This window comes from Canis lupus, chromosome 32 (genome assembly GCF_048164855.1).
Source record: "Canis lupus baileyi chromosome 32, mCanLup2.hap1, whole genome shotgun sequence".
NCBI classification, from domain to species: domain Eukaryota; kingdom Metazoa; phylum Chordata; class Mammalia; order Carnivora; family Canidae; genus Canis; species Canis lupus.
The window spans coordinates 41,895,715-42,028,548 of NC_132869.1; the positions used below are offsets into that span (position 1 = coordinate 41,895,715).

The window sequence follows — 132,834 nt, forward strand, 5'->3', positions numbered from 1 at the left end:
TAGCGTTTTGGTAACTTCTTAACGGCGTCAATGTCCATCTCTTCATCGTCTTTCTTATCTTCCTCTTCCTCACTCTCCATCCCTGTCCAGTCATCTTCAGCCAGTCGCCTGGCATGATTCACGTAATCCAGCCGGTTGCTGGAGGGAAGAAGGCACAAGGACAGCCCTTTATGTCTCTTATGAAGACCCCCTACAAGGTGACCAGTTTAGTTTAACTGAAAGGCTCCGAGTTCAGGAGCACCCTGGGGATTCTAGGGGAAGAAACGGTAGAAATTTCCTTCCAAAGGCTAAACTAGTGACGGCCCTTCACCTGTCCTAGATAGGGAGCCCCCTCTGAACACACTCAGCCTTCCTCAGTTTCCCGAAAACCAGGCAGAGTAAAATGTTGAAAGGAATTCTCGACGTTCACTGGCTGGAGAGGCTGACCCTGCTGCTATTCACCCCATTCCAGACTCCCACCTCTACTTCCCCACCCTGAGAGCTGAGCTTCCTGCCTGACAGGTATCTGTTAAAAGGACCCCCAGTGACTGAAGAGAGGAATGAGTGAGATGCGGTGAGCAGGTTAAAACAAGGACCACTTCAAAACAACAACAACAAGGACCACTTCTGGGACTTTCCAATTAATACAGTTTTCTTTCTTTTTTAAAGATTATTTATTTGCTTGAGAGAGAGAGAGAGAGAGCACACACACGCAGAGGGAGAGAGCTCAAGCAGGCTTCCCACTGAGTGTGGAACCTGACCTTGATATCATGACCTGAGCTGAAATCAATAGTGGGACGTTTCACTGACTGAGCCACCCAGGTGCCCCTAATTTACACAGCTTTCTGAGGAGCAGCCAGGTCTTCTTCCTGACTTTTTTTTTTTTTTTAAGATTTTATTTATTTATTCATGAGAGACACAGAGAGAGGCAGAGACACAGAGGGAGAAGCAGGCTCCACACAGGGAGCCCGATGTGGGACTCAATCCCAGGACCCGGGGATCACACCCTGAGTAGAAGGCAGACGCTCAACCACTGAGCCACCTAGGCATCCCTAATATCTTTTTTTTTAATTAAAGATTTTATTTATTTAATTAAGAGAGAGAGAGAGAGCATAAGCAGGGGGAAGGGTAAGGGAAAGGGACAAGTAGACTACTCACTGAGCAGGAAGCTCAATGCAGGGCTGGATCCCAGGACTCTGAGATCATGACATGAGGCAGATGCTTAACTGACTGAGCCATCCAGGTGCCCCTAAATTTAATATATCTTTTACTTATTTCCCTGTATCGTTATCCTCCTTTAAAAAAATTACTACATTTTCTAGAAAGGTTGGGTAATTAAGAAGTAATAAGAACTGGGGTGCTTGGGTGGCTCAGTTGGTTGAACGTCTGATTCTTGGTTTCAGCTCAGGTCATGGTCTCCAGGTTGTGGAATTGAGCCCCATGTGGGCTCCGTGCTCAGTGTGGAATCTGCTTGAGATTCTCTCTTTCTCTCTCTCCCCTTCCCTCTTCCCCCTCTACTCCCCCAGCTCATGCTCTTTCTCTCAAATAAATAAAATCTTAAAAAAAAAAAAAAAAAAGGAAAAATAATAAGAACTGTTTGGAACCTGATTGTTTCAAAGTGATTTGTAGATACAATGTAACCTCCCACACTTGGTTTCCTCAATGCTTTTTTTTTTTTTTTTTAAAGATTCTTTTTTATTCATTTATGATAGTCACAGAGAGAGAGAGAGAGAGGGAGAGACACAGGCAGAGGGAGAAGCAGGCTCCATGCACCGGGAGCCCGACGTAGGATTCTATCCCGGGTCTCCAGGATCACGCCCTGGGCCAAAGGCAGGCGCCAAACCGCTGTGCCACCCAGGGATCCCTCCTCAATGCTTTTAAGAAAGATCCACCACTGAGGCAGTGAGACCAACTCAGCTGGTTTCGTCTCAAACACACACACAAATTCGTGCACATTCATGAGAAGGTGCACACCTGAGAAAGCACATGCAAGCACCATGGCCTTTTATCTCAAGAATAAGGAAGAGCTGGTGTACTTGTACCTGCGTGAAAGGATGCACATCTGTGGTCATTTCCCATGTACTGTTTGAAAGCACCAGAGAAGGAAAACTACCCAGATGCTCATCAGTAGGGGATTGGGTAGATTCCATTATGAATTATCCATCCAATGGAATACTTGGCACCACAATAAAGGAATGAGATGGTACTGATATAAAATCTCTCCCCAAAAATGTTGTTAAGTAAATGCACAGAACAGTGTATTGTACAGTACTTCTGTTTATTTTTATTTTTTTAAAATATTTTTTATAGATTTTATTTATTCATGAGGGACACACCCACAGAGAGAGAGAGAGAGAGAGAGCGGCAGAGACACAGGCAGAGGGAGAAGCAGGCTCCATGCAGGGAGCCCGACCTGGGAATTGATCCGGGTCTCCAGGATTGCACCTGGGCTGAAGGTGGTGCTAAACCACTGAGCCACTGGGGCTGCCCTCTGTTTAAAAAATGGTATAGACACATAAAGCCACACTTGCTCTTATCTACACAGAATATCTTTGGAAAGATACTAAAGAAACTAATATGGTAGAGGAAGTGAATGGCCAGAGGACAGAATTGGGAGGGAGATTTTTTGGTTGGTTTGTTTATTTATTGTATAGTTGACACCCAATGTTACATTAGTTTCAGGTGTACAGTGCTGCGATTCAACCTCTCTAGGTTATCCTGCGCTCACCACAAGTAGAGCTACCATCCGTCACCATCCCACACCACTACAGTATCACTGACTGTATCCTCTACACCGTGCCTTTTATTCCCATGACTCAGCCATTCTGTAACTGGATGCCCGGATCTCCCATTCTCCCTCCTCCCCTCTAGCAACCACCAATTTGTTCTCTGTATTTAAGGGTCTGATTCTACTTTCTGTTTATTTGTTTTGTTTCTCAGAGTCCACGAGTGAAATTGTACGGTATTTCTTTCTCAGGCTGACTTATTTCACTTAGCGTCATACTAGGATGGAGACTTCACCATATACTCTTACATTTTTTTTTAATTTTTAATTTATTTATGATAGTCACAGAGAGAGAGAGAGAGGTGCAGAGACACAGGCAGAGGGAGAAGCAGGCTCCATGCACCAGGAACCCGATGTGGGATTCGATCCCGGGTCTCCAGGATCGTGCCCTGGGCCAAAGGCAGGCGCCAAACCGCTGCGCCACCCAGGGATCCCTACTCTTACAAATTTTGAATTTTGAATATGAATACATAAAATTAATGTGTTCCCTATTTCAAAATAATTAATTATAATTCTTAAACAACAGAGGTGGGAGTGTGGAGGGGGGAGGTGATCTGAGAATGCAATCTGCAAATAACCCAGAGGCCACAGGGAACCATTTCTGCTAAGTACATCCAATAATGCAGCACTGGGCAGAATGTAGACAGTAGAAAAACTGTGCAGCTGTTAGTAGTGCCTTCAAATCCTCAATTCCTTATTACCCAGAAGAGGCCCATGTGGTACTCAGGATAAAAGGACAGGCTCTGGCTTCAGAGCAGCCTGGCCTCAAACACTCTTTCCCTGCTCTCTTCCCCTGTTTGCTCATTTTGGCATTGAGAAGTCAGTGTATGGAAGACATTTCCTCAGATTCCCTGTGGAATTATTTGTATTGAACTCTCAAGGGCTCCATAGAAACATTCAGGCTGCAGGCAGACAGGAAGACCACACCGATGCCAGGATTCAGAGTGCAGAAGCCACACAGGGAATGCGGGGAGTGGAAGTCTGGGCGTGGCTTTCACAAGTCCCTAAATTGCAAAGCTCAGTACTGCTGCCAGGAAAAAAAGAACAATTTAACCAAATAACTGAGTTTTTGCTTTCAAACTTCAGTCTCTTTCTACATTTCCATCTTTTCCTAAGCTTGCGGTGTAAAGGAAGTCTACCTCTTCCAGTATTTGCCCCTCCCAACCTCACGGGCAAGATGTACCTACAAAAGGTCTACTTTGAAGAATCAAACCTAGAGCCTCCTGATTGGTTCACAGCTCCCAGCCTGAAGAAAGAAGCCAAAGAGTTAAAGCAAGCCTTACGATTTCTGCAGTTCCAATAACCGGCGCCGCCGCTCACTCTGCTCCAAGGAACTGTGCTTGGACTTGTACTGGGACAGGCGGGGGTGTGGGGCAGCTGTGCTGTTCAGATCTTGGGACACAGAAAAGCTACTAGCCAGGACTTGACTCAGCTCTTCCATTTTCCCTACAAAGGAAAACATAAGAAAACAGGTCATTGATTTCATATTACCTCCTGTGTACAGGCAGTTATGATGTAACATGATGGCTACATTCCTAAAAAAAAACCTCACATAATCCAAAATCACAACTTTTCTATGGGGAAAGAGAAAGTTAAAGAGTAAATGAGTTATATATGCACAATAACATTATTTCCTGTGGATACTTCAATAATTATAGCTCAGTGAACAGATATAAATCCATACGTCGAGGGGCAGCCCAGGTGGCTCAGTGGTTTAGTGCCGCCTTCAGCCCTGGGTGTGATCCTGGAGACCCAGGATCGAGTCCCACATGGAGCTCCCTGCATGGAGCCTGCTTCTCCCTCTGTCTCTCTGTGTCTCTCATAAATATATAATGTCTTTTAAATATTTTTATTGTTTTAAATTTTTTAATTAAAAAAATAAATAAATCTATAGGTCGAACACTAAGCAAATTTATCCTCTGATTGAATCTAACTTTTGGGGATCCCTGGGTGGCGCAGCGGTTTGGCGCCTGCCTTTGGCCCAGGGCGCGATCCTGGAGACCCAGGATCGAATCCCACGTCGGGCTCCCGGTGCATGGAGCCTGCTTCTCCCTCTGCCTGTGTCTCTGCCTCTCTCTCTCTCTCTGTGTGACTATCATAAATAAATTAAAACAAAATTAAAAAAAAAGAAATCACTTTGTAAAAAAAAAAAAAAAAAAAAAGAATCTAGCTTTTGCTTTGTCATTCATTACCAGCAGCCCTGTCACTAATTCCTTCTCACCATCACTGATGTGAGCAAGTATCCAATTTGTCTTGAATAGTCCTAAGTAGCCATGACTCAATAACATATTTTTTTAAATGCACACATTTTATTTTATTTTTTAAAGTAAGCTCGATGCCTCATGTGGGGCTTGAACTCACAACCCCAAGATCAAGAGTCACATGTTCCACTGACTGAGCTGGCCAGGCAACCCTCTAATATAACTTTCTGGTGCAAATTTTATCCAATTGTTTAACTCTCTAATAAATGCCAACTTACATTAAGAAAATTTAATGGGTCCTGGGGCCCCTAGAGCAAGACAAATTAGCCCCAAAACCACAACTGGCAATTACTTTTTCACTTTATAGTTTGTTTGGGGGTGGGCAAAAGGAAGGTTTCAGGGCTATCCATGTAGGACTCACTTGGACCAGAGCTAGAAGGTAGAAGGTAGAAAGCTAGAAAGTAGAGCTAGAAGGCCGAAGGTTAGGCTACCAGTTAACACCAAGGAGTGTGAAATACTGACCTGTGGTACATTTGGGAGATGGAGTAGATTGGAGACAGAGTACCCAGAAGTGCCCTAAAGAATGAGAGTGGAAAGAAAAAGGTGAATTCACACTTAACTCACCTTCCTGTGAACGAAGGTACAAAGTGGCATAGGAGCTTAGCTAAGGGTTAAAGGTGTAGCTCAGAGTGTAAGAGAACAGGAACATTTAGGAGAAATCCAACTGGCAAAGCTGGGCTCACCTAACCCTTCAGGTCTGGTATAAACCAGAGGCCATCCCAGTGCTTAAGCTCCACCCCAAAGCCAGATCCCACTGCTCTGAGCCCCCAAAACCAAGAGCTTCCTTTCAGAGCCTCCATGAGTTAAAAAACAACTCTATCGGCCTCCACTTGGCAATGAGTTACTTTCCATTGCACATTTGCAGTCAGATTTTTTTCCCTAATTTGCATTTTTTTTTAATTTGAAAGGACCTTAAAAAAAAAAATTGTGGTTAAAACCCATGCAATAAAACTTACCATCCTAACCATTTTTTCCTTTTAGCTTTTTCATCCTAACCATTTTTAAGTTGCAGTTCGGCTGTTGTGCAACCAACTTCCAGTATTGTTGTCATCTTGCAACACTGAACCTCTACACCCATTGAGCGTGAAGGGAAATTTTTTTTTTTTTGTAACATAAGGTTAACATATTATCAGGATGGATTTGAGGCGAATCTTAACATATTTGTAATGCAACCAGGCTGGCTGTTTGTGGTTGAGGCTGGTGATGAGTACTTGAGGCCCATAATGGAATGCTATTTTCCGTGTTTTGCTGAGTTTTGTATACATGTAAACACTTCCATAGTACACTCTTTTAGGGCCGCCTGGGTGGCTCAGCAGTTGAGCATCTGCCTTCAGCCCAGGGCATGACCCCGGGGCCCTGGGATCGAGTCCTGAGTCCTGCATGGAGCCTGCTTCTTCCTCTGCCTGTGTCTTTGCCTCTCTCTCTCTCTGTGTCTCATGAATAAATAAATACAATCTTAAAACACAATCTTTTAGTGCATGGTCTTAGGCTTATCAAAGTAATGTCCAAATCTAAAATATTAGAATGTATCTATCATGCTCCGTTCCTGGGGCCTCCTGCTCCTGCAACCCATCCCGGATGCTGCTGTCTCCCCCCAGGCGGCCCCCCCCGCAGCCCCCCTGCAGCCCCCCCCCCCGCAGTCCCCCTGCAGCCTCCCCTCCCAGCCCCCCCACAGTCCCCCTGCAGCCCCCCTCCCAGCCCCCCACGCAGTCCCCCTGCAGCCTCTCCTCCCAGCCCCCCCCGCAGCCTCCCCCCCGCAGCCCCCCTGCAGCCCCCCCCCGCAGTCCCCCTGCAGCCTCCCCTCCCAGCCCCCCCCGCAGTCCCCCTGCAGCCCCCCTCCCAGCCACCCCGCAGTCCCCCTGCAGCCTCCCCTCCCAGCCCCCCCCCGCAGTCCCCCTGCAGCCCCCCTCCCAGCCCCCCCGCAGTCCCCCTGCAGCCTCCCCTTCCAGCCCCCCCCGCAGCCCCCCTGCAGTCCCCCCCCGCAGCCCCACTGCAGCCTCCCCTCCCAGTCCCCCCTCCCGCCCCCCCCGCCGGAAGCCTCCTCTGCGGCCCCACGGGCTGCGGCCCCGCGCACGCACCTGGTAGCCCTCGGCCGGTCCTCCCCGCCGCAGCCCAGCTCAGCCCTTCTCTAGGGACGAGGTCGCGCAGGCCCCGCGTGGCCCCGCACTAAAGCTCCCTGAGGGCTCCTGGCCCGACGGGGAGGGCGAGCCTGGGCCTGCTCTGCCTCTCCGGGGTGTGTGGGGGGGCACCTCGGGAGGCCCGGGACGCCGGGGTACAGACTCGAACCCAGGACTCACCCGGCGGAGATGACAGTTCCAGGAGCCGCCGCGCCGCTGGCGGAGCCGACCAATCAGCTGCGCGGAAAGGGCCGGGGCCCCGCCTCCGGCCGCGCCGCGCAACCCCGCCCACCGCCGCGCGCCCGCAGCTTCCGGCCCCGCCCACCGCCGCGCGCCCGCAGCTTCCGGCCCCGCCCACCGCCGTGAGCGCCTGTCGCGCAGGCGCGGTCGGGGAGCTCTCCCGCGGTGGTTCCCGCGCTCGGAGGTCGGGGTCCGCGCTCCGGAGCCCGCCCTGCGAGGTGCTCGGCCGGGCCGGGCAGCAGCTCCCCGCGGCTGCTTGCGCCAGCGGGAGGACCCAGCGCCGGCAGCCCGCTCCGCCTCCGGTGCCTGCGCTCTCCGTGGGGGCCGTGCCCGGTGCCCGGCTGGCACCCCGAGCCTGAGCTGGGCGGCCGGTGTGGAGGTCGGGCTGACCCGGCTCGGGGGGCTGCCTTCACTCCTGCCGACGTGCAAAGCAGGGCCCTCGAGCCCTCGGGGTCGCAGGGTGGAGCAACGGCAGGGGCGGGGGCAGCCGGGGTTGGACGAGGGGCCGACGGCTGCGGGGTCCAGGTAGGAAGCCGACGCCGCTTCACACGTGCTCCCTCCCTTCGTGCTCCAGGAACACGGACCGGTAGGCTGCAGCTCAGAGGTTGCCTGCTTGGCCGAAGTCGCACAGCTTTCCAGCCGAGTATCTGCGTTTGCTGAATGTCTGACCCAGAGAAGCTGGGTGTTAGTACAGTACAGAAGATACAGAGCTGGCACGGTTTGAGTCCAAGAAATGCCGAGATGTATACTTGCATTTTTTTTTTTAAGATTTTATTTATTTATGAGAGACACCCAGAGAGAGGCAGAGACACAGGCAGAGGGAGAAGCGGGCTCCCCTGGGTCTCCAGGTCACGCCCTGGGCTGAAGGCAGACGCTCAACCACTAAGCCACCCGGGCTGCTTTATACTTCCATTTTTAAAGAATATTTTATTTTTTTATGCAACAGAGCAAGAGAAGCAGAGACACAGGCAGAGGGAGAAGCAGACTCCATGCAGGGAGCCCGACGTGGGACTCGATTCCGGGACCCTGGAGTCATGCCCTGGGGCAAAGGCAGGTGCTAAACCTCTGAGCAACCCAGGCTGCTTTATATTTGTGTATTTTAAATACTTAACACCATCCATTTGGATTAAAAAAAAATCCAGGAGATCTGACTGACGAGAGTAAAGGGTGTTTAGGGTCCTGGAAGACCCCATTTTTTGGACCTCAGAATTTATGTAGGTGAGTTCTGTCTTTCAATAGTTGGGCTGAGCAAAGCTGTGCACTAGGTTATTTGGCACATTCACAAGTAATAACTCCTTGCCTGGGTTATGAGCTGAATAAAGAAAAGCCCAGGGCCTGACTTCACTAAGAAACGTTGACATCAGGATATTAAGAATTTTGTGTCCCAGATCCCTCATTTTCTACTCATGACTGTGGAGGTCATATACCAAGTGATCAGACCTGCACAGAAAAGAACAGAGGCCCTACACATTAAAGCAAAATAGGGATCCCTGGGTGGCGCAGCGGTTTGGCGCCTGCCTTTGGCCCAGGGCGCGATCCTGGAGACCCGGGATCGAATCCCACATCGGGCTCCCGGTGCTTGGAGCCTGCTTCTCCCTCTGCCTGTGTCTCTGCCCCTCTCTCTCTCTCTCTCTCTCTCTCTCTGTGTGACTATCATAAATAAATAAATTAAAAAAAAAAAAAAAGAAAAAAAAAAATAAAGCAAAATAGACTGAGATTGACAAAGAGGTACCCGCCCCAAATTCATGCACTGAGGTCCAGGGAAAAGGCTCATTCATATCCAGCTGAATAACTTCTCATATCACTGAGCAAAGTAGATGGCATTTGGCCCAGGGTCTCATTCGGAGCCAGTCTGTGTTCCATGAGGGCCTGCTCTGCCTGGAACCGGGAGCAGTTCCCCAACTATCACCAGTGGCACCCCACCTTCACAACCTTGGCCACAGACACATACACCTGTGTCTGTCTTGAAGGCAGTTTGCTAAACACATTTAAAAGAGGAACACCATAGCATTACCTTAAATCACTTCCCACTTTAACAAAGTACCTATAAAATATACACACAGTGAAAATACTCTGGTGCTGTAATCTAGCTAAATGCCAGCATGTGCAGAAAAACTGTGAAACTGAGGATTTTGTAGGAATCTGAGATCAGCAAGTGTTGGAGAAGTGATAAGGAGTCACACCAACAGAATTTTTCTTTTGTATAATCAGCAAAATTCAAAGAGAACAGAAGAGGGAAGTTCCCCTTTCTCCCTCCAGGATTCAGTGTTATTGAAGGCGGAATGTACGCATCCTCTAAATTTTTTTTTTTTTATAATTTTTATTTATTTATTTATGATAGTCACACACAGAGAGAGAGAGAGGCAGAGATACAGGCAGAGGGAGAAGCAGGCTCCATGCACCGGGAGCCCGACGTGGGATTTGATCCTGGGTCTCCAGGATCGCGCCCTAGGCCAAAGGCAGGCGCTAAACCGCTGCGCCACCCAGGGATCCCACATCCTCTAAAATTATCTGGGAAGTGGCCACAGGTGGGAGAGTACCTCCTTAAAATGGAGGACCTTGAGAGCAGGAAGGTGGCCAACTATTTCCAAAAGAGGAGGCTCTCAGTAGGAGCCCGGAGTGTCACTCTGTCCCTGGCCAATTAACAGATACGTGTTTAATGCCTAGTTGGTTAGATACTGAGCCAAGCACAGGAAATAGCAAAATGACCGGGCCGGACCTAGGCCCCGCCCTCCAGGGCCTTGAAGCCCATTTGTGTGGTAGGGAAAGTCAAGAGATAGGTGCTGTAGGCAGGTGCAGACTAGTGTTAAGGAGTTCAGGTGGCTGGGTTGAGAGGGAGTAGGGTGGAGCTGCTGGGGCCAGTATTCAGAGAACCCTTCCCAGGAGGTGACAAATTTGAGGCAAGACTTGAATGATGAAAAGGAGCCAGCTGTGAGGACAGGGAGACTGCGTGTGTTTCCTAAGAGGCTTTGTGTGTTGGGGGGGGGGGGAGGCGTGGAGGAAGGGGAGGCAGTAGGGAGATGGGGTCACGGAGGCTGGTGGGACACAGAAGCCTGTAGGCCACAGCCAGGAGTTTGGATTTTACCTGCATTGCAGATGGAGGTGTTTATAAAGTTATGAGATAACAAAATTTGAGCTGAAAGAGCTCCTGCTGGCAGCTCAGTAGAGAACTGAAACATGAGTGGTGATCAGGAGACCAGTGAGTAGGGCTTGCACTACAGTTGTGGCAAGGAGACTCTGACTTGAGAGGGTGGCAAAGTCGTGTATTAACAGGTGTCACATGAGCCAGGATGCAGAAACTGCAGGCACAGGAGACTCTAAAGGGTCAAACCTCTTCTCCCCCACTCCCACAAGGTCCCTAGGGTACGGCTCTGGGTGAGAGGAAGCATGTCAGAGTGGTTCAGGTCTTGTGTTCTGGGGCTGGATGGCTTAGATCCAAATGCAGACTCACCTACTCGCTGGCTGTGTGGCCTATGTGTTATTTCACCTACATATGCCTCAGTTTCCCCCTCCACAGAATGTAGCTAATAATAGCACATACCGTCCAAGATGGCTATAGTTAAGTAACATGATCCAGGTAAGGTGATCAGGATAGTACCGGGCACAGAACACATCCTCAAAAATCTTGTTTTATCACTACTTAACTTCCTGTTATCTTTTTTTTTTCCCCTGTTATCTTTTTTGATTTACTTATGTCAACTTCTAATTAGGTGAGCCCAAGATAGTCTCTTCCCTGTAGATAAAACTGCTTGCCCAGGTCATGTAGTCAGAATGTGATGGGCCATGATTTTAATCCTGGCCCCAGTGAGTCCAAAGTTCCTGATCCTTAGCCCATGAGACATTGCCTGCCATGTATTTTAGGCGGGTGTGTGTGTGTGTCTCATTTTGCTTCTGATTTTTCAGCTGGTGAACCGAATGGGTGACTTGGCTCATCTTGCCAAGTCAAATGTTGCCCTCCCAGCCCTGGATGGTGGTCAGGGGAAGAGCTATCCCCTGGAAACTTCCCTGGGGCCAGACAGTGGGGGCACATTCTCAGATTTGTCCTGAAGCTAGCCGGCTTTCATCTTGAGTCAGCACAGATTGCTGGGCCAGGCAAAGCACCTGTAATTTCTTCTCTGCCTCTTTTAAAATGTTGACTGTACTCTTTCACATCCTCTCCTCCAAATCAAAAACTTTCAGAGCAGAAACTAGAGGCCATCTGGTTCAGCCTCCTCCTATTAGAGTGGAGGGAGAGGGAGTGAGGCCCAGTGCAGAAGGATATGCCCCAAGTCACAAGGCATCGGCAGAGCTAGGCCCCTGCCTCTTCCTGCCCATGCTTGCCTGTAGCCAGTCCAGCCTCTGCCCCCTTAGTTGTTGGGAGATGATCTCACATTGTTGAGGTGCTCGATTTATGCCAAGCACTGCGCTAGGCACAAGGCTCATGCTTCTCAAAATGTGATCAACAGCACCTCAGGCCCACTCCAGACTTGAGCCAGAAACTTGGAGGGCATCTTGTTACAATAATTTTTATTATCTATATTTAAAGATTTGAGAGAGAGAGAGGGATGCCTGCGTGGCTCAGTGGTCGAGCGCCTGCCTTCAGCCCAGGGCGTGATCCTGGAGTCCCGGGATCGAGTCCCATGTCGGGCTCCCTGCATGGAGCCTGCTTCTCCCTCTGCCTGTGTCTCTGCCTCTCTCTGTGTATCTCTCAAGAATGAATAAATAAACTCTTAAGAAAAAAAAGATTGGAGAGAGAAAGTGTGCCTGCATGTGCACCTGCATGCACGAGGCAGGGATGCGGTATAGGGGGAGAGAGAGAAGGAGAGTTATCTTTTTAAGATGTTATTTATTGGGATCCCTGGGTGGCGCAGTGGTTTAGCGCCTGCCTTTGGCCCAGGGCGCGATCCTGGAGACCCGGGATCGAATCCCACATCGGGCTCCCGGTGCATGGAGCCTGCTTCTCCCTCTGCCTGTGTCTCTGCCTCTCTCTCTCTCTCTCTCTGTGACTATCATAAATAAATAAAAATTAAAAAAAAAAGATGTTATTTATTTATTCACGAAACAGAGAGGCAGAGACACAGGCAGAGGAAGAAGCAGGCTCCATGCAGGGAGCCCGATGTGGGTGGGACTCGATTCCAGGACTCCAGGATCAGGTCCCAAGCTGAAGGCAGGTGCCCAACCACTGAAGCCACCCAGGCGTCGCGAGGAGAGAATCTTAGACTCTCCACTGAACCTGGAGCTCCACTCCAGCTAGATCTCATGACCCTGAGATCATGACCTGAGCCTTATCCAAGAATCGGACACTACTGAATACTCCACCCAGGTACCCCTACAATATATATATTTTTAAAGATTTTATTTATTCATGAGAGACATAGAAAGAAGCATAGACATAGGCAGAGGGAGAAGCAGGCTCCACGCAGGGAGCTCGATGCAGGATTCGATCCCAGGACTCCAGGATCATGACCTGAGCTGAAGACAGATGCTCAACCACTGAGCCACCCAGGTGTCCTGAAAGGCTTTTCTAAAGAATCTTGTATTTTACTCCCAAGTTCCTAAACCCAGTTTCCTTTCAAAGAGTTTTGAAGTTGTATCTGTTTGGGCTAAGTGCAGGCTCCCAACTACTCCAAAGAGCCAGTCTAACTGCCTTGCCCCGTGGGATCGGGTAGGAGCCAGAGGTGGCTTTTAGAGCCCTAACCTCTCTGTGAGATCCCCAATCCTGGGCGCCCTGAGGATATTCCTCCCAAGGGCAGCGACTATGCCCAGCCACCAGAGCTGAGGAGTAGGATTCTCTCACCTTCCACTTCTAAAGGAATGGCACTGAAATAAAGCTGGTCTTTGGAGTCACATATGCCTGGACTTGAACCTCAATCTTGGGACAAAGTTCTTGTTCCATTTCCCAAACTGAAGACCGGGATACCACCACCTACCTTGCAAGGTTGTTAGGAAGATAAGAAGGCAACCTAGCACAGGGAGGGTGGGTCTCAGGGAGCACTAAGCCTTGGAAGTTCAGAGCCTGCTTCTTGTTCAAACCTTTAGGGACACCTGGGTGGCTCAGCAGTTAAAGTGCCCGCCTTCAGCCCAGGGTGTGGCCCTGGAGTCCTGGGATCAAGTCCATCCCAGCATGGAGCCTGCTTCTCCCTCTGCCTCTCTCATGAATAAATAAATAGAAAATCTTTAAAAAACAAACAAACACCTTTATACAGGACCTTGTTGGGGACCGATCCTATTGCTTGGTGCTGCTTCTCTGCTGATTTGGAAACTCGAATTCAGGGATTCTCTCTAAACCCCTACATATGCCAGCGTTGACAGCCTCTTAAAGGGAGCCCGATGCCAGCTCCGCCACTTATTGGCTATGCAATCTTGGGGCAGTTTGACCCATCTCTGGCTCAGTTCCCTCATCTGAAAAGTAGAGGATAATTGGATTCCCCACTTCATAGCATGTTGGGAGGATTAAACAGATTAATCCATGTAACGCACTTCCAACTGTGCCTGACACACAGCAGACGCATTTGCTATTAACATCTCCAGTGTCCCCTTCCCGTATTTCTCTAGCAAATGCATAAGTCTTGGCACTCTATACTTAGTCTCCTCGTCTAAGTCTTGGGTAAAAAGAGGTAACCTCCCCCTTCTCCAGTTCCCCACCGCGAAGAACATGCTTCCAGGAACCCCCTGGGCCACTTCTAACCGCTAGCTGGCCAAGCTACAGGGTGATTATTTCCTTGGGCGAGCCAAGAGCAAACACTGCAGCCCTCTAACACGGTTACTTCCTGGGGCTGGAATATCCACAGGAAGTCCTGTGGGGAAGAGCTCGGCCAAGACAGTCATTCCGAGCAAGGGATTAGTGCCCTGACGAATCTGCCGCAACCTCCGCAGGCGCCCTCCCCACCCCGGGGGCCGGCCTCGCTCACGGGCAGGTCGCTAACTCCGCTCTTCCCTACTGGGTTCTCGAGCCCAGGAGCCCAGATGTGAACCCAGATGTGAGCCCGTACGAGAAAGCCAGACAGACACAAAGGTGCACGCTCCGAGCGGCTGGCCCCTTTACTGGCATTGGGACGGCTCCTCTCCGCGCGCGAGGGCGCACAGCGCACTAACCCATGCCCGCCCTCGCCCCGCATCTGTGCAAACTCGAGCTCGAATTCTCCAGGGTCCGTGCGCCGCTTAACCCCGAACAAGAGCGAGTACTCGAATCAAAAGGGGTCGAGCAACGGGAAGGCGTCGGCGGGCGGCGCCCCGGGGAGGGACGGCGCTAGGCCTCCAGGTCGAAGTCGTCGCGCTCCTCGTTGTACTCCAGCACGTGGCGCCGGATCCGGGACGAGTCCACCCAGGTGACGAAGTCCTCCATGCTGCGCGTGACGAGGAAGGCGGGGTCGGTGACCACGTCGGGGCCCACGCGCACGTGGCCCTGCTCCACGAAGGCCACGGCGGCCTGGAGGTGCTGCGCCATGCGCAGCTTCAGCAGCACGGTGGGCAGGCGGCGGCGGCAGAAGGCCGAGGCGGTGACCGAGTCGCAGAGCGCGAGCGAGCCGCGCGTGGGCACCAGGCCGAGGGCGTACAGCTTGTCCAGCAGCGCGGCCGAGGCGCGCACGCGGAACGGGTCTCGCTCGGGGAGGTCGCGCAGACGCCGCGCCAGCTCGCGCACCGCCCGGCTCAGCTGGTTGTAGCGCGTGTAGTCCTCCCGCCGCTGCAGCCGGTACCGCCGCAGCACGCGCAGCTCGTGCAGGTTGTGGTCGGTGGCCTCCCAGTTCAGGAAGTCCACCTGCTTCAGCAGCTTCTGCTCGTGGAACTTCAGCTTCCGCACCATGATGGCGGCTCCCGGGGCCTCCAAAGCCGACGCCTCGACCGCGCCGCCGAGCGCCCGCGCGACTTCCGCCCAGGCCGGCCCAATGAGAGGACGGCCTCGGGCCACGCCCTCCGCCCCCATTGGTCAGGCCGGAGCCACGCCCCCGCCAGCGACGTCACTATCTCGCGTTGCTTCCCGCGTTGCCGGAAGTAGGGCCGAGGTGCTGGCGGTGGGGCGGCTGGCGGGGCCGCGGCCCGGGCAGGTGCTCTTCCTTTAGACCTTTTTCTTGTTGTTGTTTTAAACCTCCTCGTGGTGTTCAGTCACGAGGACTGTATCCCCAGTGCAGCAGTCGTTCAGTCCCACTCAGACTTATGCCTGTTAGAGTCTCCCAGGTGAGTCCGCTCCGGGAAGCTGAGGTCAGGCCGGGCGGAGACAGGTGCCGGCTGTGCTGGTTCGGCGGGCTGCGCGGCGCTCCCGGTGCTCTCGGTGCTCCCGGCGGTCGCGGTGCTCCCGGTGTCACGGTCCTCCGGTGCTCCCGGCGGTCGCAGTCCTCCCGGTGCTCTCGGTGGCCGCGATGCTCCCGGCGGTCGCGGTCCTCCCGGTGGCCTTGATGCTCCCGGCGGCCGCGGTCCTCCCGGTCCTCCCGGTGGCCTCGATGCTCCTGGCGGCCGCCGGTCCTCCCCGTGCTCGCGGTGGCTGCGATGCTCCCGGCGGTCGCGGTCCTCCCGGTGGCCGCGATGCTCCCGGTGGCCGCGATGCTCCCGGCGGCCGCGGTCCTCCCGGTCCTCCCGGTGGCTTCGATGCTCCCGGCGGCCGCGATGCTCCCGGTGCTCGCAGTCCTCCCGGTCGTCGCGATGCTCCCGATGCTCCCGGCGGTCGCGGTCCTCCCGGTGCTCCCGGTGGCCGCGGTGCTCCAGCTGCTGGGAGCTTCCCGGCGCCGCCCGGTCTAGGGGGCCCGACGCTGGCGAGCCTGCAGGAACCCCGACTGCCCGGCCGCTTCCTCGCCCTCACAGAGGCCTCCCCGAAAGCTGTATTAGCAGATGTGCCAGGTGACTCATCGAACCTAGCAGGTCCGAGACACCTGGATTCAAGTACACACCCCGAGCTCACTCGAATTAGCCCGACCGGGTGGACTTCTGGTCACCCGGCACCGAGCTGAATACATTCAACGCTCTTCGGCTCCTTCGGTCTGTAAGTCACATACACGAAACCGGTCTGTTTGCCTGGGCCTTTGACGCCATCTAGCTTCCTCGCTGATCATTTTTAGTTTTGTACGGGAGTTTCATTGTCCTTTTAAGTACGATACTTACTATGTGGGAAATGATACATGTCAGTGTAAGTTATACATGTTAAGTTACAAAGTATAATGAGGATACTTAGGAACCCAACAGCCAGCTTAAGAAAAATGTCACCAGGACCACTTCCATCGACCTACTCCGGCCACTTCTCCAGCCAGAGGTAATGGTATCTATGCACCTGGATTTTTGTGTTCATTTTCCCCTTTTGCTTAAAAAGAAAAAAAAAAAGTTTTATCATTGCACATGCATCTCTAAATGTGTTGAGAACCTTCTTATTTCAAAGTGGAGCCAGTAGACCGGCACAGAGCTTTTTGGAAATGCAGTATTTTAGGCCAGATTCCTGACCCACAGAATGACAGCCACTGCTTAACAAGATTCCCCAGGTAATTTGTATACACGTATACACGCCAATTTTGCAGATATGGTTAAATTAAAGATTTTGAAATGGCGAGAATACGGACACCTGAGTGGGTTCAGCGGTTTAGCGCCGCCTTCAGCGCAGGGCATGATCCTGGAGACCCCGGATCGAGTCCCACATTGGACTCCCTGCATGGAGCCTGCTTCTCCCTCTGCCTGTGTCTCTGCCTCTCTGTGTGTGTCTCTCGAATAAATAAATAAAATATTTTTAAAAAAAGAAATGGTGAGAATATGCTCAGTTATCTGGGTGGGTCTCATGTTGTCATCAGTGTCCTTATAAGTGAAAGAGGGAGGCAGAGGAATCAGAGGAGATAGATGATGAAAGCAGAAATCTGAATATGTGAGAGGGAGCTTTGAAGATGACGGGGAACCCAAAGCAGAGGAGTGTTGGCAGCCTCTAGTAGCTGGAAAAGGCAAGGAAACAAATTTTTCCTTAGAGCCTCCAGAACATAGTCTTGAGATCCAGTTTGGATTTCTGTAAAACAATAAACGCGTGTTGCTTTAAGCCACCCAAGTTTCTGGTAATTTGTTACAGCAGCAATAGAAAACTAATACAATTTCCTCTTTTTTCCTAATTGATTTGAGGATGTTCTTTATGTATTATGGATATTAATCCTTAACCAGTTATATATAGAACAAATATTTTCTCCCAGCTTGCGCTGCATCCCCACCCTTCATAGTCCCCCCAGCCTCACTCCATCCTCAGCCTTTGCTCAGCATGTCTGCAGTAGGACTCTTGGTTAACTTCCTTCTCCCCAGACAATAAACAGTAAAAACTAAACCATATGTGTTAGCAAGTGATAAATGTTATGAAACAAAACTGAGCAGGATATAGGAGAGCTTAGGCTAATGAAGGGCTGTAGTTTTAAATAGGGCATGTCAGGGTAGGTTTTATTGAGAAGGTGATATTTTATAGGGATTTAGCCATGTAGATATCTAGGGAGAGAGTATTTCCGAAAGAGACACAGTCTACAAATGCCTTAAGACAGGAATGTGGGGCAGCCCAGGTGGCTCAGTGGTTTAGCGCTGCCGTCAGCCCAGGGCGTGATCCTGGAATCCCGGGATCCAGTCCCACGTCGGGCTCCCTGCATGGAGCCTGCTTCTTCCTCTGCCTGTGTCTCTGTCTCTCTCTGTGTCTCTCATGAATAAATAAATCTTAAAAAAAAAAAAAAAAAAAAGACAGGAATGTGCCCAGCATATCAGAAGAGTAACAGAGCCGTCTTGGTTGGAGCAGTGGGCTAGGAGGGGAGGAAAGGGGGTTCTGATGACAGAAATTCATAGACCTTTGAGTAATTAAGGACTTTGGTTTTTATGTTTGTGAGATGAAGATACTGAATGGTATGGCAGAGGATTGACATCTAACTTATGTTTTTTGTTGCTTTTTTAAGATTTTTTATTTATTCATGAGAGACACAGAGGCAGAGACACAGGCAGAGGGAGAGGCAGGCTCCCCGAAATGAGCCCGATGTAGGACTTGATCCTGGATCCTGGAATCACACCCTGAGCCGAAGGCAGATGCTCAACCGCTGAGCCATCCAGGCGTCCCATAAGTTATGTTTTAAATAGATCACTCTGACTGCCATGTTGAGAATAGACTGTCAGGAGGCAGGGGTGGAAACAGATCATTAGGAAGCTGTTGCAGTGATCTGGGTGAGAAAGACAGCTGGGACCAGGAGAGAAGAATCTTTTTTTTTTTATTTTATTTTATTTTATTTATTTATTCATGAGAGGCACAGAAAGAGGCAGAGATGTAGACAGAGGGAGAAGCAGGCTTCCTCTGGGGAGCCCAATGCAGGACTCGATCCTAGGACCCGGGTATCATGACCTGAACCAAAGGCAGACACTCAACCACTGAGCCACCCAGGTGCTCCACAGTAGCAAGAATCTGATGTGAGAGGAGTCCCACAAATGATGAGAGTCAAGGACGGCTCCAGTTTTTGGCGTGAGCAAGTGGTAGAAACTTCTCATCACTCAAGGGAAGGCTGCCAAGTAGAATAGGTTTGGGGGGCAGTATCTGGTATTGCTTGGGACATATTGGGTTGGAGGTGTCTATTAGACATCCTAGGGGAGATGTCAAAGAGAAAGCCATTTGAGCCTGGAATTCTAGATAAAGGCCTAGGCTGGAGATTAAAATAAAAAATTGAGTTGTTATTGGTAGAGAGATGGTATGTCAAGCCATGAGTCTGGGCGAGGTCATCAAAATAGTGAATATGATAGACAAGCGGACCACTTTCTGTAGTCTATAGTGTTACAAATTATTGGAGAGAGGAAGATGAACTAATGAGGTAGAAGGGAAACCAGGAGAGTATGGTTTCCCCAGTGGAAGTGAAGGAAGTGTATCCAGGGGGAAGGAGTCCTCAACCTGGTCCCATGGTACTGAGAGGTTGAGTAAGAGGGGAACTGAGAATAACCATTAGGTCATTAATGACTTTGACCTTGATAATAATAGTTTCAGTTGGGCAGCCCCGGTGGCTCAGCGGTTTCGCTCCACCTTCAGCCCAGGGCATGATCTTGGAGTCCCGGGATCGAGTCCCATGTCGGGCTCCCTGCATGGAGCCTGCTTCTCCCTCTGCCTGTGTCTCTGTCTCTGTCTCTCTCTGTGTCTCTCATGAATAAATAAATAAAATCTAAAAACAAAAAAATAGGGATCTCTGGGTGGCGCAGCGGTTTAGCGCCTGCCTTTGGCCCAGGGCGCGATCCTGGAGACCCGGGATCGAATCCCACATCAGGCTCCCGGTGCATGGAGCCTGCTTCTCCCTCTGCCTGTGTCTCTGCCTCTCTCTCTCTCTCTCTCTCTCTCTCTCTCTCTGTGACTATCATAAATAAATAAAAATTTAAAAAAATAAAAAAATAAAAACAAAAAAATAACAGTTTCAGTGGAGTGTGAGGGTGCAAGACTGGCTTGAGGGGTTTAAGAAGAGAAAGGGAGGAAAGAAATTTCAGGCAGCTAGTATAGATGGCTATTTTGAGGAATTTTGCTCATGCATGCAAAGAAATGGGGCAGTAGTTGGTGGGGGGAACTAGAGTGGAGAATCTATTTTTTAAAGATGTGGGTTGACTCTTTCCTCAGTACCCACAGCTTGTTGGATGCCATTCCAGTCTATTCTACTTCCATAAACTCCCAGATTTACTTCTCTCCAGCCAGTACCCTGTACTGTCTCAGGCTCTCATCATCTCACGTGCATGTATTGCACTGTACCCATTTTGCCACCAGTGGGGTCAGACTGGGAGCCACTGGCTGCAGCTCTCCCTTGCTGACTCTTTTCTTAAAGGAGGAAATTTGGGCACTTGGATGGAGAATGGATGCTGTTTGCCGAGCATGAGTCAGGGCCCAGGCAGAAAAGAGAGAACACACTCCAATTAGAATAATGTAAGGAAAAAAAAAAAAAAGAATAATGTAAGGAGAATTGAATAAAGAGACTTTGTCCTAAGGGAATGGGCAGGGTATAGGGAAACCACAAAGATTAGTGCTGTTTCCTGAGACTAGCAACTTGGGGGCTGTGTTACCCCTAGACTTGAAGAGGGTCACTGGAAGGGAGGGAATGGAAGATGCTGGTACTGTGTGGAAATGTCTGAGAGGCTCAAGAGAATTTTCCCCAAGAACCTGGAAGTAAGTATGGCTCCTAAGAGTTAGAAAAACCCACCCAGAACAGATGTGGGAGAAAGCCCAAGATGGTTGGTCTGTGAATGTGTGGCTGAGGTGTTTGGGAGCCAACTAAAGGCCATCAGGGTGGTGGCTGGACTGGGATCCTGGCTGGGTGAGCAGAAGTCCTATCGATTGTATTAAGGGAGCTAATAAAGGTAAAATGTGTACAACAGTGTGTGGCACTAACATCGCAGTTGCTGTTAGGCTCAGCTTGGGCAGAGGCTATGTGAATGAGGAGAGATCACAGAGAAGGGGTGTCCCAAAAGTAGCTGGGGGAGACCTACTCCAGCTCTGGTTGGAGGAGGAGGAGGACGATGACCCAAATGCTTAGAATCAGGGCTGGCCCTGTCGTGGAGGATGAGATCTCAGTGTTTCTTGGCTGAAAGACTTGTTACACCATCTCCTCATCCTCTCATGGGGTTTGGGGGGGGGGGGAAATGAGTGGGGAAAATTTGAGAGGAAGACAAACCATGTAAGACTCCTAACTCTAGGAAACAAAGGGTTGCAGAAGAGGGGGTAGGTGGGGGAATGGGGTAACTGGGTGACAGGTATTAAGGAGGGCACACAACGAGATGACCACTGGGGTCCACTGAGCTAACCTGGTAACTGGGCTTCCTAAGGGGTGGCCCAGCCTGCCGTGATCCGTTGGTGCAAAAATTCAGGTCTGCCTGACAGTCGCATTTCTGTGTGCAATTGAATACCCGGCCTGGTAACTACCCCACCACGGTGAGCCCTCGGTAACGTATGCGATTGTCCGATCCCTGTGTTGAACACCTGACACTAATATAATATTGTATGTCAACTACAATTACAAATAAAGCTTTAAAACCTGGCCTTCTGGGGTTTGTACCTAAGCCTTTATTCAGGTCACATGTCAGCCCTGCAGAGGGAGTTGGATCTACTGGCTGTGCCAGTGAAATTGGGTTTTGGAGCCTTCTACCCCTCCCAACACCCGAAGGCGCCCATGTTTAGCAGCTCCCCCTTGCGCCAGCTAATCCGCAACAAGTAGGAAAAGTCAGAATGAGGAGGAAGGAAGTTCTAGCTAGAACACGGCTCCAGGGCATGGCCTGGAAGAGGAGTAGGGGCTAAAGCCTCCGTCTCACCTCAGGCACCTCCTCTTCCGGGAAGCCTTCCTTGGTCCTTGCTCCACCCAGGCTGGGATAGGTGCCCTCCCAGGCACATTTCGTGGCACTGGTCCCGCTGAGTAGGGAGTTACCTGCCTACCTCTCCTGACTTCTGGAAGGTAGGGACGACATCTTATCTTTGTAGCCCAGGGGGCCTGATAGAGAATGATAACTCTGTGAACGCTCCTTTGAGTGCACGACTGAATGCATGAGCTCGACCCAGGACAGATAAATCACAGGGGGAGGGGGGGGGGGCGGCTGCACACCTGAGAGGGCACACTCCTGCGGGTTGTGTCCTAATCCCCAGGGCCGAGCGTGGCACGTGGCACCTGGCGCCCAGTGCCCAGAGTGCTCCAGGTGGGCTGGCCAAGGCTCCAGTGCCCCTTGCCTGTCTGCAGGCCCGCGCACACCACCCTGCCCCCTTGCTCTGCTCGCTGCTCACGCCACAGAAAATCCAGTCCCGGGGCGGCACAGGGCACCCCGGAACGGGGCGTGCCTAAGCTTGTCCCCTGTGGCTACATACCTAGGGTCTTGTCCTTCCCTCCAAAGGAGGTCTCCCGCGGCAGGGGTGCTCCCAGCCTGGTGGCTACGGGATCGGAGCCTCAAGCTTCTTCCCAGAGGGCGCTGCTAGCTCGGGGGCTAGCTCACCCTGCCCCCCCCCCCACCAGCGATCCCCAGGCTGCGCCCCGGCCCAGTTTCGCCCAGTCTCGCCCGAGTGGGGGTGGAGGAGCAGGGGGACGGGAGAGCGGCGGCGGCGGCGGTCGGGCGCCCTCCCTCGGCCCCTCCCTGGGGCTCGGCCGCCGCGGCCTCCCCGCCAGCCCTCACTTTGCAAACTTTCGGACTTTTCCTCCACTGCGTCGAGGGGAAGGCGGCGGCTGACGGAGCCCCGGGGGCGAGGCGGCGGCGGGGGGGACTCTAGGCGCTCCGGCCAGGGGTCCCCGCGCGGGGGGCTCCTGGAGGCTCGGGCCCCTAACCTCGGCGGGTCGGGGAGCGAGCGCGAGCGCGGGGGGCCGGGGGAGGGGGTCCCCGCGGGGTGGGGGTGCTCCAGGAGCTCCGGCGAGGGGTCCCCGCGGGGTGGGGGTGCTCCAGGAGCTCCGGCGAGGGGTCCCCGCGGGGTGGGGGTGCTCCAGGCGCTCGGGCGAGGGGTCCCCGCGGGGTGGGGGTGCTCCAGGCTCTCGGGCGAGGGGTCCCCGCGGGGTGGGGGTGCTCCAGGCGCTCGGGCGAGGGGTCCCCGCGGGGTGGGGGTGCTCCAGGAGCTCCGGCGAGGGGTCCCCGCGGGGTGGGGGTGCTCCAGGAGCTCCGGCGAGGGGTCCCCGCGGGGTGGGGGTGCTCCAGGCTCTCCGGCGAGGGGTCCCCGCGGGGTGGGGGTGCTCCAGGCGCGCGGGCCCCTAACCTCGGCGGGTCGGGGCGGGCGCGGGGGCCGGCGGGGGGGCGGAGCCGGGCCAAAGCGCCGCGGAGTTCGCCCGAGTCCCGGCCGCCGCTCCTCCCTCCCGCCTCTTCCCACCCCGCGCCGCCCCCTCGGCTCTTCCCTCCTCTCTCCGGACGCCGCCTCCCGGAATCCCTTTTCTCTGTTGTTTTGGAGCTAGGTCCTCGCTGGCGGCGCCGAGGGGCCGCGGGCGCGCGACGCGGAGGCGGGCGGGGGCACGGGCCGGGGCAGTGGCCGCCGCCCCCCGGGGACCCCGGCCGCGCGGACCCGGAGCGCCACCGACCCCGCGCACTGCCGCCCCGGGGCGCGCCCTCCGGCTCCCGCGGCGGGGTGACCCCGGGCCGGGCTCGGACTCCGAGCGGGCCCGCAAGTGCTGCGGAGCCGGCGGACAAAAGAGGCCGCTCAGCTGGTGGCCAGAAGTGCCGGGGCGCCTCGTCGCGCCCCCTCCGTCCTCGGAGTCGGGGGCTCGGGCGGGGAGGGCGCCGGGGTCGCCGAGGTGGCGGCCTGTTGTGTAAGCCTCAGTGCTTGTTTCCCCCCCGCCCGGCTCGTTGTGAAGCCGGACACATCCACCCTTGGACTGGATTCAAGAGGCTGCTGTTTTCTCCATGCTCCTCTTGGATTTTCTGGATTTTTGAAAGCCCAGTGGCCCCGGAGGAGGAAGAGGAAGGAGGAAGGAGCAGATCTGCAGAGGAATGTGAGAGCCTCCCCGGCGGAGAAGCCAGGAGCCGAGCCGGGAGCCAGAGCTGCCTGGGTTTCTGCAGCCGCGGTCTGGGGGTGACTCGCTTCTATTTCAGAACATTGTTCCAGTGGAAAGTGTCAAGTTCTTGCCCTCTCCGAGCTGGTTTCTCCGAGTCACTTGACTTTTCTTCTGCAAGTGGGAGGAAGGAGAGGGTGCCGGGTCTGGGCTGCCGGGGAGGAGGGAAGGAGGACCGTGGACATGATCCCTCTCTGCTCGCAGGAGTGTGTCGGAGACTTAATAGGGCAGGCGAAGGGCCGAGGACATCGCGTTGAATAGGGGGAGGCTACCCAGCGTCTGGGGGTGCCAAGACCCCAGCTCCGGAGCTAAGAGACTGAGCTGCTGCGACAGGCCCGAGCTCCGTCCTGGCCAGGACCCGGCCCTCCTCCCTCTCCCGCTGGGCCAGCCATGGCGCTGAAAGGCCGAGCCCTCTACGACTTCCGCAGCGAGAACAAGGAGGAAATCACCATCCATCAGGACGAGGACCTGGTCATCTTCAGTGAGACCTCGCTGGACGGCTGGCTGCAGGGCCAGAACAGCCGCGGCGAGACCGGGCTCTTCCCTGCCTCCTACGTGGAGATCATCCGCTGCGGCGCCGGCTCCAGCCCTGCCGACTACCCCGGCAGCCCAGGCCCTCTGGGCACGCAGGTGAGCTCGTATGACGGCTCCGGCTCCGGCGTGGCCAGCCCTCCCAGGAGCGCCGGGGGCAGCGGCTTCCTCTCCCACCAGGGCAGCTTCGAGGAGGACGATGATGATGACTGGGATGACTGGGACGATGGATGCACAGTGGTGGAGGAGCCTCGGGCTGGCGGGCTGGGCACCAACGGGCACCCCCCTCTCAACCTCTCGTACCCCGGTGCCTACCCCAGCCAGCACATGGCCTTCCGGCCCAAGCCGGCCCTGGAGCGGCAGGACAGCCTGGCGTCTGCCAAGCGCGGCAGCGTGGTGGGGCGCAACCTCAACCGCTTCTCGTGCTTCGTTCGCTCCGGAGTGGAGGCCTTCATCCTGGGTGACGTGCCCATGATGGCCAAGATTGCGGAGACGTACTCCATTGAAATGGGCCCTCGTGGCCCCCAGTGGAAGGCCAACCCCCACCCGTTCGCCTGCTCAGTGGAGGACCCCACCAAACAGACCAAATTCAAGGGCATCAAAAGCTACATCTCCTACAAGCTCACGCCTACCCACGCCGGCTCGCCGGTCTACCGGCGCTACAAACACTTTGACTGGCTTTACAACCGCCTGCTGCACAAGTTCACGGTCATCTCGGTGCCCCACCTGCCGGAGAAGCAGGCCACTGGCCGCTTTGAGGAAGACTTCATCGAGAAGCGGAAGCGCCGGCTCATCCTCTGGATGGACCACATGACGAGCCACCCAGTGCTGTCCCAGTATGAGGGCTTCCAGCACTTCCTCAGCTGCCTGGACGCCAAGCAGTGGAAGATGGGCAAGCGCAGGGCGGAGAAGGATGAGATGGTGGGTGCCAGCTTCCTGCTCACCTTCCAGATCCCCACGGAGCACCAGGACCTGCAAGATGTGGAGGACCGTGTGGACACCTTCAAGGCCTTCAGCAAGAAGATGGACGACAGCGTGCTGCAGCTCAGCACCGTGGCGTCGGAGCTGGTGCGCAAGCACGTGGGGGGCTTCCGCAAGGAGTTCCAGAAGCTGGGCAATGCCTTCCAGGCCATCAGTCATGCCTTCCAGATGGACCCCCCCTTCAGCTCTGAGGCTCTCAACAGCGCCATTTCTCACACGGGCCGCACCTATGAAGCTGTGGGTGAGATGTTCGCCGAGCAGCCCAAGAATGACCTCTTCCAGATGCTCGACACGCTGTCCCTCTACCAGGGCCTGCTCTCAAATTTCCCTGACATCATCCACCTGCAGAAAGGTAAGAGCCACCGTGGGCGGGACACCCTCGCGGAGTCCGCGCTCTGCTGGGCACCGGGGATGTGAGGATGGCCGAGGGCAGGGGGCAGCCCACCTAGTCTTCCTGCCTCGTCCCTTCGTCCCCCCGTGTGTCGGGCACCTGCTGCCCGGCAGCTGCTAGTCTAGGTGCCCGGGTGCTGTCGTGGGCGGCTCTGGTCCCTGGCCTCACGGTGCTCGCTGCTTTACCTTTTGTCGTCTGTTTCTTTGTGCATCGTTCATGTTTCCCGTCTCTGTCTCATTTGCTCATCTACGCATCACGCGCTGAGCGTGAGTCTGGGAACACGGAGATGACTGGGGCCCAGGCCTTGCTCTTGAGAAGCCCACAGGCCCGTGGGGGACATGGACACAGATAACAGGAGCACAGAGTGCGGCCTGTCTTCCCACTCCTCTGCAGCTCCTGGTGGCCTCCGAGCCTGTTCTTCCCACCCGACACCCTATCTGTGTGCGGGAGGCTCCCGTCCCCATTTTGCAGATGAAGGAGCTGGTGTCCACAGAAGGGTGGCTGCACAGAGAGGCCGTGTCCTGGCTGAGACTGTCCCTTCCTCCTGCGCCTCCCCGAGGACATGAGAACACGTCCATCCGTGTTGGCTAATTCCCAAGCCCAGCTGTGTTTTCAGTTCTCAGGGCCCCCCCACCCCGTCCGTGGGGGCAGAGGCAGGATGGGCCTCTGTCTGTCACTGTTGGGCTGTCAAGGAACTGCCAGGGAAGTGACTCATCCCGGGTCACCTAGGGGTGCCCGGGCTCGTCCAGGGGAGGAATGAGGGTTCGGGGCACTACCCTCCTGGCCCATCCAACTTCCCCCCCTTCCTGAACCTGGCTTCTCTTGCCTGAGCAGTGAGTTAGGGGCGGACCTGGCAGGTGGCTGAGTCCCGGGGACAACAGGCAGGGCAGATGTCAGGAGAGAGGTGTGGTCCTCCCTGGGGCTGCAGGGCCCTGCAGGGCGTGGGGCTGGCTCCCTGGCCCCTAGGCCCTGAAGTCAGGCCTGGCTTCGCAGAGTTTTCCTCTGGGTGGGGCACGGAGGCAGACTCTGGACTGAGCCTGGGGGGACAGCAGACGCCACCGGCTGCCTCGGTGTGCAGGAGAGCCGGGAGTAAGCCAGCCCTCCTCTTCTTTACCAGGAGGGTGCCTTCTAGAATTCTCCATCTCCCAGGCTCCTTTCTCCCCTCGCCTTCTCTTCCTCCTTCCCTTCCCTGCCCTTTTATCTCACCTCCATGTTCCTGTCCTCCTCCTTTCCCTCTTCTTTCAGCCTCAGGAGACACCAGCCCTGCGTTGAGTTTTGGCTGTGTCCCCAGTTTGCTGTGCACTCCCGGGAAGTGCCTTCCCCTCTCCGGGCCTTGGTTTCCTGATCTAGAAAACAAGGGAGGGGAGAGCGGGTGCACTCCCACGAGGGAGACTCCTGGGGGGATCTGGTGAGACCGAGTGATGCATTAGAGCGCCCCGAGCTCTGGGCGGGGTACGCGGGGTGGCCTGCCCGCTGGCCGGTGCGACAGGTGTGTGCCAACAGGTGTGTGCCGGGCGGAAGTGTGCGGGGCCTGGGAAAGCTGGTTCAACCAGCTTGGATGGCGTGTTTCTGTGGGCGGTGGCGGGAAGCGGGGCGCGCGGGGGCAGAAGACGCCGGCCCGGGGCCCCCAGGGTTGCCTTGCCGGGGAAGAAGTGAGGCCGCGGCCCTTCTGACTCCGGCTGACACGGAGCTGCGACGTCCCCCGTTGCAGACTGAGGCTTCCCCGGCCGGCTGTCCCGTGGGCTGCTGCGTCCTCGCTGGCAGAGGTGGGGTCCCCCCCACAAGGCCGCCCCCCCCACCCTGAGGGCCGCCCCCCCCCCGCCCTGAGGGCCCCTCCGGGCCGCTCCCCCCCAGGGCCCCCCCCCAGAGCCCCTCCCCACCGGGGCTTGCGGTCCCTGCGGCTGGGCCTCTGGCGGACCCAGAGCTGGCGGGTCTGGGGGTCCCCGCCAGATGGGGGCCGTGGGGCTGCGGGCTGGCTGTGTGCGGGGGCCCTTCCTCGGAGGAAGGAGCGGGGAAGCTGGGCCTCAGGTCTCCAAAGTTCTGTCTGTCCATCCAGACGCCTGAAAGATGGCAAGTGTGTGGCGGCGGCCCTGGGAGGAAGGAGGCGGGAGGCTTCGGTGGGGCCAGGAGGCCGGTTGGGACAGATGCTGCCCCTGAGATGACCGAGGGGCTCTTACGCCTCAGGGTCCCCCTTGGTAAGGTGGATCATGGAGTTGGCTTGGCACCAAGATGAAGCCACAGTCTGTCTGTCCGCCGGCACCACGCCTGGAGCTCAGTCTGGGGGTCTCCTCGGAGAAGAGGGATTGTAGAAGTCGCCAGTCTTGGGGGTGCCAGGGGCCCCAGGAATAGTCACCCTGGGACAAAGGGAAACGGTGTGCGTCCAGGGCCCACCCTGAGAGCCAGCCAAGGCAGGGGAATGACCGTGGTTCCCTGCATTTTACGGGGTGCAGTGAGGTGGGATGATGGGCAGGAACTGGGGCCCAGGGGTGTCTGACTGCACAGCTGTGCCAGACAGATGGGGTGAGGAGCTCCCCAAGGGATGGGTGCACGGGAGAGACGAGGGAGGCTGGGTGCCCTGGCACCACTAACTCGGCTGGCAGGCCTGGTGGGCTGGCGGCAGCCCAGGGCTGCAGAACGCACCTGCAGTGGCCATGGGACTCCCAGGCTGGCCAAGGCACAATGTCCCCTGCAGGACCAGTGCCTGGGGGACAAGTGGGTCTGAACTCTGTGCTCTGGGCCATCGTCTCATCCTCCCTCCACCTCCCCTCCTAGGCTTCCGTAAGCAAAGAGAACCCTAACCAGCCACTACCAGCTGGTGCTTGCTGTGACTGAGAAGCAGTCTGCACACGTCACCTGTAGCATCTCGGGCCCTTATTCCGTCAGGTGCTGTCCTAAGTACTCCATGCAGATGAGCTCGAGGGAACCTTAACTATGTTATAGGGCGGGCGGCACCATCGTCCTGTGTTCCAGATATGGAGACTCAGAAGCACTGTCGCACTGAGAGCAGTTGCCAGTAACATCAGACCTGGTCTAGCCTGTCCCGTTTGACAGCTGGGTGACCTTTAGCCCAGGCAAGAGCAGTGGCTTGCTGCAGGTGACACAGCTGGGGCCAGGACTCAGACTTCTCACCCCTGACCTCAGAGAGGCAGGGACGAGATGGATTGAGCTTAGGGAATATGCCTGGGACCCTGGGGCTCTGGGACACCAACCTCCTTTCCTGGTTCCTAGGATCCAGTCTATAGGACACCTGCCAGGGCCGAGGCTCCTTTGGGTCCCGAGCTCTCAGGTCCAGTCCTACACAGAGTGTTAGGGGGGGCGCTGGACAGGCCTGAGCCCTGACTCCCGGCCTGTCTCTGGGGTACGTTAATGTTAGCTGGTCCCAGCCCCAGATCTGAGTCACAGGGTGGAGAGGTGATGAGGAGCAGGGTGGGACCTCTGCTTTCCCCCGCCCCCCACAGCTTCTATCCCCTGTCCCTGGCCCCCTGCCTGTCTGTGGATACCTAGCAGTTGCAATAGGTTCACTTCTATTATCTGGGCCTCTGTTTCCTCATCAACAAAAGGAGCCTTTCCTTCTTCCGAGCCAGAAAAGCCCTCTTGGATACAGATCCATCCCCACCGCACCCTGAGTTTTTAGGCAGATGGAATCCAAGCTAGTTAGTGGCTCCCCTTCAGGTAGGTTCTTTGTCCGTTATCTGGGGACCCGACACAAATAGGGTGACCTGGGTGACCTGGCATGGGCTCCATGCAGTAGGCATGGTATCCGCCCCCCAGCTGTGGAGGGTTACCTCTGCCCCAGGCATCCCCTATGTATGGGGCACGGCAGAGGCTGGGGGCCCCTAGGCAGGCCTTCCCGGACAGGGCCTCAGTTTTCTCTGTACAAGGTGGGGGGTGGGCATCTGGCCTTTAGGACCTCTTTAGCCCTGAAGTCTCTTGTTGGGTCCTCGTGCTGGGCCTTGGGCTGATCTCTCTTTTGCTGCCCAGACCTGGGCAGTTGGGATGAAACAGGAGGCAGGAGGTGGTTTGAGGAAGGCGGCAGGACTGTGTGGGTGCAGAGCTGGTGAGTGCAGAGCTCTCTTGAGAGCTGTGTGAGCGGCCCCGGAGAGTCCGCAGACTCATGTCTGTCTGCCCCAGATGCCCCCGTTAGGCCCTTGCTGGCCATTTTGGGTGCTGCTCCTTCTAAAGGCCTCGGGAGTTATTTCCAACATATAGAGCCCTGGGCCTGGCACCGTAAATGACCAAGAAAAGGATCTTGAACGCATCGGACACCTTGAGTGAGAGTAGAAGGGGCACATCTTGAAGGCCCCGCCGCGCTGTTGGGGGGTGTCGTCCGGCTCGCCCCGCCTTCCTACGGCCTCTCTCCGCTTTGCGCAGTGGGGTCCCTACAGCCCGCGAGGAGCACCCGCCCGACGCAGGCAAGCCGCCCCCCTCCCGGCAGCGGCGCCCACCGCCTTCGATGCAGTCAGTCAAGTGCCTGTTAGTTCAGAGCTGAAATCCATTCACAACTGCTTGCTGATTCATTCAGACTCTTCTAAATTGGGTCCCCTGCCCAGGATCGTCCTCCGCCCCCCATCTGTCACCCGCTTGTTACCGGGCCCCCTCGGTCCCTTTCGGCTGGCGTGAGGAGGGGCAGACCTGTTCGTGGGGAGACCCACACAAAGGAGGATAGCAGGTGCTGTTTCAGAATCAGCAGTGTAATGGGGGTGGGGGCACCGTGGCGAGGGGCTGGGAACCCCACCTAGGGGCGCCGCAGGGGGCTCTCGTGTGGAGGAGGGGCCTGAGTCTGGCTGGGGGCCTTAAATCATGCATAGAGACCTAGCAGGCTGAGATGTGGCAGGAGGCACAGGCACAGGGCGAGTCTGACGAACGTGGGGTCGGTGTGGGAGGGGTGCACGGGCAGCCTGCGGAGGGCCCCCGGCTAGGCAGGTGGGCGGGGACCTCCGTCTGCAGGCAGCAGGGGGCCAGGGAGGGTCTGGAGCTTTGGGTGCCTGGGGTGGCTGTCCTTTAGGTACTGTGGGGCGGCTCTCAGAGGCTGGGCCTGAGCGGGAGCCCCTTGGGGGCCTGTTGCAGCAGGGCAGCGGGGAACGGGGTGAATCAGCTGGGCAGACGCGGCCCTCGCTCTCCCGTGGGCTAGGCCTGGTCCGGGCGCTGCAGGCCTTGAGCTCACAGGCCAGAGCAGGCAGGCAGAGCAACCGCAGGCTGGTAAGAGCTGGGGCGGGTGGAGGCCCCGGGAACACGGGAGGCGCCCCGTGCAGAGGGGGCTCGGGAAGGCTTTCTGGAGGAGCTGATGTCTGAGCTGATTAGGAGCCAGTGTGAGAGCCGAGGCCTGGGTTGGGGAAGGACAGCCCCGTCCTGGACCTCGGGTCAGCCCGCAGGGCAGTGACGGGCTGTGGTTGTGGGCTGCTGGCAGTGCCCCGGGTTGGGAGGGAGGATGTGCCAAAGGTGAGGGTTGGGGGATGTCCTGGTGGAGACATCCAGGTGGCTGTTACCGAGGGGGCTCACGGAGGGTAGAGGGCGCAAATGCGGGAGACCAGAGCCCTAACTTCCCTTGTCCTCCACTGTACCTGTGCCAGGCGCCTTCGCCAAGGTGAAGGAGAGCCAACGCATGAGTGACGAGGGCCGCATGGCGCAGGACGAGGCAGATGGCATTCGTAGGCGCTGCCGCGTGGTGGGCTTCGCCCTGCAGGCCGAAATGAACCACTTCCACCAGCGCCGCGAACTCGACTTCAAGCACATGATGCAGAACTACCTGCGCCAGCAGATCCTCTTCTACCAGCGGGTAGGCCAGCAGCTGGAGAAGACGCTGCGCATGTATGACAACCTCTGATCATGTGTACCCGGCCCCCACCCTGCACCCGGGCCTGGTCGCTGCAGTGCACTCTGCTCTCTAGACCTCCCACAACTAGTAGGCTGGGAGGGTCGGGCGGGCTCTGGAGGAGTCATGGGTCCCCCTGGGGAAGTCCCTCAGCCCTTCGAGGTAGGGGCACGGCAGGGGTGAGATCGGGGTTGGGAACCTTCTAGGCCGAGGCCTGGGCTGCTGGTCAGTCGCTTGAGGACAGGCCACGGTCTTAGCCTCCCCTAGAACCCACAGTACTTGCTCGCCTGGCCGCCACCCCCTCGCTCACTCAGTAGGTCCCGGGGCCCGCTCGGCCCTGTGTCACATGCTGGGTAACAGGGCTGCGACATGCCTGCCCTCAGGGAGTCAAGGTGGGCTCCGACACAGAAACAGACAAGGGCAAGACGCAGGGACTGATGATAAACAAAGGCCTCCTGGAAGCGTAAAGAAAGAGCCACTCATTCCGCTGGCCAGGGAAGGCTCCAGAGAGTAGGTGACATGTGCGTAGTGTCTTGGAGAATGACAAGGACCTGCCTGACAGTGAAGGGGGACAGTAGATTGGGTGCAGGAGAGTGGGGGCATTCAGAGGAGAGGAATAGTGTGTGAAGACATGAAAACACCCCCTCTTCTCTCCCTTATCTCCCCAAGTCAGCTTGATGCCCCTTGGTGGGGATTGTGGCCTCGTAGACGGGAGGGATCTTCCTCCCATTTCCCTGTCCCTGCCTTACCTTGTCCCCCCAGGAGGAGCTGCGAGCCAACTCCCTCCCGACTCCCCTGCACCTGCTGAGCCTCCACTCGCCCTTGGTTAGGGGACCATGCAGCATCTTTTCCCTGGGCTCAAGGTGCTGAGACAAGCCACTGACCCCGGGACCCCGGTGGCACCTTTCTGGAGAGGACACCCAGAAGTTACCAGATATTTGAGTTCACCAGCAACAGCTCTCCACATTCCGAGCAGGCTCGGGCTCCAGGCTTCCAAGGTCCTTGGCCCCAGTGAATCCTGGGATCCTTCCTATTGCACAGAGGGAAGGTCAAGGGAAAAAGACAGGGTCTGGCTTGCCCACTGCCCCAGTAGTCCTGGGCCCACACGCCCATGGCCAGCCTCACTGTGATGTCAGCCCCGGCTCCCTCCCCAGCCAGCGTGTGCTGTCTCCCACCCATGTTTACATCCTTAAGGGGGCTGCTCCCCACCCCCCAGGCCAGGGTGTGGGCCACCGGGCTTGGGGGAACTGACAGGTGCCACTGCTGGCCTCCCCAGGAGGTCATGGCCACTCCTGGCTCCTGCTGCTTCAATCTTTTATCTTTCTTGTTTTCTTGATAAACCTTTTGCAATGAAGACAACAACAGCATGGCTTTTTTTGTTTGTTTGGATCCCAAAGGGATTTAGGGTGGGGGGAAGGATGAAATCCTGAGTGTCCCTGGGAGCTATTAGACCATGAGGTCTCGGTGAGCACAAAACCTCTGAACTTGGGTGGGGGGCACTGTGCTTCTGGCAGGTGCTAGCTGGGGAGCTGGAGGTGGGCCCCGGCTGGACACATGCTTCCCAGCCCTCACTCAGTCTCATATGGGTGGAGTCCTGCTGGGAGTTCGAGGGCTGCTGAGCAAGAGCGCGGAGGCCAGGCTCCAGGACAGTCTCCCCGACGGGGCTCTTCTCCCTGGGCGGGGGCCCCCAGAAAACCCTGCTCCAGGAGAGGTGGGAGGGGCTCGGAGCCCGTGTCCTTCCCCAGGCGGTCCAGGGCACCCAGTTCCTGGTGGCTTCTGTGATGGAGACTGAGGAGAACCCTTCCCCGCAGGCTGGGCCCTCAGTGGGGTCCCAGTTAGGATGGGCGGGAGCCCGTTCCCGCGCAGGAGGGAGGGGTAGCTGGGAAAACCTTGGCTGTCTTTCAGGGCCAGGGGGGCCGGTGGAGGGTAGGGCTGGCAGGGTCTGGGCATCAGAGGACGCGGTGACCAGGCCTGGGGCCAGGGCCTGGAGCAGCGAGCGGGCTGAGGAACGGCGGGTGCGGTGGGGAAGGGCCGCCAAGCCTCCCGGTTCAGGGCAGAGCATCCTCAGAGGACCTTCTGGAACAGGCCCTTGGCCCTGGGTCAAAATTAGGTCAGCTTTGGGACTTTCTGTGGAATTCCCCTCCCTCCTCCCGGCCCTCCTTCCTTTATTTTCCACCACCCACCCACCCAAGGACCTTCCTGCCCGAACCTCTCCTCCGCTCTGGCCTCCAGGTGGCCTTCTGCGGCCCTCCTCGCGGTGGGGCAGTCTCCTCACGGAGGGCTGAGGGGTGCTGGGCATGGCTTGCGTATCCCGTAGCGCCTGGACAGTCCCCCGGGAGTGGCGTTGCCCTCTCGTGTCCCTTCCTGGGGGGGCAGGAGTCACTGCCCGGGCTCCGGCCTCAGGTGAGGGAGGTGGTCTGACACTTGACGCAGAAGGGCCTGCGGCCTAGAAGAGTCTCGAAGTGAAGTCTGGGGACTGGCCGGGTCTGTGGCATCGGGGCCGTGCAGCCCGGGGCAGGCTCCTGCACCGGTGCCGTCCCCTGGGGTTGCTGCAGGTCTTGGGGGCAGCTGGCCGGGGCCCCTCTGGAGGGGCGTGCGGGGCATCCCGGCCACGGTGGGCCTGCCGGCTGCCTCCCTGCTTGCCAGGCGGGTGTTCCGGGCTGACCGGGCCCCGCGGCCTCCAGAACGCCCCGCCCTCCCCCCAGCTCCGAGGGGTGGAAAGCATGGCCTCTTCCTGCCCGGGCCAGTATCGGGACCTGGGGTGGAGGTGACCCGAATCTCTGATGCCCAGTCCTGGCCCAGCCGCAGAAGGAGTCTGCTTTGTGGCCACACGAGGGGGTGGGGGCGGAGGGCAGCCCGGGCGCCCGGGGGTGGGGGGAATCACCGTGCCACCTGCTACGGCTGCACCACGACCAGAGGGGTGGCCGGCAGCCGGGTCGCCCCAGAGCCTGCTCAGCACCACTCCTCCATCCAGTGGCACCGCTGTACCGCCCTCCACACGTCCACATGGTCACAGAGAGGGCCACCCAGCCCCAAGCTGCACAGCCACATGCAGCCACACACCCTGCAGGGGGACATAGGCCACACCTGGCCGTCTGCACTCAGAGGCACGGTCCTGTGCTCAGAGAGTGCACTCCCGGCCACGGCACCGTCCACACACGTGTCATCCCTTCACTGGTCACACCGTGTCCTCACTCATGACTTCGTCCCGGTCCTACCTGCACAGAGTGGCACACACACACACACACACACTCAGACGCACAGCCACAAGTCACACATGCTCATAGCAAATGTGTTACACGTGGACCTGCTTCTAGCCTGCACCTGTAGCACCTCCTGGCATCAGCCATCATCTGCCACTGGCACTGTCCAGGCGGGGAACCTGAGGTCCAGGGAGAGGTGGCAGCTGGCTGTGTCACCCAGTGAGGCCAGAGGATGTTGAAGGGCCTGAGCCCAGCTCCCAGGACCTCTGCGGCCGGTCCCAGGGCCAGTCCCCACTGCCTCGGCAGGCCCCTGGCTGAACCACCCGACAAAGCTCATGCAGCTCCGGTCTGTCCAGCCAGAGCTGAGGCCGCGGCGTCTGTGTGAGCAGGAGCCAGGACACAGTGGGCAGGCCCAGGCCTGGGCGGGAGGAACATTCCTGCACCATCTCCTCCCCAAGCATGCGAGGACCGGGCCCGCCCTGCCTGCCTGCCCGCTGACTCAGGCCTCCAGGAGCCAAGCCCGCTTGTCCCCAACCCCCCCAGTCTGCTTCCATTCCAGTTCTGCTCCAGGATGGCTCCGGGGGCTGGGCTGGCGACGAGGAGCCCTGGCGAAAGCCGTGGAGAGAGATGACAATCGCCTCCCCCAGATGGAGCTCAGCAGGGCTCGTCGTGCAGCCTGGTCCCAGGGTTCAGGATGGTTTAACACAAGCCTTTTTTTCCCCTTGGTTCTGTTTTGTTAGTCAAGCCCCAGTGCAGTCTGGGCTGTTGAAAAAGCCTTTTTGGTCCTCCCGGCAGCCCTGGTAGGCATCATTGTTCCATTTTACAGACGAAAGGACTGAGGCTTGGCTGGGGGCGGGGATGGGCCCGACCCATGATCACACAGTGAGACAGGGCGGAGCTGGACTCGAACCCAGCTCCCTGACATCTTTCCTCAAAGTCTCGATTGACTCACTTAGGTCCGAATGGAAAGGGGCCGCAAGAGCTCTGCTCCGGAGGTGACGGAATGGAAGGCTGGCAAACGCGGAGGGCTGGCGGGTGGGGCGAGTCCTGCCGCCCCAGGGACGAAGAGGCTGACGACAGCCCTACGCGGTGGCCGCGGCCTTGACCCGGGATCGCCCCTTACAAAGGAACGTATGTGAGCGGCGTCGCCTCATTTCTCTGCGACTGACCAGAATTTCTGGGTTGCGTTCTCACGGCCTCACGTGGTTCAAGAGGAATCCCAAATCAGTTTGGGGCCCCTCCTTTCTTAGGGGGTGCATTTAAGTTTTGGGGGGATGGCACATTTGGAGAGGGTGGGCGGGGCTCCGGCTCTTTGAATTTTAGAAGCTGAATCCCACAGCCCGTCACACACACACACACACACACACACACATAAAACTGTGCCTCTTTCCGCCTCAAAGGCTATTCAGATACACCTGTTTCAGTTGGCTTCGGTTCATTACTTGGCAATGCCTTGTCTGGCAGATATTTACATTTTATTAATTTTGATTTTGTCTTTTTGTATCTTGCTACTTTTTTTTTTTTTTTTGCCCCCTGCAAATGTTGTTGTGGGTTCTTGCAGATTCCTGGAGCGTGGCATGGGGCCTGTGGGACCCACCATGGTCCTAGGTTAGCACTGGACCCTTTGGCCATCGTACCCTTATTCTCTTTCTTCCTACCGTCTGCTCCTTAGGTCCCCATCCTGACGCGTCTGTGGGTCTGGCCTTAGTTCTGTTTTGAGCACGTAGGCCCCCCTCAATCATCCCTATACCTGTAGACCTCAGGGAACCTCAGGGAACTGCCAAAAGTCCCTTCTGTGGCCTGTGGTCCCCCCAGGACTCATGGCCAGCATTCCATAGCCCCCAGCACATGCTCAAGCACAAGAAGCTCTGGGAGGCTCTAGAGGTCCTATGCAACCCTTTGTCATCTGGGGTCTGGCTGCCGCCTCGGGGCTCTACCTGGGAAGGGGCCCAGGTCCTGGCAGCTCCTGGATCTCCCAGCCTCTGGGGCTTCTGCACTCTCTCGGCACCCGCAGCACCGCGGCAAACACTGGGCAGCGAGTATTTCGCAACCAGTCTGCATGCAAGAGATTATCAACATCATTTTACAGAGCAGGAAGTGGGGCCCTGCAAGGGAGGTGCTAGAGTGGCCGAGCTGGTGTAGGATAGTACCCAGGTCAGGGTCGCCCCAGCTGGGAGGCAAATCGTTGGTGCCTGAGGTAGGACTTGGCCTCCTGGAGGCACGTGGAGCCTCTTCTGGGCTGCCCTGGTCTCCCTTGCTGCTATTTTGGCAGGAATGTGATGGGCGGGGGCAGCGGGAAGCTCCCCTAGACAGCCCTGCTGCCCCCAGAGAGCAACAAGCCCCCTGTTTCCTTTCTCTCCACCACCCAGAGGCAGGGCCCTGGTATTGGCTGCAGTGGCTGAGCCCTGGTGCGAATCCTACCCTACATGTACTTGGGATGTTCTGGGAATATTTTCTTAATTGCTTCATGCTTCCATTTCTCTATTTGTAACAGGAGGTCCAGATGGCTCTTAGGAGGATTACGTGAGCGAAACACATCGGCTGGACAGTGCCTGCACGTGGCAGGTGTTCAGTAAGGAGGAGCTGGGATACCAGCCTCTTAGCAGAGCCTTAGAGCAGCCCCAGAGAAAGGCTGGGCCGAGAGTATTGTTACCCCACTTGATAAGTGAGAAAACTGAGTGAGTGAGTGAGCCCTCGAAGGCCACACAGTGGGTAGGTGGCAGGGCTGGGCCGGGGACTAGGCCCCTGACCTCCTCCAGACCTTGAGCCTTGCCCCGTGGTGCCACCATGACTTCACAGGGAGCGGACCCCTTGGGGCTTCCTGGCCGTCACGGTAGTTGTCAGTCCAGGGGCGGGGAGTCCATCGGGCCATTCACTGGCTGTCACATACACCGTGAGTGTGCAGGAGAGAATGGCCCGAGAGTTCAGAGATGCAGGTTCGTGGTAGGCCTTCCCCGGGTAGATTCGGGGACCTCAGGCAAGGCCACTACTCAGTCTTAGTTTTCCTCAACCGATTTGACGGTTGTCACGGTTATACTGGGGCATGAGTTCACGAGTGTGGGCACAGGGCTGCTCCGGGTGGGCCGCACCCTCAAAGCCACACAGGCTGGCAAGGGGCGGGGGGGTCCCAGCACGACGGCTCAGGCTGAACGGCTGCTACATGGTACTACATGCTGGGTGTCGGGCTCAGTGACTCCCCCGAGTTATCTTGTCCCCAGGTGCCTGCAAGGTGAGAGTGACTGCCAACGTTTCCCAGCACACAGAGGCTCAGAGGCACAGAGTCACCTGTGCAAGGCCGTGCGGCTGCTCCGCGCACGGAGGCTGAGGTCTCCTGGGCACAGAGCCGTGCCCTTCCAAGGCTGACAGGCTGGGCAAGGTGGGGGCAGCTGTCCTGCCTCGGAGTGACGCACGAGTGCTGGGAATGGAGGGGAGCGCGGAGACGGGCGGCCAGTGGCAGGTATTGGCCGGCGGTGGCTGCGTGCCTTCGGGTCAGCAGGTGGAAGGGCAGAGGGCTTGGCCCGCAGAGAGCGCCGAGCAAATATTTGTTGACTGATAATTTTCTGTAGGGCCTCAGGCTGGAGTGTGGGAGCAGGATCGGCCTTGGAGGAGAGGGCCGGGCACAGAAACCAGGAGTGGGGGTGAAGCACAAGACACAGGCGTCTGCAAAGGAACTGAGTCAGGAGCCTCCTTGCTTGAGGGGCCAGCGTGGGGGGCGAGAGTGAGGCTGGGTAGGGAAATGCTAGGACGGGGTCTGGGGAGTGGCGAGGCTGCGTTGAAGAGGATGGGGGGCCCTGGCCCAGGGCTGCCATGTGGGGTCGGGTGCGCGGGGGGAGTGGGGTCTGTGCCCGTGCCTGGCATCCCAGAGTGCACGCACCTGCCCGTGTGGCCGCTGAGCTCCGGGCACTGTGTGGCCTTGTGCTTGTGTGCGGGTCCCCGGGTGGAACTCTGTCCCCACAGGCATTGAGCCACCTGTGCTTTTCCCTGTGCTCCCTGTGGAAGAGGCCGCACCCCTGGCCCTGAGGCTCAGGGCCACACTTGCAGTCGCGCTGAGCTCCTTTCTCTCACAGTCCACGTCCGTCCCTGAGAAAAGCCTTGTTAGCTCCTCCAAAGCCACCCGTGTCACCGTCTCCGTGCCGGGCCCAGGCCACCGCCGTGCCAGTCTGGGCAACTGCCGCGGCCTTCAACCTGTTCTGCTTTCCTGACCAGCCCCTGCTGGTCCAACAGGGGTCAGGGTGATCTTTTAAGACCGTATTCTGGGGGCGCCTGGGGGGCTCAGTCCATAAGTGTCAGCCTTCGACTCAGGCCCTGATCCCGGGGTCCTGGGACCGAGCCCCACGTTGGGCTCCCTGCTCAGCCGAGCGTCTGCTTCTCCCTCTGCGCCTCCCCCCAACTTGTGCGTGTGCTCTTTCGATAACATCTTGAAAAAAAAAAAAAAAAAAAAGACTATTCTAAATCCAATCGTGTCTGACCCTGCTTTCAACCTCTAGGGCTTCCTGCCTCCGAGGGCCTGTTCTGATGGCACCTTGGACCCCTGTCCCTTGGTTGCAGAATTCCAGACCCGCTGTACTCGTGGCCACTCCTCACGTGAGCCCAGCATGCTTATACCTCAGGGCCTTTGCATTTGCCGGCCCTTTGGGTTTGGAATGGTCTTCCTCTCCGATGTTTGTGTGCTTCGAACCTCAGTTAATTCAGGCCATTGCTTAAGATGTCACCTCTTTGGAGAAGCCTCTGACCATCTAGAGTCTTCCCCGTCCTGGTCCCCTCGCCACGCCATATGTTCTTCCTTTTATTACCAACTGATAACTGTATACATGTATATTTCTTTTTTAAAAATTTTTAAAAATTTGTTTATTCATGAGAGACAGACACACACAGAGGCAGAGGTACAGGCAGAGGGAGGAGTAGGCTCCATGCAGGGAGCCCAACCTGGGACTCGATCCTGGGTCTCCAGGATCACGCCCTGGGCCGAAGGCGGCGCTAAACCGCTGAGCCACCCAGGGGTCCCCTACCTGTATATTTCAAACAAACACAAAAATAGAGAAACTAGTAGGTTCCCCTGTGTCCGTATGTCAGCTTCAGCAATGGGTAACCCTGGCCAATGTATTTACTCCCCACGTCCTTTGCTTCCGGCAAACTCCAGGCATCACACGTTCTCATCTGCAAATAAGTGCTTCTGTGCAAAAGTTAGATTTCAAATATATCTGTTAGGAAGCAGCCTCGGGGGAGCTGGTGCCCGTCTCGCTGGTGCCGTGGCTCCGGGGCCCAGCATGGTGCCTGGCTCACACGGCCAGCGGGGGCGTGTGCGGGGCTGTGGCTCAGATCTCTGGGGACGGTGGCGTGTGGGCTGTGGTTTGCACAGGCTGGCCGCCGTCAGGGCATCCGAACACGCCGAGTGCGCTGCCGCGGTCCTGCGAATACGCGGCGCGTGTGCGTGTGTGCGCGTGTGCACGTCGCTGCAGCAGCTGGTGGCTGAAAGCGCGCTTCCTCCCTGACACCATCTCCCACACACCCAGAATCCGGGGACTGGCTCTTGCAGGGCGCGTGAGAGAGGGTGGGAAGGATGCAAGCTCCAGCCCCCGCTCACTCCTCCAGGGGGCCGCTCCGAGGCCAGGGTGGCCTTCCCGGCTCGGAGGCTGTGCCAGCCCAGGCGCCAGCAGGCCGCCTCCTCCCGCCCTGGCCCCGAAGCCCCGCCCAGCTGGGTGGCACTAGCCGGGGGAGGCGGTGGTATTCCCACTGGGCTGACTCCTCACGCTGCCTGGGTGATCCCCGTCTTGAAGCCGCTCAAACTGGGGGGGCACCTGGGCACAGAGTCCTGGCCAGTGCGGAAGAACTTGCTCCTAGCCCCGCAGCAGCTGGACTCCAGGGGGCTACTCCCCGTCAGACCCGGAGTTCCACAGGAGCTTCTCGGCCTGCTCCCCGAGCCCCGGTCCGCTCCAGGGCTCGTCTCCTCGTCCCTCTGGCCCCACGTCTCCTTGGCCCTGCCCTCGTGTCCGCTTTAAGCTTGGCACTCCCTGTCCTTCCCTCGCCGGGAAGCCCCCGTGTCCTGGGCACCCCTAGGCCCACCCTGCCTCCCGCCCTGCCCTCCTCCACCCGCCAGGCAGGTTCCCTGCGGTCAAGGCTCCACCGCGCGGAGGTCCGGATCAGTGGGGGTGGGTGGAGGAAGGGAGGTGCCAGCTTCTAGCCAGAACTCGACCCCTCCTACGCACCTCAGTCTCCCTGCCAGAGCCCAGCAGAGGAGAGTGCCTTGTTGCCCCTCTTGGGGGGTGGGGGAGGGAGGATGCATTCGGCCCTCCAGGACCCAGCGCTTACTATGCGCCAGGCTCTGTGATGGCTGTAATAAATTGTAGTAATAACAATAATGTCAATTTGAACATTTATTAAGCTTCTATAATATGCCGGGCAATTCAATAATAACCACCATTATGGCAGTGCTGATAATAATAGTCAGCATTTATTGAGCATTTACTATGTGCCTGGTGCTGTTCTAAGAGCTTTGCCACAACACTGACCCTTTGGAAAGCAGCCTCGGTCGGTCGCACTGCTTCCACGGGGTCTGATTCAGGTGCGGGGCGGTGGGGGTGGGGGGACGCTGACCAATCTCGTACCATTCAGGGCACCAGTGACGACAGGAGGCGGGGCTGGGGGCAGAAAGCAGCTCTCCCAGGCCTGGCTCTGTGCTTTCCAGGGTCGCACGTCCCATCCACAGGGGGGTGGACTTGTCCAAGCTCCTCGGGCAGACGCAATCACCATTGGTGCCCTCCCTCCTTTAGTTTATGGGTTTTATCCCCAGACTGAGGTTCTCAGGGCAGCTCATGGGGCAGAGGGGCTGAAGTCCGGGGGCCTGGAACCTTCCGGGGTCCACAGGCCCCACCCCAGTTGCCTAGTCCAGGAGCCGCGCCCACAGGGCAACCCTTTAGCAGGGCTGACTCAGGAGGAGGCCTTCGCCCTGACTCACAGCCTTCCAGGAGTGCTCGGCTCCAGCAGCCTCACCCCCTGCCTGCTTGCTCAACAGTCCTGTAGAAAATGCTCCACCTTCTCCAACAAGACCCAACAGGGTTCTCCCTGCTGCTCTCTGGTTCTTGGGAGGTCTGTGCCCCGGCCAGCCTGTCTGGCATCCCTGGATCTCACACACTTGCCCTGATGCCTCTCTAGGGGCTGGAATCTCAGTGCCGAAAGATGCATCTTGGGCATCCAGAAGGGTTTTGAGCTTCCAGGAGGTCTGCTGTGTGACTGTGAAGGTCCCCTTCACTCCTCTAAGGATGGCACCCAGACCTCTGATTGAATGCAGGGTCCTCTGGGTCAGGTAAAGGTGGAGCACCTGGGGCTCAGCTCTGCTGCTGCCCCTGAAGGTTGGCATCAGGTGAGGCCTCCGGTAGTTAGAGCAGCTGGCACAGTGGCCTGGGGCTCCTGGAGGCTCTGAGGAGGAGCTGTCGGCCGGGGAAGCCTGAGTGTAAGGGGGTCTGGGTTGTCTCCTCCTCCTGTCCCATGGAATCAGTGTGATCCCATAGGGGGTGGGCTCCCACATACAGTGTGGTCACAATGTTCTGTCCAGGTGCTTCTGAGCAGCTAGGCCCCAGGTATCTGGCAGGAGAGCATCACAGGTGAGTACAGAGGAAGAGAGGGGTGAGTGCTGAAGAGCCTGGCAGGGACAGACTGCTCCTTAGAAACTTAGGACTTGGGGTCAGGCCTACCAGGGCCCTGGAAGGGGTCTGGGGGCCAGAGCAGCAGTTGGGAGCCGTGCTAGCACCCCTGGGGATGAGGGAAGCCAGGATACGGGGTCTGGGGGGATTGATGGTTAGAGACCCCTTAGACTGCGGGAAGGGAGGGGCTGTATTCTGGCAAGAGATGTTTACTGGACATCTGCTATGTACGTAGCCCTGGGTCTGGCTGGACAATGCCCTGATGGGCACAGAGCATTGAACTATGGGTATTGCTGGGGACTCGGCCACCTGGGAGGGGAGGGCGGTTAGGGGCCGCCAAGGCACTCACGGCACCAGGGCTGGGGGAGGCAGCATTTGTTCTGGGGGCCAGAAGGGACAGTCGGTGGTCCAGCCTCTCTTCCTTCCCACCCCTCTGCAGGACAGGACAGGACAGGACAGGGTGCTCTCGGAAGCCCCTCCCCTCCTTGTTGGCCAGGCCTGGGCAGTGGCCTGACAGGCAGCTCCTTTCCCCCTCCTCTGCTGGCTGCTGCTGCTCTACTGTGGGGGGCACCCGCTGCACTTACTGGGAACCTTGGCTGCACCCCTCCTCTGGCCCCCCCCTGCAGGTACAGCCCGGACAGGTGGGGAGGGAGGGACCAACTGCACTGCAGAAGGCAGGGTGGTAGGGGGCTCCCGCCCTCTCCAAGGAACTGGTCTTTGGGAGGTAAGGAAGGGAGCGGGCTTCTTCTGCAGACCCTCCCCACTGGATCAGACCTGGCTACCAGCCTCGTCCTCTGCTTCCCTCTTGCCCTCAGTGGAGGCCCCTAGAGCAGGAACCCCCACAGCAGAACCCTATCCCCCAAATCTGCAGGGGCTATAGGGACCTCAGAAGAGTGTGGGGAAGAAGGACGGACAGCTCGCACTGGCAGACAGAGCTCTGGCCCTGGATCACCGGGTCTGACCTCCTTGTAGCTCTGTCACTGACTTACTATGATCTTGGCCCGGTCCCTGCCTCTCGCAGCTCCGTTTCTTCAATTAGAGGTCAAGGGGGAGGACTTAAGTCCATGTGTCTTAAACTCTACTGTTTGTTAAAATGCAGAGTCTGATTCAGCAGATCTGGCGTGAGGCCTGAGAGACCTCATTTCATTTCCTTTCTTTCTTTCTTTTTTTTTTTTTAAGGATTTTATTTTTAAGTAATCTCTCCACTTAAGGTGGGGCTCGAACTCACAACCCTGCGATCGAGTCGCATGCCCATCCGACTAGCCAGCCGGGTGTCCCAGGAGTTCTTATTTCTAAAAGTTCCCGTGATGCTCCTGGTCCATGGACTGCACTTTGAGCAACAAAGCCTTTGACAACCCATCTAGTTTGGGCCTTCAGGACCCAGAGACTGGGTCGCTTGAGCCCTCTGTGACCTCACGAGGCCTTGGTATTAGCTCTAGGCTTTGGGCTAACAGAGCTGGGAGTGCCCAGGTTGGAGGGCATGGGAGCCCCTCAAGCCCCCCGCTGAGGCTGTGTTTGGGTAGGAAAGTCCCTTGTTGGCCACTGGTTGATTTAACCAAGAGTTACTTTTGTCTTTAGGGGGTCCTGCGACCTCTGCATTGTGACGGAGCGCAGCACAACCCACACTTATCCTGCTGGCCCTCTGAGGCTGTGGCTTGCTTTTTTTTTAGAGAGAGAGGGAGCATGTGTGGAGGCGGAAGAGCAGAGGGAGAGGGAGAGAATCTTAACCCCGGGCTCCGTGCTCGGTGTGGAGCCTGACTTGGGGCTTGATCTCACACCCTGACATCATGACCTGAGCCGAAATCCAGAGTTGGATGCTTACCTGACTGAGCCACCCGGGTGCCCCTGCGGAGCTGGCGTCCTTAATGAGTTAGACACTGTACCTCGGGACGCACAGGCGCTGGCCAGGAGGGAGGGGGCATGCTCAGCATCAGCAGCCGCGTGGCTGCCCCACAGCGAGAAGACCCAGCACTCTCAGAGCCAGCTGCCTTCCCACTCCGGGCCTCTCTCAGCGGCCAGCTGGCATGCCTGGGTTAGGGCACACACCACGGGGTGCTCGTTACCCACGGGCGCGTCTGGGTGGACTCGGTGGGTTGGGGGTGCATCTCCCCCAGCATCTTTGGGCATAGGATCCCCTCGCCAATGCCCGCCTAATCCTAGCAGTAACTGTACAGGGATGGCGCTGACCAGGAGAGACTCGGCTAGGAGGGGGCTGTGGGGACAGGGGTCCAGCAGGTCAGGTTCCCATCCTGGCTCCATCCAAGGCTTCCTCCCGTGTTCTGGCAAGGAGCAGGACCTGCCCAGAGAAGTCTGGGGGCTGCCCCGGTGCCTCCACTCCTTTAGGGACCTGAATCTGCAGGGCCCAGAGGAAGATGCCAGTGCCCTGGCACTTCCCCCCCAGTCGGGAGAGGTGGAGCAGGGGCGGGGGAGAGATCCAGTTCTCTGGCTTCCTATTGGAGGCGGATGGTTCTGGCTCCGTGGGTTTCACAGCTGCCATAGCAACTCCACTTAAAGGGCCAGCTCCTAGTACGAGGAGGGGGGCTCACAGGGAGCCCCTTCGTTAGCATCTAAGAGGCTCAAGTGTTTAGGGTGGTGGGCAGGACTTCCAAGACCTGGGCCCTCCCTACCCTGTTCCCCGCACCCCTCCTGCTGTAGTTCCACTTCTTGGCTCTGCTGAGGTCGGGCTGGGTCTCCGGATGGTCAAGGACTCCCACCTAGCCTTCGGCTCCACGCGGCCAGCTCTGCGGACTGCGGGCCACGAGTGAGGAGTACTTGTGTCCGAAGTTTGTGTGTACCTGCATACGTGTGCGTGTACGAATGGCATAGGCGGGCGTTTATGTCTGAAGGTCTAAAGGTACCCAGCCGTGCAGAAGTGCAGTGTGTGTGTGTGTGTGTGTGTGTGTGTGTGTAAGAGGGTCAGCGGCTCCCAGACATCCCTAAACACTGTGCACAGGTTGGGCTCCTCTCTCCGTGCCTGGGAGGAGACGGCTTCTTAGAGTGAGGGGCAGCGGTTATTTGGCAGAGCGGATAGCAATCCCGTTAGGCCCTGGAAGCGCATCTGAAGCCTGCGAGGGATTTACGGAAATTGAGCCCCACGTTTGGAGTGGGATCCAAGGCCGCTGTTCCGGTGAAAGACCCCGTCCCCGGTCCTCGCGGAGCCGCGTGCACGGCGCCCTACGTGCCAGCCCCGTCCAGCACGGCCGCAGGGAGCCGGAGCAGTGTCAGCCTGTGCCAGCTCCCTTGGGAGGGGGTGGCTGCGCTGGGCCAACAGAGAGGGTGTCGTCAGTCCCGGGGGGGGGGGGGGCGGGGGGGGTGGAAACCGGAGATGAGGCCAGATCCTGCCTGGCGGGTCTGTCACCCGGGTCTCTGCTTACACTCCCGGGGAAACTAGTCGCCCTGGTGGAGACTGGTGCCAGATACTGGGGCCCTAGGATCCGGCCCCAACGGCCCCAAGCTCCAGGAGCACATGGGGTGTGGTACGGAGACGTCCTTGGCAGGGCCCCCTGCATGAGGCTGGCCCCAGGGGTGCCGGGGAGCCTAGGCTGTAGCAGGCAGCCAGGCCAGGATTTCAAGCCGCCCCATCTACGGGGACCCCTGGCCGCGGTCTCTGGGGGCCGGCTCTTCGGTGTGGCAAGAAGAGTCGGCTGGGCCCTGAGGTCTGGTCTGTTCTAAGGGCTGCCCCGTGGCGTGGCTGGACAACACCCGACCCGCTCTGATTCTCGGCCTGCCCTTGGTCCTCCGGGGCCCTCTGAGCAGTGATATATACCGCGATGCGTGACCTGCCCAAATCCTGTGAGCAGAGGAGGGCCTCGGGGGATGCCGAGATGTGAAGGGGGTGCTGGGAAGCTTCCTGGCAGGGCACGCTAGGGGCAGCACAGGGGGTAGAGGGAATTTCCTCTCTTGCCCTAGTTCCTGGTTCAGATGTTACAGATAGAGGCACCGGTCAGCTGTCAGGGGCTGGCTGGGGCTCTCCACCCCCAATCTGACGTGCTCAGGCCCTGGGCTCCCGACCCCAGAGCTCAGACACCTCCCATGCTGCTTTTCCCCTGAGGACTTCAGCTTCCTGCTGGTGCGGGATCATCTGGGATCCAGAATCTGTCCTTCTTGCCCACAACCCTCAAAGGAAGAGGGGCAGGAGGTGGTGGCTCTTTAGCAGCTCGTAGAGGGTCGTCTGGGGACCCTGTATCTCAAACCCATCTCCAGCCAGATGATGGCCTCTCGGGACAGTGGGGTTTTCAGAGTCCTTGCTGCTTACCCTACCTTGGAGAAGGAGCACCCTCGGTCTTGTTGTGGGGGTGGAGAGCAATAGAAATCTTCCTTGTGAACACGTCCGGGGAGCCAAGGGAAGGCACCTGTGGCGGTCCCCGCAGCCTCCCCCACACACCAGGTCCCAGCCGTGGGATCCCTTCGTCCCCCTCAGTCTCCTGACCTTTGCTGCTCCAATCTCTTGAGAGGTAGGTGGAAAGGGTCGAGGCTGTGGAGGCCAAAACTCGGGCCAAGAAATCTGTGCCCGGGACACGGAATACATCTCCTGATTTCATGGTTTCTTTGAGCTTCTCAGAGGGGGCCTAGCTTCTCTCCACTAAACCGAAGGGCTTTAGTCCCGTCCCATAAAGACCGGCCCACCTTCCTACACAGGTGGGGGCAGAGGGGATTTGAAAGGCCCCCGGAGGTGGAAATTGGGGGCTCCCGTGGCCCTGTGCAGCCTGCCGGCAGAGGCCCGGGGGGATGGCCTGCCCCAGGGGAGTGCAGGCCGGTGTGGGCAAGGAAGGGCCCAGTGCATGGTCAGACAAACAACACACAGCTGTCCAGAACCTCCACAGCACCATTTATCCAAGCCTCATGGAGTTGAGTGCGCCCAACTGCTCGCACCCCGTCCTCGGGGGAGCGCAGGCATTGCAGTGGCCCCTGGCCTGGCCCCAGTATGGCCGCAGACCCACGGGGCCTCCCGAGCCCTCAGCCTGTCAAGGTGGGGCTCTGGGTATGAAGCGGCCTCAGACCTTCCTCCATCCCACACTGTCAGGGGCTCCATGGGTCTGGGCTAGCTCGACATTGTGTTAAATAGCTTCCCGGCAGTCCCCCTTAAATAAACCCAGCCCCAGAGCAACCCACCCCGTTTTGCACCCTGAATATATTATTCTACTGGCTTATGTCTCCTAGAGAGGGGAGGGGCTCCCTCCTCCTGCCCTCTGCTCCAGGGAATACCGTCTCCCTAAAAAACCAGGGGAAAAAGTTTTCCCGTCAACTCTGGGGCAGAAACAAAGGGAGGCCTGGTCTGGCGTGGGAAAGCCGGGAGTCCCCGTCTGTCCCCCCCCCCCCCCCCCCCGCCCCGTCCTCTCCTTGCCCTCTCGGCAGCCCAGGTCAGCTGTGACTTACCGAAGATCACAGGCCCAGGATCCAGAGTCCTGACATATCTAGGAGGTCACCCTGGTTTTGACAGCTCAACCCGGCTCCCGGGCAGGGGGACGGACTCCAGGCCCTGACCTCGGCCCCCTCGCAATTCTCCAGGCGTGGAGAAGGCTGGGGAGACCCCGGCTCTTGCCGCTGCCTGGTGCCGGGCCCCTGGGACTGCCTCGCGGCGCTGCCCGCCCCGGACGTCCCCGCGTGTCTCCGGCTCTGGGGGATGCTCAGCGGCCCCGGGGGGCCCGGGAGCGATGGGGCCGGGGCCCGAGCGAGCCTGTCCCTGGCCTGATCCGCATCTGGGCCCGGGGCCAGGCCTCACACCCAGTACTGGCCGTTTTTGAGGGCGGGGTTGGGTGTCCGACAGTACTGCAGCAGCTCTGGGTCGGGCTGGCCGCCGGGCGGGGGCCCCTGGCCGGGCACGGCCGTGAGCGGGATGGCGTGGCCCGGCTCCACCTTGCGGAAGGTCTCCGTGTCGCCGGCCAGGCCGTTGCGGGGCTTGGCGGTCAGCACCTGGACGTCGTGCTTGCCCGTCTTGTTCCGCTTGCGCAGGTAGAAGAGCAGCGGCAGGAGCAGGGCCAGGAGCAGGAGGACCAGGCACACGGGGATGATGATGCTGAACATGTTGGCCTCCAGGAGGCCCAGGAAGCCGCCGCTGGCCGCGGTGGGCCCGGGGCTGGGGCCTGGCGCGCCCGGCTGGCCCGTGGCCGGGGCGCCGCTGTCGGGTGCCCCGGCTTCCTCGGGGAGGCTGAGCAGGGCCACGCCGTAGGGGCGCGCCGCGTCGTAGGGCTCGGTGTGGAAGTCCAGGGAGGCCACGGCCGGGGGGACGCCGGGCGCCCACAGCTCCAGCGTGAGGCTGTCGCCCGTGGGGCCGGGGGCGCGGCCCAGCTGCAGCCCCAGCCTCCCGCCCTCCAGGTCCCGCTGCGTGAACTGCTCCACGGGCTCCGGCCCCGCGCGGGCCACGCGCACCAGGCGGCCCAGCCGGGGCCCGGCCAGCAGGCGGAAGCGCGGCTCCCCGCCCGTGCGGTTGGCCAGCTCGGCGGCGTCCAGGACGGCCGGGTCCAGGCGCAGGGTGGCGCCCTGCGGCCACGGCCCCCGGGGCCCGACCCGCAGCAGCGCCGCGACCGTGACGTCCACCGTGGCCGTGGCGTTGGCGCCCCGCGCGTGGGCCAGGACGGCGAAGCGGTCGCGCGGGGAGGACAGGTCGGTGAAGGCGAACTCCACGTCGCCGCGGTCCACCTGCCGCTGGCTGAAGGCGCCGGCCGGCCTGCCCGCCACCAGGAGCTGCCCGAAGCGCGGCGCCCGGGTCACGCGGTAGGCGGCCTCGGGCTCGGCGCGGTCCGACACGACGCGCAGCTGCCGCGGCCCGAGCGCGCAGCGCCCCAGCGCCTGGGGCACCTCCAGGGGCGCGCGCAGCTGCACCTCGATGGCGGCGGGCAGCACGTCCACGGCCAGCGCCACGGGCACGCGCGGGCTGGCGCCGGCCCACGCGCTCAGCTGCAGCACGCCCGCCACGCTGCTGCCGTTGGCCACGAAGGCCAGGCGGCCCGCGTCCACGTCGGCCTGCGAGAAGCGGCGCACCGGGCCCGCGCCCGCGCCCGCGAGGCTCAGGAAGCCGCCGGGGGCCGCGCGCCGCACCTCGTACTGCACGTCGGCGGGCGCGGCGCCCGGGAGCTGCACGCGGAGCTGCGCGCGGGACACGGGCGCGCGGGAGCCGCGGGGCAGGCGCAGCGGCTCGGACGCCGCGGCCCCCACGCGCACGGCGAAGGCCTCGTCGGGGAGCGCGGGGAGCGCGGGGAGCGCGCCCGGCCCGGCGCCCGCGGGGCCCTGCAGCTGCGCGCGGAAGCCGAAGCCGTCGGGCTGCGCGCCCCCGCCGCCGTGCGCGTAGGCCAGGAGCCCCGCCGCCAGCTCCGACTGCAGGAAGTGCGCCCGGCCCGCGTGCAGCGCCCGCCCCGCCAGCAGCAGCCGGCCCCGCGCCGGGAACCGCGTCACCTGGAACAGCACGTCGTGCCGGGCGCGCAGCGCGGCGGGGACGCGCGCCAGCAGGTTGGAGGCGTCCAGGGCGGCGCTGGTGATGTCCGCCTGCTGGCCCTCGGCCACCCAGAGACCTGCGGGGGGACGCAGGCCGTCGGACCAGGCGCCCCGGCGGAGGACAGGGGTCCCGTCCCCTCCCCAGCGCGCCCTGCCCTCGCTCGCCGCGCCCCGCGCCCGCGTCCCCACCCTCACCCGCCGCTGTGCGGCCCATCCCGCTGCTCACCCTCGTTCCTCCAGAGGCGGCTGGGGCGCTGCGGGCAGGCGGCCTCGAAGGACACGGCCACCTCCAGGGTGGCGGCCACGTCGGGGGCGGGGGGCGAGGACAGCCGGAGCTCCAGGGCGTCGTGGACCTCCCAGAAGGGCTCAGCAGGCATCTTGTGCTCATACACAACATCCCCCGCGTATACCTGCGGGGACACGGGGGCGCATTTTTTTAAATTAGTATATTTATTTATCATAGACACAGAAAGAGAGAGAGAGAGAGAGAGGCAGGCTCCATGCAGGGAGCCCGACATGGGATTCGATCCCGGGACTCCAGGATCGCACCCTGGGCCAAAGGCAGGTGCTAAGCCGCTGAGCCACCCAGGGATGGAGGCACATTTTGAAACGAAAGGCAGGTTCCGCGCGTGGCGCCCACAGGTCCCCGGTGTCCAGCCTCACTCTCCGCTCTCCGGCCTATACCTGGCTGTGGGTCCCTAACCCCAGCCCGCCCTCACCAGCTTGCTGGGTCGCCGCTGGCAGTGAGGAGGCTGGCTCTGCAGCCAGGTGCCTTGTCACCTCTGCGCCCTGCAACCTCAGGCAAACCACCTTGCCTCTCTGAGCCCCTAGGGAAAGCCATGCCCTATGGGCGAGGGTCTCCACAGCGGGTCCTTCCCGTTTTGCCCGTCTCCCGCCCTGAAGACACCAGTTTTACCATCGCCCTTCTTTCTTCTACGGTGACGATTTCCCCGCAAAAGGGAACATTGCCATCACGACTCAGCCATGCTGTTCTCTCTTCCATCTTTTTTTCTTTTAAAGATTAATTTTTTTTAAAAATTTTTTGAGAAAGAGAGAACACGTGCGCAAGAATACAGGCACATGCAGGGGAGAGCGGCAGAGGAAAGAGCAACTCCGGCAGGCTCTGTGCTGACCACGGCGCCCAAGGTGGGCTCCATCCTAGGACCCTGGGATCAGGACCTGCACTGAAACCAAGACCCGGATGCTTGACCAACTGCACCACCCAGGCGCCCCCTCTCTAACATCTTAAAGACTTGTGACTTCGCTTTTTCCACCAATGTCATCAGGCCTCCCCCCATTTTGCTCTCCTTTACAGCAAAACTCCAAAAAGAATAGTCTGTGATCTCCCCCATGCTGTCCCGAGTGCGCTCTGTCCAGGATTTTGGTGGGTCCAAGGGCCTTGTGTTACTCTCCTGCTTGGCAGCGTCTGGCATCATTGTGCCTTCCTTCCTCTAACAGCCACTGGCTCCCAGCGCGTCCCATCCTCACGGTTCCTCCTGCCTCTGTTGGCGCCCCCCTTTCTCCCCAACGTCTACACCTTGGCCTTTAGAGTCCTCTCTACCTACAGGCACATCCCCCGTGTTCCTCCTTCAGCCGCATGCCCCCCCAGGTCAGCTCTGCGGATAACCCCCGTCGACCTCCACCGCGGAATGCTCTCTCCCAGGTTCCAGACTCACGTGTCTGCTTCCCGGCAGCTGCGTGGGGATATCCAAGGGACGCCTCCAAGCCAGCCTGCACCAGGCAGGCTCCTGACCCGTGCGCCTCTCCTAGTCTTCCCAGTTCACGGGATGGCTGCCCTGTTCTTCCAGTGGCTCAGTCCCAAACCCCTGGAGTCATGCCTGACTCCTCCCTCTCTTACACACCATCACTTCTGGCCTAGATTATCGCCACAGCCTCCTGTGTCCCAGCTTGGGCCCCGCTCCCTCCCCCTGTGGTTTTTGTTTTTGTTTTGTTTTGTTTTGTTTTTAATTTATTTGACAGAGAGAGAGAGTACACGCAAGCACACAAGCAGGGGGAGGGGCAGAGGGAGAAGCAGGCAGCCTGATGCGGGGCTCCACCCCGGACCCCGGGATCATGACCTGAGCTGAAGGCAGACACTTAACTGACTGGGCCACCCAGGCGCCCCCCGCCCCCCCATGGTTGTTCTTAACACAGAAGCCAGCGCGAGCCTTTTAAGATGTGAGATTACTGTTCTTCCTCAGAGAGTACAGTGGCTCCTCATTTGACCGCAAAGATCCCACTCTGACCCCTTGCCCCTGCCACCTCACCTCCTAACCATCCTGCCACACTTGCTGTTCTCCGGGGCTCTTTGCACGCTACACACCTAGGGCTCTTCCTCACTTCCAGAAAGAAGTACGCTCCTGGGCAGCCCGGGGGGCTCAGCGGTTGAGCACCCGCCTTCAGCCCAGGTCGTGACCCCGGGGGTCCTGGGATCCAGTCCCACGTCGGGCTCCCTGCATGGAGCCTGCTTCTTCCTCTGCCTGTGTCTCTGCCTCTCTCTGTGTGTCTCATGAATAAATAAAATCTTAAAAAAAAAAAAAAGTATGCTCCCTTCCCCCTGCTAATCCAAATGTGTCCTCTTGGCTTATCTTTTGTTTTCCCCTTTTAGGAGAGGGGGATGTATTGCTTCGCAGAAAAACAGGGCTTGCACAATACTAAGATGGAAACTGGGGTCGCAGCGTGTGGGAGGCTCTAGGACCGCAGGGTAGTGAGGAACTGGAGGGCAGTGCCCCATCTAAGGGGGAGCCACCCACACGCTAATGGGGGATCACCAGCTAATAGGGGATCACCATCCTTCTAACGAGGGAGCAGAGCCTGGGTGAAAGGGGAGGTTGCTACTCAGCTGATTGCTGTAGGAGGGCACAGAGCCTTTTAAGAAACTGGAGATCAGGTTTTTGTGTACGTGCGTGTGTGTGTGTGCGTGTGTGCGTGTGTGTGAAATCCTCCAAAGGTTATATGTTGACCATTAATTTTAAAAGACTAAATGTCTTGTGCAGGCCAAATACAACACATCTGTGGGCCAGATGTGACCCACAAGGACTGTCAGCTGTAACCTCTGGCCCAGGCTGAAGGGTGGCAGGAAGGAAGTGGAGACAGACCCCCAGGAGTGGGGTGGGAGGATGGATGCCCGGGGGCGGGAGGTGTCTTGGGGTGAGCCAAGTCACAGGCAGGACGAGGAGGGGTCTCTGAGCTCCGGGAGCAAGCATGCCCTGGTGAGAGAAAGCCTGGACTAGGGATCCCTGGGTGGCGCAGCGGTTTGGCGCCTGCCTTTGGCCCAGGGCGCGATCCTGAAGACCCAGGATCGAATCCCACGTCGGGCTCCTGGTGTATGGAGCCTGCTTCTCCCTCTGCCTGTGTCTCTGCCTCTCTCTCTCTCTCTCTGTGTGACTATCATAATAAAAAAAAAAAAAAAAAAAAAAAAAAGGCCTGGACTAGTAGTTAGCAGCCGGAATCCTGGTTTTGCCTCTTACCGACCACATGCTCTGGACGGTCGCCTGACCTCCGTAAGCCTCAGTTTCCTTATCTGCAAAACGGGACACCCGATCCCTGCCCCACCCAACTCAATACGGCAGGACAGTGGTGCTGTCGAGACACTACCCAGTCCTGCCCCCAAGCCAGGACAAAGTCTCTGCCACGAAGCCATTTCCCAGCTTCCCTGGGTGGCACTGCCAGCCTGGCCCCCTGCTGGCCACTCCCTTTCATCCCATCTTGTTGGGGTGCGCGGAAAGCTCCGTGGGTGGGGGGAGGAACCCCAAAGGCCTGGTCCTGTCCCCTCCCCCTCCCGGGCATCCGATGACAGTGGCTCCCAGGACGCAGGGAGTCTAGTGGCGGCTGTAGAGGTGGGGCCCTACCTCGGCTTGCGTGAAGTTCACCAGGACCTCCCCGGTGCCGCCCTGCTGGGCGCGGAGCAGGCGGCCCAGCCGGGGGCCCTGCACCACCCGGTAGAGCAGGTGCTGCGGATCGGTGCCGGCACTGGAGCTGGCTCTCAGGCTCTGGCTGCTGAGCGGCTGGACCGACCCTGCGAGACACATCAGGGCCCCGCTGGCCTCGGACCAGGAGGCAGGGCGAGGCCGTGCGCCTGCGGGGGCAGCGTGACGGGCCGGGCCCCGGGCCCACGAGGCAAGCGCGCCGGGCGGACCCACCTGGGCACACGGTCAGCGTCCGGCTGCCCTCCAGGGAGAGGAGCAGCTGCTTCTGGGCCGTCACGCGGAAGAAGTGTCCGGGGGAAGCGTGCTCGCCGTCGGACAGGCTGAAGCGGAAGCCTCCGTCCAGGGCTCCTGAGGACGGGCGTAGAGTGGGTCTCGCTGGCCCCCGCGGGTCCCCGTCCGCAGGCGCCCCAGCCGGCGGTACCCACCTCTGTGTGAGAACAGCACGAGCCCGTCGTCCAGCTGGGCCTGCGTGAAGCTGTGCACCTCGGTGCCTGGCGCCGCCCGCAGCACCACCTGCCCGTTGCTGGGCCGCTCGATGGTGTAGACCAGGTCCTCCGGGCCCGAGTCGCTGTCCGCACCCCTCAGGGCCTCCGGAGGGAAGGGCACGGTGGCCCCCTCCCACATCTGGGGACACAGGCCCGTGAGGGTTCCGTCCCCGCCGAGCGGAGCACTCCCACTGGCTCAGCTCAGGCCTTGGGTGGTCACCGAGGCCCGCGTCCTCCTGGGGTCCCCCTCCCAAGGGCCCCTCCAGCCCAGTGACCTTCCCCTGCCACCCCGGGCCCAGGCTCCCTTCTCTCCGCCCTGATCCTGCTTGTCCTGCGAGGCCAGCCCCCCGCTCTTCCCTCACCAGGCTCTCCCCGCCGCAGAGCCCCCAGCCCCGACCCGCGGCAGCACCGCGACCGTCTGGCCCTGCCTCCTGGGCACGTGGGTCTGGGGACGGGCTGGGCACACTACGGGAATGGTGAGGGTCGCGTCCCCAAGACGCTGATAAACACACTCCCTTTCCAGGTGAGGGAAGGACGGGAGGCTCGGGGTGGGAAAGGCTGATGCTTGGCCCCTGTCCGTGGCCTGGAAGCAGCACGTGACGAAGGCTCGTGTGTTTCCAGCGTGGTCACGAGGCCCACCCAGGTCAGGGAGGGGTGCGGGCAGCCCCACCCCAGGCTCAGAGGGAAGAGGAGTCCCTGTCGGGCCTCCCACCTGCCAGCAGGGCAGGATCCCGTTTCTGGGATCCTGTTACATGGCCCCAGCTGGGTCAGGACCTTGGGCTGCCTTAGGGAGGGGCTCCCAGCCCTGGAAAACCGAGCCCTCTGGGATCCCAGGGACCTTCTCAGTCCCAGGCTAACCCCCGGCGAGCCCTGGAAGGGGGAGCACGGTGCGGTGCGCAGAGATGGGGCTTCAGCGCGGGGCCTGCGCAAACGCTGAGGACAGCATCACCTGGTGGCCAAGGGGCCACACAGCAGCACCGGCCTGTGGTTCCGGGCAGCCCCGAGCCGCACCCCCGCTGCTCTGCGGCCGCCCCACCCCTGGACCACTCCCCACAGCCACAGCCTCTGCCATCAAAGGCGTCCGGTGTCCATCAGGCCCTGCCCGTCCACCATCTCGTGTGATCTTGGCCACGCCGTGCCCTTTCTGTTCCCCCGTAACTACTTCTGTGACCGTGGAGAAATGCTGTGACCGGGCTGGGCCTCAGCTTTGGCTTCTGCTGAGTGACGGCACCACCATTCTGGGGCGATGTGAGGGGCAGGGGCTCGGGAAGCCAAGCTGTGGCCCTCCCTTGCTGTGGGTGGAAGCGGGGAGCTTAACCACGCTCCACCTGGATCCGCCCTTTAGGGCCTGAAAGAACTTTCTTCAGGAGGTCTGGTCCGGAGCCACAGAAAACGCCTGCAGCTGAGGGTGAGTCCAGGGAAGGGCAGGGCCAAGGATGGCCATTCGCGAGACTGCCTGCCGCACTTCTAAGTGTTCAACAACCAAGTCTCACACCTGTGCCCTACTTTCAGTGCCATAGCTCTTCCCCACCACCTAGAGGCATGTGGCACGGTCCCCACTTGGAGAAAGCGACGGGCTCATGGGCGGGGGCGGGGAGCTCTGTGCTGGGCCTCTCTTTGGGCGGGAGGTGGGAGGTGATCCCAGGCTGCTCTCACCGTTAGGCCTGTGTTTGCGGTGAGGATGGGCGGTTGGTCATTGACGGGCAGGACGGTGATGGTGAAGGCCACAGGGTGGCTCTGGCGGTCCAGCTCGGAGGCGTTAGCCACTAGGGTGAAGCTGTCTGTCAGCGTCTCACTCCCGTCGTGCACATAGCGGATCTGCTGCTGTTCTACCTGTGGGCAGGCCCGAGGCTGAAGGCCAGGCCCTGGCAGGCCTGAGGGCGGCGCGGGCTCCACCCCGGCACCCCTCGTGCTCTGCCTCTGGGTGTGGGAGGGACGGGCTCCCTCCGCGCTTCCATTCCCGCAGGTGGAGACGGGGACACCCCCTCCTCCCAGGCTGAAGGGCCGCAGGAGGAACGGGAATGGGGCTGTCCTCCGACTGCCCTGCCCGGAGGGGAAGGAACGGCAGCAGGCACCCAGAGCAGAGGCCTCCCCGACCGCGACCTCCCTGCTTCCTCTGGGTGGACGCCCCCAGCCGTAGAGCCCCCAGCTGCCCCCCGGCCCCCAGCGAGTCCCGAGAGCAGTACCTCTTTCCAGGAGAAAGCGCTGAGGGTCCCCGCTTGAGGGGCCTCCTCTCTCCGCAGGGCCCCGTGCAGGGGCTGCTCGAGGACCCGCAGTTCGAGGCCGGGCAGTGCAGGGAAGTAGGGCCCGGCGACCTGGAGCAGCGGGGGGGCCAGCACGCGGCTGCCGCCCTCGGGGACGCTGAAGTTCTGTGCCTCCAGTGGGATGGTGGCGGGCAGCACCTCCAGCTCCACGCGGACGCCCTCGAGGGGCGCACCCAGGCCTGAGCCCACGTCTAGGGAGAAGGAGTCACTCCAGGCCTCGGGGCGGGAGTGGAGGTACAGGACCCTGCCGGCGTCCACCGCCTCCTGGGAGAAGCTCTGCACGGGGTCCCAGCTGGGCGGCCCGGCCACGGAGGCGCCGCGGGACAGCATCACCAGGTAGCCGGCCCGCGGCGGGGTCTTCACCGAGAACACAATTTGGGCGGGCGGCACTGCCTCCTGCGCTGCCTGCGTGACACAGGGTCATGGAGGGAGGCCGCCGGCCCCCAAGCGGCCAGAGCAGGCTCAGCGCCGTGCCCCCCAGCCCCCCGCCCAGGAGGGCCCCGGACACCCCTGCTCACTCAGACACCCAGACATGCAGCCAGCTGGGCCTCCCCACCAGCTGCTCACTCGTGCACACTCCCCAAGAGGTGTACGCGGTCACACCTCCAGACTCGGTGACTCAGATGCACAATTTCTCTACACACTGATGTGGATCCACACACGTAGGCCTCACGGGTGTCGCACCCTGTACCCGCCCGCTCGCCCATGCCCGCGGGCCGCCCGGCCTCCGCGGGGGCCACTGCTCACCACCAGAGGGCGCTCCGTCCCTTCGGGAGGCAGACTCCGCACACAGGGCCTGGGGCCCGCGAGGACCGCCGCGCCCCCCACCTGATGGCCCGGCTGCAGGAGGCCACACACCACCCCCAGCTCACATCCCTGATCCCGTGCCTCTGCCTGGAGGGGTGTCCTTTCATCCCCTGCTACTGAAACCCCAGACTCTGCAAGGCCGGACTCCAGTGCCGCCTCCGTCAAGGCCAAGCCTTTCTGATGCCAGACAGGGCCAGCCACCGTCTGCCCCAAATCCAGGCAGCTGGACCCACCAGGGGCTCAGAAATCGGCCGTGTGCCACCGAGTCAGTAGGCCTGGTTGCTCTCTGATTCCTGGATGGTCAGCGGCTCTCCCCAGGTCCTGAGGCCCAGTCCTCAAGGTGCCCAGGAGAATCCCCCAGGGAACGAATTTATTAGAAAACAGATTCTCCGAATCCGTAGCACGCACATGTGTGCACCTGACAGGTGGAGGCCCCCATAACTCTGAGGCAAACTCCCCGGAGACCGTCAGGCACATCCCCAAAGCGCGGACACCACCCAACCCAGGAGTCCCCACCGGTACCCCCCAAACGTCCACGCACACAGGGCGTGAAGGCTGGATGGAAGGGGCCCCCTTCTCTGGCCTATGACTTCCACTCGCCCCTCGGCCTTTTACCTCCAGCTGATCCTTTCTGATCTCAGCTGCCTCCCCCTGGAAGACGTAGATCTTCTTGTTCTGGACCAGATGCAGTGGGGCCAATGGCCCCTCCAAGGCAATGGTCACCTGCAGGGTGGCATCCGTGAGCACAGGCCCTGCCTCCACGGAGAAGGCCAGGGTGTCCTGCGGGCTCAGGCTGCCGTTGTGGCTGTAGAGGACGGCCCCGTCCAGCAGGTCCTGTTGGGAGAAGGCTGTGGCCGGCTGGCCGGCCCGGAGCAGCTGCCCCCAGTGCGGGCCGGCTGTGACACGGTAGCGGACCTCATCCCCGCTGCGAATGTCTAGGTTGGTGTCCAGGCGGAGCACGGCTGTGTCGATGGTGCCCTGGCCCCCCTGAGGGACCACGAGGCTGGAGCCATTGGCCACGCGGAGATAGGGCTCGGATGCCTGCACTTCAAGCAGCGCGGTGGCCTGGTGCCGCCCGTCGGACACCTGCAGCTGGATCCAGCCGCGGTCGGCCCCGGAGTGCACGAACAGGACGCGCCTCTTCCGGAGGTCCTCCTGGGAGAAGCGGTAGATGGGCCGCGTGGGCTCGTCCGCGGCCACGATGCTGCCGAAGAGAAGGTCCTTGCGGGTCAGCACCAGCTGCGCGTCGGCGAAGCCGGAGTCGGCGTCACTGAAGGCCACGTCGTCGGTCGTCAGCAGCCGCCGCCCGCCCCGGGCCACGTGGAAGACGCGGCTGACGGTCTGCACGGGAGCGTGGTCGTTCACGGGCTGGATGGCCACGCGGAAGACGCCCCGGACCTCCTCCCAGGCCAGGCCGCCGCTGCCCTCACTCTGGCGGGTTGCCACGAAGGGGATGTCGTCTTCCGTGGTCTCGGAGTTGTCATGCTGGTAGACCAGCCGGCCCTGCAGCAGGTCCTCGTTGGTGAAGGACGTCACCGCGGTGGCCTCGTCCTGCGCCCCCCTCCAGACCAGCCGCCCGTGGCGGGGCCGCTCCATGACCTCATAGAGGTAGCTGGCGCTGTTGAGGCTCTTGACGAACAGGTGTTCCGCGGAGAGGACGCCCTCGCCTCCCTCGGGCACGGAGAGGAGGACGTTGGTGAGGACGGGGGCGTCGGGGTCACCCCCGATGTGGATGGGGAAGGTGTAGAGCGGGGAGAAATGTGGCGGAGCCGTGACGCGGAAACGGAAGGCGTCCTCCACGGTCTCCGAGGTGCGCGCCGTGGCCCCGTAGGTCACCCGGCCGGCCTGCAGGTCATCCTGGGTGAAGCCCTGCCCCTCGGACAGCCGGGCGCCCTGCAGCCTGAGGTTACCCTTCCTGGGGGCCTGAACCAGCTCGTAGTGGAAGGTGGTGGGGCTGGGGCCCGCCCCCTCCTCCAGAGCGGCCTCCAGGTGCGCGCCGGTGAGCGCCTCCTGCCGCGTGGTGTGGGTGCGCAGGGGCTCGAGCCGCAGCAGCCGCACGGTGGCTCTCTGGATCGTCACCAGGAAGGACAGATTGCTCAGGGTCTCCTGGCCCACCTGAACCTCCAGGGCCACGCGCTCCACGGCGTCCTCCGTGCGGTGCTGCGGGTCGGTGCTCAGGTACCTCACGCGGCCCTGCTCCACGTCCCGCTGCTGGAAGGCCTGCACCGGGCGCCACTCCGCGCCCTCGGCGCCCCCCGCGCCCTGCTTCTGCAGCTCCCCGAACCGCAGGGCCGCGGCGACCCGGAACAGCACGCTCACATCCTGCCCCACCGCGTTGGTCTCCACCGACAGATTGGCGGGCAGCACCGGGGCAGCGGAGCCCTGGGCCAGGCGCAGCCCCGTGTTGTGGCGGACCCGGATGCTGGGCCGGACCGCCACCACCTGCAGCGTGGCCGGAGCGCTGGCCTGCAGCCCGTCGCTGACGCGGAACGTCAGGTCCTGGGCGGGCCCGCTCCGGTGCACGTAGACCAGGCCGCCCGCCTCCAGCTCCCGGCAGGAGAACTCGGTGGCTGGCTCCCCGGGCTGCTCCTGGCGCTCCACCGGCAGGCCCGGGGCGGTGCCAAGGAGCTGGAAGGTGAGGCCCTCGCAGGCAGAGTCTGGGTCGTAGGCCTGGAAGACCTCGGGCCCCAGGGGCTTCTGTGTGTGTTCCAGGATCACCATGAGGCTGCCGTGGGGGAAGATGATTTGGGGTGGGTCGTTGACCGGGTTTATCTGGATGGGCAGGATGTAAGTCTGGCCCCTCCGGAGGCAGGAGGGCACAGGGCCCCTGGCGGTCACGGACACCTCCAGCATCAGCTGGTCGGAGGTCTCCTCCGAGCCATCGTGGACGAAGCGGGCCTTGCGGTTCACCACGTCCAGGAGGGTGAACATTTTCCGTGCCTGGGCTCCCGGGACGTCCAGCTCGAGCTCCCCGTGGCGGGCCCCACGGCTCACGCTGAACAGCACCTGGGATTTACGCAGCTCGGCCTCGCTCAGGTCCAGCGTGGGCTGCAGGTGCCGCCACTCAAGCCAGGCTGTGCCCCCCTCGGCCACCACCAGCGGGCTGACAGTCAGCAGTTGGGTGAAGTTGGCAAAGACGGGAGGCAGCCCCGGTTCGGGCACGCAGGGCTCGGGCAGCTCCACGGCGGACCAGGCCTCCGGTGCCAGGGTGGAGAGAGCTTCATAGGTGCCGTAGGTGTCCTCCTCGTACTCGTCTTCCTCCAGGCTGCAGCCGGCCACCATGCTGCGAGTCAGCGAGGCTTCCCGGAGCCCCTGCCTCTGGCCGTTGATGCTGAGATCCTCCATGCAGCCCAGGAGGGAGACGTTGACGGCCCCCGAGGCCAGGCCCAGGCGGTGTTCCTGGAGGTGGCGGGAGGCCTCTGTGTCCAGCCCCCCCAGGAGGAGACTGCCGCGGGGTTCCAGGTAGCTGAGGATCCCACGGTTGGAAGTCCGTGTGGGGTACTGGTCCACGGAGATTTCCAGCTGGTGAGCATCCACGTGGACACTGACCTCATGGGGTAGCCCGTCAGCCACGGGCACGCTGTTGTGGAGCAACACGGTGCCCTGGCCCTTCTCCACCACAGCCCGCAGGTGGCCCTCAAATATGTCCACGTAGATGAAATCCCCGTGCCGGCCGCCCGCCTGGAAAGCCAGGGGCGCCTGTCGGCTCCGAGTGGTGAGTATGAACGCCAGGGTGCCCTCCTCCCGAGTGTTCCAGGCAGGGAAGGCAGCCAGCGAGTGGGGCCCAGAGAAGCCCAGAGCCACGCTGTCATCAGCAGAAAACTCTTCAGCGCAGCCCTCGTGCACGTCAGGGGTCAGCGGTCGGAGGAGGTTGCGGCCGTTGACGGTGGCGGCGTGCAGGCAGCCCCTCAGGGGCCGGCTGGCTCCCATCAGGTAGGACAGGCTCAGGCTCCCAGTGCCCCCCAGGAAGATCCCATAGGGGACCTCCAGGGGAGCTCCCAGGACGGGGGCTGAGGCGTTCAGCAGCCCATCGACGGACAACGAGGCCTCGCTGTCTGACACAGTCAGCTCCACGGAGTGGACGGCGGAGTCGCTCAGCGGAGTCTCAGCTGGGGTCTGCAGCCTCAGCTCCTCCTGGCCCAGGGTGAGTCTGACCTGGGGAGAGACGGAGGGATGGGAGTGGGGACAGCACTTCGGACGATCTGCTTCTCCTGTAAGAACATAGTTGGTCGGCCACATTGGAGTCCCCAGAGCAGACGTCCTGGGACAAAGGTTTCTCATGCCACCCCTGTCTGCCTCCTGCCACCTCTCTCTCTCTCTTTCTCTGTCTTTTTAAAGATTTATTTATTTATTCATGAGACACACAGAGAGAGAGAGAGGCAGAGACACAGGCAGAGGGAGAAGCAGGCTCCACGCAGGGAGCCCGACGTGGGACTCGACCCCGGGACCCCAGGATCACGCCCTGAGCCAAAGGCAGGTGCTCAACCGCTGAGCCACCCCGGGGCCCCTCCTTCCTGCCACCTCTTTACTTATCCCCCAAACACAGGTCCAGATGGGCTCTGGGGTCCCTGATGTGAATCAGAGAAGTGACAGAGCAAGATGCTCTCCTAGGGATTCAGTCTGTATGTTTTACCCTCGCCAGCTTTCCGACTGGGCAGGGCCACCAGACAACCACCCTGACCTCCAGAAGATTCACTCTGGGCATAGAGGGCATCTGGGGTCACCAGGGCAGCCAGGCTCATGGCGGGGAGCCCGATTCCAGATGCTCTGTTTTGAGGGTTAAGTAAAGAAAAGCTCCCTGACCTGGGGTGAGGGAGCCGCGGGGAGAGGAGAACTGTTCTGTCTCTAGGACTTTGGCACCAGAACTGGGCCTGGGGTGGCCTTGCCACTACTGGACGGCAGGATGGGTGGAGGCAGAGTACGGGAAGAGCAGAGCCCTGGGCACGGCGGCCTTGGGAGCCCAGCTCCCCGGGCTGTGGCATCGCCCTACCTGTCCCGTCACACCTGTCGGGCGGAAGGGCTCCGGCCCCAGGCTGCACCCGGGCCCCGCTCAACAGTGCCGCCTATTGGCAGAGAGAAGCCATGGCAGCGGCAGGTGGACCGTCGCCCTCAGGCCCCGCCCGTCCTCTCCCCCGAACCCCCCAAGTGTGGAAGCAGCCGGCTTTCCCGAATTTGGGCGGAGACCTCAGGTTCTCAAATTCGTTATGGTTAAGGGGGAGCCTCAGGGGAGCCAGGAGGCTCCTTGCTGATAAAGCTAGCGGGGCTGGCAGGACGAAATGGGAAAATGGAGAGGCTTTGGCGATACTGGTCTTTACCATCACAGACAGATGGGGTGACCGGTGCTCAACAGGAGGCTCACAGGGGCTGCAGGGCCCAGGATAGAGCACCCAGCCCAGGGGAGTGCCAGGGGGTAGGTACCTCCTGGGGGAAGGGATGTCTACGCTGGGACTTGAAGGCGAGGCGGGGCGTGCGGGGAGCGAGAGCCTGGCTGGACCAGCGCAGGCCGCAGTGAGGGGGGGCGGCCAGGGCTGGTGGTGGGCAGTGTGGGTGGAGGGCTGCGGGGCACAGCCGGTGCACCAGGGAGTCACACCTTGGGAGACGCTGTCCTTCACCTCGTGGCAGGGACCTAGAGACCTCGGGGCGAAAGGGGCTCACACAAGGTCACCGGCTGGGGGCCGTGCCAAGCTAGAGGGGTCCAGCAGGGAGAGGCCACTGACCTGCAGGTATCCGGAGTGGAGCTGCAGGAGGAGGTGGTCAGCCTGGCCTGCTGCCAGGAGGAGCAGGGCTTCGGGCTGGGACGTGGAGAATTGTAGCCGGAGGTCTATGTTGCTCAGAGCTGTGGTCACCGGCACCTGCAGGTGGTTCTCCCCAAAGAAGGAGGCTGTGTGAGAGACGGAGCTGGGTCAGTCCCTTGCCTGGAGGAGGAGAGGTGCTGCGGACGATGCGGGTTTTGTGCTGGCGCAGCTTCACGGTCCTGGCTGGCACTGCCCCCTCACCTGTCCAGTCCTGGTGCCGGAAGGTGCAGTCTCACCTTGTGTGTATCCCAGGCCTTAGCTCCAAAGGAGGCCAGACCTATTCCAAGCAACCAGGTTTCCTCCTCAGGAGTTCCTGGGGCCTGGGCCCTCTGACAGCTCTGGCTCTCCTCCCCAGGGCCCCAGAGGATTCTCCATCCTGGGCCGAGTTCCTCTTGGGCCTAACGGAAAACCATCCCTGGCCGGGTCACCTGGCCTGGTGGTCTTTGCCCCCAGGAATGGGATTCCAGGAGGATCATCCCTACCCCAAACGGATGCCTGAGTGCCCCATGCTTTGGTTCTTGGACAACGCTTTCCATGCCATGCCCTCCCTCTGTGGGTAGGCTGGGGCCACGGCCGGGGCCTGGCGGTGGTGCTGAAACAGGCAGCCCACCCGTCCCCACTTCTCTCCCAGCTGTCTTTGGAGTAAGGGTGCAGTCGCCAGCCCGAGTCCACCAAAGAGCGAAGGCGCTGAGGCCAGATGGAGACCACGTACTGGACCCCAAATGGGCCCCAGCTTCCTGCATCACGCTGTATTGCTTCCTGCCGCAGGGCTGCTGATTGTCCCTGGGGGGCAGTCAGATCCGGCCCTGTTGTTCCCACGATGGCTGGGGAGCCATAGCCGACTACAGCTGGCTTTTCCCAGCCTGGGTCTGTAGCTAGAGACAAGGCCTGGGAGGGTGGGAGGTTTGCTGAGAGGGCCAGAGGGCCTCCGTCCGTGGCTGGTGGTGGCTGTGCAGGGCCCCTTTGGTCCCACCCCAGGACACTACCTCTTTTTAAGAGGCCACATCCTCCAGACAGTTTCCCCAAATTAGCCTCTCTTGACCTCAGACCAGCTGCCACAACTTCTGGTTTGTTCCTTTTGCAGAGATTAGGGCCAATTATAACTTTGACTCGGTCCCCTAGAGGTCCGGGACTCGTAAAGACGGGAGACTGGAATGGGTTAAAAAGGTGATTCGTCTCTGTGGGGCTTCCCCTGAGCACTGTGTGTAGGCTGATGGCCTTGCTGGGGATGACCTGGCGCCAGCCACATTCGCACTGGTCCCTGGCCTGAGGAGGCGGCACTGGCTGCCACCGGAGGATTCCAGGGGATGGCCAAGAAAGATCATGCTCTTCCTTTTGGGCTGAGCTGAAATCCCTCCAGTTAGCCCTCTGGCCAGCAGTGGCTGGCGACGCCAGAACCTGGTCTGACAGGGTAAAGGAATCGAATGAGAGCTACAAAACCGTCTGGGTGGGTATGGGCCAGCAGAACCACCAGGCCCAGCAGAACCACCAGGCCCAGCAGACCCAGCAGACCTCGGTGCCAGTGAGGGGCAGACCAGAAAATGGATATGGGGTGGGCACCTCATCTGCAAAAGCATTGATTCCTTTTTTTCCCCTCAAGACTTAATTAATTTATTTGAGAGAGAGAGAAAAAGGAGAGAAAGAGACCATGAGTGGGAGAGGGGCAGAGGGAGAGGGAGAAACAAACTCTCCACTGAGCGGGGATGTGGACACAGGGCTTGACCCCAGGAACCCAGGATCACAACCGAGTGGAAGGCAGATGCCTAACTGTCGGAGCCACCCAGGTGCCCCAAGGGCATTGATTCGAGGCACTGAGGGCAGCCCCAGGACAGAAGGGGAGGACGTGTGGCCTCCTCAGGATGGAGGCATCACCAGGGCAAGCTGGAGCTCACAGCGGCTGGCAAGAGCTGAGTGTTAACTTTGCAGGAGTTTGGCCCTCCGGGCGATGTGGCCGGGTGGCAGTATTTATACCCTGGAAGAGGCAAGTGCTACAAATCGGGGTTCCCTTTCTCCCAGAAAGCCTGTTGCTCAACCTTTACCTGTTAGGGTGCACGGGGAGGGGCTCCTCTCCGTCCCCTGGTGGGAGTGAGCCCACACACCCACTCACACTCCCCTCTGTTGAAGCTGGATGCAGGGACATCGTCATAGTCAGGGCCTCAGGGCCCGTACCAGGCCGGAAGTGAAGGCGCTGGCTGGCTCTAACCCCTGAACCACCTGCCCCTAGCCCCCTCGCAGAAGAGGAGAGGGCCGGCCTGTTTAGCCTTGTCCTCCAGGCGGAGTGGGAGGGTGGCAGGAAGTAGAGGTACTTTCCAGAGAGCTGGGGTCTGAATGAGCCTATTGAGGGGCTGGGCCCTGCCGTTTCCTGTGGGCCTGGGCAGGGACGCGCTCACACAAGCCGCCTTGTGCGGCTGGAAGTGCACAGGCCAGGCGGCCCCCTCGTCCTAACAGAGGCCTCTGAGGCCTCGCTGGCCAGGGTTCTGGAAACTCTGACAGCGCCGTTCCCCCCACGTCCCGGTCTCCTGCTGCTGCCCCTCGCCGTCTCTGATGGGCCGCAGCTGCAAGGACCCAGAACCCCGGTCCTGGGAGACAGCTGGAGACGAGCTGTGAGTGGGGAGGCAGGGCAGGACGAAGCCGTGAGCTAGGAGTCAGTTCCAGAGGGCTTCCTTGGGGAGGTGACGCTGGGAGAGAGGAGCAGGCGGGGGTTTCAAAGGGCAGCAAGGCCAAGTGACAGACTGAAGCAGAGATGTGCGGGCTCTGGAACAGCTGGAGCCAGAGGAGGGGAGGGAAGGAAGCAGCAGCCAAGCCAGCCGCAGGGGCCTGCCTGGGGTCGCAGGGCGGCCGAGGGAGGAGAGAGGCATCCTCACTGCTTGGAGACCTGCCCTGACCCTCCCGGCTGAACACACAGGATTCACCGAAACACCAGTTCGGGCCTGCAGCAGCTGTGTGGGCCGCCCTCTGGGCCAGGAGAGGGCCCGGTCTGGCCTCCGTGTCACCGTTTTGTAAAATGGGTGCTGCTCGCCGTCCCTCCTCCCTCCCTCCCTCCCAGCCCCGGAGGTCCTGTGCTGGTCCGGGAGTCCGCTCTGTGCACAGCTGTGCAGGGGGTTCGCAGCGTGGGCCGCCCGGGTGCTGCCCGGCATTCAGCCCGGGGGCCGCTGCCGCAAGGGCCCTGGGGTCAGTGGGAGGGGCAGCGGGATGCTGCGCGCCTGGGTTTCTCCGCCGGGGAGACGGCCGTGGGTGGGTGTCCGGGACTACGTAGAGTCTACTTGCGGGTGTGTTCGGGCATGTGGGTGGCTGCTTGGGGGTGTTTGGGGTTTGCATAAGGCTGTGTGTTTGTGCATGTGTGCGCGTGTGGGCTGGGAGCTGCCGGGACAGAGCAGCGATTGTGCCCGCGCCTGCCCTGGGCCTCGGGGCCGACTCCGTGAAAGGGGCCATGTGTTCCTGGACGGTTCCCACCCGTCCTCCCGACGCCCGGCCGTCCCCGAGGTTTGCTGAAGGTGGAGCATCCCACGGCTTCCCGGCCTTCCTGACCACGCACAGGGCGCGTCTGTCTGGGTCCGGCAGAGCGGCTCCGTCCTTCTTCCTGAGACGAGGGTTGGGGGCACAGAGGAGCCTGTGTCCGTCCCTGCCAAGCCTCTTCTCAGGTGGGGAGACAAGCTTGGGCCACCGTCCCCAGCAGGCCACCCGCTGGCAGGGCGCAGGTGGGGCGGGCGTCTCTTGCCTCCCCGGGGCGTGTGACTCCTGCCCTCAAGATGCTCTGCTCTTACCTGTCAGCGGCTGGGGAGCATCTCTGCGCACAGCCCCCCCCCCCAGGCTCTCCCAGCGGCCGGGGCCGGGTCTCAGCCACGGGGCCTCTTCTAGGGTCGGGGGCGGGGGCGGTGGGGGTGCTGCAGACCCCGATCCTCCCACGCCGCTGGACTGTCTCTCCCTGTCTCTCTGCCGTATCTCCTTTGTCTCTGGCTTGGCCACTCGGCCACCTCGCTGCCTTATCTGTCTCCCCTGGTCTTTCTTTGCCTTTGGCTCCCCTCCCCTGCCTTCCCCTGGCCAGAACCGGGAGCACCCCCGCCCCAGGACGGTCTAGAGAGCTACCCCCAGGCCCCCCGCTCCTCGGGTGCTGGGTCTCACGACACCAAAGTTCTCTGCAGGGTTAGCATTCAGGGGGGTTTCCAGACAGATAAACTGAGGCTTCAGGGCAGCGGCGATTTGACAGGGAAGAGAAAGCCTGCGGGTCTTGGCCCAGCCACCTCTCTGAGTCCCCCCCCAGGAAGTCAGTCCCCTGGTGCCCTGCTCCCGCCCATTCCCCCATTCCCGGTTGCCTGGGGGTAGCCGCGGCCCCACTGTCAGTGTGCGTGCGTCATGAGCAGCAGCATTCCTGGGTGTCTGCCGCTGCCTGACTTTATAAGGGAGGAAGTTTGGAAGTCCGAGCTCCTGGGCAGGATGGCCCTGCTGGGGCGGGGCGGGGCCGGGGGGCGGGGGGGAGTGCCCAGGGTCTGGGGCAAAGGGGGCGGAGGGAGACCCGGGCATGTACGCTGGGAGGTGAACCCAGTGGTACTGAGATGGAGCAGGAGGTGAGAGATGGATGGGGACAGAAGGGGATCCAGTCATTCCTTCCTTCCTTCCTTCCTTCCTTCATTTGCAAATCCGGTAACACAGCCACGGAAAAGAAGCCCCCACCGGGGGGGAGACAGAAAGCCTGAGGAAGATGTTAAAACTGAGAATGAGAAATGAAGACACCCTCCCCCCTCCATAAAAACTGAGCTCAGGGGTCCAGACAGAGGCCCGAAGAAGGAGAAACCAAGAGAGCCCCAGAAAGCGGGATGTTGGCTGCCAGCCTGCTGCCGTGGGTGGGAGTGAGGAGGGTGAGGAGGGGGCGCCGGCAGCCGGCTGGGGAGGGCAAGGGGTCCTGATCTCGGGGGAAGCCGGACTTCACCGCAGCTCCTTGGGGTTTGGCACCAGGTGTGCACTCCCCGTTCCAGACCCACATCCTAGGCAGGCAGGGGGCAGGCTGGGAGAGGCCTTCTCCTGAGAAGTCTGGGGGGGCCGTGGGGGAGCGCTCTAGGGCAGCCAAGGCAGGGAGGAAGGGCTCTGTCTCCCCCGTGGGTGTGCATGTGGGTGGCCGCGGGTGAAGGCAGGACGGACCAGGTGCCTGCCCCAGCCGCTGGGCCCTCCAGAACCCAGGCCAGATGCCCCTCCCCTCCGCACCCCGTGCCTCCAAGGGCTGCAGCTTTTTCTCCACCAGCTTCTGCCCCCAAGCCAGGGAAGGTCTGAGCAGGCTGGGAGGGGGGGAAACTTCCTGAGAACCAGAGCTACGCCCCCAAGGCTCATGGACCCCAAGGCTGATGGGGCTAAGTGCCCTGCAGCGCCCACGCCCACTCCCTTCTCAGAGCTGGGGAAGCAGTGCCTGGAGGTGGCCCGAGAACTCAGTCCCCCAGGGCACCGAAGAGGGTGGGGGCACAGCCACCTGTCACAGTTGCTGGGGTGAGTGCAGGCAGGGCAAGGATGTGGGGTGGTGGTTCCCGTCTGGCTCTAGATTCGGGACGGACCCTCCCTGACACCGAGCCCAAGGCTCAGCCCTTTCCACTGAGCTGTCACCTCCCCCCTGCCCCCAGCCCCGTATCTCTGAAGGGAACAATGCGGGGAGGGCTACAGGGACAGACTTCAGGTCAGATCCCAGAGACCACATCCCCCTCTCATGGTGGTGACAAAGGCGTCCCAAGAACGGGGCCTAGACGCTTACTGCCTGCCAGGGCTAGCTGCCTGGGGGACGTCCGCACCCCTGCACCCCTGCAGCGCCCCCGCCGGCTCTCCTGTCTCCCTGATCTGGGCTCATGGACCACATCCCAGCCTCCACACTGGAGACCCCAGCTGGGGCCAAGGTGGGCCCGTCTCTCTTCACTCCAGGAGCCCTTGAGCCAGCAGCCTCGCTCCCAGGGCACTCGGGACTCCAGCCGCCTTGCCGGCCCCTTCTGTCTGATTCCCATTCTGGCTTTTGCAAGACCAAGGAGGCCCGGGGCTACAGGACTCCTCAGCTAGAGGCCGAGTCCTGCCTCTGGGCGCTGGCCTCGCTGCTGCTCCTCTGCCCAAGAGCTTCCTGGCCACCCAAGCCGAGGGGCACATGTTGGGGAACATTTCCAATGTGGGGATCTCCTCCGAAAGGCGATTACCCCTTGACCGGCGGGGAGGTGACGCTAAACTTGGTACAAGACACTGACTGGTGCCCCGGGCTCCCAGCCATGAGGCCAAGCCTGGGCCGTGTGCGGCACAGAGGAAGCTGGAAGGAAAATGAGCGGTTTGCTGGAGGAGCGGCTCATCCACCCAGGCTGGAGGGCTGGGCCGGGGAGGAAGCAGGGCCTCAATGGAGTCTTTGTGGAAGCCTGCCGCTCCCCTGGCCCGAGGCACGAGGGGTGGGGTGCTGTGGTGGAGCAATCCCGAGAGGCTTTTCCACCTTATAATTTTCCTCCCCTGCAGGGATCTGAGTGGATCGCCAGGCCCTCCCCCACATCCCCTTCCCCCCACTTTTCTGGCCTTGGGTGGGGTGGGGGGACGGGGACCCTGATGGGAGTGGCCCGGGCCCAGGTAGGGTGACTGGGAGGGAAGAAACAGAGCAAGGGACCTTCCTCACCTGCGCTGGGCCCCCTCAGCAGCCCCTTCCTCCTTCCCCCCTGCCCTGGGAGGGAGCCCATCTTACAGTGGAGGGAATGAGGCCCAGGGAGGCCGGTACCTGCGCTAAGTCCTCCAGAGGAGCCGTGCAGCGCTGGCCTGGAGCCCCTGGGCCGGGCTCTGCGCTGGGCCTCGTGTCAGGGAGGGACGTGTGCACAGGAGCAGTGTGGGGCTGCTGTTGCGTGTGCATCGGAAGTGGGGCATCTGCCGCAGGCTCCGGCAGCAGGAGGGTGTGAGAGCTGGCCCCGAGCCTGGGAGACACACTTTTTCCCTTCCTGTCCTCCGGGGCTCCCTGGGGGGCGGTGGGGGTGGGAAGGGAGGGAAGAGCATCTGCCTTCCTGGGCTGCTTTGGCAGCTGGCCTCTCCTGGGGCGGCTGGATGGGTCTGATTCGGGGGCTCGGCCGGATCAGGGAGGGACCTTCTTCAGGGCTGGCTGAGTGTGGCACGTTCCCCAAGCCAGTGATAAATGCTGGGCGTGCCCACTGGGGTCTCGGAGATCAGGGAAGAGGATGGAGGGGCAGAGGCCTGGGGTGAGAAGCCAGCCCCGGGGCGCTCTGGGGCCACCCCCTCTCTCAGGCTGGACCAGAGCCAGGAAGCAAGCGGAAGCCTGTTGCTCATCTCTGAGCTCCCCTTCAGCTCTGGGATGAGAAACCGCTAAGGGCAGGGCCCTTGGGGAGGTGTCCTGGGGCTTCCCCCAGCCTGGCAGCCTGGACTTGGAGACAGTGAGTGTGTGAGCTGGGGTGGGGGTTGCGGAAGCAATGACTGTTGGTCTGGACACAGGCCGGGGCCAAGAGTCTGTGTGCTTGGCGAAGCCACGGCTGCCCCGCAGATCCCCCATCTGAAATGCAGGGAAGAGTGGCGGGGTAATCTCAGGATGGCAGGCCCATGTCCAGGACATGGGGGAAGGAGGGGCTTGGGACAGGCCCTCCCGCGCCCCCCTCCAGCCCCATGCTGCCCTGCTCTCTTGGGCCTCTGCTTTCTCACCCGTGCGGAGGGCACCTGGCTGGGGGGACCAACAAACCTGGCCTGCCCAGCCCAGCCTAGCAGGAAGTGGCTGGTGGAGAGCTGTGCTCACTTCAGCGGGGCCACCTCTGACCTAAGAGGCCAGACTGGAAGCTCCCGAGGACCGGACGGAGGGCCCGGATCCCTGCAGGACACCTGCCGCCCAGGGGGCCCACACGTGTGTGCTGAGGAAGGAAACATCGGCTTGAAGAGGGTACAGGGATCACGTGGAGGTGGCCCTTGGCCCATATGGGGGTTTTCTACCGGCCGACAATAGGCAGGCTGAGCAAGAAGCTTCCAGCGTGGGTGGGATGCCTGCCTGGGAGGGTGGACCGGGAAACCCCAGAGTCTTTGCTAGTGGCCTCTGTGCTAACCGGTCCCCCCGAGATCCCTAGCCTGAGACCTCTTCCCACAGGCAGGCCCAGCTCCTCTTGGGATAGGTTCCTGCCCCCCATTCCCCCCGCACCTTCCGGGCCTGCAGACCCCCCCCCCCGACTGTCAGCGCCGCCCAGCTCTGCCCACCGCTGTGCCGTCTCCAGCCCGCCTCCTGTCCCCCGGCCTCAGGCACCGGCTCGCCACTCTGGCACCCACGTCTCTGTCTCCAGCACCAACTCTCCGGGGTCCTGGGCCCTCTTGCCAATGCCCCCAAGGCCCCTGCGCCAGAAACACCCATGGGGCCCTGCAAACCCAAGCCCACCCATCTCAAGCCAGACTCAGTGTCGTCTCTCCCCACACCTGCTTGCCTTCCAGGGAAGGCCTCACCACCCGCGCATTGGTGGGCAGAAATCTGAAAGTCCTTTTGTTTTTTTTTTTTTTTTTTTTTTTTTTTTTTGTTTTTTTTTTTTTTTTTGAAAGTCCTTTTGGACAGTCTGTCTCGTCCCTCCCCATGTTCCAGCCATCTTGCCCCTGAATTCTCTTTCGGATTCGTCTCCCCCTCTTTTTCCTCTGTGCCATCCCACAAGGCAGATGGTCACCATCCCTTCCGGGCTTAATGAACTTCCTGCCTTGTTTTGTTACCAGCAACCACCGTTAACCCCACATGAGAGTCACTCTGTCATCCCCCTGGGTCTGGAAGTCTTCGATGGCTCCCCACTGCCCCAGGATCAAGCCCCAACCGTAGGAGGGCACCGAGGGTGCCAGGCCCTCCTGCCCCAGCCCTGCCAGGCTTTCCCGTTCACCTCCCTCGACGACACCCCATGTGCCAGCCTCGCTAAGCCTCGGGCTGTCTTCCACCTGCAACGAGGCTCGCTGGGCCTCCCGCCGGGCCAGCTCTTCTTTCCTTTCCGCCTGCGAATGCCCTCCTGCTCCTTCAGGAAGGAAGCCTTCCCCCCACAGTTCCGGCTCTGCATTTGGGGCGCCAGCACCTCTCAACCGTGGCCTGGGGACTTGTGCTACTGTCACGGCTCCCTGCTAATAGCACGTGTCTCGGGAACAAGACTGGCGGCACTTGGTGAAGGGAGGTGGGAAGCGGAGCGGGCCGGAGGGCAGCTGCCCCGTTCCTAGCTGACCCAGCCGCAGGGCTCGTCCCCACCTGGTCTCCCTCCAGGCTTCCCTTCAGTCCTCCTCTGCCTCGGGGTGGGGCGGGTGCTGCACGGTGGCTGGGGTGGGGCGGGAGGCTGCCCCAGCCAGCGAGTGCTTTTCTGGGCCTATGGTGACAGAGTCTGGTGCTTGTTTTTAAAGAAAATAGAATGGGAGCCCCTATTTATAGCTGGAGGCCGCAGCCCCAGACAGGAGAGGGCTGGGGTTGAGGCTGTGCAGGCTCGTTCAGGCAGGGGCCGGGGGTGGCGCCGTTCCCAGGCCCCCTGCCCCCCTGTCTCAGCCTCCACGGAAGTGCCTGTGGGATCCTGACATCCCCAAGACAGGGACAGGATGACAGGATGTAGCCAGTGCTTTGGGGCTGGGGGAGGAGGGGCCTTGGGTGAGAGGATGGAAAGTCCTCTTGGGGTTGGTCTCTGGGGCCCAGAGCCCCTTATGGGAATGAGTGGAGGTGAGGTGTGTCTGCTGGGAAGGCCCAGGGAAGGACACGTGTGCGGAGGGCCGGGTGCACGCAGCACTTTGGGTCCCCCGGACTCGGACTGGGTCGAGGAAAGGGAACAGGCAGGGTTAGAGACCCGGGGCAGCCGGAGACAGAGAGACAGCCATGGGGAAGGGACAGGGGATGGGGGGAAGAGCTTGGCCCACTGCGCAGAGAGGATAAAGGAAGCCCGGAGGGGCTGGAGGTGGAGGCTTCTGGGCCAGGAGTCTTCATGGTGCTCTGGGCAGTGTGGGCAGAGCCTGAGCTGCGGCCGGAGGAGGCGCAGGGGCAGGTGTCTCTCTGCGGCCTTCGCCCCAGAAGGCCGGGCCGTGCCCACTCTGGCCCCACAGGGCCCGGGGCCTGGAGACCCTCTGTCTTGGGCGGGGCGGGGGTGGTGGTGGTGGCCCAGACCTGCTTGGAGGCAGAGAAATGCTGTAGGGGCAGGGCTGGTGCAGAGGAGTCCCCGGGGGATGGAGCGAGGTGGTGCTGGCCGCTGGGACCCGCTAGGGGGTAGCCTGGCCTCACCTGCTGCCCCCTCTATCCAGACCCCTCCCTCTGCTGTGGGTTGTGCCCTTGGAGGCCGTGGCGTGGCTGGGCCCTGGGGCCTGGGGCCTGTGTCATGGAGCTGTAGCCACAGCCAGTGACTCAGACGGTTAAAAAAAGGAGCAGCTTGGAGCGGTGACTCAACTGGCTCTGGAGGGGCTGGGTGGGTCTGGCTGGTACAAGATGGGGTGGTCTGGGTTTATTTTTAGTAGGGTGGGGCTCGAGCAAGGGGGTGGAAGACGGGAGCCGGGGGTGGAGCAGAGCCCTACCCTCATCCTGGGAGAGCCCGGGGCTCCGCGCCGACTGGGAGAGTGGTTTCTAGGTACCAGGCTGCGCGGGCAGGCCAGGCCGCCCCTTCAGCCCCTTCCAGGCCAGCCCACTCTGCCGTATGTCCCCAGACAGGCAGCTGGCTCTCTGCACAGAGGCAGGGACCCCGGTCCCATTCTCCAGGAGCTGGAGCTCTGAACTTTACAGCTGACCTTGGGGCCTGGCTATGTGACCCCGGGGCCAGAGACGGGGAGTCTGCCCAAGGCCACACAGCAGGGCCAGGTACCCCGAGGGCTGCGGTCCCCAGCCTCCTGTCCCACCCCAGGACTGTGAGCGGTTGGGGGGTCAGGCCCTCACCGGAGTCCTCGCCCCTGGAAGAGCTCAGCTGGGCCTCAGCAGGGTGGCCCGAAGCACATGGGCATCAGATGCCCGGACACGGGGCCCAGGCGGGGGCGGGCGCCTGGATGCCGTTGGCGCACATGCACATCCGGGGAGCAGAGCCCAGCCCGGTGACTGGTGACGGGGGTTCCTTCTCCGAAGCTGGGGCCTGGACCTGCCCAGCCCCCACCTGAAGCGCCCCCCAGCTGGCACGCTCCCCCCCTGCCCCCCGCCCCGCCGCAGTCTCCAGGAATCACTCCCCCCCCCCAGCGACTCTGATCTGGTGCACGTGCCCCCTGGCACCCCCAGCGCCCCGGAAGGGTCCCAGCAGCTCAGGGCGGAGGGGGGTCCTCAGTCTGGGCTCCCTCTGTGGCGCAGTCCCTCCCATAACGGCCCGTGGGAGCCCGGGTGGTCCCTTCACGTGTCCAGCCCTGCCCCCACCCCACCCCGGAGGGGCCCCAGGTGTGCCCGGGGGCAGGGCAGAGGTGGATGTCGAGGCTCCCGCCCTACAGCAGTTCCTACAGCAGTTCCCGCCGCTCATTCTCTTCATCCCCACCCCTGTGCTCTCTGGACGAGTCTGGGGTTCATCTTGTTATTCTTTCAAAACATCCTGGCTGTGCCCTACCGGGGAGCCACGATCTCTGTCTGGGGGCCCTTTAGGCTTTGGGATGAGGCCGGGGAGGGGCTGGGAGGGCTGGCCTGCTTCTCCTTACAGTGGGGTGGTGCTCAGCCCAGTGAGCCCTCGGCTGAAGAGCCCCACCCCCTTCCTGAGGGGTCCCCGGCTGGCCCGCAGCAGCTGGCTGGTGGACCCTTGGGGACTCATCGCTGCTTTTCTATGTCACTGAGTCCCACACAGACCTGCTCACAAGGCCGCCCCATCCAATCCCTGATCTCGGAACCCTTCTCAAAGATCGCCGGGTTGCTGGGCCTGCCCCCAGTCCAGAGGACAATGGGAGTAACCCAAAGACAGGGACTTCAGGGGCTGGCACCTGCTGAGCGCTTACTCTGGCAAAGGGCTCTGATCCTCAACACCCATGGGACGCAGGCATCATTTGTCCCCATTGAGAGAGAAGACTGAGGCTCAGAAGGCTGAGTCACTTCCCAAGGTCACACATCAAGGGGTAGGGCTGGAGTGAGGTCCTTGGCTCTCTAATGCCATGTTCCTTCCCCCGTGTCCCTGACCTGCCTCCCCGCAGCCCAGAGGAGGGAGCCGTGGGCCTGAGTCAGGACGGGGCAGGAGGGGCTTGCTCTTAGCTGCTCCCAGGCACCCAAAAAGGGTGATTTGTTCCTTCCCTGACCATGGTGGGAAGTGTGTGTGGATGTGTGCGCCTGAGGCCTGCCTGGCCGGCCTCCAACTGCAGGGGAGCGGGTTGGCCCAGCTGCTGTGCGCAGGGAAGGGGAAGGGAGGGGCCCAAGTCGTGGGAATCAGCGTCCGGGGCCCACTGATATTTATAGCTGGCCCCTCCTGGACCGTGGGCGGCGGTTGCTCTTAGGTGGGAAAGGAAGTTGGTGTCCTCTCTCCAGCCCTGTCCTGTCCCCAGAGAGGAGGCAGGCCCCCAGAGGCCTCGCTTGCCTGGCCGTGGTGCTGGGGGCCGTGAATCCTGAGTCGGGGGTTTCTCCCGGGATGGCTGCTGAGGGGCTGGGCGCTCTCCTTGCTAGGCTCTGGGCCAGGCTGCTGAGCAACACTTGCACGCGCGTGTGCACGCATGTGCGTACGTGTACCTCCCGGGCATCACGCTGACGGAGGTCACGGCTTTGGCAGAAAGGCCTGCGGCCCCACGGAGAAGGAGGGCAGGGCCCCAGGAAGGGCTGGGAAAGGCTCCCGGGGTGGTGGTTCTGGAGCCGGGCTGTGAAGGATGAGAAGAGAAACCAGGTGCCAGGGCTCATGGATTCTCACCTGATGGCCGAGCTCCTCGGCCGCCCGTGGGACACGGGCTCGCCCCGAATGCCCAGGCTGAGAGGCCGGAGGGGGAGAGGGGGCCTGGCACAGTCATGGTATCTTGGGGCCCTCGGGAGGGTGGCACCAGGAGGCTCCTGCCTGCTGGGGGCTCAGGGACGTCCCGTTTGGTTCAGGGAGTGGCAGGAGGGGGATGCTGGGGCAGGAGAGGCCCGGTCCCCGGCCTGGCTGGGAGGACGGTGGGCTTGGCTTCTGTTCCCTGCCTTCGGGCCTCCTGACCTGACTCCATCTGGAAAAGGGCATGTTCCGGGCCCTTGGTGTCATCCTACTCAGTGATCAACATGCCCCTCTGGGCTCAGTCCTGCGTGGAGCAAGACGGTGGAGGCCCCTGGGGAGAGCCGACGGGAGGTGGGCCCGAGGGAGGCTGCTGGAGCTGTGGCCGCCCCAAACCAGGATTCAAGGACAGAGAGCAGGGAGGCTCAGCCCCCACCTTGCTACAGACTTGGTGTGTGACCCCGAGAGACTAGCTGTTCCTGTCTGGGCCCCTGTTTCCCTACGAACCATGGGGAGACTGGTTGGGGCTGGGGGGGCCTCTGCAGTAAGGTCTGGGAGGGGAGGCGGCCTCAACGACCCACCGGGACAGTCAAGCCATGAGACACGCACAGAAATAGGTTAGTGCCGCGGTGGCCCGAGGCCTGGCGGATGCACAGCGGAGTGTGGTCAGGGCCCAGGGGGGGAAGGAATGGTCCGCAGAGGGTGGGGAGCCCCGCCACCAAGCCACCTCGATGGCAGACCTCAGTGCTACTGCCCTACATCTAGGACGCACTCGGCTTCGTGTGCTATCCCGGCCATCGAAAGGGGTCGGGGACTTTCTTGAAGAGGATTTGCTTGTGCTGCCACAAAGTACAGGGGGATCTGGAGAGGTGGGGTAGGGGGACACAGGAGCAGAGATATAGGCTCCTCAGGGAGCTGTGTCTCCCCTGCTGGGGGGGTCTGGGCCCACCCGTGGGTGACGGCCCACCTGGCCCCACCCGGGCTGTTGTGGAGGTGAGTGACAACACTGCGACCTGTGTGCCCGAGCGTGCCCCGAGGCCAGCCCCTGCACTTCTCTGAGCCTCAGTTTCCACATCTCTAAAATAGGAATGTTTCTTGACTTGGGGGGCTGCTGTGAGGCTGTGCACACACGGTTGGCCTCCCCGGCCTGGGGGCGGGGGTGATGCCTCTGCAGGTGGGAGTCCAAGTAGCCGATAGCTCCGCCCGGCTCCTCCTCCCCCGCTCGAACGACCCACCCTTCTGAGGCGCCCCTCCTCCGAGGGAATCCAAGTAAGAAACCGTCCATACAAGCTCGGTTCATTCCGAATCGCCCATCTACAGTCGGTGGTACCCATAACAGCATAACTTGAAACGCATCCGAAGCTGCACCCGGAGAAAGAGTCTTAACTCTAGAGAGCTCTGCAGAACTGGGCATACGTTGGGGCAGGGGGCATGTTGGAGGCAAGAGGGGAGCTGGGTGGAGCCAGGAGCTGGGGGAGCAGGAGCAGGCCCAGGCCCGAGGGCCCCTCGGGCACCTGCTCCTGGTGCGTATAGGGCGGATAGGGCCACAGACGGCGCAGCACCCCCTGCCCCCATCCCGTCCACACCTCATTCTCCCTTCTCCCGGGCGCCCCCGCCCAGGTTCGTGAGCGCAGCTGGCCCTGTACGCGGTTGTTCATACTTGTGCGCACACCCACATCTGTGTGCGCCAGTGAGGGTGTGCGGCGGGCTCTTCCAACCCCCTCCCCTGCCTGCCCCTCCTGGGCAGCACGCCCAGTTCCCAGAAGCAGCCTGTGCACTTCCTCTGAGAGCTCCATGCGCACCCGCTCCCCTCCCGCAACCGCGCCAGCAGCCTGGCCCACCTGGCCACCCGGCCCCAGGCGGCAGCACCAGAAGACCCTCCTGTCCCGCCCTGGGGGTGAGGTGGGGGGTGGCTCAGTTACACTCGGTCCTGGAACAGCTTTTCCAGAGTCTGGGTGGGCTGAGCCAAGGGCCTGGCCTCTGCGCTGCACACACACCTCCAGACCGCGGCTCCCCAGGGGATCCCCAGGGGCAGGACAATCTACTCGGACTGGATTCCTTGCCCTGGATGCCTCCATGGTCCTGTTCTCTCAGACGCCCCGAGGCCGCACCCGGCTAAATCAGGGGCCCCCTTACAGGTCCTCCTGCCCCAGCCCCAGCCAGACTCCCACCTCTTGCCCCGTCTCTGAGAGCGGCTGTGCCAGGCGGGGCGAGAGGTGTGGGAGCCGCTGGCCCTGCGGCCTTGGCGCTCGCTCGCCTGGACTCCTGCTGCTCCCCGGAGCCCCGCTGCCAACATGGGCTCGAACCCAGTCTCTCCCGCCCCGTGTCCCTCTGCCCAACGTCTCCCAGGGGGTTTCCCAGGGTGCTCGACTCCCAGGCCTCATGACCTAGATGCTCTGGGATGCTGACAAATGCAGGGAAAGCATCCCCTTGGGCCTCACTCTGGTACCTGAAACCTTTAGGGCCTTTGGGGCTCGAGGTGTCCAGGAGGGACGGGAGTGATGCCTTCCTCAAGTGGGGCCTGACCCCGTGCAGAGAGCAGGACATGGGGCTGAGCCAGGCTGGGGGTGGGGGTCGGGTGGGGGGGTGGGGGGCGCAGAGAGGGCTCATTGGAGGGGGAGGCTCCAGCTCTCCATACCCTCCTCATTCCCAATTCTTCCCAAGGACAGAGGTGGGCTCAACATGACAACCCCCTGCTGCCGTGCCACTCCCCTGCCTTAAGGTCGGTGGCTCCCATTGCCAGGAGGAACAGGCTTGGGCCGTATTCCGATCTTTAAGGATTCTGTGCCCCGGCCCAATGGCTCCTCCTGGCTCGTGCTCACAATACATCTTCTAACCAGGCTGCTGGGCTTCCCGTCTCTACATGCTCTTCCCGTATCCACCCCAGTGCCTTTGCTCAGGCCGAGCTCCTGCCTAGAGTACGGACCCCCTTCCCGTCCTCCAAGGCTTGGCTCCGGGATCACCCTCCGGCCTGCCTCAGCTCGCCTGTCAACGTCTCTTCTCCATACTCCTCATCTGGATCTTTGCAGACATGAGAGGAGTTGCTGTGTGGGTTTTAATTTGCCTTTCTGCCTCTGGAATGCGTGTACGCTCAGCCCTTCCATTTCTGTGTGCCCCTCGTTGCCCAGCACAATGCTCGTACAGCGTGGATGCTGAGAAGATATTGGAGAGTGGGTTCCCGCCGAAGCCCAAGGAGAGCGGGTGCTGGAATCGCTCGGCTGGAGCCTGCAGGCTGCCCAAGCAGCCCACTCCGGTCACCTCAGATGGCCCCTGCCCACCTCTCCAGAGGCCCAGCCCATCACCCAGGCCCCGACACTTTGAAGGAAGGGGTCCCTGGGAAGAGGAGCAGAGAGCCTGGGGATCCGGCTCTGACTCACCCCAGTAGGGGGTCCCCCCTGACTCATTTCCCTCTGGGTACCTCGTGATGCTGTCCGTTAGAGCTGGCTTCCCCATAGGACGGGGAGAAGGGTGTGGCCCGGCCCCTGGAAGGGAGACTCCGGCCCTTCCTCTGCTCAGAGTTGCTTTTGGGAATGGTCCCGAAAGATGGAGGCTGGAGCACTGATTCATACTTGGGCAGTAGTGACTGATGAGCCCTGAGGCCACAGTTCCTAGGGCATAGGAGACCCTGCCTTGCCTCTGGGAAGAAGGCTGCCCTGGAGGGATCTGGGAGTGTAACACAGAGGAGAGTCCTAGTGCCCTCGGAAGGTCAACTGTCACCCGGTCTCTGCTGGGGTCAAGCGCCAATGCCCAGGGCAGGGAAGCGTGGCGCGGGTTGCCCGGGGCTGTCTGAGGGACCCTCTGAAGGTGCCAGGAGGCTGAGGAGTGGGTGCTCCTGGCTGTCACCAAGCAGGCCTTCTGGGTCAGCAGGGGAGGGAGGGGAGTCAGGAGCTGGAGAGGACAGCAGGAGGAAGGTGGGGAAGGGACTGTACCGACCTGCCCGGGACACGCAGGGGGCAGGGGAGGCTGCAGGCGGGGGTGGGGGGGTGCCCTGCGGGGCCCTGCGCGGGTGGGGCAGGGTGGGCCCCTCTCGGTTCCCGCCTCAAGCACAGCGGTTCCTGGCCTGGGCGGCTGAGGCTGGGCTGCTGGCCGCTTGCTGTCCCCGGGCGTCCTTTGGGCACCAGCGCGGGCACCTGAAGCCTCGAGGAGTGGGGAGTGGGGAGTGCAGCCGGGGGGCGCCCCTGAAACCCCCCCCATCCTGCACGAGCCACACCCTGACCTGGCGGGCCAGCCTCAGTGGGCCCACGGGAGCCCCGCGGGACCGCCTGCATCCCGGGTGGGACCCCTGCGGCCGGCCTGGGGTGGCAGCCGCGGCCCCTGCCCTCACCGGGCGCCTCCGGGCCCTCGGGTGCCCTTCCCTGCCGCCCAGCACCCGCTCCCCCCGCAGCCCCTACTCACCCGCGGAGGCGGCGCCGGCCCACAGAGCCAAGGCCAAGGCCAGGGGCAGCGCGGGGCCCGGGGGCGCGGGCGGCTGACCCCGCATCGCGGCAGGTCGGCGGGGCCGGGCGGAGCCGGAGCGCGGGGAGCCCACGGAGGGCACCGGAGGAGGCTGCTGCGACTGGGGCCGGCGCTGGGCCGGCGGGGCCGCCTTCCTTGACTCGGGGGCGGGGCAGGGCCAGCCCGCGCTCCGGTTTCAGGACGGCTCCCCCGCGGCCCCCTCGCCCCCAACTTCCTTAAAGGGCCCGAGGCGGGCTGCTCCTCCCCGGGCAGGGCTGGGATGACCCCGCCAGCTCGGTCAGACCGCGGCCCACCCTGCAGACCTGGCACCAAGCCCCGGGGAGCCGGGACCCCGCGCTCAGACCCCAGGGCTCCCGGAGACCTGCTCCCCCGGGAGAGCCGAGCTGGGCTAGCCCCTCACTTCTCTCTCCTGCCCTCGCGAGGCCTGGGGTGCGTGAGTGCACGCGTGTGTGCCTGTGTGTGTGTACACGCTCCGCGCCCAGGAGGACAGCCGCCTACGGCTACGCAGACTGCTTTGGGCTGCTTTCCTCTAAGGTCTCCTGGGGACTGTATTTGGCAGAGAGCACTGGCCTGAGGTCCTGCACTGCTGTGTCCCCTGACATCGTGACCTTGGCCCTCTGTCCTGCAGAGCCTCTGCTCCCTGGTCTGTAAAGGAGAGATGTTCTAGACTCTCCCGCAAGGCAGGAGGGATTCTCAACCCCATAGTGTCATTTGCCTCAAAATAACCCTGTAAGATGGGTGACTCCCTCCCTTTCCCTCCCCCACTCCCCACCGCCCCATTTTATGGGTGCAGAGCTGGAAGTGGTTCTTACAAAGCCCCAGGTGGAGTATAGGTCCCTGGCCCTTCGGGACTAGGACCCCCGGCCTCCTAACTCCTGAATCCAGGTGTTTGGGCTTCCCGGGGCTGCCTCCTGGAAATCTGGCCCTGGATTAGCTCCTACCTAACAGCTTCAGGTTGGGGCCCTGCTCCTCATGACTCCCTCCTAGGCAACAGCATCTCCCTTGGCCCCAAACAGGAGGAGAAAGGCCAACACCCCTGCAGGACTGCCCGCGCATCCCCGAGTCACAGCATGGGCATCGTCTGGTGTCGGCATCTCTGCCCGGGAGGCGGGTGCCCTAGAGTGCTTTCCCCTCCCTTCTCTCGTCAGAGCCCCTCTTTCAGGGGCGCCTGGGTGGCTCAGTGGTTGAGCATCTACCTTTGGATCAGGTCATGATCTCAGGGTCCTGGGATCGAGTCCCAATCAGCTCCCTGCTTAGTGGGGAGCCTGCTTCTCCCTCTCCCTCTTCCCCGCCCCTGCCCCAGGCTCATGCTCTCTCTCAAATAAATAATAAAATCTTTAAAAAAATCTCTCTTTCACACCTGCCTGCTTCAGCCCACCCCAACTCCACCCCACCAGCACTCTCTTCCCAGCTCCTCTCCACCTTAAAACTTTTGAAATTAATTAATTAATTTTAAGATTTTATTTATTTATTTGAGAGAGAGAGAGAGAGAGCACACAGACAGGGGGAGTGGCAAAAGGAGAAGGAGAAGCAGGCTCCCCACAGAGCGGGGAGGGCAACAGTGCTTGACCCCAGGGCCCCCTCAGATCGTGACCTGAACTGAACATAGATGCTTAACCGATGAAGCCATCCAGGTGCCCCTAATTCATTTTTTATTCAAGATCTAAAAAAAAAAAAATCATAATCAACATATTCTATCAGTTTCAGAAGTAGACCATAGTGACGTATGCATCACAAAATGCTCACCGCAGTAAGTGTAGTTACCGTCCATCATCGTACAAAGTTGTCATATTATTATTTTTAAGATTTTTATTTATTTATTCATGATAGAGAGAGAGAGAGACAGAGACACAGGCAGAGGGAGAAGCAGGCTCCATGCGGGGAGCCCGACACGGAACTCGATCTCGGGACCCCAGGATCGCGCCCTGGGCCAAAGGCAGGCTCCAAACCACTGGGCCACCCAGGGATCCCCAAGTTGTCATATTATTGACTCTATTCCCTATGCTGTACTTTTCATCCCTGTGACGTATTTATTTTATAGCTGGAAGTTTGTACCACTTGATCCTCTTCACCTATTCTGCTCACCCCCCACATTCCCTCCCCTCTGGTGACCCTCCGTTTGTTCTCTGTATTTATGACTCTGCTTCTACGGTTGCTGTTTGTTTGTTCGCTTGTTTTGTTTTTTAGGTTCCACTTATGAGCCAGACGATACGGCATTCACTTTTTTTCTGGCTGACTTATTTCATTTAGCAAAATACCATCCAGCTCTGTCTGTGTTGTTGCAAATGACAAGATTTCATTCCTCTTGCTGGCTGAGTAATATTCCAGTGTGTGTGTGTGTGCGCACAGGTGCTGGAGACCTGGGATCGAGTCCTGCGTCGGGCTCCCTGCATGGAGCCTGCTTCTCCCTCTGCCTGTGTCTCTGCCTCTCTCTCTCTCTCTCTGTCTCTCACGAATAAATAAATTAAATCTTAAAAATAAATAAATAAATAAATAAATGTGGAAATACTGATCTTATGCTACTTCTATTTTTAGTTTTTTGAGGAAACACCGTACTGTTTTCTAGAGTGCCTGGGCCCTCTCTCTTTGACTAGTGACTATGCCACCATGTGTACAGCATTTCATAGTGTGCAACAGAATTGAGCCCCATTTGCAGATGAAAAAACTGAGGCTGAGAGAGATTGAAGGCCTTGGGCCGGTCTACATGGCCACGAAGAGGTGGAGGCAGGTCTTTGAGGGCAAGCCCGGTGCTCTTAGCACCACAGCTAGCGTGCTGGTGTCATGTCTGTGCTGCGGTTGTGAAGCTGATCTCGAACCTGGGCCCTGAGTTTGAAACCCAGCCCTCCTACGTGGCTGCCCAACCTTGAACAAGCTGCTCAGTTTTCTCATTTGCAGAACTGGGTTAGTGAGGATTAAATGCGTTCATGTACCTCCTATGCCTCCCCCGGGGCCGGGCATACAGCAGGCGCTCCACACACGCTTGTCCTTTCTCTTCCTTCTCTGTAGCGCTCCCTCCCTCCTGCCCTTCACAGTTTGTACACAGCTCCACACTCACCACCTCCCCCGATGACAAGTCAGACCCTTGAGGGCTGAACTTTCCCTGCCAGGGGCAGTTGCATGCAGTAGGTGCTCAATAAATGTGCACTGGGGCTGACTAAGAAGCCAGTGCTGCTGTTCTGTGGGGATTTTGGCAAAAGGAAGAACTCCCATCTGGTTCACCCTAGGAGGCCTGGGCGGGGCTGTGCTCAGCTCATCTCCGGTGGTGGTGGTGGTGGTGGCGATGGCGGTGGCCGCGGTGGTGATCCAGCCATTGATGCCACAACTTGTCACCGCTTTTCCTTCTCCCCGAGTCAGCAATGCACCTGGTCCTCGTTAGGGGTTAATGACTGGCCAAGTGTGGGCCTCGGGTTCGGGTGCTGCTGGGAAGACTCTGTTTGGAGGCAAAGAGCTTTCTTTTTACAAATGAAAGAAGAGAAGAGACAAGGCTTCCGCTTCTTTATGAATCAAACACTTGGGTGGAGATTCCCGCAGCCCGCACCTCCCTTCCTTCCCCCTTCCCATCTTCCCTCCTCCCCGGATCCGACCACGCAGATTCACCAACCACAACCAGGAGTCCTGTCTCTGTGGAGCCTGCAGACCATTCCCGCCCACAGCCGAGGCTGGAGTTGGGATTAGCTGCAGCCCCTCCCGCCTTGTTGCCCGCTAGGGAGGGAAACACAGGCCCCAGACAGAAGCCACCCGCCCCCCCCCTGCACTGCGGGCCTCACCCGCACCTGCCTCTGCCGGGGCTCCCGGGTTAACAGAGCATTCACCTGGTCTCTTGACACCCCAGACGGCCAGGACCTGAGCAGAGCTGACCGGAGCCTCTCTGGCATCCTCCCGGGCCCAGGCCTCCTCCCCTCTGCCTTCCAACCTTTGCCATCCAGTCCTCTGGCTTGGGCCGGCCAGGTGCCCTCGGTGGCTGGCCAGCCCTCACTGCCCCTGCCTCCCTGGCCTTATCTCATCCTCCTCCAGGAAGCCCTCCCAGTCCTCCATGCCATCCACAGACACCCCAGACACCCCGGAACAGTGATCTCTGGCTTCTCCTCCTGCCTCCTGGGGCAAGCCCGGTGGGGTCAGGGGGTGTGACCCAGTGCTTCCCCCGCCCCAGCCTAACTCCTCAGCAAATCCCGGGGCAGCGCTCGGGGCAGGGGAGGGACACACTGAAGAACGAAGGAGGATGGCCACCACTCAGCGGAAGGGGGATTCCAGCGTTCTGAAGCTTCAATGACCTGCGGTATGTGCTGCCTCAGTTTCTCTAAGTGATCTGCCTCTGTGAGAACAAGAGAACAGCAAGCCCGGCATCGGCATCATGCACCCCCCCGCCAGAAGAGTTCCCCTGAGATGCTGGCCACGCGCTCCTGGTCACTCTCTCCCTCGGTGCCTCCTGGGCTCAGTGCCGGCCCTGGCAGCAGCCGTGGCTTGGTCCTGCCCCTGGTCAGCACCTGGCGCTCCGAGTTCCTCTGTGTTTTGCACTCTGACCACATGGGCTCCACCCAGGGAACCTGTGGCCAAAGCCAGCTTGCTGGTAAGTGGCGGGTGCTTATGCCCTGGACGGGGTGGTGTCCGCATTGGGCTTCTAGCAGTCCAGGTCCCGCCCTTAGGGGATTGGCTTTCTGCCACGAAGGACACAGGACCTAGGCCACTCCCGTGCGGGGGGACACAGGCTTTGGGCCTTGGTTCCACAGCCCTGCAGTCTCCTGGCCAGGGGCTCCCCCGGCCTGGGCTTCTGACCAGGGGCCTCTGCTAGGGGTGTTCTTGCTTCTGTTCCTGGCTGGAGGCATCCACGGGGCTCCTGGAAGGGCAGGCAGCCAGGCCCGGGGTGCGGGTCGGGGAGAGGCAGCTATTCCCAACAATTACACAATTCAGGAGCCGAAAAGCCGTGTTTGGCATCCTCAGGACTCAGCTGTGGCTACGAGCCCAGTGGCAGGGCTTTGCCTTCCCTGGGGGTGGGTTTCGAGCCACCCCCAAGCCCTACTGGGGAGATGGGGCGAGGGGTGGTAGGATCCCCTCAGAGTCTCCGATCCCTGGGCAGGCCACACCACGTCCACAAACGCTGTGGCTCCAGAGGCTCCGAGCAGCTGGCCACAGCTGACTCCCCGGGGGCTGTGCTATTTCTAAATACTGGTTCGTGCTGTTAACCCTCGCTGTGCTCCTCGCGTACGCAGGGTACGCAGGGTACGTGGTGGCGACCTGCCCAGTGTGCCTGCCGCGGGGTGCAAGAGCCGTTTGGATGGAAAATCTGTGAGCGTGCTGGCGCCTTGGAGGCCAGGGCAGGGCCCCGGGCGGGGGTGAGCACCTGCGGGCGGGGAAGAGGCGTGCGGGCCGCGGCGTGGGCCTGAGCGGGCAGCGGGGCTGAGGCCGGGCCTGCCCAGCCCCTTCCGCGCGGCCTCAGGTGAGGCTCGCGTCCCCGCACCTTTCCTCGCGGCCCTACATCGTGCAACCGCGATGCTGTCTGGGCGACGGCTTCCCACAGAGGTGCTGCAGCTTTATAGACGGCCGAGGGCAGGGCCTGGCGGTCGTGAGGCTGAGGCCTGCGGTGGCTGACGGGGCCTGCCCTCCGCACAACTGCCGGGGCCCTGAAGGACAGGCGGGGGTGACACCCCAAGGCGGCGTGCGCCTTCCGTAGGCGCTCAGGCGTGCCCTTCAGCCCCTACTGGCTTGTTGTCCTTTTTTTTTCTTTTTTTTTTTCTTTTTTTTTTTTTTTTAAATTTTTATTTATTTATGATAGTCACACACACACAGAGAGAGAGAGGCAGAGACACAGGCAGAGGGAGAAGCAGGCTCCATGCCGGGAGCCCGACGTGGGATTCGATCCCGGGTCTCCAGGATCACGCCCTGGGCCAAAGGCAGGCGCCAAACCGCTGCGCCACCCAGGGATCCCCCTTTTTTTTTTCTTTTTTAAGATTTATTTGGCCGAGAGAGTGAGTGCACAGCAGGGGAGCAGCTGGTGAGGGGAGACGCAGGGAGCCTGATGCGGGGCTCCATCCCGAGACCCCGGGGTCATGACCTGAGCCGAAGGCAGATGCTTAACAGACTGAGTCACCTGCACGCCCCGGCTTGTCGTCCTTGGATAGCGAGAGCCCTGGGGTGGCCAGCCCCCACCATGTGCCTCCACGGCCCCCGCCTTCTGGGGTTCAGCCCTCGTGCACCCACCTCCACGCTGGACAGGGCTGAGCAGCCAGGCGGGGTTGTGGAAGACATAGCAGCCTCTCCCTGCTTGGGGAGCCGGCCACCGAGACCAGAGGGGCCCGGGGAGCCCTGGATGGGAAGGCCGAGGCCCTCCGCCCGCAGCCAGCCCCAGCTCACCGCGCATCTCGGACGTGGGTCTGCCAGCAGCCATCGCCCTCCAGATGGTTGCAGCCCTGACACCTCCACTGCTGTCTCTTAGGGACCCGGAGCCAGAACCATCCAGCTGAGCCGCTTCTGAACTCCCGACCCACCCAAACCACGTGCAATAGTAAATGTTTAGGGCCACCTTAAACTCCTACATTTTGGGGATAACTCGTTATGCAGCAGCAGATGACTGATGCGAATCTGTAAACGTGTAAGTGGTAGTCCAGGGGGCGCAGCTGTGTGGGGGACCGGGGCTCCAGGAGGAGGACTCGACTCTCACGAGGAGGGACCTTCCCTTCATCAGTCAATGGATGGACTCATTCATTCATTCATTCAACAAGCATTCTTTCTTTTTTTCTAAAGATTTATTTATTTGAGAGAGAGAGAGAGAGAGCAAGTAGGTAGAGGGGCAGAGGGAAAAGGGACAAGCAGACGGCCCACTGAGCCTGGAGCCCGATGCGGGGCTTGGTTCCAGGACCTTGAGATCATGACCCAAACTGAAATCAAGAGTCAGACACTTAACTGGCTGAGCCACCCAGGCGGCCCGCAACAAATACTTCTTAAGTACTCACCATATATGTCAGGTGCTCTGCAGGGCCCTGGGGACACAAGACCAAGAGGCAGGGCCCAGCCTTGGGAGCTCCCAGGCTCCCCAGAGTGATGGGGTGACTGGATATGCAGAGTAAGGACGAGGGAGATGTCAGGGACGAGTTTTCAGGTTTCCAGCTGGGGCTTGTGGACGGCTGGTGGCGTCATTCATTGAGGTAGATGGGGGGCAGGTGACGTCTCGGGAGAAAAGCTTTGGGTGTGTTGATTTAAGGTGCTTGTGAGAGAGCCAGTGGCCCCGTGTAGGACACGGGATAGGTGGGCTGCGAGCCCCCGCGCAGGCCTGGGCCAGGGGCGCATCTGTCTGGGCATCGCTGGAGTAGACTCACCCGGACTGAAAGAACCCGCAGGCCAACCGCCCTGGTGGCAGGAGGGCGGGTTACAATGACAGAAGGGGATCCCGGGTGGCTCAGTGGTTGAGCACCTGCCTTTGGCCCAGGTCATGACCCCGGGGTCCTGGGATCGAGTCCCGCGTCGGGCTCCCTGCATGGAGCCTGCTTCTCCCTCAGCCTGTGTCTCTGCCTCTCTCTCTCTCTCTCTGTCTCTCATGAATAAATTAATAAAATGTTTAAAAAAATAAATAAAATGACAGGAAGGCCCAGGACTGAACTCTGAGACACTAACACTCTTTCTTTCAGCTTTTTGACGTATTTCAGACGTACAGAAAAGCAGGCAGACCGTCACAAATATTTCCCACTCTCTTCACCTACATTTCCCCAACGTTAATATTTCGCCAGATACTAAATTCTTTTCTATGTATATACATCACCTCTCCCGAGCTGTTCCAGGGTGAGCTGCGGACACGACGCTCCTTCCTCCGTCCACACTCCGGTGGCTCTTTCCTCGGAACAGGGGAGCAAGGGCCTCCTCTCCCATAACCAGACGAGCAGCGACCGCCGTCAGGAGATTAGCCTTGGTGCCGTATTTGTAACCAGCCGCAGACCTGCATCCTGTTTTGCCGATTTCCCCAATAATATCCTTGATAATCAGAGAGCATCCTGGCCGCCGTATCGCTTTTCATTGTCTTCCCTCTTGGCTTTCTACCAGTCGGGGAAAGTGCTTTCCTTCGGTGTTTCTTGGTCTTTCGCGACATTGCCATTTTCGGCAGGTACAGACCAGTTTTTTTTGTAAAATGCATCTTGACTTGAGCTTATGTGGTCTCTTCACAATTGGGCTCAGGGATCCCTGGGTGGCGCAGCGGTTTAGCGCCTGCCTTTGGCCCAGGGCGCGATCCTGGAGACCCGGGGTCGAATCCCACGTCGGGCTCCCGGTGCATGGAGCCTGCTTCTCCCTCTGCCTGTGTCTCTGCCTCTCTCTCTCTCTCACTGTGTGCCTATCATAAATAAATAAAAATTAAAAAAAATGTTAAAAAAAAAATTGGGCTCAGGTCCTGCATCTGCAGCCCCGAAGGGATGCTGCGCCCCCGCTCAGTGCATCCTCCCAGAGGACCAGCGCATTTTCCTGCCCCCCCCCTTCGATGTTAACTCCCATCACTCACTTGGTCATTTGGTCGAGGGGCTGCTTCCGGCCTCGCTCCTCCCTGAAAGTCACCGTTTCCCCCTTTGCTATTAGTGGGCATAGGCCAACGATGGAAGGTCAGGCCGAGGAGCAGGAGCCAGGAGGCGAGCTTGCGGAGGGGCAGGGGCGTGGGGCCCGGAAGAGGCGCCCAGGGAGGGAGGGAGCAGGGTCCTCTGCTGGGGGAGCTCCCTGGGCAGCTCGGGGTCCAGGTGGGGCACTGGAGCCCTGCTGCACTGAGGTGTGAAAGGAGGCCCAGGAGAGGGACAACCAGGAAAACGCTTCCCAGGGAGGTCTGGACAGGAAAGAGGGACACGGGCCGTGGAGAGACGGTGTGAGCGCGGGCTGGGGAGATGGCTTCTAGCCCCACTCCAGAGCATGACGGGAGGGGACCAGGGGACGGGCTCTGCTTAGGCAGAGGGATGGCAGGCCCTCTGGGCGAGTCCTCCTGAACCCCAGGAGGGAATGCGGGTGTCCAAGGCATGGTTGGAGGGTTTGGGTTGGGGTCTGGTGCGGCCCTTCCCTGTGCTGAGAAGGGGGGGCACACGGGGCTGAGGGAAGGCTGGGCTCGACCCAAGTGACCTCTGCAGAGATGGGCGCTGGTGGCCTGGCGGCAAGGCCGGGGTTTGGAGGCCCTGGTCCTGACCAGCCGCTCTTCCCGGGCCGGGGACCTGGTGGTGGGGGCGGGCTGCAGGAGGTGGTGGTTCCTAGCAGTGCCACTGGCCAAGGAGGGCAGTGGGGGCAGGAGGGGACCTAGTGGTGGGGACAAAGAACTTGGGTAGGGATGGGCCTCGGTGCGGGTTGTCCGGCTAGGGTGTTAGGGTGACAGGCTGCGGGCCTGAGGAGAGCTCAGGGCCTCCAGGTTTATGAATCGGGACAGTGGGCCCTCTGAGGAGACAATGGCTGGAGGGGGACACCCTGGGTGCCGAAGCCCTCAGGGAGTGGTATCTGATGAGGAGGGGACCCTGCCTGGGTGGGGAGCAAAGAGGCCAGGGGTGCACTCACCTGGGACTCTGAGTGGCGGATGGAGCAGCTCTGCAGAGCACCGAGGGCCATCTCGGGGGGGCCGGGGGAGTCTCTGCTAAACTGGAAGGAAGGGGCCTCTGGAGCGGGAGTCGGGGCGGCCCCCCTACCCAGGAGAGCCATGCGAGGGGCTGGCAGGCAGGAGCAGGGCCGGGTGTTGTAGGAGGGCCCCTGGCTCTGAAATCCTGGGAGACTCTAGCCCGCCTGGGGCCCCGGATCAGGAGGTGGGGGCCTCAGCCCACATGGGGCCCCAGTGAGCCTTGAGGGGACCGTCACGGCTTGAGCCCGGAGGCCTGCAGCCTCCTCCAGGAAAAGCTGACGAGGATGGGGGTGAGGAGGAGGCACTGCCCGTGGCCCGAGGCCAGTCCCTGCCTTGCCCGGCCCTCTCGGCCCCCTCGGTCCAGAAATCAGAGGCTTAGCTGCCCCCTGGGTGATGGGAAGGGCACAGGGCGGGTCTGCGGCTGGCCGCGGGGTCCGGGGTGGGGGTGGGGGGCGGCTTCCCTCTGTTCCGGGCCCTTCAGTCCCACAAGGCTTCTGGGGGGCCCAGCACGTCTGGCCTGTCTGCTCCGTCCTCGCTGCGCCTGCCGGCCGCCCCGAGCTCCGAGTGGGGCCTGGTTTCCGTTAGATCGGAGGCTGCGAGCGAGCCAGAGAGCCCTGGGTTTGTGTCCCGGTTCTGTCCCTGCTACTCACATAACGGGAGACCTTGGCTAAGCCCTTGCCCCGTCCGGGGCCTCAGTTTCTTTATTCGTGTGCTGGGGCTGTGACAGGCACCCCTCTGCAGTCAGCAGTCATCCGTTCCCAAGACAGAAACCCCTCCCGGCGGGTGCGGTCAAATCCCCAGGCCGGGCCATGCACTGGGGGTGCAGGCAGGCCCTGGGGCCCCCAGACCTCCTGGGCTTTTAGGGCCAAAGGCGCCCCCAGCATTTCCTCAGCCCGAGGGCTCATCTGGCAATCATTTGGCAGCTGGGGATCCTCTCTACCCCTCAACGTTCCCTCTCACACTGCCCTACCCCAGGTGCTCTGGGCCACAGGCACAGGGAGTGGCTTCTCCAGGCCTCGTGCCACTCCTCCCTCCTCCTCATTTGCTTCCCATTCCCTGCCTGAAGTGCCAGCAGCGGGCAAGCCTTCCTTGAGCCGGACTGGATCTCTAACGACACCATGCCCTGGGGTGGGAGTCTGGGAAGCTATCAGACAGTCACACCTTAGTGTGAAATAATTGGCTTGATCCTTTTCCAAGGAAAAATAGCCGGAAGGGAGGGCGTGTCCAGAGCTGGGGGGGGTATGGGGGGATAGGTGGGAGGGGCAGGGGATAGAGGGCCGCCCCAGGGGACCATCCGGGCTGCAGAAACCTTTCCCCCAGGACCCACGCACACTTTGCATTCCTTCCTCCCACTTCAGAGCACCCACCGGGAGTGGAGAGCTGGCTCTGTCACACCCCCCCTCCCTTTTCCTTCCCTGACTCAGGGTTCTGGGCACCCTCAGGCTGTGTAGCCTGGTTGGGAGTAGGGAGCCGTGGAGCCTAGTTTTCAGGGTTCTATAGCTGAGCTGCCACGGTAACTGGGGGAAATAAACACTCCGGGTTTCACAGTCCAAGTTCTGCGATGATGTCATCCTAGCTCTAGCCTGCTGGGTCCTGTGGCTGGCTGCACCCCAGACGGCCTCAGCTGCTCAAGCCAGAGGCTCCACTTCCTTCCCAACCCCCATGCAGCCTCCCGAGTGGGGGAGAGAGTGGACACAGGGCCTGGTGGGGGGCATCTGGGACAGGCTTCATATAGGCCTAGCTTCTCGCTGACCACTTGGACCCCTCCTGGGCCGCAGCCATGAAACTGCCCAAGGGGGCCAGGAACTCGGTGTTCTATGGGCAGCACCCGGAGGAGGAAGTTCAGGTGCCCTCGTGGCAGGAGATAAAGCAGAGCCCGGTGATCATGGCAATGATCAGAGGTGAGAGCAGGCCCCCGCCCTGAGCTTGGCCTCTCCCCTCTGCAGGCCCCCGAAGGTAACCCAGCCGCAGAGCTCCTCAGGGCTCTCCTCCACGCCCACAGACATCCATACCTTCAAGCTTAACCCGAGAGGCAGTATTGGCTGCGGGGAATTGTCAGGGGGCTAGGGGTGGGAGGGAGCGTGGCGTATGAAGTGAGGCCAGTTCTGGGAAAAAGGGAGTCAAAGGAACATTTAGCTCACTCGCAGCTGGCCGGCCTCACGTCTCTCAAATCTTACTCTCAACTGAAAGCAAACTAATTCTTACTACATTGTTAATGACTGATTGTTGGCCTACGTGGGAGGTGGTTTAGTACGTGATTGTATATTTGGGGTTCTGTTGGCTGATTGTCTCAGGGTTTTCACATTACCAGGCTTGCGTGACTTTGGATGAACTATTTCTAAGTCTCAATTTTCTCATCTGTAAGATGGGAAACACAATAGTATCAGCGTTACGGAGCTGTTAGGAGGCTTAGCTGAAATAATCGGTGTAAAACACTTGGCTGCGGTGCTTGGTGCAGAGTAAGTTCTCGGTTAATCGTAACTCTTATCTTTTGTATCACACGTTGCCCGCCTAAGGTACACTGCATTTTATCTGGGAGCACTGTCTTTCCCTAAAGGAAGCTCGATGGTGGGGTTTGTGGCAGTGTGACGTCGGCAGAGCAAGGACCCCGGTGTCCTCATGGCACACTGCCTTTGGGGCGTCCCCTGCCTCTCACCAGTGGGTCGAGGCTGAGGGCTGCCCTGTCCATCCTCGCAGGTCCGGGCCCTGCCAAGTACCTCCGGCCGTCCTGCACGGGCTACTTAGACCATGACATCTCCATGTTCCAGGAGCCGGCCTGTACTCTGCACGCCAGGCACTCGGAGAAGCGTACGTGCTCGCCACGCCCGTGCCCGTCAGTCCGTCAGCCCTTCAGCCCTTCAGGCTTAGGGTTATTATCGTTGGATGTTTGGGGCAGCAGTGAGGGGCAGGGAGCCACTGTCCATAGCCAGGGGACCCTGGGAACCGAGGTCACCCTGAAGAGGACACCCAGGAGGCCCACTGGGGCCAGAAGGAAGCCAGCAGGGCTGCTCAGGTGGCGCGTCCCTCCATAGGCCACTCTGCGGGTAGCTCCCAGCTGGGCCCCGGAGGGAGCTTCGAGGGGGCACGGGCACTGTCCGACGCCAGAGTCTTCTCTCTGTCTTATCTCGGGCCGGGGCCCTTTAGCTCTGGCTGCTGTGGGTTCACTTGCCACAGAAGCCGGACAGAAATAGCTGAGGAGTGGGGGAACTGGTGGGAATGGTGGCTCCCCAGGCTCCCCGGTGGCTTAGAACCACCTGAAAGGGCAAGAGCAGGAAGCCACAGAAGAGCTCTGGCTGCCGGCCAAGGCCAGTGCGAGGAGAGCACGTGCGGGGGTGTCTAGGGGTGTACCCGGGGCGCTGAGATCTAGAGGCCAGCTGGGTCCCTCCCTGGCATGCCGTGGCCTCCCCAGCAGGGAAGCCCCTGTCCTGGGCTGGGCCCCTTCTTAGTACTAACAATAGCCCCTGTGCCAGTTATGACCCCTTGGTACCAGTCCCTGATGGGGGCTGACCACGCTGCCGAGCAGCTGTTCTCCGACCTATTTCTCTGAGCAAGCTCTTGAGGCTGGTAGGCCACTCGTTAAAAGCCCCATTTTGCAGATGAAGAAATCAAGGTTGGGAAACACCCAGGAGTCCAGGGAATCAGAAGGGAGCCCTCACTTCTCTACTGGGCCAGGGGATCTCACAGGGAGGCAGTCGCGGCTCACCCGAGGGTGGCCTCTGGGGCTGACCGCGCCTCTCTGGCTGCCCTGCAGGGATCATGGACATTTGCAGCTTGGGGCCTTGCTGTTTCTTGGATCCCAAAATAACTCGGTTTGGAATGTCCAGCTGCCCGCAAGTCCCCATGGAGGAGCGCATCTCTAACCTGCGTGAGACGGGATAGGAGGGGGACGTGGGGGTTGGGAGGATGGGGAATGGGGGCCGCCCTTAGCACCTGAGCAGGGACAAAGGGTTTTGACTTCCCTTTGCCAGGTGTGTCTTTGGACCTTGGCATTTCCCTGCAATGTTTCATCAAGACACTGATGTCATCATATCTGTGTCATCACAGTGCTTACGTCTTGAAGCCGACGTTACACGTATATGTCACTGGGTAGATGTTATGATAAAACTGTCACGGGGCTCCTGTTGCATCAGGGATATCGTCATGCTAACGAGCTCAGAGACTAGTGATTTCGGGATGCTTTCCGGGGGCCGTCACGGGGATGCTAACAGGATGCGGACATCCCAAGGGTGACGTTCTGATGACACTTGTGATTTCATATTATGAAAACAGCGTCAGTCCTCACGTCAGGGTGGCCGAGGTCCCTTCCCCTGCCCACAGCCCTATGCAGGGGCGGTGGTGTCCCTGCCTGACGATGAAGGGGCTATAGGAGAGTCACGTCAGGCTACCCAAGACCCTCGCCTCTCCACCATCAGCCGGACACCAGGAGACAGCCTGGCTCCCACCTGAAACCCTCCCCCTCCATTCATCCACTTGCAGGCCTGAGCCCCAACCCAGCCTCCTGCCATTACTACTTGGAGAAGATCCACCCGCCTGGGGAACGCAGGGCTCCCCAGTATGCCTTCGGCCACCGGTGCCCGTACAGAGTGCTGGACCCCAATCCAGCCCCCAACCAGTACCAGCTGCCCCTCTTGTTGGGGCCCAGCAACCCTGTCAGCCGAGCTGCTCCTTGCTATAGTCTTTCCTCGGAGCACAAGAGCTGGTTCTACAAGGAGAACGTGGCAGGGGGCCCTGGGCCAGCCGCGCACTCCCGGCCCGAGCCCTCCGTCTACCAGAACCGCAGCCCCACGTACAGCATGGCCAAGCGATTTGCCTACCCCATGGACCGCACGCCTCGGCCCGGCCCTGGCTCCCACAACGCCCAGCAGGTGACGGTGCACAAGCCCTGCGCCCCCGCTTTCTCCATGGGCATCAAGCACTCGCCCCACCTGTGCCCGCTGGTCATCGACATTCAGGACTAGGGCCCTCCCGCTGCCTGCACCCGCCCCTCCCCGCAGAAGGTATTTTTCTATATTGAACTGAGCAGCTCGCTGAGGTCTCCCGTAGCAGAGCCGGTGTGTCTAGTGCACAGAAGGCATCAGATAAATGTTTTCACTTATTTAATTTTTCATTTTGCAAGCACGGCTGCTTCCTTTGGGGCCTGCCCTGGGTGGTGAGGGGCCGGGGTGCTGGGAGGCATTGCAGGGGTCCCTGTGCGGGGGCAGGTCTGTTCTGGCTCACCAGGGAAGGCGGCCACATGTCCTCCGAGGAGCCCCGGGAGGGACCCGGACGGCTGTGTGCTGGCCTGAACTCTGCTGCTGCTCTGCTCTGTGGCCCTGCGCAGCTCCCGTCCCCGCCCTTCGGACAATGAGCGGGGAGCATCGGTCTGGAAGGTGCCGCTCCACAGCGGGGTGACTCTGATCCCCGACAGTGGTCCCGGCCCGGGACCGGAGCAGGGCAGAGGAGGGAGGTGTCGCCTGGTTGGGGTGGGGGGTGGAGGGAGATTTTCCAGGCAGAGGGACACAGGAGGACACGTGGAGACAGTGTGGGAGGGAGGCTATTCTTGGTCCGCAGAGATGGGAGCAAGGACATGCAGGGGGGACCGCAGCATGCGGGGTGGGGCCTGGGGAGGCTGACCCGCAGGGGACAGGGGACAGGTCCTGGGCAGCTGGAGGGCGCTCTGGCTTCGCCCCAGCCCGATGCGGTTGGACAGGATGTTTTGGGCAGTGAGAGAGGCCTGGGCAGGATGAGCAGAGCGGGGGCTGCGCTCCGCCCGGGAGGAGGCCAAGAGGCCGAGCGGACCGCTGGGAGAGGGGTCTGCACGCCCCCGACCCCCACCCCCAAGCTCGCCAGACGCAGCCTCGCCCTGCGGCGCCCGTTGCAGGAGAGAAGGGGCCGCGGCAGCCAGGAGGGGGCGGTGTTGCCTCACCCATGGGTCCAGGCCTGGCCCACCCGCCCCGCCCCACCCCTTGCAGCTCCGAGGCTTGGGGTAGGCAGGTGCCCGCTAGGGAGGGTGGGGTCCACTTGAGCAAGATTCAGGTTTTCATCAAAAAACGAAAACTGAAGAACCAACTGTGGATGGAAGGATGGAAGGGATCAGAGGCTATCTTTGGAATATTAAAACCACAGTCACAACCCTGAGTACCTTTAAAGGGGGCTTGTAGGAAAGCCCACGGGGTCCCTACCTGAGTCTGGGTGCAGAAATCCTCTCCCCCCCGCACCCTGCGATAGGCCCCAGGCCTGGGGTATGGCGTGTGTCCTGTCGTCCCCCATCCTGATCCTCGGCAAGGCTGCTCTGGGCAGGCTCCGGAGAGAGCGAGTGAGCCTGGGGACCCATCTGTCTTGCAGCAGATTAGAAAGATGTCATTTTGCCGACAATGCCATTTATCAAGGCGGCTGCAAAAATTAGGGATGCTTGGCTGAAAGTACCGGGTGGGGGTGGGGGCCGGCAGGTGGCAGCGGCTGCTGCTCTCCGGTGTTACCGGGTCAGGGAAGCTACAGGCCAACCTCTGAATGGGGCTTTTGGGACTTAGTGCTGATCCTATTCCAAGGCTCTCCATTGGAAAAATGAGGAAACCGAGGCCCAGAGCCAGGGAAAGGATGAATGGCCTGTCTCCAAATCAAGGCCGAGGCTCGGTGTGTGAGCAGGCCCAGGGCTCGGGGTGCGGCTAGAGTCAGGGCTCGGTCTGGGACAGACGGGCTCAGTCGGCCACCAGACCTGGGCAGGGCCTGCATATCAGCCTCGAAGCTAGAACTGACCCCTGGTCTGTGATCCCAAGGGAAGGAGAGGAGGCTGGAGGACTCAGAATGAGCCTTTGGAGGATGAAGATGTTTGGAAGAGAGACGGCCCCGCCGGGAAGTGGATGAGGCCTCCGGGGAAGATGGATGGGCCTTTCCTTGTGCCTCAGCCCACAGAATGACAAGGTCATTTAGCTTGAGATCGACCTTCGGTAAAGCAGTCCCCATGTCCAGTGGTGACGGGGCAGGTGACCGGCAGGAGGCTGGTGGGCACGGCCTCCGGGCCTGGCTGAGGGCTGACCGTAGCCCTTCTGACTCGGGGCCGAGGCAGCTCACTTGGCCTGCGGGGTCTGAATTCCCGTAGACCTTGGAGCTGGCACGCGAGTCACACAGACACCATCCTTCACTCAGTCGATAAACGTTTGCTGAGCTCCTGCCCCATGCCCGGCCTTGGCCGCACCTGCGGGCTCCAGAGGCGGTGGAGGCCCAGCCGTGCCCTCCAGGTGTTCAGACAGTGGCTCGGTGGGAGGAGGACAAGCAGCTCTCTCCAACCCTGAGCAGACTCTGGACGGCCGCTGAGGGTCCGTGAATGGGGAGGTGCCCACCAGAGCTCCCCCCTTCTCTCCAGGGGCAGCAGAAGCCTGGCCTCCACGGTCACCCCTGCCGGGCAAGGTGGTAAGGCCGCAGTCACGTGGCTCTCCTGGACTAGCTGGGCGGCCCTGTTCTGCGCGTGCACACACGTGCACGCAGATACCACACCTCACTCTTGACACGTAACGGCTGATACCGGACACACTCAAACACAGGCCTTATGTCGCACTCACCTGGAGAGACGGACGCAGACACGTTGCACGTGCGCAGACACCACCCCACACACTTGTACACCTTTTACCACCACGCCCCCCCCCCAGGTGCCTCTTTATCTCCCGTCCACTCAGGCTCACTCATGCCCCCTCCCCTGGAGAAAGAACCTAAACGATGAGAATACCCTCCTCCTGTCTGCACCCCGACGTACAGGTGCAGAGGGGTGGGCTGGGCTGTGGAGGGGACGTTGGGTGGTCTCTGTGCTCAGGAAGGATCGGGACATGAGCTGGGGGTCAGCCGTCCAATCGGGGGTCCTGCCTCTGGACAGGGTGCGTTTGGGGGTGGGCCCCCAGCCATGAAGACAAGCCACATCCCTTGTCTGCCTTCAGCCTCAGAGATGCCCGCTGCAGGGGCCGCCGGGGACGGCAGGGCTGGGCTAGTCACCGCTGCCCTCGGCAGTTCTGTTGCTGGTCCCTGGCTGGGGTGCGGGGGGGACCTATCCCCTTGGATCCCCGGCGCCGGGCAGAAGCTGCATCTCCGAGCCCACAGCAGGCAGGGCACGTGCTGGGTCCCCTTGTGTAGCGTGTCCCCCGCTGAGTCCCTCTGCCTCCCTCTGGTCCTCTTCTCGCCTCTCGCTCCCTCTTGCTCCGCCAGCCGCTCGGCCCTGTTCAGCCTCTAGAATTCCATTCTAGACATTTCCAATTCCCCCCCCAAATACCAGAGCAGTTCTGGGAGGCCTGACAAGAGGAGGATTGTGTGCAAGTGCGCGGCCTGCGGGTGGGCGTGGGCGCGGGCCACTGTCCTCTGTTTCTTCGGTCCGTCTGTCTGTCCGGAGAGAGGGGCATGTGCTTCCCTGCAGGGGAGGAACAGAGACAAAAGGGAAAGAAAAAAATCTGTCATCGTTGTAAACCCAGGATGGGGGGGAGGGGGGTCACAGAAGGAGGGGGGCTGGGGAAGAGCAGGGAAGGAGAGAAGGGGGAGAGAAGCTGCGAGCCTGTGAGCCGGGGAGAGCAGCGGCCGCCCTCCGGGCCCGGGTCGTGGGGGCACCAGGCGGGGCTGCGGGGAGGGGGTCGGATGGAGAGACTGAAGGTGTGGGGGGCGCTCCGGGAGGAAGACCCATGCACGGCAGGGGTGCAGGCGGGCGGGGGGGGGGTGGCCTGCAGCTAGGGTCCTCCGAGCATCCGGCCCCTGCAGGCTGTAAGGTAGCTGCTCCTGGGGAGCGGGGAACCCCCGATAAGAAGCAGGTCGCCGCTGCCCCCGTGCCCGGCACCCGCAGAGCCGAGAGTCCGAGCGTGTGGGCTGCCCACCCAGGGCCCCCCCGCAGGGCCTCCCAGCAGGGCCCGGAGCCAGGACTCCAGCCCGTCTGCCCTTCCCGAGGCCTCCGTGGGGCGCTGGCTGCTGGGAACGAGGGCCGGAAACTTGGCTCTGCCATGACCTTGGGACCTTGGGACCTCTCGACCTCAGTTTCCCCGTCTGAAAAGTGCAGAGAACTCGGGCTGGCCTGGGGGCTGGGAGAGGACCCAGCGTCTGGCCAGGGGCAGCTGCCAGCTCTGGCTCCCGGAGGAGCTGAGGGTGCAGAGGGGGCATTCCCGGGCCGGGTCTGGGAGGCCCCAAGGCGGCGGCTCCCAGTCCCCTCCCTGCTGGGCCCAGTGGCAAGATTTGGGTACTGCGGGGCTGAGCCTGAGGAGGGTCAGGGCGGAAGGTGCCTCTGGCAGGTGCCTGGAGAGGGGAGGGGCTTGGCCTCAGGGCACCCAGGGAGGAAGCTTGGGCTGGTATTGGCTTTGGGACAGGGGGCTTCCCTTCAGCCCTGTGCTGCTCAGGGAGCCCCCAAGTGGCCTTAGGGCAAGAGAGGTGGACTCTGAACCCTCTGCTTGAAGCCACCTCCTCCAGGGAGCCTTTCGGGATTTCTTCCAGCAAGGAGCGGCCCCACTCCCAGGGCGCGACCCTGTATTCATCCTCTCCTTGTTTCTTTGGCTTTAACCTGCCCTCAACCGCTCCCTCTCCTAGCAAATCAGGCAGTGGGATCCCTTACATCCTCAGGGATGATGGAGGGCCATCCTCACCCCCCAGGGAGCACCTGCGAGGGGCCCAGCTCTGTCCCGGGACTCTTCCTGCATCAAATCACTTCAACCTCACGACAACCCCAGAAGGTCAGGATTACTTTTGAGCCCATTTTTCAGGACAGGAAGCACAAAGAGGTTGTGACTTCCAGACACAAAGTAGGGGGAGAGGGATCCAAACCCAAGTCCGTCCATTCTCTAGAGAACGAAAAGTATTTGGGAGATGAAAAGTATCCTCGTGGCACCGTGAACATCAGCTATGACCCACCCTGACGCGACCAGTCCAGGGCCTCGAGGGGTCGGGTTTCAGCCACTTCCCGAGTCACCGTTGCTGCCGTGTGGTTTTGGGCAAGCGGACATGGACCTCAGGCTCATTCGCGGTGTGTGTGTGTGTGTGTGTCTGTGTGTGCACGCTACATTCAGAGTCCCTTCTGGGCCCTGGGACACATCTATCTTGAAGGGCACAGGGAAGGGGTGAGTCAGGGGCAGGTCTGCGAAGGTGGAGCCCATCAGGTGCACGTCCTCCTGGGGGGTCAGTGTGTGAAAAGGCGTGTGCCAGGAGAGCAGGAGAGGGGACAGGTCCGGGCCAGGTGTGGGGGACGGGCTGGCCCTTGGGCCTGGGAGCCTTCCCCTCTGCTGCCTGCCACGGAGGGGAGTTTTTCTTGGCAGGAAACAGCCTCATCCATCAGAGGCAATGGGGGGCTGACAGCGGCCACTCCCTGCTGGCCGGGCTCGCGGCAGACTCATAAATCCCAGTCCAGGCTGCGCCGTAAATTCCTGTGATTCACGCCCGGCCTCGGAGGACGGAGACATTCGGGGCTGCGGGACAGGCTGCTCTTCCCCGAGCAGAACAGGGGGGATCCCTGAATCACCGGCCTGGCGGGTGCAGAGAGCCCTCCCCGGGCCCCACAGGATGTGGCTGCTGGGCCCCCCGGGACATCTCGGGCCCCTCCCGAGCCATCTCTGCTTGGACCCTGGCTACGTCCGCCTTCAATCTGGGGCACCCCCGTGCCCTGGCCTGATCTGGCCTGAATCACCCGAGGGGACACAGCTGTGGATACTGTGTCCTCTGAGGTCTTTGGGGGCCTGTGGCCAGGAGGGAGCATCCCACTTCCCCCTTGGCAACTTCTCCTGCCACTCCATGGGACGGTCTGTCGCGGTGATGACGAGGACAATAGTGGGAACCAGGGGTCACTCTGCGTATTTCTTGTTCTGAGAGGCCTGGGGCCTTGAACCCACTGCCTGTGGGAGATGGAAGGGTCTCAGAGACCCTCTGACCCAGGGCTGTGGTCATTTGGCAGCTTCCGCCAGGACTCTTGTCACACTCAGGTGCCAGTCTTTACTCTCACTTACTTAACATTTTTCTTGAAACTGGCTCACTTTAAAATTCAAATGTGTGAGGGACGCCTGGGTGGCTCAGGGGTTGGGCGCCTGCCTGCCGTCAGCCCAGGGCATGATCCTGGGGTCCCGGGATCGAGTCCCACGTCAGGGTCCCTGCATGGAGCCTGCTTCTCCCTCTGCCTGTGTCTCTGCCTCTCTGTGTGTCTCCCATGAATAAATAAGTAAAACCGTTAAAAAAACTTTAAATGTATGTTTTAGCCTTGTCTTAAGCAATATTTGTGAAGCCAGGGGTCCAATGTGCTAGTCAAACACACACACACATGCAGATGTGGGAATATATACACGGACACACATGGTGAAAACAGCAGGTGCACATCTCTGCGTACTAGCGGAGAGTCCTGGGTCTCACCGGCGACGCACACGCCGTTCTCTGAGACGGCCGTGCTGGGATTACCATCCCGCCCACTTGACTCCCAGCCTAGTGCTCATTTTGCAGAAGTATTGTTCAAAAAGACACGTTTGTCACAAGCTTGTTTGTGAAGGGAATAACCGGCCAGGATGGGTAGGCCTTCTTTTCCCCAGAAGAACATTTGCCTCCCCAAGGGCCTTCTGGAGATGGTGCCCTAGTGCAGAGGGGTATGTTGAAAGGTGGGCTTGCTGGCAGCAGGCCGATGGGCGGGCAGGCGGGCATCCTGGGTGCCCTGGGGGGACTAGGTGCTGGCTCCCCTCTCTGCTTGCCTTTCTTCGTGGCACTCGGGGCTCCTGCAGCATCTTCAGGGCTGTGGAGAGGTGGAGAAAGGGGCCCCAGGGGAGGGAGAGAGCAGGACGCTGGCAGCAGCCTTCCCTGGGGAGCTGCTTACCGAGGCGATGATTAGTGCCACCAGCTCCCAGGCCGGCAAGGAAGGTGGCCTCATTAGCCAGCGCCTTCCCCTGCACAACCTCCGGCTTCCTACCTTCGGGCTCCTGCCACCTGTGCTGCCACTGCCGCTGCAACCACTGTCGTCACCCCAGAGATGCAGCACAACAGTCCTTGCTGGGGACGAGGCTGCTGGCTCCCGGGGAGACAGGAAGGAGATGTGTGCGGGGCGGCCAGGGTGCATGTACACGGCACCCACACTCATGTACACAGGAGCACATAGACACTGTCATCCACCGGTGCACACGTACCGTTAGATGTGCAGCCTAGGTGCACGCCCACGCACACACGCAAGCAGGACGCAGGGACGTACATGTCTATATCCACACAGACTCTCACGCTGAAGCAAACCGCCCGGGTGCATTGCACAAGCACAGATTCGACAGCGACGTGTACGCACACCTGGGCTCAAGTGCCTGAGGACACACGACGCATGCATGCAGGTGCCTGGATGGAACGTGGACACTCAGCCACGCGTGCGTCCACGTGGGCATCCTGGCATGTGTCTCCAGACTCGGAAGTGCAGGTGAGATCGGTGCAGCCCAGACACGTGGATGAGCCAGCAGAGCAGACCCGCAGAAGCACGAGGCAGCGACGGCACAGGCCCGGGCGCTCCGCAGACTCCCTGGCGCGCGGGGCTCCTACCCGCACACATCCGTGCCACGGGGCCCCCGTGCGAGGTTCTTCTTGGAAGCTTCCGAGGCCGGAGGCGCTGGGCTGCTTAATTCCCTGGGGGAGGCGAGAAGACAGTTGCTGAGGACACATTTAATTAATTCTTAGCGTTCCTGACGGAAAGAGAGAGGGAGGAGAAGAGGGAGAGAGGCACGGGTGGATGGACAGACAGACGGATGCCAAGAGAGGGAAGAGAAGGGGCAGCGGGCAGGAGAAGGTGCAGGGGTAGGAGCAGGGCAAGTTCTCAGGGCCCGGGGACCACATCGCTCAGCCCTGACCCCAAAACCGGATGGGCCCTTCCAGGTCAGAGGGTTGGGTCAATGTAGGACCGTCCTTGCAGGGCCCCTGGCGCAGCTCCGGGGGCGGGGGACTCACCCCGTGTCTCACTGGCTTCCGCTGAGTGGAAATCTGCTCCTGGAGCCTCCCAACTTGGGGCCCACCTGCGTTGCACGGGCCGTGGCGGGGGGCCGGGGGCCGGGGGGCTCTGTTTTCTCAGGGTCAGCATGGAGGGACACCGGGACAGCCACCCCTACCCCACGCCTGATCTCAGCCCCAAGACCAAATCAGGGAGACACGGGTGGACAAAGACGGGGAGTCGGAGGGCAAAGAGGACGTGAGCGGGAGATGGGGTCTGGCGCAGGTGGGAGACGAGACCAGGAGGCCAAGGCCGAAAGAGACAGAGCAGACGTGGGGTCGTGGGGGACTGCGACAGAGCCAGTGAGAGCCGGACGGGCCGGAGACCCAGAGAGGCCTCTAGGGGAGCAGGCCAGAGGAGGCCCACGTGGATCTGGGGTCTGGGGGAGATGGCCCAACTCCCCACTTAGCTTGGTCGGGAGGACGTCAGTGCGCCTGGGGACGCGGAGGGAGGACTCCCGGCCTGGAGAGGAGGCTGCGTGACCTGCTGGGCCCCCAACAACCCCCCCCCCCAGGCTTGGCTCCTGGTCCGTGAGGTGGGGGGTGGGGACCGACCTGTCTCCGGGTCAGTCCCGAGGCTGCAAGGGGAAGCCGGCCTGCGCTTGTTCCCCCTGCTTTCCCCTGGCTTGGGGGCCTACGGGGCTGGAGGTGGGGGCTCTGCGGGCCTCTGGGTGCAGGCTCCCCTGGGAGGCCCCTCTCCGGCCAACTGGGTGGGGAGGACCGTGTCCGCGGGGCTGCTGCAATGTGCTGCAGCCCCGCGGCGCTGAGTGATGGAGCGTTTGCCCTGAATATTGAAAATGCATAAATATCCATTTCCAGGCACCGAGGCGGATATAAATACAGAGTGGGGGGTGCGCAGCCCTCGGCGGTCATTTACCATCCCTGCCTCTCCGGGTGGCGCGGGCACTTACGCTCGGCCATCAGGACTCTCCGAGACGGCTTTATGACCGCCGGCTGCCACCTGGGCCCCTTCTCTTGGAGAAATGGCTCTTCCGGGGTGGCTGCCTGCGGGGTGGGGGCAGGGGGGCTGGGCAGGGCTGGTCATGCCGGGGCCTGCTCCATCCTAGGCCTTCGGGGGGCCTCTCCCATCTTCCCCTTTTCTAGAATCTTCTGACTCCGGAGAGAGGGAGGGAGCAAACACCTTTGTGTCAGGCCTGGTGTGTACCCAGCCCTGGTGAGCTTGGGTAGAGGCAGGGGAGCTCCAGCCCTGCCTGTGGGAGGGGACAGAGAAGCCACCGTAGGTCAGGAACCCCCACGAGAGCGGGAAGTGGAGCCTGGAGAGATGAGTCATGGGGGGGGTGGTCTCCGCACACCTGCCTCAGCTTAGCAGGTCCTCAGTCCTCAGCGGGGGCCTCTGCATCAGACGGGGGAGTGCAGGCCGCTGCTCCCAGGCGGGCGCTACTGGACCCTTCTCTGTGCACTGCCAAGTGGAGGCCCCGAGGTGACTCCCCGCCTCACCTGGAGCTGAACGTGGCCTCAAGGTCCCCGATCCCCGTGGCCTGTCTTCCCACGGGGTGTCCGATGGGCTGGGGTGCAGGGCGCCCCGTTCCCACAGCAGAGCGGAGCCTGGGAGAGCGCAGAGTTCTCCACACTGTTGTCCTTCTAGGGTCCCGGAGGCCCCCTTCCCAGAGGGCCGAGGTTGGGCTTCCCTGCCCGGAGCTGGGCACTCACCTGGCTCACCTGGGCGGCCTGCGGGGCACGATTAATGGGATTAATGGGGGTCGATGACACTGCATCAACATAGGGGACCTGGCCCAGGGCCTTGACCTAGAGCGGGGAGTGAGGGTGGGGCCAGGTGAGCCTGGATGGACCAGTGAGTGGGGGTACCTGTGGGGCGGGGTCTCGGGGGCGGGGTCTCCGGGGGAGGTGGCTGCGGCTGAGCCTGGGGCCGGGAGGCCTTCCTCTGCCCTTGTCTGCTCATCTTCCCCTCCTGCGGCTCCGCCCTGGCAGGGCCCCTGTACCCTGGCCGCTCCGCACGTGCTCTGAGCTCCTGCCTCTGTCGTGAACTGACTACATCAGTGGAAGGTCTCAGGCCAGGTCACTTAGTGGGACAATGTGGCCTGAGTCGTTTTCCCCCAGGCCAGGGCTCAGCGAATGTCCTCTGGGCTCAGACCTTGTGCCTACTCGGGGCGCCCCAGAGGGAGCCGGGGCGGGAGTGGGCAGCCTTCCCCCAAGAGGTGGGAGTGGGGGCGGGACCCCGTCACCACGGGGCAAACTGGTGGCTGAGATGGGCAGCCTCTTCCCCTCTGGGAGGCCGTGCTCCCCCTGCGCCCTCTCCAGACCCCAGCAGTGCCCACTGTGTGCCAAGCTCCGTGCCGGGCTTATGGGGAAGCGGATGAACAAGACTCATCCTCACTCTCAGGTGCTTAGAGTCTCACATGGGACACCGTGTGCCCAGCGAGCCACACAGGGCAGGCAAGGAGCGTGGGCACGCGGAGGAGGGTGAAAGTAGCCGTGACCGAGGCCGCGGGCACGCTTCCATCTGAGCCGCAGTAGGATTTTAGCAAGTGGTTCTGGGCTTCTGGAAACACCCTGTGTTTGTAGGGCGTGGAGATGCTCTGGCATACATTGGCGTGTGTGCGGGCGGGGGTCCCTGACTCCTAACCAGACTGACCACAAAGCGGGCGGTGCCAGCTCCTGAAGGGCCTGTGTCTGAGGGTGTGGCTGTTGTCGGTACGGGTCCCCCTGAGAGCAGAAAGTCTTAGAGGGAGGTGGGCAGCAGGGGTGGGAGTGGGGGGGGGGCGCCTGATTGGCTGTGCTGTGCTGGGGATAGGGACCGCCAGCCAGCCGGCCCTCCCGCTGGGCTCCCAGGGCCGGAATTTAGAGCTGGGCAGACACACAGCCCCTGCCAACCCCACGCCCCGGCTGCAGCCTGAGTCAGGGCTAAAATTAGCCTGGTGGCTGTGGAGGCAGCAGGAGAGGCAGCCCGGGACTTGGCCCGGCATCTCCTCCCAGAGGTAGGAGCTACTGAAAGTCAATGGGCACAGGTCAGGACCTAGAGTGATGTTGGGGTTCACTGCAGCAGCGAGAACTCAGGCCACCCTCCCAAGTTGGCTTATGGGAGCAGGAGCCTTGGGGGGCGCGCCCTGCCTTTCTCTCCCGGCCACCTGTTGGCCACTGTCAGCTGCTGGGGGAAGGGGTGGCGAGGCTCTGAAGCCCTGGGGCCCGCAGGGCACGGATCAGGCCAGCAGCCCCTCCCAGTGCGATTCTCCTGCTTTTGCTCTCACCCAGGTGCTCTGTTGCTTCTCTCCCATGGTTGCCATGGGAACCACAGGTGGTTTAAGTTCGCCTGAGCTGCCTCCCTTCTGAGATGGGCAGTGGGGCAGGGCACGTGCAGGGGAGCCTCCCTCTGGGCTCTGTCCATCTGGCCCATCTCTTGGCCCCGTGCTCACCTCCTCCCTCCCCCGTACTCCCCACAGCCTTCCAGCCACAGAGTCCTGACCATTTGCTCCACTTCCAAAATATCCTTGGCACTTGGCATCTGCGGCGCCTCCCCCACCTTGGCCTGGTCCCCGTCCTCAGCTCCCTGAGCAGTGAGCGCTTACCTTTCAGGTCCGCATGTCCCTCCCGGCCTACAGCCCTTCGGTGGCTCCCACTGCCCTCAAGACAAAGCCATGCTCTTGACCGGTGCCTCCTGGTCCTGGCTTCCCCTTTGCCCCGGGCCCCACCGCCATGCTTGTGCTACCGCCATGCGGGGATGTCGGGTCTGTGGAATGGGTGGGTTGGTGTGGTGAGTCACACTTCCAGAACCACATTCTATGGGATGATAGTAGTGTCTTTGCACAGTTAATAGGTGTGCATCAAAAATGAGTTCCATGTGGGAATATTTCGAGAAGCGCTGCATATGCCTCACCTCCTGGCCACCCACAAGGCACTCTGTCACCCCGTACAGGCCTGGGCAAGGCCTGCAATACAGAAATCTGTTTCGCTTTGTTGAGCCCAGAGATTTCCAGAGTGTTTGCTCATAAATAAGGGACATCTAGGAACAGCTCTCGGAGCCGGTTTCCCTGGACAACCATTTGAAAAATGCTATTTGGGCCCGAAGCGTGGTGCCCGCCCTCTGGGATCTGGGGTCCTGAGGCTGCTCCCTCTGGTACAGAGGGGCCTCCATGTCGCCACATCTTGGTATGGAGCAAAGCAGACGCTGGGAAGCCGGACCCTCTCTCAGCAGCCTTTCCGCCTCCTGGCCAGTGGGTCAGGCAGGGCTCCTGGATGTGTTCTGTTTGCCCCACACAACAACATTCTTTTAAAAATTTGACCTAGTTGCCAGCATTTAAAACCTGTGAGATTCCGTAACAGATTCTGAATCTGAACGTTGCCTAAGACCTAGCCACGCAGCGAGCTTATAACCAACCCTCTGCGGAATTGGAGAACTGCGGGAAGCGTTTCCAAGCAGAGCAGCCCACCCGCGCTGCCCAGCCCCTCTGAACACATTTGAGTTTCCGCCCCTGTTGAGGGGCGAGTGGGGCTCTTCTCAATGAGTTCGTCCTCGCTGGCTGGTGCATCCCAGCCGCCTCCCTCCAGGGCTGTCCTGCGGCAGGTGGGGCTCCCCGGATGTGCTCGCACCCCCCGAAGCACCGGGTACATCAAGCAAATCAGGCCAGTGCAGCCCCCTCTCCGACCCCTCTGGCCGTGGGTGGTCCCGGGGGGCTGCTGAGCGGCGGGGCCAGGCCTGCCTGCAGCCTCCTCCTGGGTCACCTGCCCTTGGGCTCAGCTGATGAGGAGGCCTGCAGCAGCTGCTCAGGTCACTCCGGTAATCGGAGCGTGCTGAGTGCGAGAATCACTCCCTGCAAGAGCTAAAAGCCGAGAACAGTGTGGGACCGACCGCGCTGGCACTTCGGAGACAGCTTGCTGCTGTGGAGAGCTGCTAAAAATAGCCCACTCCCGGCTGACACTGGAGCCATGGAAAATCCTGCTCCGGAGGGGTGGCTGGGGCGCCCCTCCTGTGTCTGTGCCACCTGCTAGTGCCCAGAGGTGGGCTGGCCTGGCGGAGCTGACAAGGGCCAGCCTGCTGGGAGCCTCTTCCTCGGCCCGGGAAGACTGTAGGGAAACAGAGCTCTGACTCGCTGGCTCCTGCCTGACGGTGGAGGCGGGGGGAGGCCCAGACTTGCCTCCTGACCCTCCCACGGTTAGGGTGAGTGACGAAGTCCCCTCTGGGGCTGAGGCCTGGCCCTGGATCAGGCTCCCGTCCTAGGAGGGCCGGGGGAGACGAGTAGGGGACGCTCGTACCCAGCGGGGCATTCGCGTCTGCAGCCGCCCGGAGCCGCCAGGCCACCGACTGCAGCCGTCTCCCGCTTTGCCCGAGCGCGTCCTGTTCTTGCCCCCTCGCCCCCGCCCCCCTCACAGCCTATTCAACCCTTCCCCAGCTTGAGGCCTGCTCATACCCGGCTTCCCTCCTCCAGAACACCCTCTGATCCTTTTGTTCAAGGTACCAGGCCCCCCTCCAAGCGCCCCGTCCACCCCACCATCCAGTGCTGGGGCTTCCCTTCCGCTGGCACCGCCCAGGATGCTGCGGCGCCTTGAGCAAGCTCCCGGGCGTCTCCGGACTCCGGGAACCAAGGAGCAGGCCCCGAGGCCCGGCTGGTGGGAGCCCGTCGTGTATCCTATCGTGATGTCAGCAGACCTCGCGCGAAGTCCTGGGTGGGCAGGAGAATCGGAGACATGGGTATGACCTCTAGTCCCAAACGCCTGGCCACCCAGCCTGTGCTCACGGGCCTCCTGGGTGGGGGGCACCCTGTGGGCGGCTCCTGCCTCTGCCCCCAGCTCCTTGGGGGAAGGGTTCTGGCCTGGCCCAGGGGCTCACACGCTCCTGGGAGGAGGCCTCGGATGGCAATCCATGAGGCAGAGACCAATCCACGCCAGGGCAGGACTACAGGGACAAGAGCCGGGGAGACTGAGGCTAGACGTGCTGGGTCTCACCCGAGTTGCCAACTCGATGCTCTTCCCCAGCCTTGATGCAGCTCAGGGCACAAGTGCGGAGGAGACCAGGGAGACAACAGGGTTTAGTTTCCGAGGATTGTGGGTCCTTGTCCCTGTGAGGGGTCAGCCAGGCCGGGCCAGCCTCTGCAGAGGGGCCTGGGGTGCCCGGAGTGGCTGGGGTGCGGGCGGGAGGGCGGGCTTCCCCTCCCCAAGCTGGTTCCTGGGATGGCCCTGGTGCAAGCCTGTCTTCCCTGCTGTGGGCAGGGGTGACCACGAGGGCCCAGGATTTCCCGCTGTTCCCTGGGTGAGGGGCGTGGGAAGCGTTGTGAGCACAGAGGCCGCACGTCCGGGCTGGCCAGCATGGTCGGTCTGCGGGGCCCGGGAGAAGGCTTCCGTGTCCCCAGGCCTTACTTGCCCCTCTAGGCACGGTCAGTATTGGACGGGACCCAGTCCAGAGTAGTGGTTGACGTTCTGGAGATGCGGATCTGACGAACTGAGCAAGCGCCGGCAATTTACTTACCCTCCCTGTGCCTCACTCCCTGCATCTGTAAAATGGGGAAGACAGTTGTTAAAAAGAAAACCAGAGGCCCCAAATGGCTTCATGTAGGTTAAGGCCCACGTTAGTAAAACAAGTTAACCTAACTGTAGTTTGAACCCCCAGGAATGCACCTGTAACCAGTCGACATTTTCTGGTCAGAACCAGGAAATTTAGTGATTGACCCTTTCTGGTCTCCTTAGGAGGATGACATTACCTAAAACAATAGGTTCTTTGCTAAAATTTTCCTTTTTCTGCCACTGGTCTAGCTTTCTGTAACCCCTTGGAGCCCCCTCTTCTTGATAGACCTAATGTTGCCTGATCCATGAGCCAATAAAGCAAATTAGAAGTTTAAAATGCACTTTGTTGGGCGGCCTGGGTGGCTCAGTGGTTTAGCACCGCCTTCAGCCCAGGACGTGACCCCGGGGTCCCGGGATCGAGTCCTGTGTGGGGCCTGCTTCTCCCTCTGCCTGTGTCTCTGCCTCTCTCGCTCTGTCTCTCTGTGTCTCTCATGAATAAATAAAATCTTTTAAAAAAATGTACTCTGTTGAATTTTTACTATTTAACACAATAAGATGTTTCTTATATGGTTATTGTGAGGACGTGTGTGTGTGTGTGTGTGTGTGTGTGTGTGTTGGGGGGGGTCAGAGACTGAAGCATAGTATTATATAAATGTCAATTGTTATTACCAGGTCACAAACTCTTGAGAATTCAAGAAAACATATAGACCCCTTTTCAGAAGAAACCTGTATGCGGGACTTGGTACATAATTTCTAGGGCTAGGGTCATGAGCTCCCCGAAGTTCATATGTGGAAGAACATGACTATATCTAACATGCTTTTTCCTTTTTTTTTTTTTTTTCCCAGTTGAGACTTTTATGGTCAAATTCATGTATGCAAATAATTGTAAAAGTGAGAAGATAAGTGGCTGTCCTCTGTCCCCCCCCCCCCCCCACGACTGAGCCCAGGCTCCTCCAGAGGCCGCAGCCCCATAGCCATTCCCCCCAAGCGTCCGTCTCTCTCTCTGGACTGGACCCTCCGCTTTGCCCCCAGCAGTTGGGAGCAGGGTGGTGGGGCTGTTCTTGATTTGCCCCCAGGGACCCTGAAGCTCTAACTCCCTGCCATCTTCCTGAATCCGCCTTCTGAGTGGCTCTGGGTCCGCCAAGTGCCTCTGACACCTGGGCCTGCCCCTCCCCAGCCCAACCACTTCTACCTTTGTCCCTCGCTGGTCACCAGAGTGACTTTCCAGTTGCAAATACCGCCATACCCGCTCTTCCTTAAACTTAAACTCTTCCTTAAACTTCCTTAAATGAGTGGCTCCTCATTGAATGCAATGATTTTAGCACCAAGGTCAAAGAGACAGAGTCATGTAAGATTCATGATGCCCAGCGTACCGAAAGAGCAGAGGTCTTTGTGGTAAGTAGGACATCCTCAGAGGGGGCCTGGGGTGGGTCCAGGGGCCGGTGAGGTTGCCCAGCCCAGCCAGGCCTGCAAGTGTCCCTGGGGTTCGGGTGAGGTGGGGAGGAGGAGCCTCCAGGATGAAACCATTTCATGCAAATGTATTGAAATGAGGCTTTGGGGCAAGTTTGACAAGCTGCCAGGAACAAAGGCTCTGTGACTCTCCTGTCTCCCACCTTCCCAACCAGCTGGCTTGAATGACAGTTTAGGGGGACTGCTGAAGGAGGGGCTGACAGGAATCTGAGGCCCTGGACCTCAGGGAATTAGGAAAAGAAACACATCTCTGAGCTCATCCTGCCTTTCTTCATACACTTTGGTTCCTTTGTGTACATTGTCTACAAAATGAGAGGCAAGCGCCCCTTGGGCAGGTACTGTGGCTGGGTTTCCAGTTCGTATCCAAATGACACTTCCTTTTTTTTTTTTCCTTTTTCTTTATTATTATCATTTTTAAGTAGCCTCCATACCCAACGTGGAGCCCAGTGCAGGGCTTGAACTCATGACCTTGAGATCAAGACCTGAGCTGAGATCAAGAGTAGGACACTTAACTGTCTGAGTCACCCAGGCAACATCCTTTTCTTTTTTTAAATGGAGCCCAGGTACACAGAACTGGATTAATCACAACCCTGCCTATGACACACCCTCATTATTGGCCCATGTGGAGCCACTTTAATTAATTACGAAGCTATATGTTTGTTTGCAATAACACAGTGATGTTAAACAACAAAAAAATCAACTGAGTAATTTAAAAGATCAAACTGGCTATATCGAATGATTTATCCGCCAGGTTTCATCCCATGTAGCACACAGAAAGGAACTCCATCGAACTGCAGAAAAGGAAAGATTTTTAAAGGCAGGACAAGGACGTCGTAAACAGGAAGAAGGATGATTTTGTGTCAGGTCACCTTTCTTTGGGGGGATAGAAAAGACTTATTGGTCGGGTTACCTCATCTTCCTCCGAGGCATGGAGAGGGCCTGTGCGACAGATCACCCTGTGGTTACGCCGGAAAATTTCTGGCCCATTGGGTAAGACTACATTTCTGGAGGAGACTGAGAGTGCTGTTAGGTTAGGTATTAAGTCCTGGTTTGGTGACGTGGCCTATAGATGACTCTATTTGGGGCCTGTGGCTTTCTTTTTGACAGCAGAACACATATGAACTCAGAACTCAACCTGAGATCTGGAGCCTTAATGATATTTGCAGCTACCCTGTGCTCCTCCTTTATCTTATCCCCCTGCTTCCCCATCAGTGGAAGAGTATCCACTGCACTGAATTATGTGTTTATCATTCCCTAGCCTTTCTAAATACAATCTTATTACTGTATCAGTCAGGATAAACTAGGTTATGCTGCTGTAACAAATAACCCCTAATCTCAGTGGTTTAACTCAACGGGAGCTTATTTCTTGCTTATGCTACATGACCAGTGCAGATTGGCAGAGACCTCTGCCCATTGCAGACACAGGACCTAGGTATGGCCACCACCCTAGGATAGTGCTATTCAATACTAAGTTCTGGGGTTTGCTTTGTCACAGGGGAATAAAAACTATGCACCAGGGATGCCCGGGTGGCTCAGCGGTTGATCGTCTGCCCTCGGCCCAGGGAGCGATCCTGGAGACCCGGGATATGTCCCGCATCGGGGTCCCTGCTTCTCCCTCTGCCTGTGTCTCTGCCTCTGTCTCTGTGTCTCTCATGAATAAATAAATAAAAATTTAAAAAACAAAACAAAACAAAAAAATCTATGCGCCAGTTCTTTGATGTTTCTGTCTGAAAGTGACTGAGCACTTCAGCGGCAGTTCATTGGCTAAAGCTCTTCTGAAACTATCCCTAATTTCAAGAGGGCCTGGACCTAGAAAGAAGGAAAAACCAGAAGTTTTATGGAGCGTGGGTAATGTCACCACAACCATGTATCTGTGCAGCCTAGACAGTACACCTTTTATTTTAATTGTTCATGAACTTTACAGAAAGGGTGTCATGTTGTAAGTGATCTTTTTAAAAAATGAAGTGTAATTGATACAATATTACAGTATTATATTGGTTTCAGGTGTGCAACATAGTAATTTGACATTTATACACATTATGAAATGATCACCATTAATAAGTCTAGTTACCGTCTGTCACCATACAAAATTATGACATTATTATTGTCTATATTCCCTGTGCTTACAGGACAGCCCCATAACTCACTTATTTTATAACTGGAAGCTTGTACCTCTTGAACTCCTTCATCCATTTCACCCACCTTCACATCCCCTCTCCTCTGGCAACCATCAGTCTGTTCTCTGTATGCATGAGTCTGGTTTTGTTTTGTTTTCTATTTTTATTTTTTTTTAAGATTTTTAAAAAAGTTTTTCAGTTTCTTTCTTTCCTTTCTTTAAAAAAGATTATATTTAGGGCAGCCCTGGTGGCTCAGCGGTTTAGCGCCACCTTCAGCCCAGGGCCTGATCCTGGGGTTCCGGGATCGAGTCCCACATCCAGCTCCCTGTGTGGAGCCTGCTTCTCCCTCTGCCTGTGTCTCTGTCTCTCTCTCTGTGTCTCTCATGAAAACTAAATATATTCATGAGAGAGAGAGAGAGAGAGAGAGAGGCAGAGACACAGGCAGAGGGAGAAGCAGGCTCCGCCCAGGGAGCCCAATGTGGGACTCGATCCCGGGACCCCGGGGTCACACCCTGGGCCGAAGGCAGATGCTCAACGGCTGAGCCACCCAGGCGTCCCTGTTTTGTTTTTTAGATTCCACAGTCAAAGTGAAATTACTTATTTGTCTTTCTCTGACTTATTTCACTCAGCATGATAGTCTTAAGTCCCACCCGTGCTGTCACGGACGACAAGATTTCATTCTGTCTGTGGCTGAGTAGCATCCCATCTTCCTTATGCATCCACCTCTCCGTGGGCACTTGGGCTGCTTCCACATCTTGGCTGTTGTAGATGCTGCTGCAGTGAACGTAGGGGTGCATGTAGCTTTTTGTGTTAGTGTTTTTGTTTTCTTCAAGTAAATACCTAGAAGTGGAATTGCTGGATTTTATGGTAGTTCTATTTTTAATTTTTTGAGGACTCTCCATACGGTTTTTCTAGTAGCCGTACCAGTTTGCCTTCCCACCAACAGTACACAAGGATTCCTTTTTCTCTACAAGCTCGCCAACTCTTGTTTCTCTTTCACTTTCTCTCTCTCTTTCTCTCCTTTTTCTTTTCTTTTTGATACCAGCTATTCTGACAAGTGTGAGGTGAGATCTCATTGTGGTTTTGATTTGCATTTGCCTGATGATGGGTGACGTTGAGCATCTTTCTATGTGTCTGTTGGCCACCCGCATGTCTTCTTTGAAAAAATGTTCAGATCGTCTGCCCATTTAAAATCAGATTGATTTCTTTTTTTTTTATTGAGTTGTATAAATTATTTACCCATTTTGAGTATTAGCCCCTTATCAGATACGCAATTTGCAAATATTTCCTCTAGTTCAGTAGCTGGCCTTTTCATTTTGTTGATAGTTTCCTTTGCTGTGCAAAAGCTTTTTAGTTTGATGTAGCCCCTCTTGCTTACTTTTGCTTTTTTTTTAAATTTATCTGAAAGAGGGAGGAGGGGCAGAGGGAAAGAGTCTTAAGCAGGTTCCACACCCAGGACTGAGCCTGACTCGGGGCTCCCTCTCACGACTCTGAGATCATGACCTGAGCCAAAACCAAGAGTCGGATACAACCGACTGTGCCACCCAGGTGCCCCTACTTTCCTTTTCTCACCCCTTTCCTGTGGAGTTAGGTCACCCCAAATATCACTGAGACTGATGTTAAGGATCTTACTGCTTAAGTTTTCTTCTAGGAGTTTATGGCTTCAGGTCTTACACTGAAGTCTTTAATTAATTTTGAGTCAATTTTTGTACGTGATTTAAGGGAGTGATCCGGTATCATCTTTTGGATGAAGCTTCCCAGTTTTCCCAACACTATTGTAAAGACTGTCCTTTCCCCATTGTATAGTCTTGTCGCCCTTGTTGTAGATTAATTGGTCACATATGTGTGGATTTATTTCTGGGCTCTCTATTCCTCTTTTTTTAAAAAAAATATTTGTATTTATGTCAAACTGAATTATTATTTTTTAAAGATTTATTTATTTATTTATTTTTCTTTTTTTAAAATTTTTATTTATTTATGATAGTCACACACACACACAGAGAGAGAGAGAGAGAGAGAGAGAGGCAGAGACACAGGCAGAGGGAGAAGCAGGCTCCATGCACTGGGAGCCCGATGTGGGATTCGATCCCTGGTCTCCAGGATCGCGCCCCGGGCCAAAAGCAGGCGCTAAACCGCTGTGCCACCCAGGGTTCCCTATTTATTTATTTATGATAGAGAGAGAGAGAGAGAGAGAGAGAGAGAGAGGCAGAGACACAGGCAGAGGGAGAAGCAGGCTCCATGCAGGGAGCCCGATGTGGGACTCGATCCCAGGTCTATAGGATCATGCCCTGGGTCAAAGGCAGGCACCAAACCGCGGAGCCACCCAGGGATCCCCCTGGGCTCTCTATTCTATCCTATTCTATCCTATTAGTCTATGTGTCTGCTTTTATGTCAATACCATACTATTTTGATTGCTATAGCTTTGTAGTGTAGATTGAAATCAGGTGCCATGATCCTTCCAACTTTTTTCTTCTTTCTCAATATCGCTTTGCCTATTCAGGGTCTTCTGTGGTTCCATACTCATTTTAGGATTATTTGTTCTAAGTTCTGTGAAAAATACTGTTGATGCTTTGATTTACATTGAATCTGTAGATTGCTTTGGGTTGTATGGACATTTTAATAATATTAAGTCTTCTAATCCATGAGCACAATATATTTTTCCATTTATTTGCATCTTTTTAAATTTCTTTCATTGATGTCTTACATTTTTCTAATATTTTATTTTTAAGTAATCTCTACACTCAGTGTGGGGCTTGAACTCACAACCCCAAGATCAAGAGTTGCACACTCCACCAACTGAGCCAACCAGGTACCCCAGTGTCTCATAGTTTTCAGAGTACTGGTCTTTCACCTCCTTAGTTAAATTTATTCCTAAGTGTTTTATTCTTTTTTTTAAAGATTTTATTTATTTATTTATTCATGAGAGACACACACAGAGAGAGAGAGAGAGAGAGAGAGAGAGAGGCAGAGACACAGGCAGAGGGAGAAGCAGGCTTCATGCAGGGAGCCTGATGTGGGGCTTGATCCTGGGACTTGAGGATCATGCCCTGGGCCGAAGACAGGCGCTAAACCCCTGAGCCACCCAAGGATCCCCATGTTTTATTCTTTTTTAAAAGGATTTATTTATATATTTGAGAGAGAGAGAAAGTGAGAGAGAATCTCAAGCAGACTCCTTGATGAGCATGGAGCCTAATGGGGGGCTTGATTCCACGATCCTGAGATCATGACTTGATCTGAAACCAAGAGTCAGACACTTAAGTGACCAAGTCACCCAGATGCCCCATGTTTTATTCTTTTTGAGGGCATTGTGAATGGGATTGTTGTATTAATTTCTCTTTCTGCTAGATTATTATTAGTATATTTAAATGCAACAGATTTCTTTATATTAATTTTGTATCCTGCGACTTTACTGAATATATTTATTAGCTCTAACAGTTGTGTGTGTGTGTGTGTGTGTGTGTGTGGTTTGTAGTGTTTTCTATATATAGTATCATGTCATCCTCAAATAGTGAGTTTTACTTCTTCCTTTCCAGTTAGGATGCTTTTTCTTTCTTCTTCTTGCCTAATTCCTCTGGCTAGAACGTCGAGTACTATGTTGAATAAAAGTGGCAAGAGTGGACATCCTTGTCTTGTTTCTGATCCTAGAGCATCTGGAAGCTTTTCGCCTTTGAGTATAATGTCAGCTGTGGGTTTGTCACATATGGCCTTTGTTGTGTTGGGGTATGTTCCCTCTAAACTTAACTTTGTTGAAAGTTTTTATCCTAAGTGGGTGTTGAATTTTGTCAAATGCTTTTTCTCCGTCTATTGAGATCACCATATGATTTTTATCCTTCATTAAAAAAAAGATTTTATTTATTTGAGAGAGAGGAAGAGAGAGCACAAGCAGGGGGAGATACAGAGGCAAAGGGAGACGCAGACTCCCCACTGAGCAGAGAGCCTGATGCAGGGCTCGATCCCAGGGATCCCTGGGATCATGACCTGAGCTGAAGGCAGACACTTAACTGAGCCATCCAGGTGCCCTTTATCCTTCATTTTAAATTATTTTATTATTTTATTATTTTTAAAAAAGATTTTATTTATTTACTTATTCATTCATTCGTTCGAGACACACAGAATGAGAGAGAGAGAGGCAGAGACAGACAGAGGGAGAAGCAGGCTCCATGCAGGGAGCTCGACGTGGGACTCGATCCCGGGACTCCAGTATCACGCCCTCGGCTGAAGGCGGCGCTAAACCACTGAGCCACCCAGGGATCCCTTATCCTTCATTTTTAAAATGGGGTGCATCACTTTGATTGGTTTGTGGAAGTTGAACCTCCTTGCCCTGGAAAAATTCTTATCCTTTTAATATCTTACTGGATTTGGCCTGCTAACATCTTGTTGAGGCTGTTCATCAGGAGTATTGGCTCATAATTTTCTATTTCTGTGGGGTCTTTGTCTGGTGTTGGTATCAGGGTGATGCTGGCCTTGTAAAATTAGTTTGGAAGCTTCCTTCTCTTTGATTTTTTGGAATAGTTTGAGAGGATAGGTATTAAATCTTCTCTGAATGTTTGGTAGAACTCACCAGTGAAGCCATCTGGTGCTGGACTTTTGTTGAAACTTTTTTGAATATTGATTCAATCTCTTTACTAGTAATTGGTCCATTCAGATTTTCTGTTTCTTCATGATTCAGTCTTGGGAGATTGTGTGTTTCTAGGAATTTATCCATTTCTTCGCAGTTGTCCAGTTGTTGACACATAATTGTCCATGGTAGGCTCTTACGATCCTTTGTACTTCTGTAGTATCAGTTATGACTTCTCTCTCATTTCTGATTATTTTATTTATTTATTTATTTATTTATTTATTTATTTATTTATTTATTTATAAGATTTTATTCATTTATTCACGAGAGACGGAGAAAGAGAGAGAGAGAGAGAGAGAGGCGGAGACACAGGCAGAGGGAGAAGCAGGCTCCATGCAGGGAGCCCGATGCGGGACTCGATCCTGGGACTCCAGGGTCACACCCTGGGCTGAAGGTGGCACTAAACTGCTGAGCCACCCGGGCTGCCCTTCTGATTTTATTTATTTGAGTCCCCTCTCTTTTGTTCTTGATGAGTCTGGCTAAAGATTTGTCAATTTTGTTTATCTTTTCAAAGAGCCAGCTCTTAGTTTCATTGATCTTTTCTTGTAAGTGATCTTCTGAGATTTATTTCTTCACTCAATAGTATGTTGCTAAGATTCATCTGTACTATTGTACGTGACTGTGGTTTCTTGTGTTTCATCGTGGGGCCAGTGTTTATGGAATGATTCTACCCCCATGTATCCATTCTTCTTTCAAAGGGCATTTGGATTATCTTTTTTTTTTTTTTTTTTTTTTTTTTTTTTTTTTTTTTTGCCATTGTGAACACTGCTACCATGAACAGTCTCTTCCTGAAATGTCACTTGGATTTCTTTTCTTTTCTTTTTTAAGACTTTATTCATTTATTTGAGAGAGAGAGAGAGAGAGAGAGAGAACACATGAGCAAGGAGGAAGGGCAGAAGGAGAAGCAGACTCCCCACTGAGCAGGGAGCCCAATGTGGGGCTTGATCCCAGGACCCTGAGATCATGACCTAAGCCAAAGGCAGATGCTTAACCAATGGAGCCACCCAGGTGCCCCTTCACTTGGATTTCATCATCCCACATTTCAGTAGATTGTGAGCTACCTGCAGCTCACAGAGAGTTTGGCTCTGCTCCTGCCTCATCCTTCAAGGCTCCAGAACCCAGGCAGCTTCGCCTCTCAGCAATGGAGGCAACTCTGCCGAGTGTTTTCACCTTCCCGCCATCCACCCTGGCTGGCTGAGTAGTGAGCAAGGACACAGCGGCTCTCCCATGGGCAGCTACTTCTGCTTTTCCAAGTGCTTGTCTTACAACAGGAGGCAGGGCCATTTTACAGCTGAGGATAGGGTGTCGGTGGCCAGGTCCTTTCTTTTTCCCAGTGCATGTTAAGCTTCGGCTGTGAACCATGTACTGGGGTGGGGGCTGGAGAAACAGACTAACTCACTAATTTAGAAAGCAGACATTTATTTTCTTACTTTTATGTGCCAGACTCTGTTGGGCTGAGCCAAACACGGAGGCTGCCCTCAAGGAGCTCGCAGTCTAGATGGGACAATAGGGATGCAGATATGGTATTGGGTTGACGACTATATAGGATGTCGAGGTGTGCCGATTTCATCATGATTTTACGAGGATTAAAAAAATCTAAGTGTTTTTATCATATATATGGGTCTCTATTTCTATGGGTCTATCATCTATCTATCATCTATCATCTCTCTGATGAATGTGATCTTATTTATGTAAATTCAGGACCCTCAATACTGGAGTAGAACAGAAAATCAGATCTTGATTTGTAGATTATCATTTTTATAGGTTAGAAAGTTCTTAAACTAATATCCATGTTGTAAATTCTAGCTGGAACCACTTAAAAATTCCCCTAGAGAGATGGGGCAGCTCCAAGCTTTTAGCTTTTAGCTGCTCTTTTGATTTTCTCAAAGTTCCTACCTCCCTCCTTTTTCTCTCAGTTGCCAGTAGACCAAAATATCACTGCATTGTCTTGGGAAGTTAATATTAAGCTTGACCCTAACGTTACAGCAATACCTCGGCTACTTTTGAACCATACGTTACATCTGAATGGAAAATGCTGGGGAAGTAACCCAAATTCTACCTCTGATCAGCCATGTGGCTTGTTGTTACTTTAACTAAGAATACCTACAGGAAGCGACACTGGAGCCTTTGCTCTGATGTCTTGGGCTGCCCCGTCCAGCCCTACTTCACGGGGGTGCATCATCTTTTTCACCCATAAATTCAGCACAAGTCAGCATGGGTACCTGGATGCAGGCATGCTGGGAGATGTGCTTGCCCAAAGGAGGGTGGGCCTGACTCTGCATGTGCAAGGAGCATGGTGGGGGCAATTCAGAGAGAGGGTGGCACATCTGCAGAGTTGGAAGAACCAGATGATGTTGGTCAGAAAGAGAAGGGCAGGCTGGAACCTCAGGTCAAAGCAACAGCATCTGCAAACACACCGGGGCATGACCAGCCATGGCGCCTACAGGAGGCGGTGTCTGGGACAGAGGGTCATTCAGGGGATGAGACGTGTGCTTGTGGTGGTGGCATTACCTGTGCTCAGCAAGACTTCCCCCCGTTCTAGGCAGATGCCCTCTTAACATTAGAGGCGGCAGGGGCAGGGCATGCAGCACATGATGGATTTCATTTTATCATAGTAAAATATGTACATAACGTGAAGGTTACCATTTTAACCATTGTATTTTATTTCATTTTTAATTTTTTAAAAGACTTTATTTATTTATTTTTCATGAGAGAGACAGAGAGAGAGAGAGGCAGAGACACAGGCAGAGGGAGAAGCAGGCTCCATGCAGGGAGCCCGATGCGGGACTCGATCTCAGGACCCCAGGATCAGGCCCTGGGGCCAAAGGCGGCGCTCAACCGCTGGCCACCCGGGCTGCCCATTTTAAAGCATACAGGTCAGCAGCGCTCAGTGTACCCATGACGTATGACGACCACCACTACCCAGTTGAAGAACTTATTCATCCTGCCAAACAGAAACTCTGCACCCAGGAGGCAGTAACCTCCCTGCTCCCCCCCCACCCCCAGCCCCTGGCTTCTACTTCCTGGCTTCGAGACCTCGCCTGTTCTAGGTCTCTCATGTGAGTGGAAGATTGTGTCTGGGTCATTTCACTTAACACAATGCTTTCAAGTTTCACCCCATGTTGCAGCACGTATCAGGATTTCATTTCTGGGCAGCCCGGGTGGCCCAGCGGTTGAGCGCCGCCGTCTGCCCAGGGCGTGATCTTGGAGGCACAGGATCGAGTCCCGCGTCGGGCTCCCTGCATGGAGCCTGCTTCTCCCTCTGCCCCTCTCTCTCTCTGTCTCTCTCATGAATAAATAAATAAAATCTTAAAAAAAATAATTTCATTTTTGTTTATGGCTGAGTATTATAATTACGTGGTGGGATTTTGACTTTCTCCGGGAAGTGCTGGCATGCTCGGGAGTCTCCCGTGGAACGATGGAGCGGCACCTGCTGCTTAGGGTGTTGGTGGAGCCTAGTGTGGGAGGATGGGGAGAAGGGCCGGGGCATGCAGGAGCCTGTGCAATGGTTTAGGAATAGAATGACAACCTTTCCAGGCCGGTGTAGCCTCCCCTCCCCCAGGCAGGTTTTCTATCCCTCAGAAACCCTGCTGGCCCTTCCTGTCTTCTGAGTATCACAGGCTGAAGCCTCCCAATGTCTGATACCCGGGAATTTTATGGCCGGTGAGGACTGTGCCCCAGAGCACTCCCACACCCTCGTGCCGGGCCCCCAGGCTTTCCTTCCTCTGTCCCCCTCCCTGGGGGCCAAAGCCTCAGGGGACCCTGGGGCCGGGACTCAGGGAGAGAAGTCGCCCCAGACATCCCTGGCAGGAGTGGCCCTGGGGCAGTGAGTCTCCCCCTCCAACTGCCCACCTGTCTCCCAGCTCGGGCGGGAGCCTCTGCGTCCCACCCGTCCCACCGCACCCCGAGCCCCGGGCAGGTTCCATCTCCAGAGCTGGGGCTGAAGGAGACAGAAGTAGCCCCAGGGGGCCGGTAACAGGGCTGTAATCCAGCCGGATGAGACTGATGTCTCTGGAGTCTCGTAGCATTTTTGCAGCCCTGGCCACTTGATTATCGTATCGCGGAGGGACGGGGCTCAGGGGAGCTGTGGTTCCAGCAGCCGCTCCAGCTCCCCCCCCCCCCCCCCCGCCCCATCCATCACGCCACAACCCGGCTTCATGCCACTCCTGCCCCTGTGTCTGCGCTCCCTGCCTCCTCCTTCTCTTCTGCTCGCAACCCCCCCACCCCATAGGCAGCAGAGATTGGGTCCCCAGGCCCCGGCCTCTGTGTGAGTTGTGCAGAGCGCAGGGGCACAGACTCAGGACAGCTTCCCCCTCCTTGCGTGACCTTGGGCCTCGGGTCCTTCAGGCTTGGGCCCTTGCGCTCTGAGGTTCCTTTCAGCTCTGACAACTCTGTGGCTTATTATTTTCTGAAGACTTCAAAGCAGATTGCATTGCATTTTCTTCCAGGATCATGACAGTGTGAAGGGACCGGGTGGAACGGGAGCAGCCGCAGCGTGGGAGCCTGATTTCCCTTCACTCCTAGGCCCCCAGGCAACAGCGGCATCATTCTCCTCTGGGCAAACACGTTACTGGCCCCAGCCCTGTGCCAGCAGCGGCCCGGTGCCTGTCCTCAAGGTTGCTTCGGAGTCCAAACCGTTAGGTCAGACCTTGTGGGCACATCAGAGGCCACCCGGCCACAGCTGATAAGGGGCAGCCTCTCCAGAGAGAAGGGCGGCCGAGCAGGCCGGGCAGAGAGCCCAGATGTCACCTCTAGCCCCATCACTCCGGACGGATGTCCACCTGCTCTACAGGTTCTCTGGGGAAGGACATTTCCCAGCTCAGGGAATTACCAGTCGAGGGTTTTATAACCACAATATGGGGCCGAGTCATTCCAGTGAGAAGTTGCTGCCACTTTACCTTTCTTCCCAAGTAGGCAAATTTAAATGAAAGAATGGCTGGACTTCATTGGAAGCAGATCCGGAGCACAAGAGCTTTCCTTCTGTCCACCTGGGAAGGTTCTGCTCTTGCAAGGCAGCCCCTCCCTCCCGACTACCTGCAAAGGTGAGCCTGCAAACACCAGGTGATGAAGACTGTGCTGTGGTGAGTGTGCCCCTCTCCTGGTTCCAAGGTCCAGCACGCTTCCCAGTGCGGAGTGCAGGGGCCCTAAAATGCTCCGGTCTCCCCCCACCCCTGGGGAGGCACTGAGGTTGTCTCACCTCTGGCATCTCCCCGGGGGTCACATATTGGTCTGAATCGGCCCCAGGAAGGAGGCATTAGGGAGCGATACTTCCCAATTCCTCCGCAGCTTGGAGGGGGCCGGGAGAGATACGGGGAAGAGCCGGTGTGCCGGGAGATGGAGACTGGGTTCTTTTTCTAGCTGCACCATTAACCACTGCACGACCCTGAATAAGTCGAGGCCCTCCCGCAGGGTGCACGGTGACAGCCCTCCCCTCCCCACCTCACTGGGCGTTGAGTGAGGTAGGAATCCTAGAAGTATTTCCCCTGCCCCCAGTCAAAACATTCAGGCCTGAATCTAAAGTCCATCATCACACCTTCGGAAAAAGCTCCCCAAACAAGTTATGACTTTCAAAAATAGGCAAGGTTAGAGCGAAGGTTTTTATATCAGGTAGAGCTGCAAGCGTGCGGTGTGGATGTGATCCGTGAAGTCACGTCTCTGATGCTTTTCATTTCCTATTATAAATAATTCCTATCTCTACTGTTTTCTTCAACTTCCTTTGGGCTATTCTTTTGTTCTTTTTTTTCCTTTTTAAACTTTTTTTTCATAGTTTTTAAAGATTGTATTTATTTATTTATGAGAGAGAGAGAGAGCACAGAGGGGGAGGGAGAAGCAGATTCCCCATTAAGCAGGGACTCTGCCCCCTTCCCCCACACACAACGGGGCACTTGATCCCAGGACTCTGAGATCATGACCTGAGCCGAGGAAGGCAGACGCTTAACTGATGGAGCCACCCAGGTGCCCTTTCTTTCCTTTTTTAAAAATTTAAATACAATTTAGGTGACATACAGTACCATATTGACTTCAGATGTACAATATAGTGATTCAACGGTTCCATAAATCACTTGGTGCTCGGGACAAGGACACTCCTTAATCCCCATCCCCTATTTCTCCCATCCTCCCACCCACCTCCCCTTTGCCAACCAGCAGTCATTTTTTCCTTTTTGAGCTAAATAATTCAATGTGGCATTTGAAATTTTTCTATATTTTTAATAAATTCATTTAAGGCTATACATTTACTTTTAAATATTGCTTTAGCTGCATCTCACAAGCCATTAAGTTGTATTTATAATCTTTAGTGGTTACTTTTACATTTTTTTTAAAGATTTTATTTGTAAGTAATCTCTACACCCAATGTGGGACTCAAATCCACAACCCTGAGATCAAAAGTCTTATGCTCTACTAACTGAACCAGCCAGGTGCCCCTAATCTCACATTTTAATATAGATATATTTACTTATAAGTTTTTCTGAGACAGTTCAAGGTTATTTAGTATCTCTATTGTCCTTCTGGACAAATAAAGAATTTTTAAAATGGTCTTAATTCTTATGCATTTTTAAATTATTTATTTATTTATGATAGTCACACAGAGAGAGAGGCAGAGACACAGGCAGAGGGAGAAGCAGGCTCCATGCACCAGGAGCCCGACGTGGGACTCGATCCCGGGTCTCCAGGATTGCGCCCTGGGCCAAAGGCAGGCGCCAAACCGCTGCGCCACCCAGGGATCCCTGCGTTTTTTTTAAAAAAGATTTTATTTATTCATTCACGAGAGACACATGGAGAGAGAGGCAGAGACACAGGCAGAGGGAGAAGCAGGCTTCCTGTGGGGAGCCTGATGCAGGACTGGATCCCGGGACCCCAGGATCATGCCCTGGGCTGAAGGCAGCTCTAAACCGCTGAGCCACCTGGGCTGCCCCTCTTATTCATTATCTGAAAAACACAATTCTAGTTGTTATTGTCATTATTATTATTTTATGGTTCAGTCATATATATATATGTGTGTGTGTACATATATATATTTTTGTTTGTTTAAGATTTTATTTCAAGTAATCTCTCCATTTAACATGGGACTCAAGATCAGAAACTGCATGCTCAGGATGCCTGAGTGGTTCAGTGGTTGAGTGTCTGCCTTCAGCTCAGGTCGTGACCCCAGGGTCCCAGGATCGAGTCCTGCATCGGGCTCCCTGCATGGAGCCTGCTTCTCGCTCTGCCTGTGTCTCTGCCTCTTGCTCTCTCTCTGTGTCTCTCATGAATAAATAAATAAAATCTTTAAAAAAAAAAGGTCACATGCCCTACTGACTGAGCCAGCCGGGCAACCCCTTGCCCCCCTTTGTTTTAAACAATTTTCCACATTCATTCTTGTTTTCTATATCCACTTTGTCCCTTAGGTTTACTTTACATTTTGCTGAAGTACATCTCCTAGTACTTCTTTTAGTAAAGGTCTCTCAGGTATAAACTCTTCAGTCAGTAATCCCTGGTGGCTCAGCCGTTGAGCATTTCCCTTTGGCTCAGGGCGTGATCCTGGAGACCCAGGATCGAGTCCTGCATCGGGCTCCCTGCATGGAGCCTGCTTCTCCCTCTGCCTGTGTCTCTGCCTCTCTCTCTGCGTCTTTCATGAATAAATAAATAAAATCTTAAAAAATATATAAACTCTCCTGTCTTTCTATATTTGAAAAGGGTTTATTTTGTTTTGATCCTGAGTGATTATTTAGCTGCCAATGGAATTTTACCCTCCGTGTGTTTTCACTCCTGCACCGTAGACCCTGCTCCTTGGTTCCAGGCCTCTTCCCATCGCCAGGGCCTGCCTGGCTCGCCGTCAGTTGGGGCAGTGAGGTTCTCCTCTCTCTGGGGGCCTTTCGGTTTTTGTTCTCACCTTTGTTCTGCACACTTATTGCCACGTGCCTGGGTGTGATGTGACCGTACTCAGGGGGCTGGGCTCTCAGTGTTTACTTTCACTCTGAGAAGCTACCCTTTCCTCTAATTTTAGAGAATTAAAACCAGAAAGAATCTGATTTTCTATTTTTGACTATCATTGCTTTTCTACCTCTTGACTCTCTTCTCCTGGAATTCCCACTAGGTGTTTATTAGAACCTCCCAATCCTTCTCACCTTCTATTCTTCTTGGTGGATCTTTTATATCCTTCCCTTTCTAAGTTGGTTTCTATGTCAGTTTCTTTCTTTCTTTCTTTCTTTCTTTCTTTCTTTCTTTCTTTCTTTCTTTCTTCTTCTTCTTCTTCTTCTTCTTCTTTTCTTTCTTTCTTTCTTTCTTTCTTTCTTTCTGTCTTTCTTTCTTCTTTCTTTCTTTCTTTCTTTCTTTCTTTCTTTCTTTCTTTCTTTCTTCTTTCTTTTTTTCAGGGTTAAAAAAGTTTTATTTATTCATGAGAGACACAGAGAATGGCAGACACAGGCAGAGGGAAAAGCAGGCTCCACGCAGGGAGCCCGATGTGGGACTCGATCCCAGGACCCCGGGGTCACGCCCTGGGCCGAAGGCGGCGCTCAGCCGCGGAGCCCCCCTGCGTCCCTCTCTATGTCAAGTTCTTAGAATTAACTTGTAATTCACTAGATTTCTTTTGGTCATGTCTAGACTTCATTTGATTATTGAGGGCTTCCCCCCTCCAATGACTATATTATTTCATTTCTAAGATTTCCAATTGGTTATTGTCTCATATCTATCTATCTATTCTTGTTAGGTTTATGCTTATTTTTGTTTCATACATTCTTGTTCCTTTTTGCAGATGCTAACTTTCCTTTTGTTTCTTAAGGGTTCTGAATGGGCTTATGGTAAATCATTTTGAGATTACTCCATTATCTATTTTGTCTGCAATAAATTTTGTTGATTTTGCCTTAGTAACAGTCTTGATGCTTTTAAAATTGTGCTCTGCAGGCTCATCTTGAAGGGAGGGTAGTTTCTTCCTTTAGTCCTTACAACCATTGATCTTGCAGTTGCTCCTTTAGTCCGATGAAGTCCCCTGTGCAAAACCGAGTCTTACAATTTTTTTTATTATTGTCCAAAATTTTGGTTTTATCCTTCTTTTTTTGTTTTTTTGTTTTTGTTTTTTTAATACTCTGCTCGGGGCTCTTACCCTTTGGTTTCTTTGTGGGCATTGCGAATCCAGTCCCTGAGCCAGCATGTGGCTTTGCTGGGCCAGTTTCCTTTGTCCTCCTTATGTTATACCTTATTCATTTTTTTCTTTAAAAATTTTCTCTGTCACTGTTATAGGTCTGCAGACCCGAGGAGGGAGCTCGTGGTAGGTCCGCAGAGCACGGACTTAGCCATCCTGACTGATGATGTGAGGTTAGACACCGCACAACACAACGGCTCAGAGTAATAAGCAGTGAGTGTTGTTTGCGGTTCTTGCTTTATAGTTTGCCGAACTGCTTTCTTATATATCTTCATAATCTTTGCAAACTAAGCTTCAAGGCAAAGGCTGTAATTATCCTGATTTTCCAAAGGAGGTGGCTGAGCTTCAGCCACCAAAGCAGTGCTTCTTAAAAATGTAATGTGCATATGAATCACCAGGGATCTTATTAAAACACAGATTCAGACTCAGGTGATCTGGGCGTTAGAAACCATAGATTCTGATTTCTAACAGGTGATGTCGATGCTGCTGGCCTGAGGACCTCACTTGAATAGAGAGGGGCCAGGGAGCTTGGCCAAGTTGCCCAAGTCCTAAGTGAATAGGAACCTGCATCTGCCTGACTCCAAAGCCAGTGCTCTGTGTCTGACTGTGCCCACTGAGAATCCTGCAATCCAACCACTTACTTTCTAGGAGACCAGAATGCTGGAGGGTTTAGGTGGAGGGAGAGGAAGCTTTGCTGAGAGGAGGGGGCTGCTCTCTCCAGGCCCAGCTCCTTTCTCAAGGTTTAATGAGGAAGAAAGGGATGGAGAGGGATTGTCTCGGGGGTAGTGAGGCACCACAGCCGGGCAGCTGTCAGTGGGTCTGTTGGAAAAATTAATTTTTTAATTAAAAACATCTTTTTCTCCCTCTCTTCTTTCCCTTTTGCTTTAATGTCTCAGTCTGGAGTAATTATGAGTCGCTCTGGGGAGACTGAACCTTAGAAAAATTGTTGGTGTGACTGGAGAGGAATTTATCTGATTAACTTGGGCTCAGCCTTTGAAAAAAAAATAAAGCAAAAGGGAAGTAAAAAAGGAAAAAAGGGAGGAGGGAAAGCACCAACTCCCAATTCTCCTTCTGGCACAAAACTTAATCACAGCGTCTGGGAGGTCAGGTGGGCCCTGGCCTGGCTCCCTCGGGCCAGCAGGGCCAAGATGGGTAGGGAGGATCTGAGCCCATTCCTGGCCTTCCCTTCTCAGAGCCCCCAGCGTCCCTGCCCCAGCCCGGCCCCACCTGTGCCCCAGGTTTTTTCCCTGGGGAGCCAGGACACGTAGCTCTGCTGGCCCACATGGGGGATGATGTCTTAGGGTTCTTGAAAAGTAGCCAGAATAGGAGGTCTGAGGGCTAGAGATTTATTAAATGGATGATATCCAAGGAGCGTGGGTGGGTGGGGGCAGGATAGGACAGGCAGCAAGTGAGGTGAGGAAACGGGTCCACTGAAGTCTGCTCCCAGCCCCCGTCCTGGGGCGCTCAGGGCCTTCGAGCTTGGACGGCACCAGACCAGCATTGGCAAGAGGCTCAGGCCGGCCTTCGCGCCTGGATCTGTCAGCAGTGGCTGTGGGTGCAACCCACCACCGCTGCCCCTGCTGTGGGCGGCTGTGTCGTCACGCAAGCATCTGGGTGACCCAGGCGTTGGCCTGGTGAAAGGGATCTCAGGCAAGCTCCCTGCTGAGCACAGAGCCCAATGCAAGGCTGCATCCCGCAACCCTGAGATGGGACCTGAGCTGAAACCAAGCGTCAGACGCCCAACTGACTGAGCCGCCCAGGCGCCCCCTCGGTCAGTGTATCTTTGTGCAAAGATGCAGTTACGAGGAGCCTTGATAGACTGTGACTCCCTTGTGGGACTTGTGCCTGTCTTCCTTAGTATTGTAGTCTGAGTACCTATCATGCTCCCTGGCATACAGTAGGTGCTCACTAAGCCTGCTGCAAAAACACTAACACTCCTATGGAACTGACCACACCCGAGATGCTCTATATAAAGTCCATTACGTCTGAGAAAGATGTCATCATCATCCCACCGTCGAGATGAAGGGCGCAAAGAGGTGAAGTAGCTCACCCCGGGTCGCGCAGGTGGCAAGTGGCCAAGCTGAGACGTGATTCCCCAGGGTCCAAGCTCTTAGCTCCTGTGCAAATGACTGAGATTTGAGGCCTGGGGATCCCTGGGTGGCGCAGCGGTTTAGCGCCTGCCTTTGACCCAGGGCGCGATCCTGGAGACCCAGGATCGAATCCCACGTCAGGCTCCCGGTGCATGGAGCCTGCTTCTCTCTCTGCCTGTGTCTCTGCCTCTCTCTCTCTGTGTCTATCATGAATAAATAAATAAAATCTTTAAAAAAAAAAAAAAAAAGATTTGAGGCCTGTTTAAGACCAGGCTGCGTGACTGTCTCACGAAGCCCACGTAGCCACACTGGCATGTGTGCAGCACCAGGCGACAGCTCTTGTCTGCTGCAGGAAAGGATAGGCCACGGCCTTGGGCAGGGGACGCTTATAGTGTGGTCCTGTTGTCACACTGGCTCAGCCGAAGCTACTCCAGACATGAGTCGCTGCCGCCTTTACAGCCCCCGGGGACAGAGGGTTATCAGGGGCTGGGCTATAGGAGCAGGTGGGAAGCTCCGGGGTCAGGTAGGACACGAGTCCCTGAGCCTCCTTGATCCTCATATGCAAAATGGGACTAATATACTCTTTTCTCAAGACTTTTGTGAGAATGAGAATTAGAAATGCTCCGTGATGTGTGGCACGCAGAGGGCACTCCTCGGATGGTGCCACGCTACACGGAGAGGCCCTCCGCCCTCACCTTTGTTGCACTGGCTACTTCCTCGCCTGGTACTAGGGAATGTGAATCCCCGCCTGCAGCAAACGGGGGTCTTCTGGTTGACAACTGCCCGGCTGCCGGCAGGTGCCGCAGACCCGCCACCGTGGGCCCGTGCAGGGAGCTGCCGGCTAGCTGTGGAGGCGCGAGGCTCAGAGCTGTGAGCGTCCAGTTCCGTGCGGGGGCATCAGAGCTGGCCATCGGCAGTCAGGCCCACTGAGCACTGCTAGGGACGCCGCAAGGGTGAGATTAAGAGCTCCTGCTGCGGCCCACCGTCAGCTCGGCTGCCCTGAGCTCCCAGTGCCAGCACCCAGCTCTAGGGGAAGCCACCCACATTGGAGTCTGTGGAGCTGGGCTCCAGAGGGGCAGTGCTGACACAGAAAACAACATGAATAATGCCCCCTGGAGGCGTGCAGCTGGCACTTGGGGGCTGCAGGGGAGCCGTCTCCTAGCTCCATGACTGCTGGGAAGACCTGGGAACAGACAGCCCCCTGCCTGGATCTGCCGGCTGCATGGCACGGAGGCCAGGGCAAAAGCCCTCTTAACCCTGCCTGGGGCTATTGCCCCACCGGTGCCCAGGCTTCTGCGTAATAACCCTCAGTGCACCATGCCTGAGCCGGACTTAACGCATCTTCTTCTTCCCCAGCGGCAGTCTGGGAGCTCTTGAGGGCAGGGCTTGGGCCTCCACATTTCCCTTCTCTCCTACCAAGCACAGGACCGGGAATGTGGAAAATGGAAATCATGTTGGAGGCAAACTAGGAGATTAAAATCCTAAAGTCTTATTCCTCTTTTGAAGAGACATTGCCTTCTCAGCCTCCAGCTGCACCCCGGGCCCTGCCCGGGGGGTGAAGATGGGAGAATGCAGCAGGTGGACCCTGCGCTTGAGGGGTCACAGCCTTGGGGTTGGGCGGGCGGGGAAACAGAGAGACTCCGGTGCGGCCAGAGCCCTGAGAGACGGCATAGAGGAAGCCACGGGGCACCGGGCTGGAGAGGGCGCATCCGAGGTTTCCTGGACAAGAGATCTCTGGGTTGGAAACTGAAGGACGGACGGACGGGAGAAAAGCCTTCCAGGCGCACACGCAAAGGTGCGCGGGTGCATTAGAGCCGGGCCCCGTGCGGGGCAGAGGGAAGAGCGCAAGGCCGAGCGGACGTCGGGAGAACAGGGTCCCAGTCCCAGCTCTGCTTGTAAAGTACCTGTGTGACCAAGGACAGATCCCTCCCGCCCCCCCTCCTTGCTTCCTCTGGGCCTCAGTTTCCTCATCTGTGTAATGGGGACTGGACTACTTTATCCCCAAAGTCCCTCCAGCTTGGAAGCTCTCGGGCACCCTTCCAGTAACTTGTCGGGGTGAACAGGCGCTGGGGCCCTCTGGGGAGTACTTACAGGTGTGTCCTGGTGGATCCCAAACATTCGGATCTAGGTGCTAAAAACATTTGCTTTACTGCAGGGAGCTCTGCCTCTGAGGCGGGCCTCCCTGCCTGGGATCTGCCGCGACTGCTGCAAAGGGACACCCCCAGGGTCGTGGTCCTCTCCGGCCTGCTTGGGTGTGTGTGTGGGGGGGATTCTGAGCCGCGGGAACGGAGCTCAGACAGGCCCTAGCACCTTCCTTTGCAGGGACTTGCCACCTCGTGGTCCCCGGTTTCTTCTTCTGAGCCGGAGCTGGCCAATCACACTCAATCTGGTTTCTCCGTTGCTAGGAGCTGGAGGCTCCTCCCACCTCCAAAGGCTTGGGGTTTAAAAGTCTAATCCTGGCTCTGGAGCTGCTCCAGGAGGTCGGGGGCTGTGGGAAGATGGATTTAAGACTTCCTGGGTGCGTGTCCAGCGGGCTCTGCAATCAGGGCCGCCGGAGCTCAGGAGGACAGAGCGCCTTGCCCGGTGCCGCCCTGGAGAACTTCCGAGAGGAGTCGCCGAGGGAGGGCCCTTCAGACCCAGCTTTGTGGGATGGGTGCCCTCCTCGGTCCGCAGCACTCCCACCCCGGAAGCTTTGGGATGTCTTCCTGCCCCTCTGCCGGTCCTGGCACTGTCCCGGTCCCTGGGGCCCACCCTGTGTTCTCTCTCGTGCACGTTCAGGGCTCATGCCCAGGGCTGGGAATCTGTATTACCCTCAGGCCTGAGTAATGGTCCAGATGCTCCTCTCTGGCTCCAGAGGCTGGGAAAGCAGGGGACCCTCAAAATGACACGGGGACTTCAGAGAGATGGGGAGGGTATCCTGGGTGGTGTCACTGTGAGCAAAGGCCTGGGGATGTGTATGAGAGTGTATGCATGTCTGTCTGCCTGTGTACACACCGTGTGTGCACATGCTGGTGCTTCCGTGCACACTCCTTGAGCACACATGAGCATGGGTGTTCCATGCCAAGAAGGGATACCGGTTGGTGCCTCCTTGTCCTGGACTTGGGGGTTTTCTTACCTCCCTGCAGTCTCCCCATGACAAACCCGGGGTCTTGGTCCTGGGATCCAGCTCCCTGTAGCCTTGGGCCCCTGAGCCCTGTCCCCAGCCAGTCCCCACACTATCCAATGCAGCGACTTCTTGATGAAAATATTGATGAGACTAACATACAGCAGAGCCAGCATCACTCCAAATGGAGAAAATCCAACTCAATCCGTCATATGTTCCCATTGCCAGGGTGGCTGGCGGCCCACATGCCACCCAGTTTTACTTCTTCTGGGCCCTGTGTGTTTTCCATCACATAGAATGTCACTTAAGAGGGCCCGGAGAGGATAGGGGGTGAATAAGACCAGCGCGTCCTCGGGCCCAGGCTCTTGGGCCTGTTCCTCTGGGCAGCCTGGTGCCCCTCTCTGTGCTCAGGCTGGGCCTATCTGGCAGAGCCCAGGTTTCTCCTGCATGTGTTTCTGGGCTACATCGAGGAGTCATTTCACTTGCCTGGGGTGGCAGGAGGAAGCCTGGCCTGGCGCTAGGGTCCAGCTCCACCAATGTCTCGGTCCTCTGCAAGCTTCAGTTTCTACCTCTGTAAAAAGGGACTCCAGTCCCTGAGGCTCAGATGAGGGGAGATGGGCAGGGTCTCTGTGACCTGTGAACTGCTACATTGGGGCCCACTGGGGCCTTGGCCAATGGGAGCATCTAAGGGCATAAGCCAGAGGTGGTGAATGTTTGGCCCAAGAAGTACTTTGGAAAAAATCGAACTAGTGGCTAACATTTTGATAAGGGGCAGTTTCTGAGCAAAGGTTGGCTTTTGGCTTTTCTTGCAAAATCAACAGGCTCATTTCTCATTGTCTGACCCCTGGGTGAGGTAACCCCTGGCCCCTTGAGGAAAGGTTGGCATTTCAGAAGGGGTCTTCCCCAGTGGCCCAGACAAGTGAGTGGCCTGTGATCAGGTGGGGGAGGAGGGCGCATTGCCTCCTGGACCCCTTGGTGCACACTCGTTCTCTGCTCCCCATCCCTTGGCCCCAACTGTG

General features: G+C 58.7%; 5 protein-coding genes and 3 long non-coding RNA genes across 15 annotated transcripts in view; 4 read left to right on the forward strand and 4 right to left on the reverse strand.

Annotated features, from left to right (window-relative positions):
- Positions 1 to 7,435, reverse strand: part of SNUPN (snurportin 1) — a 23,730-nt gene extending 16,295 nt beyond the window's left edge. For 2 of the 6 annotated variants that reach the window (XM_072809733.1, XM_072809729.1), the window contains exons 1-4: positions 7,323 to 7,423; positions 5,488 to 5,541; positions 4,048 to 4,210; positions 1 to 138 (exon numbers count right to left, since the gene is read on the reverse strand). The exon at positions 1 to 138 is cut by the window's left edge and continues 10 nt beyond it. In XM_072809733.1, coding sequence (XP_072665834.1) covers positions 1 to 138; positions 4,048 to 4,205 — 296 coding nt within the window. In that variant the 5' untranslated portion in view covers positions 4,206 to 4,210; positions 5,488 to 5,541; positions 7,323 to 7,423. Of the gene's footprint in view, positions 139 to 4,047; positions 4,211 to 5,487; positions 5,542 to 7,103 lie in introns of all 6 variants that reach the window. The other 4 variants (XM_072809734.1, XM_072809731.1, XM_072809730.1 and 1 more) reach the window with 3 other exon arrangements.
- Positions 7,436 to 7,546: 111 nt separating this feature from the next.
- LOC140622864 (uncharacterized) lies at positions 7,547 to 8,533 on the forward strand. The gene is made up of 2 exons (XR_012022545.1): positions 7,547 to 8,125; positions 8,329 to 8,533. It is a non-coding gene; the product is annotated as an uncharacterized lncRNA (long non-coding RNA).
- A 5,846-nt stretch (positions 8,534 to 14,379) lies between these two features.
- Positions 14,380 to 15,250, reverse strand: IMP3 (IMP U3 small nucleolar ribonucleoprotein 3). The gene has a single exon (XM_072809739.1). The coding sequence runs from the start codon at positions 15,163 to 15,165 to the stop codon at positions 14,611 to 14,613; it is 555 nt and encodes a 184-aa protein (XP_072665840.1). The 5' UTR covers positions 15,166 to 15,250; the 3' UTR covers positions 14,380 to 14,610.
- Positions 15,251 to 23,448: 8,198 nt separating this feature from the next.
- Positions 23,449 to 44,346, forward strand: SNX33 (sorting nexin 33). Of its 3 annotated transcripts, none has more exons than XM_072809736.1 (3): positions 23,449 to 25,673; positions 31,283 to 31,488; positions 35,684 to 44,346. In XM_072809736.1, exons 1-3 carry the CDS (start codon positions 24,200 to 24,202, stop codon positions 35,864 to 35,866), a joined length of 1,863 nt encoding a protein of 620 aa, XP_072665837.1. In that variant the 5' UTR covers positions 23,449 to 24,199; the 3' UTR covers positions 35,867 to 44,346. The 3 variants fall into 3 exon arrangements, with proteins under 3 accessions (XP_072665837.1, XP_072665838.1, XP_072665839.1); XM_072809737.1 differs by lacking the exon at positions 35,684 to 44,346 and adding an exon at positions 32,287 to 32,888 and having other exon boundaries at positions 23,454 to 25,673; XM_072809738.1 differs by lacking the exon at positions 35,684 to 44,346 and having other exon boundaries at positions 23,456 to 25,673; positions 31,283 to 32,888.
- A 2,828-nt stretch (positions 44,347 to 47,174) lies between these two features.
- Positions 47,175 to 80,515, reverse strand: CSPG4 (chondroitin sulfate proteoglycan 4). Its single transcript, XM_072809735.1, has 10 exons — positions 80,286 to 80,515; positions 63,001 to 63,164; positions 57,899 to 61,438; positions 56,399 to 56,881; positions 55,869 to 56,045; positions 54,153 to 54,351; positions 53,941 to 54,075; positions 53,650 to 53,816; positions 50,025 to 50,208; positions 47,175 to 49,875 (listed from the first exon to the last, which is right to left on the reverse strand). The coding sequence occupies exons 1-10, from the start codon at positions 80,368 to 80,370 to the stop codon at positions 48,086 to 48,088; spliced, it is 6,924 nt and encodes a 2,307-aa protein (XP_072665836.1). The 5' UTR covers positions 80,371 to 80,515; the 3' UTR covers positions 47,175 to 48,085.
- Positions 49,665 to 53,221, forward strand: LOC140623336 (uncharacterized). The gene is made up of 2 exons (XR_012022978.1): positions 49,665 to 50,418; positions 50,854 to 53,221. It is a non-coding gene; the product is annotated as an uncharacterized lncRNA (long non-coding RNA).
- A 6,192-nt stretch (positions 80,516 to 86,707) lies between the features above and the next one.
- LOC140623337 (uncharacterized) lies at positions 86,708 to 91,406 on the reverse strand. The gene is made up of 4 exons (XR_012022979.1): positions 91,272 to 91,406; positions 89,847 to 90,497; positions 88,825 to 89,136; positions 86,708 to 88,659 (listed from the first exon to the last, which is right to left on the reverse strand). It is a non-coding gene; the product is annotated as an uncharacterized lncRNA (long non-coding RNA).
- A 45-nt stretch (positions 91,407 to 91,451) lies between these two features.
- On the forward strand, positions 91,452 to 95,011 carry CIMAP1C (ciliary microtubule associated protein 1C). The gene is made up of 4 exons (XM_072809741.1): positions 91,452 to 91,805; positions 92,602 to 92,712; positions 93,656 to 93,769; positions 94,381 to 95,011. Exons 1-4 carry the CDS (start codon positions 91,685 to 91,687, stop codon positions 94,860 to 94,862), a joined length of 828 nt encoding a protein of 275 aa, XP_072665842.1. The 5' UTR covers positions 91,452 to 91,684; the 3' UTR covers positions 94,863 to 95,011.
- The last annotated feature ends 37,823 nt before the right edge of the window (positions 95,012 to 132,834 follow it).

Coding starts and splice junctions, on each gene's coding strand:
- IMP3 (XM_072809739.1), bottom strand. CDS start 15,165: ATGGTGCGGAAGCTGAAGTTCCACGAGCAGAAGCTGCTGAAGCAGGTG.
- SNX33 (XM_072809736.1), top strand. CDS start 24,200: ATGGCGCTGAAAGGCCGAGCCCTCTACGACTTCCGCAGCGAGAACAAG. Junction 25,674..31,282: donor CATCATCCACCTGCAGAAAG/GTAAGAGCCACC, acceptor TACCTGTGCCAG/GCGCCTTCGCCAAGGTGAAG. Junction 31,489..35,683: donor AGATCCTCTTCTACCAGCGG/GTAGGCCAGCAG, acceptor TGACTCACTTAG/GTCCGAATGGAAAGGGGCCG.
- CSPG4 (XM_072809735.1), bottom strand. CDS start 80,370: ATGCGGGGTCAGCCGCCCGCGCCCCCGGGCCCCGCGCTGCCCCTGGCC. Junction 54,076..54,152: donor CGTGCTGTTCTCACACAGAG/GTGGGTACCGCC, acceptor GCCCGTCCTCAG/GAGCCCTGGACGGAGGCTTC. Junction 50,209..53,649: donor TGAACTTCACGCAAGCCGAG/GTAGGGCCCCAC, acceptor GTGTCCCCGCAG/GTATACGCGGGGGATGTTGT.
- CIMAP1C (XM_072809741.1), top strand. CDS start 91,685: ATGAAACTGCCCAAGGGGGCCAGGAACTCGGTGTTCTATGGGCAGCAC. Junction 91,806..92,601: donor GATCATGGCAATGATCAGAG/GTGAGAGCAGGC, acceptor CCATCCTCGCAG/GTCCGGGCCCTGCCAAGTAC. Junction 92,713..93,655: donor CGCCAGGCACTCGGAGAAGC/GTACGTGCTCGC, acceptor GCTGCCCTGCAG/GGATCATGGACATTTGCAGC.